General features: G+C 42.6%; 1 protein-coding gene across 1 annotated transcript; it reads left to right on the top strand.

Annotated features, from left to right (window-relative positions):
• Positions 1-51,338: 51,338 nt before the first annotated feature.
• On the top strand, positions 51,339-123,315 carry LOC122558255 (hepatocyte nuclear factor 4-beta-like). Its single transcript, XM_043706633.2, has 10 exons — positions 51,339-51,684; positions 89,422-89,596; positions 99,175-99,269; positions 108,003-108,109; positions 112,349-112,504; positions 113,452-113,539; positions 119,073-119,225; positions 120,386-120,622; positions 122,377-122,499; positions 122,885-123,315. Exons 1-10 carry the CDS (start codon positions 51,570-51,572, stop codon positions 123,022-123,024), a joined length of 1,389 nt encoding a protein of 462 aa, XP_043562568.1. The 5' UTR covers positions 51,339-51,569; the 3' UTR covers positions 123,025-123,315.
• Positions 123,316-144,179: the final 20,864 nt, after the last annotated feature.

Below are 144,179 nucleotides of genomic sequence, written 5' to 3'. Positions count from 1 at the left end.
TTCCTGACACAGTATATAGACAGGCCAACAAGGGGTGAAGCCACATTAGATTTGGTACTGGGTAATGAGCCCAGCCAGGTGTTAGACTTGGAAGTAGGTGAGCACTTTGGTGATAGCGATCACAATTCTATTATGTTTACTTTAGTGATAGAAAGGGATAGGTGTATACCACTGGGCAAGAGTTACAGCTGGGGGAAAGGCAATTACGATGCGATTAGGCAAGATTTAGGAAGCATAGGATGTGGAAGGAAACTGCAGGGGATGGGCACATTAGAAGTGTGGAGCTTATTCAAGGAAAAGCTCCTGTGTGTCCGGATAAGTATATACCTGTCAGGCAGGGAGGAAGCTGTAGAGCGCGGGAGCCGTGGTTTACGAAGGAAGTGGAATCTCTGGTCAAGAGGAAGAAGAAGGCTTATGTTAGGATGAGATGTGAAGGCTCAGTTAGGGCGCTTGAGGGTTACAAGGTATCCAGGAAAGACCTAAAGAGAGAGTCAGAAGAGTCAGGAGGAGACATGAGAAGTTGTTGGTGGATAGGATCAGGGTGAACCCTAAGGCTTTCTGTAGGTATTTAAGGAATAAAAGAATGACGAGAGTAAGATTAGGGCCAATCAAGGATAGTAGTGGGAAGTTGTGTGTGGAGTCAGAGGAGATAGAGGAAGCACTAAATGAACATTGTTCGACAGTATTCACTCGAGAAAATGGCAATGTTGTCGAGGAGAATATTGAGATACAGGCTACTAGACTGTGTGGGATTGGGGTTCACAAGGAAGAGGTATTAGAAATCCTGCAGAGTTGGAAAATAGATAAGTCCCCTGAGCCGATGAGATTTACCCTAGGATCCTCTGGGAAGCCAGGGAGGAGATTGCCGAACCTTTGGCATTGATCTTTAAATCGTCATTGTCTACAGGAATAGTGCCAGAAGACTAGAGGATAGCAAATGTGCCCCTGTTCAAGAAGGGGAGTAGAGACAACCCTGGTAATTATAGACCAGTGAGCCTTACTTCAGTTGTTGGTAAAGTGTTGGAAAAGGTTATAAGAGATAGGATTTATAATCATCTAGAAAAGAATAATTTGATTACGGATAGTCAGCACAAACCTTATTGAGTTCTTTGAGAAGGTGACCAAACAGGTAGATGAGAGTAAACCAGTTGATGTGGTGTATATGGATTTCAGCAAGGCGTTCGATAAAGTTCCCCACAGTAGGCTATTGTACAAAATGCAGAGGAATGGGATTGTGGGAGATGTAGCAGTTTGGATCAGCAATTGGCGTGCTGAAAGAAGACAGAGGGTGGTGATTGATGGGAAATGTTCATCCTGGAGTCCAGTTACTAGTGGTGGACTGCGAGGGTCGGTGTTTGGTCCACTGCTGTTCGGCATTTTTATAAATGACCTGGATTAGGGCGTAGAAGGGTGGGTTAGTAAATTTGCAGACGACACTAAGGTCAGTGGAGTTGTGGATAGTGACGAAGGATGTTGTAGGTTATAGAGAGACATAGATAAGCTGCAGAGCTGGGCTGAGAGGTGGCAAATGTAGTTTAATGCGGACAAGTGTGAGACGGTTCACTTTGGTCGGAGTAACCGGAATGCAAAGTACTGGGCTAATGGTAAGATTGTTGATAGTGTAGATGAGCAGAGAGATCTCGGTGTCCATGCACACAGATCCTTGAAAGTTGTCACTGAGGTTGACAGGGTTGTTAAGAACGCATACAGTGTTTTAGCTTTTATTAATAGAGGGATTGAGTTCCGGAACCAGGAGGTTATGCTGCAGCTGTACAAAATTCTGCTGCGGCCGCACTTGGAGTATTGTGTACAGTTCTGGTCACTGCATTATAAGAAGGATGTGGAAGCTTTGGAAAGGGTGCAGAGGAGATTTACTAGAATGTTGCCTGGTATGAAGGGAAGGTCTTATGAGGAAAGGCTGAGAGACTTGAGGCTGTTTTCGTTACAAAGAAGAAGGTTGAGAGATGACTTAATAGAGACATATAAGATAATAAGAGGGTTAGGTAGGGTGAACAGGGAGAGCCTTTTTCCAAGTATAGTGACGGCGAGCTCGTGGGGGCATAGCTTTAAATTGAGGGGTGATAGATATAGGACAGATGTCAGAGGTAGTCTTTTTACTCAGAGAGTAGTAAGGGTATGGAATGCTTTGCCTGCAACGGTAGTAGATTCACCAACTTTAAGTACATTTAAGTCATCATTGGACAAGCATATGGATGTACATGGAATAGTGTAGGTTAGATGGGCTTCAGATTGGCTTCCACATCCATCAAAGATTTACCTGCACATCCACTAATATCATTTATTGCATCTGTTGCTCCTGATGCGGTCTCCTCTACATTGGGGAGACTGGGCGCCTCCTAGCAGAGCGCTTTAGGGAACATCTCCGGGACACCCGCACCAATCAACCACACCGCCCCGTGGCCCAACATTTCAACTCCCCCTCCCACTCTGCTGAGGACATGGAGGTCCTGGGCCTCCTTTACCGCCGCTCCCTCACCACCAGACGCCTGGAGGAAGAACGCCTCATCTTCTGCCTCAGAACACTTCAACCCCAGGGCATCAATGTGGACTTCAACAGTTTCCTCATTTCCCCTTCCCCCACCTCACCCTTGTTCCAAACTTCCAGCTCAGCACTGTCCCCATGACTTGTCCGGACTTGTCCTACCTGCCTATCTGCTTTTCCACCTATCCACTCCACCCTCTCCTCCCTGACCTATCACCTTCATCCCTCCCCCACTCACCTATTGTACTCTATGCTACTTCTCCCCACCCCCACCCTCCTCTAGCTTATCTCTCCATGCTTCATACTCTCTGCCTTTATTCCTGATGAAGGGCTTTTGCCTGAAATGTCGATTTCGCTGCTCCTTGGATGCTGCCTGAACTGCTGTGCTCTTCCAGCACCACTAATCCAGAATCTGGTTTCCAGCATCTGCAGTCATTTTTACCTTCAGATTTGTATGACAGGTCGGTGCAACATCAAGGGCCGAAGGGCCTGTACTGCACTGCAATGTTCTATGAAAGCTTTAATGAGAGCTAACCATCAAAATGGAAGAAGTCTGTTTACTTCTTCTGTTGCTGGATGTCTCTCTTGCTGGTCTCCCATAGTTAAAATGGAACTGATCATCATATCCTTGTGAAGAACAGTGAATCAAACAATGTCTGCCCCATCAGATCCATATGTAATTAAATACTACCCAGGAGGCAATAACTGGACATTTTTAGACATCAAATCCTGCATTTATTACAACATCCTTAACACAGGAAATCATCTCATGGTGCTTCACAGCAACAATAGTGTATATTGAGCCACATAAAGTTGATATGAGTGTACACAACCTAAAGCTTGCTCAAGAAAGTAGAAAGATAGAGATGTAGAGACAGACTTCCAGAGTGTAGAACCTAGAGAGCTAAAGGTACAGCCAGCCCAATGGGAAGCAATTAAAATGAGAAATTCTAGACACCAGAATTAGATCAAGGCTATTATATTGGAGGGTTGTGGGGCTGATGTAGGGCAGAGGCCAGGAAAGGATTTGAAAGAATGGTGAGAATTTAAAAACAAGGCATTGTTCAAAGTTAAAAATCACACAACACCAGGTTATAGTCCAACAGGTTTAATTGGAAGCACTAGCTTTCGGAGCGACGCTCCTTGGTGATGCTCTGAAAGCTAGTGCTTCCAATTAAACCTGTTGGACTATAACCTGGTGTTGTGTGATTTTTAACTTTGTACACCCCAGTCCAACACCAGCATCTCCAAATCAAGGCATTGTTCAACATCGAGCCAATGTAGGTCAGCAAGCACAAGAGTGATAGCTGACTTTTTTCTGCACAAGGCAAAAACACCAAAAAGGCATGCACTTGGGGAATGAAATGTTCCATTTTTAAAAAGTATCATTGGAAATATTTTTGGATAAAGTAGTTAGGGATTCTTTTTGAGTGAGTATTGAGTACAAGATTTGGGAGGTCATGTTGCGGCTGTATAGGACATTGGTTAGGCCACTGTTGGAATATTGCGTGCAGTTCTGGTCTCCTTCCTATCAGAAAGATGTTGTGAAACTTGAAAGGGTTCAGAAAAGATTTACAAGGATGTTGCCAGTGTTGGAGGATTTGAGCTAGAGGGAGAGGTTGAATAGACTAGGACTGTTTTCCTTGGAGCGTTGGAGGCTGAGGGGTGACCTTAAAGAGGTTTATAGAATCATGAGGGGCATGGATAGGATAAATAGGCAAAGTCTTTTCCCTGGGGTGTCAAGATCTAAAGGTCATTGGTTTAGGGTGAGAGGGGAAAGATATAAAGGAGACCTAAGGGGCAACTCTTTCATGCAGAGGGTGTTACACGTATGGAATGAGCTGCCAGAGGAAGTAGTGGAGGCTGGTACAACTGTAACATTTAAGAGGTATTTGGATGGGTATGTGAATAGGAAGGGTTTGGAGGGATATGGACTGGGCGCTGGCAGGTGGGGCTAGATTGGGATGGGATATCTGGTTGTCATGGAGAAGTTGGACCGAAGACTCTGTTTCCATGCTGTGCATCTCTATGTCTCGATGTCTATGAATGAAGTGTTTTTTTCTTTAAAGATTGTTGCCAATTGGAAGGTATTGTAATCTGTAACAGAAGGATAGAAAGACAAGAGATTGCAGAGAAATGATAATGTGTGGATGCTTTTTGAGGATATTAAGCTGATGACAGGCATAGTGCCGTACTTCTTCCCCACTTCTTTTCTATCTCTCTTCCTCCTCCCAATATTCTGGACAAAAGCCTTCTACTTTGGATATTTTGCTCCAATATTGCAGGTCTCCCTGCTGATTGGTCCAGACAAGACAACTGTGTTTTATGAAGCCAATGGTTTGCTCTATGATATTCTTGGTGGCTACATAATTCTCCTATTGTATCCTATCCATATTTGGTCAGAATGAAGATGGTGGCCCTTGCCTGTGAGCAGCCAACCTCTGGTTTATGTTGGCAGTCCAAAGATGACCAGAACAGCTAACTGGTAGGCTATCCGCCACTTCCTGTCTAATTGTCTCTGCATGACTGCACAGCAACTGCATGTTAAGTGAGTGCTATGTCTTGCAGTTCTGGTACAGCTTCCCACTGAAGTGTGGCTTTTGTAGAGGCATATGTGTAACATCGTTACATCTCTGCATGTTTTGGAATTCCACAACCCTGGTAAAACCAAAACCCATTCCTCTTAACATCCTGTAGTTAGCTAGACAAATATTGATTCCCTTCTCCTTTTATACAGGGTTTCCATTTATCCTGGATACAATGCAAAATGACAATCATTGGGATTTTGGCACTGTCATTGGTCCCCAGCCCAAGAATTCCTGAGGTGTAGAAGTTGAGAATCAGAATGATTTTGAGGCAGTGCCATTCTGTTCCTCTTGCTGCAAATTCAGCTGCAGGAAATGCACACCTTGAAAAACACTCGGCACAGCTCCAGGGTGACGCAGAGATAGAAGGAGTCTATCTTTTGTGAGTATTGTCTACCATTGAAAGTCTTCCTCTGGCACTCTCTTCAAACACCTTTCCCTCTCTGATGTCTATGTTCCATCTCCCTGCCACGTGCAATCCAAGAGGGACTGCAACTACAGTTCTCCTGAGGTGTAGTAGGTTCTGTCAGAGATCTTTTCGCTCCTAAATTCCTTGGAAAAGTGTAGCTTTCTAACACCAATAGTTTTGAGGAGCTCCTCCAGCAACTTCAAAAGGTTCCCACTAAATCTGCAGTGGTAAAACAAAGGCAAAAACACTTCATCTGATAAACCAGGCAGATATTGCAAAAGGCACGAGTTGGGAGGAGGGTGAGTTGCTAAGTGATGAATCTGCCTATTCCATAATCTTCTGGCGTACACATGTTACATCCATGTTGAAAGCTTTCCAAGAAGCAGAAGATTGCCAGCTGGAAATTGGTTATTTTTGAAATTGCAGTTTCCGAGAATGCAAATGGGCACATGCTACAGAGCCAAATTTTATAGTCAATGTCTTCCTAATTTTGTTATTTTCATTTGTGTTTTTGCTGGTGCAGCATTAAACATTAACCCTCTGTCCCCTTATGTTTTCTGAATTGCTTGCTGTAAAGTAGATTAAGTTATGAATATTGTGTTATTGTTTTCGTTATGATTTGGAGGTGCCGGTGTTAGACTGGTGTGGACAAAATTAAAAATCACACAACACCACTTTATAGTCCAACAGGTTGATTTGGAAGCATTAGATTTTGGAGCACTGCTCCTTCATTGGGTGGTTGTGGAGGTTAAGAGCATGCTCACAGAATTTATAGCCAAAGGAGTCCAGTGTCAAGGACTCTTAGATGAAAACTTTTAACTCTTATAATGGGATATGATGGTTTCTGTTCTCTATTATGTAAATCCCTGAACTTCTTTTAAATTACATTTTCAAATTAGCTCAGCTTTTTAAACAACAGGTGTGACGTCTGTGTGTGTCCCAATGCTATGTCAGACTGACAAACCCTCTGTATAGTTTTACTTGAATTCATGCAGTTTTTGAACAAAATAAAATGTTTTTCTGCAAAAACATTCACCCGATAATCCACCTGAAACATATTAAAACAGCCATCCCCTAAGGACAAGTCCTCCGCATACATAGGTTCTGTTCGGATAAGGAGGAACATGATGGACACTTGAAAATGCTCAAGGTTGCCCTCATAAGAACAGGATATGATGCTCAACTCATCGTCTGACAGTTCCGGTGTGCCATAGCGAGAAACCATAATGACCTTGTCAGGAGGCAGATGCAGGCTGCAACAGACAGGGTACCCTTCATTGTCCAGTACTTCCTGGGAGCTGAACGACGATGCCATGTTCTTAGCAGCCAGCAACACACTATCGATGAGGTTGAGCACCATGCCAAGACCTTCCCTATGCCTTCACTTCTAGCCTTTAAACAATCATCAAACCTTAAACAGATCATGATTCATAGCAAACTGCCTAGCCTTCAGAACAACAACACCATACAACCCTGCTATAGCAGCCGCTGCAAGACATGTCAGAGTATCGACATGATAACACCATTACATGTGGAGACACCTCCCACCATGTATGCGGCAAGTACTCGTGATTCGGCCAACGTGGTCCATCTTATACGATGCAGGCAAGGATATCCTGAGACATTGGTGAGACAGAGCAGACACTACGACAATGGATGAATGGACACCACTCAACAATCACCAGGCAAGAGTGTTCCCTCTCAGTCAGTGGTCTGGGACATTTGGCCTCCGACCTTTGGGTAACCATCCTCCAAGGCAGACTTCGGGACAGGCAACAACGCAAAATGGCTGAGCAGCGGCTGATAGTCAAGTTCAGTAACCATGGGAATGGCCTAATCAGGACCTTGGGTTCATGTCAGACTCAGATGACCCCACCGCACTACATACACACAAAGACACCCCTACACATACAGACACTCCTACACACGCACGCACACTCCTACATACTCACACAGCCACGCGGACCCTTGCTCACACATAAGCTCTCTCTCAAATGCACACACATACACCCCTCACACACACACACCAGCACACACACCCTCTCACACATACCCATCGCACTCACACATATGCTTAACCAAGCTTACACACACACACATATGTACACACACTCTATCATGTGCACTCACACCCACATGCACACTTAATCTGTCGTTCCAACATGCACACACATACGAGCTTATGGGGTGAAATTGTTTTTGAAGAATTTCATTTTAATTTGCTCAAAAACTACATGAATCCATGTAAAACTCTATAAGACTATACAGAGAGTTTGTCAGTCTGACATAGCATTGGGACACAGACAGACTATACACCTACTGTTTAAAAAGCTGGGTTAATTTAAGAATGTAATTTAAAAGAAGTTAAAAATCACACAACACCAGGTTATAGTCCAACAGGTTTAACTGGAAGCAGTAGGTTTCAGAGCACTGCTCCTTCATCAGGTGGTTATGGAGAAGAAGATCGTAAGACACAGAATTTATAGCAGATAGTGTGTTGAATAGTGTGTATCTGGACAAACACCAATTGTAAATGTTAACCCGAGAATGTAACTTTTTAAAAAAGTCTTGCGATTTACATATGAAAGAAGTGAAACTAACATGGTCATTCTAACAGATGACAGACTTAACAAACAATCAAGGTATTTTTCAATGTATAATTTCAGTTACATCACACTGTGAACTTTTGCTATAAATTCTGTGTCTTACAATTGTGTCCTCCACAACCACCTGATGAAGGAGCGGCGCTCCGAAAGCTAGTGCTTCCAATTAAACCTGTTGGACTAAAACCTGGTGTTGTGTGATGTTTAACTTTGTACACCCCAGTCCAACACCGGCATGTCCAAATCAATTTAAAAGAAGTTCTGGATTTAACATATCAGAAAACTGAAACCAGCATATCGTATTATAAAAGATGAAAGTTTTAATCTAAGATTATTTACTGTATCACATCTCCATGACACTGGACTCCTTTGACTGTAAAGTCTGTATGATCTTAACCACCACAACCACCTGACGAAGGAGCGGCACTCCGAAAGCTAGTGCTTCCAAATAAATGTTGGACTATAACTTGGTGTTCTGTGATCTTTACCTCAGTTTTGTTATGATCATCGTGGATAGTGATAAAGTTTGATAAAACAAATTTGAATTCCAAATGGCTCATTTAAAGGAATATCAAGTATTTTTCCTGTCACAAAAAAACCCCAAAAGCACCATCAATTAATCAATATGTTCCGACTCACTGGGTAGCACATTATAAAACTGGGCACAGCAATTTGGAGTGTTATAGACAATAGACAATAGACAATAGACAATAGATGCAGGAGTAGGCCATTCTGCCCTTCGAGCCTGCACCACCCTTCATTTTGATCATGGCTGATCATCTTCAATCAGTGTCCTGTTCCTGCCTTATCTCCATAACCCTTGATTCCACTATCCTTGAGAGCTCTATCCAACTCTTTCTTAAACAAATCCAGAGACTGGGCCTCCACTGCCCTCTGGGGCAGAGCATTCCACACACGCACCATTCTCTGGGTGAAGAAGTTTCTCCTCTTCTCTGTCCTAAATGGCCTACCCCTTATTTTTATGCTGTGTCCTCTGGTTCAGGACTCACCCATCAGCGGAAACATGTTTCCTGCTTCCAGAGTGTCCAATCCTTTAATAATCTTATACGTCTCAATCAGATCCCCTCTCAGTCTTCTAAACTCAAGGAGAAAGTGAGGACTGCAGATGCTGGAGATCAGAGCTGAAAATGTGTTGCTTGGAAAAGCGCAGCAGGTCAGACAGCATCCAAGGAACAGGAGAATTGACGTTTCGGGCATAAGACCTTCTTCAGGAATGAGGAAAGTGTGTCCAGCAGGCTAAGATAAAAGGTAGGGAGGAGGGACTTGGGGGAGGGGTGTTGGAATTGCGATAGGTGGAGGGAGGTCAAGGTGAGGGTGATAGGCCGGAGTGGGGTGGGGGCGGAGAGGTCAGGAAGAAGATTGCAGGTTAGGAAGGTGGTGCTGAGTTCGAGGGATTTGACTGAGACAAGGTGGGGGGAGGGGAAATGAGGAAACTGGAGAAATCTGAGTTCATCCCTTGTGGTTGGAGGGTTTCCAGGCAGAGGATGAGGCGCTCTTCCTCTAACCGTCGTGTTGCCATGGTCTGGCGATGGAGGAGTCCAAGGACCTGCATGTCCTTGGTGGAGTGGGAGGGGGAGTTAAAGTGTTGGGCTACGGGGTGGTTGGGTTGGTTGGTCCAGGAGTCCCAGAGGTGTTCTCTGAAACGTTCCGCAAGTACTCAAGGATATACAAGTCCAGTCGCTCCAATCTTTGAACATAAGATAGTCCCGCCATTCCAGGAATTGATCTCGTGAACCTACGCTGCACTCCCTCAATAGCCAGAATGTCTTTCCTCAAATTTGGAGACCAGAAATGCACACAATATTTCAGGTGTGGTCTCACCAGGGGCCTGTACAGCTGCAGAAGGACCTCTTTGCTTCTATACTCAATCCCTCTTGTTATGAAGGCCAGCATGCTATTAGCCTTCTTCACTACCTGCTGCACCTGCATGCTGGCCTTCATTGACTGGTGTACAAGAACACCCAGATCTCTTTGTACTGCCCCTTTACCTAACTTGACTCCATTTAGGTAGTAATCTGCCTTCCTGTTCTTGCCACCAAAGTGGATAACCATACATTTATCCACATTAAACTGCATCTTCCATGCATCTGTCCACTCACCTAACCTGTCCAGGTCACCCTGTAATCTCCTAACATCCTCCTCACATTTCACCCTGCCACCTAGCTTTGTATCATCAGCAAATTTGCTAATGCTACTATTAATACCATTTTCGATATCATTAACATATACTGTAAAAAGCTGCGGTCCCAGCACTGATCCCTGCGGTACCCCACTGGTCACCGTCTGCCATTCCGAAAGGGAGCCGTTTATCACTACTCTTTGTTTCCTGTCAGCCAACCAATTTTAAACCCAAGTCAGTACTTTGCCCCCAATACCATGCGCCCTAATTTTGCTCACTAACGTAATGCTTATCACAAATGTAATGCTTCTAAAATAAATATGCGAAATCCCCTAACTACCTGATTTTGCATATTTCCATGTCACATACATACTTTAACAACACACTGTCAACAGGGTTACAATTTCTGCAAGTAACAAGCTACAACCAATCCAAGCTATCCCCAGCTTCCAACAGGTTGCAGTTTTCCCATTTTGCTGACTAATAACATGCAGCTGAAAGCAATGTTTAACTGCATGTGAAGAGTTTTGAAACCAACCACAAAAAAAGATTCAAATCTAACCAAGTCTAGTTTTTTGAATGAGTTTTGAGTAAACACAATCCGAGTGTTTAAGAGAAACCCAAAAAAGTCTGTTTTTTATCTTAACCAACCAGCAAGTTTTGTGAAAATAAAATGACAAATCATTTCCAGAAAAAACTGATCTTGGTTAATACATTTCATGATTAAAAGCATATGCAGATACTACTTTCTGAATTCAGTTGCCAAAGCTAAATTATCACTCCAACATTTGATGTCTTTGATGAATATGCAGGGGCTGAGAAATTGGACTTCATGAAACACTCCATGGATAGAAAAGCATGCAAGCACAGACACACATGGAACAAAAATTGTGGTTGGTCATACTTTTCACATTATTTGTTGGCAGCATACTTGTTTTTGTTTTGGAAAATTATTCATTGGAGAAAGAAAGTCGGTAAATGAGTCAGTTATAGGATTGGTTCCTATTGGATGGTTTGCAGTTGATCACTGAACAGGGTAGTGTTTGGTAACATAATGCCAAGTCCTAGTTTGAATATCTAGCTGCAGAGAATAATGTTCCTCTTGCAATGAGTCCACCCAGATAAGTGGAGAGCGAATTTGTGCAGCATGGACTTTGTCGGCTTCAGGCAGAATTTCTGCAGAATCCTCTGGATCTTAGTGAGAGATCAGTAAATACCCTGAAGAGACAGCATAGATAGACTGTATAGTAGGAAATCTAAACCACCTTTTCAGAGGTTCTTGGGACATAGATTTGTTGGGGAAAACTTGGTGGTCGTCCCAGTCAATATGTGTGCCTCATTGCATTACATTGACTGAATATCTGATAGTTACCATTTAGCCATGGATGCAAAAGGCATTCTTACCTTCCATTAGTAAATTGTGTAATGTTCTTTGTGACTTGAATAAAGCATGTACTGTAGTTGTCTGTAGATGAAAGCAATGCAATGGACATTTATTTGTATGTTTCTGTGCCTATGGTCACACTGCTGCATACTGAAGGAATTGTAGCTCCCACAGTTCATATTACCACAAGCTTTGATGGCAGATATCTATTAAGTTGCATCTATGACACTCTGGGCCGAAGAAAATCCTACAAAGAAATATAAACTATTGTGAACATGCTGTTGGCTGTTCTTAAGGTCTGAGATCTCATAGTAGCTCACTGTGATGTATAAAAACCATATCTTTTTATTGTGCTTTTTTGTAAAAATATGAACTAAACTCAGAGAGAATTGTCTTAAACCAGAGATTTTGAAGGATGGCTGTATGTTTTCAAAGGAAAGAATTTGATATCTGTTGTGAACTCTGTTTGTGTAATTGTGGGTTGTGGCAATGTGCAGATGAACTGGAGTTGAGGGGTTGTTTAACATAGAACATAGAACATTACAGCACAGTACAGGCCCTTCGGCCTTCGATGTTGCGTCACCCTGTCAAACTAATCTGAAGCCCATCCCACCTACACTATTCCATGTACATCCATATGCCTGCCCAATGAAGACTTAAATGCACTTAAACTTGGTGAATCTACTACCGTTGCAGGCAAAGCATTCCTTACCCTTACTACTCTCTGAGTAAAGAAACAACCTCTGACATCTGTCTTATACCTATCTCCCCTCACTTTAAAGTTGTGTCCCCTCATGTTTGCCATTCCCATACTTGGAAAAAGACTCTCCCTGTCCACCCTATCTAATCCTCTGATTATCTTGTATGTCTCTATTAAGTCACCTCTCAACCTTCTTCTTTCTAACAAGAACAGCCTCAAGGCCCTCAGCCTTTCCTCGTAAGACATTCCTTCCATACCAGTAAATCTCCTCTGCACCTTTTCTAAAGCTTCCACATCCTTCTTATAATGCGGTGACCAGAACTGTACGCAATACTCCAAGTGTGGCCGTACCAGAGCTTTGTATAGCTGCAGCATAACCTCCTGGTTCCGGAACTCAGTTCCTCTATTAATAAAGGCCAAAACACTGTATGCCTTCTTAACAACCCTTACAAGAAAAGCTGACTGGTTTGTGGACTAGGGACCAGTTATCAACAACAAAGGTCCTCTGCCTCCCAAAAATTCTGTGATTGGTTGTCAAGTAGCTGAGCATCTTGAGCTGTGAACAAAATGAAGGAAAGCTAGTCAGACTAAATGAGCAACAAGCAGGTCTGCTGCCGGCAAAAAAATCAGTTTATCTTTCTTTCAGCAAATACTGCAAATTGTGACTTTAAATTGGATAAGTCAGAGACCTTTCATAACTGGAACAGCCACCCTGTGCTGCTTATAAACCAGCGGAAGCATTTCGAAAAATGGACGTCAAGGAGAAATCTTCAGATCAGCAAGAATCAACCCAGATCTTCTGAACAAAGACAACGGAATCTTTTCCTAGTCTTCCCTCTATCCATGTGTTTATTTTTTTCCTCTTGTATATGTTTATCTGTCTTCTGTGTAAGGATGAGTTTGTAAGGCACTTAAAGCTGTAATTGTTAGAATTTGCTTAATTCATTATAGTAAGTTGCCTGTTGCTGGAATTTAATGACCTGTAATAAATAATGACTTCTTGTCAAGTACAGAAATCTGGTCCATGTTTTTGTATGAAAACTTGGTAGTTTGGGTATTTCGCATATTTCTTTTGAAAACTTTAACTTCAGTGGTGATTTTAAGGCAGTGGGGATTGAATTTCATTGCACTTTGCCAATGAGTCTAGATAGATGTTAGGATATTGTAAAATGTGGCCTATCAAGTTTCTGACTTCCATCATGAGATTTTAATATCCAGCACTTCCATAAAATGAAATCGTTTCAAAGAGGAATAAACACTGACTTAAAAATGGGGGCAGTGATCACCTGACCACAGGTTAAGCCAAGCTTCAAGAAACTAGTAATAAACAAGAAAAAGTGTGAAGTGAAATTTGCATATTATGAAAGAGAATGAAACAAATCAATTGGCTCTGTATTTCCTATTTTTAATTTACACGTATATGATATGTTTCACATGTTGGAGTTGGAAGACTCACCTGCAATTATTTAGCCTGGAAATAATTATCTCAGACACAAAAATCCTTGAATGAGTTGTGTTTCAAGCAACTGCTTTCACAGAGCAGAAGAGATGGATTTGAAACTGGACTGGAGACAGCTCTCTCTTTCTTCCTGGGTTTTCCCAAGAGCAGCACCAGGTACACCTAAAATAAGGTGTCAACTTGGCTACCAAACAAAACTACTCGCATAGGGGAAAATGAGGACTGTAGATGCTGCAGATTAGATTCGAGAGTGTGGTTCTGGAAAAGCATGGCAGGTCAGGCAGTATCCGAGGAGCAGGAGAATCGATGTTTCGGGCATCCTCCCTTCATCAGGAATGGTTCAAGAAGGCAGCTCACCACAACCACCTCCGTAAGGGCAATTAGGGATGGGCAATAAATGCTGTCCCAGCCAGTGATTCACACAAACCATAAACAAAGTTTTTTTTTAAAGAAAATCAACTACTCTTCATTACACAGAGTTTAGCTCCTTCAAAGTTTTCACAGCACAAGCAATAGCAATAAAAGGGCAAGTTCTGATCAGGGCAATGATTCTACAAGATGTCCAATTGGGTAAACTACAACATCATATCCCGTGCAAAAGTCTTAAATGACTGACGGCACCATTGGCATTTTTGGTTTTAATTGTCCTGCTGTAGGTTCCAGAAGTTTCCGACAGTAATTGAAGAGCAATAAAAATGAATGTTGACACTGTTGCTACGATTGCAAAATCCGGGCCATCGTCTTTCAGAGGTTATAATCAACATGGCGCCATCTATTGACATATACCATAGTTAATGTTCTTCCCTGAAGAGCACTTTTTTTTCCAGGGAATAAATTTATGTCTTGCTTCTTATTTATAAGTTACATATGAATACATTTTCCATAGATTTGGGTCTGACACATTAATGCTTTATTATTTTATTATTAGAATTACTAAACTTTTATGAGGCTAAGTTATTTATAATACAGCACATAAGATAATTATCTCATTTGTAGAGACTTTTTTTTGCAGAACTGTTCCGTTTATTATCTTAAGGTGTGGCACTTTCCCAACAAAGGCACTTATTTTACATGGGAATTACTAAATAGATCGGTGCATAATGGTGAAAACTGTGAGCAGTCTTATTGATAGAACCTACTGCCTGCTTCAACACTACTAGGAATTTTCTACCCTCTGCAATAAGAATTATTATTTTGATTAAGATCTTTTTATCAATGTCAGTTAATGTTGTTTGCCACAGGGTGAAAAAGCCTTCCATTCCAAAGGCAGCAAATAAATTCTTTTTTGTGGCATATTGTCACCCTTTCCTTCAGTGTTGTCTCCCTTTCTAATTGTATCAGTGTTTTTGCTACAAATGACAGCCCAGCTAGTTTTGCCAAAAAGGCAGAGAGCTGCATTATTTGTAGTCCATTTCTAAATTGATTTCAACTGTCACATCACAAAGCTTATGTTATTATAAAACAAAATGCTTATATTATTAGCAACTTGCTATGAATTGCCATGCAATCTTAGACATTACTCAGCTCGACTCATAGAGGTGTATTACATTGAAACAGACCCTTCAGTCCAACTCGTCCATGCTGACCAGATATCCTAAATTAACCTAGTCCCATTCATCAGCATTTGCCCATATCCCTCTAAACCCTTCATATTCATATACCCATCCAGATGTTTTTTAAATGTTGTAATTCTACCAGCCTCTACCATTTCCTCTGGCAGCTCATTCCATACACACACCATCCAAAGTGTGAAAGCTTTGCCCCTTAGGTCCATTTTATATCTTAGCTCTCTTACATTAAACCTATGCCCTGTAGTTCTGGACTACCCCACCCCAGGGAAAAGACCTTGTCCATTTTCCTTTTCCATGCCCCTCATGATTTTATAAACCTCGATAAGGTCACCTCTTAGCCTCGGATGTTCGAGGGAAAATAGCCAGACTATTTCCGCCATTCCCTATAGCTCAACCCTGACAACATCCTCATAAATCTTTTCTGAACCCTGTCAAGTTTCACAACATGCTTTCTATAGGAGGGAGACCAGAATCACACACAATACTCCAAAAATGGTCTAATCGATGTCCTGTACAGCCCCGACATGACTTTCCAACTGCTACCTCTAATGATAAAAGCAAATTACTGCGGGTGCTGGAATCTGAAACCAAAAAAGAGAAAATGCTGTAAAATCTCAGCAAGTCTGGCAGCGTCTGTAAAGAGAGAAAAGAGCTGATGTTTCGAGTCTAACTGACCCTTGTCACAGCTTTGACAAAGGGTCAGTTAGACTCAAAACATCAGCTCTTTTCTCTCCTTACAGATGCTGCCAGACTTGCTGAGATTTTCCAGCATTTTCTCTCTTTTTTGCTACCTTTAATTCACTGACCAAGAAAGGCAAGCATACCAAATGCCTTCCTCACTATCCTATGTACCTGCAATTTCATTTTTTGCATTTATATATTAACATTAGCTTCTGCCTAAGACTGTGATCCTTTCCACAAAACAGGAGCCTGAGGCCCTCAGCAGTAACTTGCTCCCACCCCCATCTCCTACCACCAACACAGCAAGTCTTTCCTGACCTATATTGTATTCATTCCCATGAATTTATATTTGGTTGAACACTCCATCTACAAGTAGACTGATCATGTTTTATGAAATATGGAATGGACTGGTGGGAATTGCCGGAAACAAACACTCAGTGATCTCCAGCAATATCCAAACATGAAATAGCCATCCACACAAACTAAAATTTGTCTCCAAGTTGTTGTGCTAATAATCTTTCCATCCAAGGACAATCCAACAATGCAAAAAGCAACCAGAGGAAATAATCGTATCTCCATCATTTGAAGATTTCAAGATACATTTTTAGATTATTTCCATTTATAAGTTTTCATTATCAGTACTAACATTTTAACATGTCATGTATGGTTTAGCATCGTGTGGATGTTAATCTGTGACCACGACACAAGTAAAGCCAAAATTTGGACAGAGCTATATCCATGCAACAAAGTTGCTCCAGAGATTGCTCCTACAGCTTGCTTAAGATTGGTAGGTCACACAGCTACTTCAGAAATATAAAACACTATTGTGGGAGAAATCAGGAATTTTGTGTTGTGATAAAATACGGTTTTCAAAAGAAAACAGGAAGGCTTTCACAAGGAATAATAGATGGGTGCATAAAACAAAAAATAAACTGGAGTATGAACTTTACTAGAACTGTAAGTGGAAATGCACCATAAAATATTTGCACAGTTAGCAACAGCAATTCATTCAGCAAAGATCAATTTAAAATGAGTTTCTTGGGCAGTGCTCGTGGAACCCTGGTACAATCAGATAAAACCACCCAGGAAAAGATGAATCATTGCGTGGTGAGTGTCAAGCTGAAAATGTGTTGCTGGAACAGCGCAGCAGGTCAGGCAGCATCCAGGGGACAGGAGAATCGACGTTTCGGGTATAAGCCCTTCTTCAGGCTTATGCCCGAAACGTCGATTCTCCTGTCCCCTGGATGCTGCTTGACCTGCTGCGCTGTTCCATCAACACATTTTCAGCTCTGATCTCCAGCATCTGCAGACCTCCCTTTCTCCTGGTGAGTGTAAGACAGCCTGTGCAGAGTGAAGTCTATCATTTACTTAGACACCATTGAATGTAATTGCCATGATAATAACATATGATATAAGGAGTGAGGAACTTCAGTCACGTGGATAAATTGGAGAAACATGTGGTTGTACTCACAGAAAAGACATTTGGGAGCTGATTGGATAGTGGTGTTCAAAATCGTAAGAGATCTTGATACAGTACTAAGGGAGAAACTGTTTTCATTGACAGCCAATTCAATAACCCAGAGGGCACTAATTATAAGATTAGTTGCAAAAGAAACAATAACAGCATGACAGAGTCCTTTATAAAACAGAGAATGGTCATAAAATGCAATGCACGAGAATGTGGTACAGTCAGTTACAGCTTTCATGGAGAATTTAATAAGCACTTGAAGAGTAAACATTTGCAGTTTCATGGGGAAACAGTGAGGAAATGGTACAAGCTACGTTGCTACTATAGATAGCCAAAATGGACTTGATGGGCTGAATGGCCTTGTACTATGCTACAACCATTCAATGATTCATTGCTTCTATTTTTGACTGAAAATTAAATCACTGCAGTTAGGTGCAATAAAAGTCTGTTTCCTTCTTCAGATCTTTCAGGTGGCTTGAAATGAGCTGGGGTCTCAATCTCATCAGCACCATGTGGCCTTCCAATACCATCACCAGTTCAGCTGACTACAAAATGTATGCATTAAAAATAATATTTCTTCAGCAGCACCAAACCCTGCCCACTACTTGAAACTGTCTGAAGTATGAAATTTCATGAAACACTACACACGTTAAATGTTAAAACAATGCAGCAGCAGCAAAACAGGCCTCACAGTGGCAATTGCACAATCCAGTGCCCCTTTTGAAGAGCAGGCTTGCAGAGACACATTCCAGTTAATTTGTCATGCTGTGATTTTCTATCCTTTGACATGAATGACCACAGCATTCCCTGCTGTAATGAGAGATTTCCATTCATTTGTGTTGCTGACAATGTGAATATGTTCTTCGGAGTCCCTGGGACCACAGGTGATGGCGATGGAGTAGGGCTTCTGAGCCTCAAACTCATCCGCTCTGTCCACTTTTCATTTCATTTATTCTCTTTTTTTCCTTTATCTCTCATTTTTTTTTCTTTTCTCTCTTATTTTACTTACCTCTCGGTGAAGAGCTCGGTTGCGGCAATGGCAACAGTGACGCAAAGTAAGGCCCAGCAGTATAGACTCCAGTGGGGCCCAGCTGTACCGACTCGAGTGGGGTCCAGCAGCACAGACTCAAGTAAGGCCCAGCAGTACAGACTCGAGTGGGGCCCATCAGCACAGACTCAAGTAAGGCCCAGCAGTGCAGACACGAGAGGAGCTCAGCAGTACAGACTCAAGTAAGGCCCAGCAGTACAGACTCTAGTGGGACCAGCAGCACAGACTCAAGTAAGGCCCAGCAATACAGACTCGAGGGGTCCCAGCAGTACAGACTCAAGTAACCCAGCAGTACAGACTCGAGAGGCTTCCAGCAGTACAGACTCAAGTAAGGCCGAGCAGTACAGACTCGAGTGGGGCCCAGCAGTACAGACAAGTAAGGCCCAGAAGTACAGATTCGAGTGGGGCCCAGCAGTAAAGACTCAAGTAAGGCCCAGCAGTACAGACTCAAGTAAGGCCCAGCAATACAGACTCGAGTGGGGCCCAGCAGCACAGACTCAAGTAAGGCCCAGCAGTACAGACTCAAGTGGGGCTCAGCAGTACAGACTAAAGTAAGGCCCAGCAGTACAGACTCGAGTGGGGCCAGCAGCACAGACTCAAGTAAGGCCCAGCAATACAGACTCGAGTGGGGCCCAGCAGTACAGACACAAGTAAGGCGCAGAAGTACAGACTCGAGTGGGGCCCAGCAGTACAGACTCAAGTAAGGCCCAGCAGTACAGACTCGAGTGGGCCCCAGCAGCACAGACTCAAGTAAGGCCCAGCAATACAGACTCGAGTGGGGCCCAGCAGTACAGACTCAAGTAAGGCGCAGAAGTACAGACTCGAGTGGGGCTCAGCAGTACAGACTCAAGTAAGGCCCAGCAGCACGGACTCGAGTGGGGCCAGCAGCACAGACTCAAGAAAGGCCCAGCAATACAGACTCGAGTGGTGTCCAGCAGTACAGACTCGAGTGGGGTCCAGCAGTACAGACTCAAGTAAGGCCCAGCAGTACAGACTCGAGTGGCGTCCAGCAGTACAGACTCAAGTAAGGCCCAGCAGTACAGACTCGAGTGGGGCCCAGCAGTACAGACTCAAGTAAGGCCCAGAAGTACAGACTCGAGTGGGGCCCAGCAGCACAGACTCAAGTAAGGCCCAGAAGTACAGACTCGAGTGGGGCCCAGCAGTACAGACTCAAGTAAGGCCCAGAGGTACAGACTCAAGTGGGGCTCAGCAGTACAGGCTCAAGTAAGGCCCAGCAGCACAGACTCGAGTGGGGCCAGCAGCACAGACTCAAGAAAGGCCCAGCAATACAGACTCGAGTGGTGTCCAGCAGTACAGACTCAAGTAAGGCCCAGCAGCACAGACTCGAGTGGGGCCCAGCAGCACAGACTCAAGAAAGGCCCAGCAATACAGACTCGAGTGGGGTCTAGCAGTACAGACTCAAGTAAGGCCCAGCAGTACAGACTCGAGTGGCGGCCAGCAGTACAGACTCAAGTAAGGCCCAGCAGTACAGCCTCGAGTGGGGCCCAGCAGTACAGACTCAAGTAAGGCCCAGAAGTACAGACTCGAGTGGGGCCCAGCAGTACAGACTCAAGTAAGGCCCAGAGGTACAGACTCAAGTGGGGCTCAGCAGTACAGACTCGAGTGGGGCCAGCAGCACAGACTCAAGAAAGGCCCAGCAATACAGACTCGAGTGGTGTCCAGCAGTACAGACTCGAGTGGGGTCCAGCAGTACAGACTCAAGTAAGGCCCAGCAGTACAGACTCGAGTGGGGCCCAGCAGTACAGACTCAAGTAAGGCCCATCAGTACAGACTCGAGTGGGGCCCAGCAGCACAGACTCAAGTAAGGCCCAGCAGTACAGACTCGAGTGGGGCCCAGCAGTACAGACTCGAGTGGAGCCCAGCAGTACAGACTCGAGTCGGCCCCACTCGAATCTGTATTGCTGGGCCTTATTGAGTCTGTACTGCTGGGCTCCACTCGAGTCTGTACTGCTGGGCCTTACTTGAGTCTGTGCTGCTGGGCCCCACTCGAGTCTGTACTGATGGGCCTTACTTGAGTCTGTGCTGCTGGGCCCCACTCGAGTCTGTACTGCTGGGCCTTACTTGAGTCTTTACTGCTGGGCTCCACTCGAGTCTGTACTGCTGGGCCCCATTCGAGTTTGTACTGCTGGGCCTTACTCGAGTCTGTACTGCTGAGCCCCACTCGAGTCTGTACTGCTGGGCCCCACTCGAGTCTGTACTTCTGGGCCCCACTCGAGTCTGTACTGCTGGGCCCCACTCGAGTCTGTACTGCTGGGCCTTACTTGAGTCTGTACTGCCGGACCCCACTCGAGTCTGTACTGCTGGGCCCCACTCGAGTCTGTATTGCTGGGCTTTACTTGAGTCTGCGCTGCTGGGCCTTACTTGAGTCTTTACTGCTGGGCCTTACTTGAGTCTGTACTGCTGGATCCCACTCGAGTCTGTACTGCTGGGCCCCACTCGAGTCTGTATTGCTGGGCCTTACTTGAGTCTGTGCTGCTGGGCCTTACTTGAGTCTGTACTGCTGGACGCCACTCGAGTCTGTACTGCTGGACGCCACTCGAGTCTGTACTGCTGGACGCCACTCGAGTCTGTACTGCTGGGCCTTACTTGAGTCTGTACTGCTGGACCCCACTCGAGTCTGTACTGCTGGGCCCCACTGGAGTCTGTATTGCTGGGTCTTACTTGAGTCTGTGCTGCTGGGCCCCACTCGAGTCTGTACTGTTGGACCCCACTCGAGTCTGAACTGTTGGACACCACTCGAGTCTGTACTGCTGGGCCCCACTCGAGTCTGCACTGCTGGGCCCCATTCGAGTCTGTACTGCTGGACCCCACTCAAGTCTGTATTGCTTTGCCTTACTTCAGTCTGTGCTGCTGGCCCCACTCGAGGCTGTACTGCTGGGCCTTACTTGAGTCTGTACTGCTGGACCCCACTCGAGTCTGTACTGCTGGGCCTTACTTGAGTCTGTACTGCTGGGCCCCACTCGAGTCTGTACTGCTGGGCCCCACTCGAGTCTGTACTGCTGGGCCTTACTTGAGTCTGTGCTGCTGGGCCTTACTTGAGTCTGTACTGCTGGACCCCACTCGAGTCTGTATTGCTGGGCCTTACTTGAGTCTGTACTGCTGGGCCCCACTCGAGTCTGTACTGATGGGCCTTACTTGAGTCTGTACTGCTGGACCCAACTCGAGTCTGTACTGCTGGGCCCCACTCGAGTCTGTACTGCTGGGCCTTACTTGAGTCTGTGCTGCTGGGCCTTACTTGATTCTGTACTGTTGGGCCTTACTTGAGTCTGTGCTGCTGGGCCACACTCGTGTCTGTACTGCTGGGCCTTACTTGAGTCTTTACTGCTGGGCCCCACTCGAGTCTGAACTTCTGGGCCTTACTTGACTCAGCAGTAAAGACTCAAATAAGGCCCAGCAATACAGACTCGAGTGGGGCCGAGCAGTACAGACTCGAGTGGGGTCCAGCAGTACAGACTCAAGTAAGGCCCAGCAGTACAGAATCAAGTAAGGCCCAGCAGCACAGACTCAAGTAAGGCCCAGCAATACAGACTCGAGTGGGGCCCAGCAGTACAAACTCGAGTGGGGTCCAGCTGTACAATCTCAAGTAAGGCCCAGCAGTACAGAATCAAGTAAGGCCCAGCAGCACAGACTCAAGTAAGGCCCAGCAATACAGACTCGAGTGGGGCCCAGCAGTACAGACTCGAGTGGGGCCCAGCAGCACAGACTCAAGTAAGGCCCAGCAGTACAGACTCGAGTGGGGCCCAGCAGTACAGACTCGAGTGGGGCCCAGCAGTACAGAATCAAGTAAGGCCCAGCAATACAGACTCGAGTGGGGCTCAGCAGTACAAACTCGAGTGGGGTCCAGCAGCACAGACTCAAGTAAGGCCCAGAAATACAGACTCGAGTGGGGCCCAGCAGTACAGACTCGAGTGGGGCCCAGCAGCACAGACTCAAGTAAGGCCCAGCAGTACAGACTCGAGTGGGGCCCAGCAGTACAGACTCGAGTGGAGCCCAGCAGTACAGACTCGAGTCGGCCCCACTCGAATCTGTATTGCTGGGCCTTACTTGAGTCTGTACTGCTGGGCTCCACTCGAGTCTGTACTGCTGGGCCTTACTTGAGTCTGTGCTGCTGGGCCCCACTCGAGTCTGTACTGATGGGCCTTACTTGAGTCTGTCCTGCTGGGCCCCACTCGAGTCTGTACTGCTGGGCCTTACTTGAGTCTTTACTGCTGGGCTCCACTCGAGTCTGTACTGCTGGGCCCCATTCGAGTTTGTACTGCTGGGCCTTACTCGAGTCTGTACTGCTGAGCCCCACTCGAGTCTGTACTGCTGGGCCCCACTCGAGTCTGTACTTCTGGGCCCCACTCGAGTCTGTACTGCTGGGCCTTACTTGAGTCTGTACTGCTGGATCCCACTCGAGTCTGTACTGCTGGGCCCCACTCGAGTCTGTATTGCTGGGCTTTACTTGAGTCTGCGCTGCTGGGCCTTACTTGAGTCTTTACTGCTGGGCCTTACTTGAGTCTGTACTGCTGGATCCCACTCGAGTCTGTACTGCTGGGCCCCACTCGAGTCTGTATTGCTGGGCCTTACTTGAGTCTGTACTGCTGGACGCCACTCGAGTCTGTACTGCTGGACGCCACTCGAGTCTGTACTGCTGGACGCCACTCGAGTCTGTACTGCTGGACGCCACTCGAGTCTGTACTGCTGGGCCTTACTTGAGTCTGTACTGCTGGACCCCACTCGAGTCTGTACTGCTGGGCCCCACTGGAGTCTGTATTGCTGGGTCTTACTTGAGTCTGTGCTGCTGGGCCCCACTCGAGTCTGTACTGTTGGACCCCACTCGAGTCTGAACTGTTGGACACCACTCGAGTCTGTACTGTTGGGCCCCACTCGAGTCTGCACTGCTGGGCCCCATTCGAGTCTGTACTGCTGGACCCCACTCAAGTCTGTATTGCTGTGCCTTACTTCAGTCTGTGCTGCTGGCCCCACTCGAGGCTGTACTGCTGGGCCTTACTTGAGTCTGTACTGCTGGACCCCACTCGAGTCTGTACTGCTGGGCCTTACTTGAGTCTGTACTGCTGGGCCCCACTCGAGTCTGTACTGCTGGGCCCCACTCGAGTCTGTACTGCTGGGCCTTACTTGAGTCTGTGCTGCTGGGCCTTACTTGAGTCTGTACTGCTGGACCCCACTCGAGTCTGTATTGCTGGGCCTTACTTGAGTCTGTACTGCTGGGCCCCACTCGAGTCTGTACTGCTGGGCCCCACTGGAGTCTGTACTGCTGGGCCTTACTTGAGTCTGTGCTGCTGGGCCTTACTTGATTCTGTACTGTTGGGCCTTACTTGAGTCTGTGCTGCTGGGCCACACTCGTGTCTGTACTGCTGGGCCTTACTTGAGTCTTTACTGCTGGGCCCCACTCGAGTCTGAACTTCTGGGCCTTACTTGACTCAGCAGTAAAGACTCAAGTAAGGCCCAGCAATACAGACTCGAGTGGGGCCGAGCAGTACAGACTCGAGTGGGGTCCAGCAGTACAGACTCAAGTAAGGCCCAGCAGTACAGACTCAAGTAAGGCCCAGCAGTACAGAATCAAGTAAGGCCCAGCAGCACAGACTCAAGTAAGGCCCAGCAATACAGACTCGAGTGGGGCCCAGCAGTACAAACTCGAGTGGGGTCCAGCTGTACAATCTCAAGTAAGGCCCAGCAGTACAGAATCAAGTAAGGCCCAGCAGCACAGACTCAAGTAAGGCCCAGCAATACAGACTCGAGTGGGGCCCAGCAGTACAGAATCAAGTAAGGCCCAGCAATACAGACTCGAGTGGGGCTCAGCAGTACAAACTCGAGTGGGGTCCAGCAGCACAGACTCAAGTAAGGCTCAGCAATACAGACTCGAGTGGGGCCCAGCAGTACAGACTCGAGTGGGGTCCAGCAGCACAGACTCAAGTAAGGCGCAGCAATACAGACTCGAGTGGGGCTCAGCAGTACTGACTCGAGTGGGGCCCAACAGCACAGACTCGAGTGGGGCCCAGCAGTACAGACTCAAGTGGGGCCCAGCAGTACAGACTCAAGTAAGGCCCAGTAGTACAGACTTGAGTGTGGCCCAGCAGTACAGACTCAAGTGGGGCCCAGCAGTACAGACTCAAGTGGGGCACAGCAGTGCAGTCTCGAGTGGGGCCCAGCAGTACAGACTCAAGTAAGGCCCAGCAGTACAGACTCGAGTGGGGCCCAGCAGTATAGACTCAAGTAAGGCCCAGCAGCGCAGACTCAAGTGGGGCCCAGCAGTACAGACTCAAGTAAGGCCCAGTAGTACAAACTCAAATGGGGCCCAGCAGTACAGACTCAAGTAAGGCCCAGCAATACAGACTCGAGTGGGACCCAGCAGTACTGACCCGAGTGGGGCCCAGCAGTACAGACCCGAGTGGGGCCCAGCAGCACAGACTGAAGTAAGGCACAGCAGTATGGCATGAGTGGGGCCCAGAAGCACACACTCAAGTAAGGACCAGCAGCACAGACTCAAGTAAGGCCCAGCTGTACAGCATGAGAGGGGCCCAGCAGCACAGACTCAAGTAAGGCCCACCAGCACAGACTCAAGTGGGGCCCAGCATACAGACTCGAGTGGGGCCCACCAGCACAGACTCAAGTGGGGCCCAGCAGTACAGACTCGAGTGGGGCCCAGAAGTACAGACTCAAGTAAGGCCCAGCAATACAGACTCGAGTGGGACCCAGCAGCACAGACTCAAGTAAGGCACAGCAGTATGGCATGAGTGGGGCCCAGAAGCACACACTCAAGTAAGGACCAGCAGCACAGACTTAAGTAAGGCACAGCAGCACAGACTCAAGTGTGGCCCAGCTGTACAGCATGAGAGGGGCCCAGCAGCACAGACTCAAGTAAGGCCCACCAGCACAGACTCAAGTGGGGCCCAGCAGTACAGACTCGAGTGGGGCCCACCAGCACAGACTCAAGTGGGGCCCAGCAGTACAGACTCGAGTGGGGCCCAGCAGCACAGACTCAACTAAGGCCCAGCAGTACAGACTCGAGTGGGGTCCAGCAGTACAGACTCAAGTAAGGCCCAGCAGTACAGACTCGAGTGGGGCCCAGCAGTACAGAATTAAGTAAGGCCCAGCAGTACAGACTCAAGTGGGGCCCAGCAGCACAGACTCAAGTAAGGCCCAGCAGTACAGACTCAAGTAAGGCCCAGCAGTACAGACTCGAGTGGGGCCCAGCAGTACAGACTCGAGTGGGGCCCAGCAGTGCAGACTCGAGTGGGGCCCAGCAGTGCAGACTCGAGTGGGGCCTAGCAGTGCAGACTTGAGTGGGGCCCAGCAGTACAGACTCAAGTAAGGCACAGCAGTACAGACTCGAGTGGGATCCAGCGGTACAGATTCAAGTAAGGCCCAGCAGTACAGACTCGAGTGGGGCCCAGCAGTACAGACCCGAGTGGGGCCCAGCAACACAGACTCAAGTAAGGCCCAGCAGCACAGACTCAAGTAAGGCCCAGCAGTACAGACTCGAGTGGGGCCCAGCAGTACAGACTCGAGTGGGGCCCAGCAGTACAGACACAAGTAAGGCCCAGAAGTACAGACTCGAGTGGGGCCCAGCAGTACAGACTCGAGTGTGGCCCAGCAGTACAGACTTGAATGGGGTCCAGCAGTACAGTCTCATTAAGGCCCAGCAATACAGATTCGAATGGGGCCCATCAGTACAGACTTAATTAAGGCCCAGCAGTCCAGACTCAATGGAGTCCAGCAGCACAGACTCAATTAAGGCCCAGCAGTACAGACTTAAGTAAGGCCCATTCCTGGAGAAGGGTTCATGCCCAAAACGTTGATTCTCCTTCTCCTTGATTGCTGCCTGACCTGCTGCGCTTTTCCAGCAACACATTTTCAGCTCTGAACTCCCAGCATCTGCAGTCCTCACTTTCTCTCTCAAGTAAGGCCCAGCAGTACAGACTCGAGTGGGGCCCAGCAGTACAGACTCAAGTGGGGCCCAGCAGTACAGAATCAAGTAAGGCCCAGCAGCACAGACTCAATTGGGGCCCAGCAGTACAGACTCAAGTGGGGCCCAGCAGTGCAGACTTGAGTGGGGCCCAGCAGTACAGACTCAAGTAAGGCCCAGCAGTACAGACTCGAGTGGGGTCCAACAGTACAGACTCAAGTAAGGCCCAGCAGCACAGACTCAAGTAAGGCCCAGCAACACAGACTCAAGTGGGGCCCAGCAGTACAGACTCAAGTGGGGCCCAGCAGTACAGAATCAAGTAAGGCCCAGCAGCACAGACTCAAGTAAGGCCCAGCAGTACAGACTCAAGTGGGGCCCAGCAGTGCAGACTCAAGTGGGGCCCAGCAGTGCAGACTCAAGTAAGGCCCAGCAACACAGACTCAAGTGGGGCCCAGCAGTACAGACTCAAGTAAGGCCCAGCAGTACAGACTCAAATGGGGCCCAGCAGTACAGACTCGAGTGGGGCCCAGCAGTGCAGACTTGAGTGGGGCCCAGCAGTACAGACTCAAGTAAGGCCCAGCAGTACAGACTCGAGTGGGGCCCAGCAGTACAGACCCGAGTGGGGCCCAGCAGCACAGACTCAAGTAAGGCCCAGCAGCACAGACTCAAGTAAGGCCCAGCAGTACAGACTTGAGTGGGGCCTAGTAGCACAGACTCGAGTGGGCCCAGCATTACAGACTCGAGTGGGGCCCAGCAGTACAGAGCTGAAAATGTGTTGCTGGAAAAGTGCAGCAGGTCAGGCAGCATCCAAGGAACAGGAGAATCCGACGTTTCGGGCATAAGCCCTTCTTCAGGAATAGAGCTTATGCCCGAAACGTCGATTCTCCTGTTCCTTGAATGCTGCCTAACCTGCTGCGCTTTTCCAGCAACACATTTTCAGCTCTGATCTCCAGCATCTGCAGTCCTCACTTTCTCCCAGCAGTACAGACTCAAGTGAGGCCCAGGTAGTACAGACTCGATTGGGGTCCAGCAGTACAGACTCAAGTAAGGCCCAGCAGTACAGATCCGAGTGGGGCCCAGCAGCACAGACTCAAGTAAGGCCCAGCAGTACAGAATCAGGCCAATGGGCTGAGAAGTGGCAGATGGAGTTTAATTTAGATAAATGGGAGGTGCTGCATTTTGGGAAAGCAAATCTGAACAGGACTTGTACACTTAATGGTAAGACCCTAGGGAGTGTTGCTGTACAAAGAGAACTTAGAGTGCAGGTTCATAGCTCCTTGAAAGTGGAGTTGCAGGTAGATAGGATAGTGAAGAAGGCGTTTGGTATGCTTTCTTTTATTGGTCAGAGTATTGCGTACAGGAGCTGGGAGGTTATGTTCCGGCTGTACAGGACACTGGTTAGGCCACTGTTGAACTACTACCTACAATTCTGGTCTCCTTCCTATCGGAAATATATTGTGAAACTGGAAAGGATTCAGAAAAGATTAACAAGGATGTTGCCAGGGTTGGAGGATTTGAGCTACAGGGAGAGGCTGAACAGGATGGGGCTGTTTTTCCTGGAGCATCAGAGGCTGAGGGGTGACGTTATAGAGGTTTATAAAATCATGAGGGACATGGATAGGATAAATAGACAAAGTCTTTTCCCTGGGGTCGGGGAGTCCAGAACTAGAAGGCTTAGGTTTATGGTAAGAGGGGAAAGATATAAAAGAGACCTAAGGGGCAACATTTTCACACAGAGGGTGGTACATGTATGGAATGAGCTGCCAGAGGAAGTGGTGGAGGCTATTACAGTTGCAACATTTAAAAGACATTTGGGTGAGCATACGATAGGAAGAGTTTGGAGGGATATGGGCCAGTTGCTGGCAGGTGGGACTAGATTAGGTTGGGATATCTGGTCGGCATGGACGAGTTGGACTGAAGGGTCTTTTTCCATTCTGTACATCTCTCTGATTCTATGTCTCTGAGATACACGGAACGATAAATGAATCAAATCATTCAAAGTGAAGTGGAAAAAGGACTTGGAAAGATTAGCAAGGAATGAAAGTTAATTTCAACTTGGAGGTTGATTGGGGTAAAACTTCATCAACCCATTGCTGGGATGAGGAAAGCATTGTTTGCTAATGAAACCAAGTACAGCAACTTCATTTGACACTGCCAATTTAAGACAAACTAGAAATAGTATTTTTATCCATTTCACATCAATGCAATGGGTGCTGATCACATTTTCATCGAAATTGTTGTTTTGTTGAATCTCTTATGAATAAAATAATTACAGTTACAAGATGATTGAAAAGCAGTGTTCACAACCACCTGACATCCTAAGCACTTTATAACCGATGAGGTACTGTTGAAGTGTCATCACCATTGTAACATAGAAAACCTTAGGATTCCCAAGCTTCCCAATGCTGACCTGGACTATTTATCAATCAACAGCTAATGTTATGAACTCTCGTGCAGTCAACACAATAACAAAATTAAACAGCAATAAAATGAATCCTACTTTGAATTAAACCGAATACTCTTGCTTATTTTGTGTAAGGTAATTGGTGATAGCAAAGGGAATACTGCTTGAAGGCAGGGGGTCAAGTGATAAAGCATCCCAGAACAGAAACAACAAAAATCACAACCCCCTGGCTCATTGTTTCATCAGCTGGTCAGCTTCTAATTTGGAGAAGGAACGACCATGCATTAAGAGATTAGCCAAATAAGGAAGCATGTTACTTCTAAGACTAGAATATATGTGGAACTTTACAAGAGAAAAAATAATTTTGGAGAGATGAGACAGAGAAGTCTCTCTCATTAAGTAATTTTGACATTTGAGGAGAATAGAGCCAATTGCCTTCAGGTCAAGCAAATGAGGGACTTCTATCCATCCCTCCAACAGTGACTTTCCCAGTATTTATGATCTGCTACGTAAATTGAGTGATGGTAAAATATTACAGATAAGATTACATCAACCTAGACTGTACTCTGCCCATTTAATTTTTCAGAATATTCATCCATCGAAATTAAAAACATACCTACCATGAAATATTACTTTGAGCACTATTATCCATCAAATGCTGTATTAGATTTGTTTGTGTTGTATCTGCAAATAGATTTCTCTAAGACAAGGGTCTTGTGAGAAAGAGTTTAGACTTACAGTAACTGAAGTTCAATACTGGTTTCATTCCAATAAGGGTGGAGACACTCTCTAGTTCCTGGATAGATCTACAGAGAAGGTGTTTGAAGCTAAGAATGGGTGGTCATTAAACATTGAGGAAACAGAAAACTGTTCAAATATTTTGTGTAATTCTGGCAGAGGAGGCTTAAGTCTTCGTGTTATATTCAGCTAAGAAAGTGACTACCTTTGCTATCCATTTTGTAACTCAGTAATTGATGGTGACATCTCACTGTTCAGTGCAGAGTGGTTATTATGGACTCACACTGTTGTTAGTATCATAGAATCTATAGAGTGGAAACAAGCCATTCAGTGCATCAAATCCACACCAACCTTCTGAAGAGCATCCCACCCAGACCCACACCCCCTACCCTATCCCTGTAACAGCGCATATCCATGGCTAATCCTACACATTCCCGGACAATATGGGTAATTTACCATGGCCAATCCGCCTAACCCGCACACCTTTGGACTGTGGGATGAAACTGAAGGACTGGAAGGAAACCCATGCAGACATAGGGAGAACATGCAAACTCCACACAGACAGTCGCCCAAGGGTGGAATCAAACCCGAGCCCCTAGTGCTAGGAGGCAGAAGTGCTAATTATTGCGCCATCATTCCACCTCTTCCCACTCCCCGCCCCCCATTAGGGATGTCATAAGGGTAGTTCTGTTTTTCCATTTGGATAGCATAGTTCTTTAGGCTGTTCACAAAAGAAAGGTTGCATGTGCTATGCCAGACATAAGGCTTTCTGAAGACCCCTGCTGCAGAAACAGTGGCGTATTATAAATGTCTCCCACTGCATGCATTGCAGTGTTGACCTTCAAAGACCTGTCATTCTCCTGCGCATAACTTGGTTTGAGATTCACCACGAGAAACTGTGCAGATCCACTGAGATTATTCACTTGCATTAGCTGTCAGATGACAGTGGGGGGAATTAATAGTCCACCATCACACTCCACTGTGTTTGGAAATTCTGGTAGTTTCCTTGCTAACTTCATGTTTTCCACTTCATTGTCTGATTTCTCCTGTGGTTTAGTTCTCAGGACAGGGGAGCAGTTTGTCATTTACACAGTTACATTTCAAGGAGCCCTTCTCAAGGTGAGATAAAGTACTGAAGTGGGACCAGCAACAGGTGAGTAACACCAGAATGAAACTGAGCTCAATGGAGTGTTGCACAAGATTTCATCGGATCAGTACAATCGAATTGTTGCATATGGTTATGTTTCTTTCTGTAGGGTACTGAAATAACTGCACAGCTGCCAGTAACTCATCATCAGGTCACCCTTTATTTAGTAATGCTCAGTACACTGGCTGTGGCTAGCCAGTTTGGAGTCAGTCCTCAACTGAGGTGATTCTAATCACTAGTGTTTAAATAAAAACCCTCACACTACCACTAAACAGAGGTAGTGCTTATTTTTCCTCAGCACCCATGTCGTGTGCGTACAGAACAACAAGTGCATAAATTTATATTTATATTCCATCACCAAAAGAAAGGAAAAACACCCCGAGTGTCCAGTGACAAGGCAATGCTGAGGGTTAAAAAAAATGAAAGGGAGAGCAGGGATTAAATCAAAATAGAGTCGGAGGGGGGAATAAAATACTTCACATCCCACGGTGCCCACCTCTCCCTGAAAACCTCGAGGGTATTGTTGGACACCACATGCTCCTTCTCCAGGGACACCCAGGCTCGAACGTAACCACGAAAGAGGAACAGGCAATCGGCCCTAACGACCCCATCCACAGCCTGCTGCCCAGACCTGGGCCAGGCCCAGGTGCAGACCCACGAGGAGGTTCTCTGACCTGCCCTCTGCACTCACTGCCCAAAGATTGGGAGTGTAGGGCTAAATTGCAACCAAAAATATCAAAGAAGGTCTTTAAGAAAACTAAAATGGGAATGCAGTCGTCCACACCCCATACATGGTCCACAGATTCCACAGCACCGCAGAGCAAGCGGTTTGGCTTTGAGTCCGTAAACCACCGCAATCTGCGGTTGCAGGGGACTGCTGCAAACAACACCTTCCACCCCAGATCCCCGAGAAGAGAGGGAGGACCCCCACGCAGAGAGCCCTCCAGTGGGGATCCCGAATGCCCGGTGGTATACATACGGTTATATAAAACCCACTGTGTTTAATGAGTCAGATAACATGACACTTCCAGCATCACATGCAATCAGACTACCACAGGACTGCTGTAACAAATCACTGTTTTTGATGGCATATTAGAAAATGGGATCATAAAAAATTAGAGCAAATGTAAATGGTTTGACCCCTCGGATCTGTTCGGACATTCAATATGCCCATCATTTCTGTCCTTCCGCTTTAACTTCACTTTCCCACCCTTTCTATAATGCCTGATTCCATGAGACCACAATCTGTCTATCTCAGCCTTAAATACAATTGGCAGAGGAGTATCCACAACTTTCTAGAACACAGAATTCCAAAGATTCATGTAAAAAATATTCCGTTCATCTCCGTCAAAATAGTTGCTAATTCTGTGGCTGTGCCCCATGTCCTAGATTCTCAAACATTTTTTGGGGGGCAGTGGGGGGGGGGGGGGGGGGTTGGTGGTGGGGGGAAGTGTAGGGGAGGGGGAATACAACCTCTCCGTATCCTCTCAAGTCCCTTCAACCTCATAGGGCAACCCTTTCATCTCAGGAATTTATTTTGTAAACTATCATTGTGTTAATTCACAAGCCAAGGAAATCCAATCAGATTGAGTATTCACTGATAATGCTGGACTAGCCATTTATTTGAGTAAACATAATCATTAACATTAAAATAAAACACAGGTAAAAGTAATTAACTGTGCAGATAGTTGACTTGTGCCTTCCACTTATGCACAGTTTGGATTCCGACATTAATATCTGTCACAGTGCTTTCAAATACTCATTGTTTTTCTCCATTTAATATGGTGCAGCATTATACTTAATGAGTAACTGATTTTATTGCTCGTGAAATTACAGTGTAAGCAAAACTGAATGTTTCAATCGTCTCTTATCTGTGTGGGTGGCTCACCATTATCTGAGGCTGAAAATCAATATCGGTAACACTTTTTTTGTTCAACTTTTCTCTATGATACTGTTAGCGCGGATGAAATGATATCAGTCCGAGCCCAGAGTGCGGTTCAACAATCGGTAACGTTTATTGATCCAGTAACACTGGCGGAGACCAACCGAGGTCTGAATCTCGGCTGTTCTGCTGTTCCCGTGCGCTGCTACACATTATATACCTTTCTTTGTCAGGATGTGAGGATTTTGAGTATGAATGGGATGATAGTTCCCCATCATCGCTGGAGTAGGTGCAAATGGTGGGTTTCCTGCCGTCCCAGGAGAGTTGCAGTGTACACACAATAGGGTGCTAATTGGATTATGTAAACGGGTCCGGGTACTATCTGCTTGTCTCTCTCTGTGAGGGCTGGGGGCTAGCACCCCCCTTTGTTCCCTTGGGGTGCTGGTGTGTATTAGTTTGTTCGTTCCTGTCTGGTGGATGTCTGTCCTTTGTGTCAGGATGGTTCTGTATTGATGAATATGGGTGTGTTTCAGTCAGTCTCTTGATTTGATTAGGAGATGGGTTTCCATATTAATTAGCTCCGGAGTTTCGGTCTATGAGTCATGGTTAGTGTCTGGCCTAGTGTGGATTTGATCTGTCCTCTGGCTCCCATCTCCCGGTCGGCAGCTGCTGAGTTCTGTGGGTTTAAGCTGTGGCTGCCGTTTTTAAAACACAAAATGAATTCCTATAGTTTTACTGATGTAGGCATAGTCCCGTGGCAAATGCGGGGCGGCTCTGATGCCCGCTTGCAGGCTGAAAATCAATATTGGTAACACTTTTTTTGTTCAACTTTTCTCTATGATACTATGGACTGTTTTCCTGTGATTTTTCACAAGGTTACAATGGTATTTTAACACAAATTGCACCTTCTCAAAAGCTGTGGGATAAGTCTTATTGTTGTTATGTTTGGGTATTTTGGATAACTGGGTTGTAGTGAGCCTGTGTTGACAACTCAGGTGGTACTGAGGGTGTGTTGTATTGCCAGACGTGAATATCAAGGTTCAAGTGGATTCTGGATATTAAAGATCCAGCGACACTATTCCAAGGCCAGAGAAGCTGTACTGGCATTTTGGTAAATGTCCTCCATCAACCAAAATCAATTACTCATTCATCTCATTGCCAATGCAAAACGTCCCTGTATGAAAAATGGTGGGTTTACTTCCCGAGAAAACAACAGTTGATAACTCCATAGTAATTACTTTTATGAAGTGCAGTGTAGATTTTCTCAGAGCTGTTTAAGACATTATAAAATTTCAAGTTAATCCTTCTTTGTGGTTAAAAGCATCAGTCAAACTGCATATACATATTCTGAAGATATATCTCATTACTGACCTGGATAGGCAATGATTCAGAAATGTTAGACCAAATATTGTTGAAATTTTCTTTATTCTTGAAAAACCATTGAATCGCATGAAACCACATGACCTCCTCTTCTACACCTTCAGGAATATCACACTTGATTCTTCACCTCTCTTTGGAGTTATGTGTTAATTCAGGAGGTTGTGGACATAAGAAATGAAATGTTTTGAGAGGGTGACTGTGAGCATGAGTGTGTGATGCAATAAGATATTAATGGTGGCTATTCAGATTGGGATATAAGACTGTGCCTTGAGAGGCAGAATGAGTGGAACTGTGAGTTCTGTTGATCTAAGAACTGCAACTTTGGAGAATTGAGGAAATAATGTGGAGGTGCCGGTGTTTGACTGGGGTGGACAAAGTTGAAAATCCCACAACACCAGGTTATGGTCCAGCAGGTTTATTTGGAAGTAGAAACATTTACCTGATGAAGGAGTAGTGCTCTGAAAGCTTGCACTTCCAAATAAACCTGTTGGACTATAACCTGTTGTTGTGGGATTTTTATCAATGTGGGGTAAGTCAGAGTATAGGTGTTGTTATTTTAATGGAGGATGCCACTCAATTTTTCTGCCCTGATAAGCGAATCTCTTTCAGCACCATGTGTGAAGTATCACAATCCTGCTGCATGATCTCCTCAGCCATTTTGAGCCACACCTGCTTAGCGTACAGAAATTAGCTTCTTCTATCCATTGGGAAGACTGTAGTCTCCCTCAGGAATCAGCCCCAGGGACATCTCAGGGAACTGAGGATCAGGCTTCCCATGGTGACCCTCCATCATTGTACTCTATTTCCTCTATCATGGCAGTTGTATAATGGAAAGATTCTCTCCCCTATTGGGAAGTCAACACAGAGAACCTTTAACTGTCATAAGCAAGTTGCAATGATGCTCCCCCACTCAAATCATTTGGAAAACCTGGAAACATGATGCTGATACCATGCCTGAGTTAAAAAAGCCACTGTAAAGCTCCTCCAGCATTGGTCTGCTCCCTGACCTGGTGTTTAGCTCACCTGCTGTGATAAGGTTGTAAGTATTAAAATTCTGGCCATTCGTTCCATTTCTCTCTCCACAGGTGCTGCCTGACTTGCTGTATACTTTAATCATTTACTGTTTGCATTAAGTATACTGTTTGTATTTCTTTCATAAAAGCATAAATACAGGAATATGTAATTCAGCCTTTCAAGCCTATTCCACCCTTCAATTAGACCATGGTTGATTTGTATCTTACCTCCCTCCACTGCCTTGTCTCCATAACTCTGGATATCTTAGCTTAAAGTGAAATCTATCAACTTCACTTTTGAAATTTTCAGTTGGCCCCCAGCCTCAACAATTATTGAGGGCAGAGTTGTGGATTACTCCTGCTGCCTCACAGTACAAGGGACCCAGGTTCAATTCCACCCTCGGGTGACTGTGTGAAGTTTGCATATTGTCCCCACGTCTGTGTGAGTTTCCTTTGGGTGCTCTGGTTTCCTTCCACAGTCCAAAGATATGCAAGTTGAGTGGATTGGCCATGAGAAATTGCCCACAGTGCCTAGAAATGTGGAGGCTAGATGGATTAGCCATGGGTAATGTAGGGTTATAGGAATAGGGTAGGGGGGGTGGTCTGGGTGGGATGCTCTTTGGTGGCTCAACGTGAACTAGTTGGGCTAAATAACCTGCTTCCACACTGTAGGGATTCTATGATTGTATGAAGAAGTACTTCCTGACATCACCCCGAAAATCTGATATTAAGGTTACTCACCTTTGACCTGGACTCCCCCACTCGAAGAAATTTTTTTCTCTGCCTGACCAGTTCCTCCATTTATGCAAAACAATTCGGTTAGATCAGCCCTCTATACCCAAGGGAATACAAGCCTAGTTTATACAACCAGTCCTTGCAATTGGCTCCGATAACATCGTGGTGAATCTGTGAGCCACCCTTTCTGAAGATATTATTTCCTTTCTGAAATGTACTGTCCAGATTGAATGCAGTGTCTAAATAGGATCTAACCAGAGGGTTATATAACTCTAATTTTCACTCTATTGTGTTCTAACTTTTTTCCATTAATGCAGTGATATTATTGAAATACTGTGTGATGAATTATAATGTGACTGGATAACAAAATTCACTCAACGCTGCTTCCATACAACCTGCTTCATATAATGTGCACTGATCATTGACCTACCAATACTGAGGTGTTGAAGATTCTATGTAAGATAAGTTGTTCTGACAGATTCCATATATAGCCCTACCCCACCTCCGCAATTGATGAGCAGCAGTTACCATTGCAAAACTACCACCTAACAACCTTGTTGTGTTAGAAAGTATGACTTCTAATCAGACAGCGATCATGCTGAGATTGACATTGCAGTCAAAAACACAGCAAAGTCCAAGGTTAAGATTTATTTTAGTTTTCAGTACCAGTCATGTACTTATATTGGCAATTTTTAGTAAAGAGCCCAATATCTAGCTGCTTTTAGGCAAAACAATAAAACATTTTAATTGTTCTCCAATGACCCTGTAGAGACATTAGTTTAAAGCATTCAATATCCCTAACTCATTTGAGTGGATGGATGGGTTTGTGATGCTGAGTAATGCTGACTATATGGGTTAAGTCTCATACCAGCTGAGGGCACAATGAAGGTCCCCTTCTTGACCCCACACTGTGCTTGAGATAATAGTATCATACATGTTCAACCGTCACCAATTGCCTCCTTCTAATAAGATAGTGGGACTATAGTGACTTTTCCTTTTACCTATTCAAAATAAAAGGTAAAGTCGCCATTCTAACCAGACCATAGGGCTGCTTTCTCATTTGACTGTGATGACTGTTGGTGGCTTAGCTTCAGGGTCACTACTCCTCAGGGCAAGGGAGAGGTTGAGAAGATGAATCCTTCGTGCTAACCTCAGCTGATGCAGGAACTGAATGCATGCTGTTGGCATCACTCTGCTTGGCAAATCAGCTATCCAGCTAACTGACCCCTGTAAAAGTAACACTCTGCATTGGTTTGGGTTGTGCTATTTTATATATAGGGGTACTGTTGGCTCAGTTGGCTAGATGGTGACAATGTGCGTTGGGATTTGAAACCCTTTCTGGCTGATGTAGACTGCTCTTCACCTGCCCAGGGTATAAAAATCATGGCATTCTACTGGACCTGGAAGAATAATCACTAGAGATATCTGAAAAAGAATATCTCAAAAAGAATATTAACGGTGTCAGTTTTCCTATAGTTTTTAAGTACATTTGTATGGATGGAATACTGAAGACAGATGAATTCAAGCAAAAGCAGATTATCATTTAGTGTATTAGACCACATGCCAGTCAAATAGAGTGACCAGGAGCCTATTAAAGAGCAGTGAAGTAGGCCTAATGCACAACAGACTTCAATTTGAAGGACCATGATGATTTGAATCAAATGTATCTCAATTGTTGGAATGCTGTAACAGAAAAGAAATATCAATTTATTCATCACCATGGACCAAATTCAAGTACTCAGCTCCAAAGTTTGAAAAATCAATCACTGTGCCTGATGGCTAATGCACAAATGGTAAAAAAGATGTTTTGGAATTTTTCCCCTCAGATTATTTCACGTGGCAGTATTAGGAATACAGTTTGTCCCTGTCCACATCGTCAATATATCTTTTTTAATGAACAACCATGAGTAGCTTATTATTTCATCACAGCCAAACTCACTGTCTTGTTTCAATGTTCATTCTTCACTCACCCATATGGTTCTTATCATAAGTAACATCATGAATTAATGTCAATTTTATTTTTCTTATGGTTGAGTTCACTGGGGCTCACTCATGAGACAGAAATCTAGCAGACTTAATAGCAGGCATAGAATCTTCTGGAACAAACACACCAGAATGCTGGAGAATCATAAAAGGTCTGGCTCCATCTGTGGAGAGAGAAACAGATTTAATATTTTGTGTCTGGTATGGCTCTTCTTCAAAACTGAAAGGTGTTGGAAAACGGTATTTTATGCATTTGACAGAGGCAGAGTTCAGTGCAAAAGGCAAAGGGGTTGTCAAACAGCACTGTGAGATAAAAAGAAATGTAAAATGGGTGTAAATTAAATTGTGAAATTAAAGGAATGTGTCCTCTTTACTAAGAGCAAAACAAACAAGAACAAATGTACAAGGAAGTGGGTATGTGTGATAACCCTTCCAAGGCCCATGGGGAATCACTAATTAACTCCCCTGTGGGCCAAAACTTGGTCATCAAATGTGAGGCACTCTCTCTGTTGTTGTACGTGGTGCAGGTCTGGCCCATTCCCCGAAACTGTGCTGTTTCAGTCACCCGAGCCATCTTCCCTTTCATCTGGATGTCTAGGATGGACTGTGTCTGTAGGGACTCCAAAACTATAGATAAGGGGGGAGGGGAGGTTGAACATATCTAATGTTGCCTCATCCTGATGGCCACCTTTGTGTGTGACTGCATCAAGCTGAGCGTAGACCCTCAGTATGCAAACACCAAGTGTCACTACATACTGAGGATTTACCTGTCCCTGGTGTTGCAAAAGATGGGACTGGCCTTTTTGCCATGGAATGTTATGTATCACCTGCCCTCCGTACAGACATTTGCAAAGAAAGTGACCTTTGACCACAAATCCATCAACGGGCTAACGGTCGGATACTTGGTAGTGTGGATGAGCAGAGGGATCTTGGTGTCCATGTACACAAATCTTTGAAAGTTGCCACCCAGGTAAATAGTGCGGTGAAGAAGGCATATGGCGTACTGGCTTTTATTGGTAGAGGAATTGAGTTCCGGAGTACTGAGGTCATGTTGCAGTTGTATAAGACTCTGGTGCGGCCGCATCTGGAGTATTGTGTGCAGTTTTGGTCGCCATACTATAGGAAGGATGTGGAGGCACTGGAACGGGTGCAGAGGAGGTTTACCAGGATGTTGCCTGGTATGGTAGAAAGATCGTATGAGGAAAGGCTGAGGCACTTGGGGTTGTTTTCATTGGAGAAAAGAAGGTTTAGGGGTGACTTGATAGAGGTGTACAAGATGATTAGGGGTTTAGATAGGGTCGACAGTGAGAATCTTTTTCCACGTATGGAGTCAGCTATTACAAGGGGGCATAGCTTTAAATTAAGGTGGGGTAGGTATAGGACAGATGTTAGGGGTAGGTTCTTTACTCAGTGAGTCATGAGTTCATGGAATGCCCTGCCAGTAGCAGTGGTGGACTCTCCCTCATTATGGGCATTTAAGCGGGCATTGGATAGGCATATGGAGGATAGTGGGCTAGTGTAGGTTAGGTGGGCTTGGATCGGCGCAACATCAAGGGCCGAAGGGCCTGTACTGCGCTGTATTCTTCTATGTTCTATGTTCTATGTTCTATGTTCTAAGTGGTCAGCATATATCATCCTTGAGACCCTGCAGTCAAAGGAGAGGGTGGATCTTGTTGTGTTGATCCCTGGGCAGACTGTCAAAGTAATTTGTCAGAATGTCTCATTACCAGAGCTTTCCAAACAGCAACAAGACAATCATAAGCTTGGCTGGTGAGATCCTGTGAGATCATTCATGTACACTTGGTCGGTCTACGCCACCACATGCTGCCCTTGAAGTGGCTGCAGAGGGGTTGCTACTGTCACACATCTCCTTCTGGAATGTACCTTAACAAAGGAGGTCTGGAGGAAGATGCAATGGCTTTTGTCAAGGTTCATCTCCAGCAGATCTGTGATGTGGGACTCAGTGCTCTCCGGCCTGTTCTCCAGGACGCACACTGAGACAAACATCGACTGCGCCTGGAGGACTATCAACTTAGTGAAAGTTGATTTTTGGTCTAAAATTTGGAGCAGCTGCTGCCAAGGCACAGTGGGGAAAAATCATTGAGGTCTTCCTGCTGAAGGTAAATGGAGGTCTGTTCAGTTATCGGATGCTCCCATTGTCTCAAATATATGTAACTAATGTATAAGAGTAACTAATGTATAAGAGAGGTCTTTGATTTTTTTGATAGAGTCAAAGCCCAATGTTTTGTTTGTTTACTTGACATGCAACCCTACAGAATCAAACTGTTTTTGTAACAATGTATATACACAAAGAGAATATAGTTTTGAAATAAAAACAAAGGTGGTCCATAACTGAACCTTAGGCTTATTGTTTAGTGATATTAGGAGTGCTTTGTGATAAGAATATAATTGTCCAAAGGGTAATGAACAAGTTAAAATACTAAGCAGACATTTCTTCAGGCTTATTTCCCCATTCATTGATGTAACTTCAGTGAAAATCCATTTACTTGCTGAAGTCATGGCAGCTGAGGGAATGTCTGGCAATTGTCAATTTTTAATTATGCTTATAATAGAGATTAGATTATTTTCAAATTTTGAAGTGGTTCCGGAGGTAAATAATTGCTCCTATTCCTTTTTTGCAAACTGAAATAATCAAAGTGACGGTTTGGATTTGAGGAGCTGAATCTTGCTTGGAATAGTCAGGAAAAGATTTGAACAGATCTTTTAACAAACTGAGGACCATGCATAGGATTCAACTTGCACTTTAAATGAATACCAACATTAAATTTGCCTTTCTAACAGTCAACTGAATCTGCATGTAAGCATGAGAGAATCCTGAACTGAGTCCAAATTCTATTTGTGATTCAGATTCCAAAAATAATCTATGCCTCTATTCTGCTTACCAAAACCTCTTACACTTTCCCATATTGTATTCCATCTGTCACTTCTTTGCCCAATTGCTGAGATTGTCCAAGTCCTTCTGCAGCCTCCTTGCATCCTCAACACTAGTTATCCCTCCACCTATCTTTGTGTCATCTGCAAACTTCACAACAATGCTCTCAGTTCCCTCATCCAGATCATACTCGTATAATGTGAATAGTCGCCTTCCCGACACTGATCCCTGCAGAACCCCACTAGTTGCTGGCTGCCATTCTGAAAAATGCCCTTTTATCACTCCTCTCAGCCCTCTGCCAGTCAGCCAATCCTCTAGTCATGCCAGTACCTCGCCCCTCACACCATGCGCTCTTTTTTAGCAGCTTTCTGTGCAGCACCATGTTAAAGGCCTTCTGGGAATAACTTTGCATTCTTCATCAAGCTCTCAAGGTAACATTGTCAATTAATCTTTATCTTCAAGTTGGCAGGCATCATATCATCACTGTAAAACTTCTACTAAGTTCTTGAGTAAAGGCAATAGTATGCATTCAAATTGAGCTTGAGATAAGATAGTTGGAACTTCAGTAGAGTTTGCTTCTCCCTCCAATACACCTTGAACTGATATCAATTGGTGAGGTCATGCTCAGGGAAAAAAAAATTCTAAAATGTATTGCGCAAATATTAATACTTAGCACATGCAGTTCAATGGTGAACGTAATGCTCTATTTTCGACTCATTGGTCATGTGCACAATTTGCAATTACAGGTTGGGAGTTTGAGAAGAGGATTTCATAAATCTATTTGAGTTCAATGGCAAAGCTTTAATCAAACATAAGACTTTTAATTGAATTACTTTTCTTCTCAGCCATGTAAATCAATTGATCTAACTGACAAATAGAAAGTTATTAAACTCTGACTTTGGTGCAATGTTCACTATGATCTTTGTGTTAGAAAACAGGTATTTGCTGTAAGTACAGAGAAGTGCTAAAGGCTGAGAAATTTGTTGAATCACTACCTATTTCTCACATGCTCCATGCTTAGAGTCATACAGCATGGAAATGGACCCTTTGATCCAACCAGTCCATGCTGACCATAATCTCAAATGAAGCTAGCCCCACCTACCTGCGCTTGCCCATATCCCTCCAAACATTTCATATTCATGAACTTATCTAAATGTCTTTTAAACATTGTAACTGTACCTTCATCCATCGCTTCCTCTGAAGGTTCATTCCACACACGAACCACTCTGTGTAAAAAGATTGCCCGTCATGTCTTTTTAAAATCTTTCTCCTTTCACCTTTAAAGTATGCCGACTAGTCGTGAACTCTCCCACCCCAGGGAAAAGACACCTTCCAATCACCTTATCTATACCCGTCATGATTGCACTTTATATCTATGCCCTTCAGTTCTTCCTTTTCCAAGTGGGAACAACGTTTCCCTATCTACTCTGTTCAGCCCACACATGATTTTGAAAACCTCTAGTGCACTGATTCTCAAGCTCCATGATCACCCACTGCCACTGCAAAAGTTAATGATTTAATCAAAGTTCACAAAACCCCAAATTGCCTGTCAAATATAATCAGGTTAATGGAAAACATGGACCAGATTCCTGTATGTAACACGAGTGATTTTATCACTAATAATTAAGTTCTAGCCACAAGCAATTAAAACTATGAAATAACCGCATACAATTTTACTAGTCATCGAGTCATCAAGTCATACAGCATGGAAATAGAACCTTTGGTCCAACGTATCTGTGCTGAACATAATCCCAATCTGACCTAGTCCTATTTTCCAGCATTTGGCCCATATTCCTCTAAACTCTTCCTATTCATGGACCCATCCAGGCAGCTTTTAAATGTTGGAATTGTACTCATCTCCACTATCTCCTTTAGCAGCTCAATCTGTACATGCATCCCACTCTGAATGAACAAAAAGTTATACCTCAGGCTCTTTTTTGAAAAAGGTGAAATTTTATAAACCTCTGTAAAATCATCCCTCACCTCTGACACTCGAAGGAAAAAGCCCCAGCCTATTCAGCCTACTCAAACCTTTCAAACCTGACAACATCCTTGTAAGTCTTTCCTGTGTGCTTTTAAGTTTAACAGCATCTTTCCTATAGAAGGGCAACCAGAATTGTACACAGCTTTCTAAAAGTGGCCTCCCAGCTCCTGTACTCAATGTTCGGACCAATGAAAGCAAACATGCTAAAGGCCTCCTTCACCAACCTTTCTATCTGCAACTCCACTTTCAAGGAACTAAGCACTTGTCCGCCCCAGCTCGCTTGGTTTGGCAACACACCCCAGGGCCTGACCATTAACTGTATAAATCCTACCCTAGTTTGCCTTACCAAAATACCACACCCCATATTTATTAAACTCATCTAACACTCCTTGGCCCATTGGCCCATCTAATCAAAGTCCCATTGGACTCTGAGATAATTTTCTTCATTGTCCACAACACCAACTACTTTGAGTTCATACAGTCATAGAACACAGAAATTGACACTTTTGTCCAAACAGTCCATGTCAATCCAAATTGTTTTCATGAATGTTGAAAAGCAGTGGACCCAGCATTGATCCTTGTAGTACACCACTGCGTCAGACCTCTAGTTGGCAAAGCAACCTTCTACCACCACCCTCTGTCTCCTACTTCGCAGCCAATTTTGTATCCAATTGGCTAGCTCCCCTGATCCCATGTGATCTACCCTTATTAACCAGTCTATGATGTGGAATCTTTTTTTTTTAGATTACATTACAGTGTGGAAACAGGCCCTTCGGCCCAACAAGTCCACACCGACCCGCCAAAGCGAAACCCACCCATACCCCTACATTTACCCCTTACCTAATCTTGTTGACTACTTTGCTGAAATCCATTCAATGTCTACTATTCTGCCTTGATTAATCTTCTTTGTCACCTCTTCAAACAACTTAATTGAGTTAGTGAGATGCGAGTTCCCACACATAATGCCATGTTGACTATCTCTATTTAGTCCTTGCCTTTCCAAATACATATAAATCCTATCCCTCAGAGTTCCCACTACTGACATAAGTCTCACTGGACTATAGTTCCTTGGCTTTAACTTAGTGCCCTTCTTAAATAATGGCACCACATTAGCCAACCATTTTGTATCTCACCCATTCCCTGTGGTTCTGCACATAGATGGCCACGTTGATCTTTAAGGGGCCCTATTTTCTGCTTAGTTACCCTTTTGCCCTTAATATACCTATAAAATCTTTTCTGATTCTGCTCAATTTCAATCGAGTTGAAGCCCTAAACCCCTTTTAAATCCCGACACAGATGCATGCACAGACTATCAATAAAAACGCTGGTGTTATGGGTATAAGGAAAACAAACTGGGAATCATGGTTCAATAGCACAAATCAACAGGGTTCAAGGAGGTGATTGTTTTGCATCCCATGACCTTTTGTTATAGAGTCATAGTCATAGAGGTATACAGCATGGAAACAGACCCTTCGCTCCAACTTGTCCATCCAAACAGATATCCCAACCCAATCTAATCCTACCTGCCAGCACCCAGCCCATATCCCTCCAAACCCTTCCTATTCATATACCCATCCAAATGCCTTTTAAATGTTACAATTGTAATAGCCTCCACCACTTCTTGTGGCAGCTCATTCCATACACGTACTACCCTTTGCATGAAAACATTGCCCCTTATGTCTCTTTTATATCTTTCTCCTCTCACACAAAACTTATGCCCTCTAGTTCTGGACTCCTCCACCCCAGGGAAAAGACTTTGTCTATTTATCCTATCCATGCCCCTCATGATTTTATAAACCTCTATCAGGTCAACCCTCAGCCTCCAATGCTCCAGGAAAAACTGTCCTAGCCTGTTCAACCTCTCCCTATAGTCAAAATCTCCAACCCTGGCAACATCCTTGTAAATCTCCTCTGAACCCTCTCAAGTAGAGGAGACCAGAATTGCACACAGTATTCCAAAAGTGGCCAAACCATTGTCCTGTACAGCTGCAACATGGCCTCCCAACACTTGTACTCAATACTCTACTAATAAGGGAAAGCATACCAAACGCCTTCTTCACTATCCTATTTACCTGTGACTCTACTTTCAAGGAGCTATGAACCTGCACTCCAAAGTCTCTTTGTTCAGCAATACTCCCAAGGACCTTACCATTAAGTGTATACGTCCTGCTAAGATTTGCTTTCCCAAAATACGTATTTATCTAAATTAAACTCCACCTGCCACCCTTCAGCTCATTGGCCCACCTGATCAAGATCAGTGAGATTGTGGGTTCTATGGTACACCAAGTCCAAAAAGACCGAGAAGGGAATCTCAAAGAATTGAAGGCAGCTCAAGAAAATTAAAGTCTGCTCTCCCTGCTGATGGTTAGGGTATGAGTCTTGCCCAATGAGTTATAGGATAAAAACATGAGCTTGTATCGTAGAGGACTTTATAGTCAGCTCGGACACCATTTGGAACCTTAAATGGCTGCAACAGTCATTTGTTATACTTAATTATTTATAAGTGACTGCTGTTGAAGAGAATGGATTGTGGCCTCTTGTACCTACCCGAGGAGAAAGTGAGGACTGCAGATGCTGGAGACCAGAGTTGAAAAGTGTAGTCCTGGAAAAGCGCAGCAGGCCAGGCAGCAACTGAGGAGCAGGAGAATCGACATTTCGGGCATAAGCCCTTCTTCACGAATGAGGCTGGTGTGCCAAGCAGGCTGAGATAAAAGGCGGGGGAGTTTGGGGGAGGGGCGCTGGGAATGCGATAGGTGGAAGGAGGTGAGGGTGATAGGCCGGAGAGGGGGTGAGGGTGGAGAGGTCGGGAAGAAGATTGCAGGTCAAGGGTGCGGTGCTGAATCCGGGGGTTGGGACCGAGATAAGGTGGGGGGAGGGGAAATGACGAAGCTGGAGAAATCTGCATTCATCCCGTGTGGTTGGAGGGTTCCTAGGCAGAAGATGAGGCGCTCTTCCTCCAGGCGTCGTGTGGCCAGGGTGATGGAGGAGGCCAAGGATCTGCATGTCCTTGTTGGAGTGGGAGGGGGAGTTAAAGTGTTCAGCTATGGGGCAGTTGGATTGGTTGGTGCGGATGTCCCAGAGGTGTTCCCTGAAACATTCTGCAATGCTGCCTGGCCTGCTGCGCTTTTCCAGCACCACACTTTTCAACTCTTGTACTTACCCGACTTGTTTCACTTCTCCATTGGCAGAGTCAAAAAGTGTAGTGCTCAAAAAGCACATCTAGTCAGGCAGCACTGATTAGCAGGAGAGCTGCTGCTTCAAGCACAAGCCCCTCACCAGGAATGAAGAAGAGCTTATGCTCAAAATGGCAACCTTCCCACTCCCCGGATGCTGCCTGACCAGCTGCACTCCTCCAGAGTCACACCTTTTGACTCTGATCTCCAGCACCTGCAGTCCTTACTTTCTCCATAGGCAGTTGAGGTGTCAAAGCTCTAGAAACCCCATGCCAAAGCTTTCTAACCTTTCTTTACTGTTCAAAGTACTGCTTAACATCTCCCTTTTTGACCAAATATTTGTCCAGTGTCATTATGTTATGTGGTTGGGTGTCAAATTTTATTTGGTAATGCTCCTGTGAAGTGTCTCAGGTCATTTTACTACATGTAAGGTGTGATTTAAATTGTGCAAGTTGTTGCTGCTGAGGATCAGATTGGACTTAGTCTTGATGCCCCAAAGTGATGAACAATCTGTCTGTAAACACTGTCCAGAATCATGCAAGAATGGTCACTTATGACAACAGAAACCTTCCATGAAACTATATTCCTCCAGAACCTAATGTCAGGGGACAAAGGGTGTAAACAATGATCCACTGAACAATAAGTCAGGTTTTAATCCATCCAAAATCAGAATTACCTGATATCTGATAATAGGATCAGATTATACAATGTGTATTTATCTACCTCACTTAATATAGCACACAAGGATGAAGAGATTCAGCAGGCATATGACCAAAGTCTAATTTTAGTGCAGCAGACACACACCAGACTCAATTGAGGAATAAATATAAGTTCACTATTAGATTAGAAAATGGATAAAGTAGTTGTTCTTTGGTCCCTTTTCTCCATGTTCTTTCATTTCTTCATAGAGTCACTGAGCAATTGGTACACTAATTGCAAAGTCTCTGCGTTACTGGTTAAAGGCCCAGCTTACAGCAACTGATGGGAGAAAATATTTAGCTTCAGGCATCAGCTACTTTTCTTCCAGAGAAATTGAGACACATAAGCTGATCTTCTAGCAGTCTAGAAGGTTCTTCCCTTCTATTGTGAACCCTCAAGCTGTTCACCTGTCAACTAGCCAGTCAGAGAACTATAGTCATGCTGATGACTTCTGGCATTCACAACTAGTCATAATTGCATAAACCAATCAGTAATCGGTTACTGTTCAGACCTCAGTCTGCACACACACCCCCAGGTGCTGTGCTGCCTAATCTGATTTTCCCCTAATGATGGAAAAACAAAAGTGTAAACACAACTGACGACGAGTACCAGTAACTTGTTCTCAAAAGTGTGGCATTTCCTCTGCAGTCCTTGGTTTTAAAACATTTTCTTTCCCCACTTCAGTCCACAACCAAAAATAAAGAAAAGCAAAAATGCTGCCATTGCAATTGTAAGATGTTGCTGGCAGCAAATATACCACAGGATAAGGTGCTGACTTGGTTTGATTGCATGTAAGATTATTGGCTGGAATCACTCACTTTAATGTATCACCTTCCTTTGGTTATAGTAAAGCAAATAATTAGTTCCATTAAGGAATTCCTATGTACTTTTATACAGGAAATATGGCTTTACCTGTAAATAACCACTTCAAATACTAGTTATAAAACAAAAAGCTTTTATTTGCTAGAAATAGACTATTTAATTTTATAATGTTCATCAGAAAATGCAAAGCAGAATAAGAATACAATGTTGACTATGCAAATAAGGCACAGATAAGGAATACTTTATATAAACATTATCAATCTGATAAATATTACAGACTGAATCTCTGTGAAGCTTCCACACGTTTCCTGTTCTAACTCGGGAACAAAGTGATGAGGTAGCTAGAAAAACCAAGAACACCCAACTTTCAAGGGCTACCTCAATGCTTTGTGAAGGGCAAACTCTCTACTCACCCATTACAAATCAATTAGAATCAAAACAGATGGCAGAGTAGGGACAGTGGATTGTGTCAACCGTGAAATCCCTCTCCTGAACTTATTTTCAATTCAAACATCATTGTGGTGATTGGTACTTCACATGCAGCCAGCGCAAAATGTGCAATTCATTCTGAAAGAAATGAGAAGATCCATCATCTTTTTTTCTGGCATTTGAAGGAGGCATTTGAAAGGTTGAAGTGGAAAATTCAATTTCCATCCAAATAATGAAGTAGTAAAACTAGATTCCGTGGGATTTGGCCAGGGATATGGTCATAACAGCACTTGGACCTTCCTATCACACGTGAATTAAGTTGAATCCTATCCAAGCTGTAATGGAGTCCGCAATGGAAGGCATCACCAAACATTGTCCCTTTATGTTGGGATTGCAAACCAAGACATTTTGAGTCATCTTGGCTTAAAGTATTTCATCTTCAGGTTGCATAAAGAAACTCTGCATCCTTTTCGCTGATTCATCTTTCATCATACACATTCAGTAATTTCTCGAATTCAATCTAATCTTTTGTGTCTTTATTTTATCAATAACTTTCTCTGAATTTTCCCATTTTGCTGCTCCTGAACTCACAGTCGACCATCCTACTAGCTATACCTCTCACTTACATCATTCCCACCAAAATCACAATTCATTACAGCCTTTCTTTCTTTGGCATATTATAGGTGAAAGTTAACACTGTTTCACCAAGAGTTCTAGATTAGAGTGGTACTGGGAAAGCACAGCAGGTCAGGCAGCATCTGAGGAGCAGGGAAATCGATGTTTCGGGCAAAAGCTCTTCAACAGGAATGAAGGCAGGGAACCTCCGGGATGGAGAGACAAATAGGAGGGGGTGGGCTGAAGAGAAGGTAGCCAAGAGTACAATAGATGGATAGAGGTGGGGATGAAGGTGATAGGTCAGAGAGGAGGGTGGAGTAGGTAGGTGGGATGGAAGATTGGCTGGTCCTGGTCCTCCTCCACCAGGAGGAGGAAGAACGCCTCATTTTCCGCCTCAGAACACTTCAACCCCTGGGCATCAATGTGGGCTTCACCAGTTTCCTCATTTCCCCTTCCCCCACCTTACCTAGTTCCAACCTTCCAGCTCCGCACCATCCTCATGACTTATTCTACCTGCCAATTTTCCTTTCCACCTATCTTCTCCACCCTCCTCTCTGACCTATCCCCACCTCCATCCACCTATTGTACTCTTGGCTACCTTCTCCCCAGCCCCACCCCCTCCCATTTACCCCAGCGGCTCCCTGCCTTCATTCCTGATGAAGGGCCTTTGCCTGAAATGTCGATTTTCCTGCTCCTCGGATGCTGCCTGACCTGCTGTGCTTTCCCAGCACCACTCTAATCTAGACTCTGATCTCCAGCATCTGCAGTCCTCACTTTTGCCACTGTTAGGACCACTTAGCACCATTCATTATTACAAACTAGCGCAAACATGGATAAAAGAGCTGAGTTCCAGAACCATAGAATCACTACAGTGTGGAAGCAGGCCATCCTATTCAAACTGACCCTCCGAAGAGCATCCCACACAGACCCACCCCTTCTATCTCTGTAGCCCTTCATTTCCCATAGCTAATTCTCATAGCCTGCACATCCCTGGACACTATGGGCAAATGAGTATGGCCAGACCACCTAAACTGCACATCTTTGGACTGTGGGAGGAAACCAGAGCACCCAGAGGAATCCCAGGCAGACACAGGAGAATGTGCAAACTGCACACAAACAGTCACCTGAGGGCAGACTTGAACCAGAGTCCCTGACACTGTGAGACAGCAGTACTAACCACCATGCTGCCCCAAAGATACCAGAGGTGAAGTGAGAGTAAAAGCCATTATCATCAAGGAGCATCAGACGAATTGGACGTGGTAAAATTGGGAATTAAAGGAAAAACTCTTCACTGGTTGGAGTCAGACCTGAGACAAAGCAAGATGGTTGAGATCCAGCAGATTGCTGCAGGAGTTCTGTAGAGTCATGTATGAGGCACAACCACCTTCAGCTTCTTCATCCATAACCTTCCTTTCATCATAAGGTCAGAAGTGGGGATGTTGGCTGATCATTGCGTGGTGTTCAGTTCACAACGCCTCAGGTAATGAAGCAATCTGTGCTGTTACTACCATTTCAGGCAGTAATTTACAGTGAAAAAAAAAGTCCTCCACACCCCTCTAAATCCTTCTATCAATTAGATGAAATCTATGCTTCTAGTTATTGCCCTTTCTGCTAAGGAAAATGGATCCCTTCTATTTGTTGTATCTTGGCCTCTCATAATTTTCTACTCATCTATTTAAATTGCTTGCTACATCTGTTACTCCAAACAAAACAATTCCGGTCTGCATTCATAGCTAAAATCTCAATTCCTGGCTACTTCCTTGGGAAACTTATAAACACTTCCTTGGTGTAATCACATTCTTCCTGTAAGTGGCAACTGAAATTTGAAGCAATACGTTAACTGCAACCGTACTAGCATTTCACATATTCCCTGATAGTCTGGCAATTTCGTCTTTTACCCTTTTATACAGTTTTAACAAAATCTCCCTGCTCCTATATTCTATGGCACAACTGATTAACCACCTTAGCTGCCTGCTTTATCATTTTCAGAGATCTGTGAACTGTAAAGGTCCCTCTGTTGCTCTATACATCACAGAAATCCCACTATCTGTTAGGCTGTTTGCTCTCCCCACCTACATTACCTCACACTTCTCCTCTGCATTCTATTTGCTACTTTTCTACCTATTTGATCATTCCTTTGATAGCTTCCTGCAAATCTAAAGCTTTCTCCATCACTGTGAACCATATCATCTCTAAACTTCTTAATTCTGCACCCGACCTTTAAGTCTACATTATTCATATGTATGGCAAAATGTAAGGGACTCTGCTGAACCCTATAGAAGGTCATTGGAATAAGTTGTTCAGTAAGAAAAACACTGGTTGATTTGGGACTCATTGTCGGTCAGTCCTGTAGCTATCTCTGATCCCCTGACAGATATCATGAGTCATGTCCAAAGGGAGTAATCTTTGATGCCCTGTAGTCAGCCTGTGACCTGAGGCTTAACTCGAACCAAGGGCGGAACAGAAACCCGACACAATATGAATCAATGATGACTGCTGCCAGGATATTATGTACAAAGCTGTAGGATGTGTGGCCTGTGATGATTTATGGAATAGAGTCTTCTTGAACGGTCAGGGTTTTCTGACAGAAAGGACCAACAGTTTTCTGTTTGGCTGGACAACAACTAGACAGAACACCACACTCAATTGTCTGATTTGCTGTACACTCAGATCACTCAAATGGCTTCTTTAAGACTTAACAGTAACTATGCAGAAAATGCTGCTTTTTTACTATTTTAATATATCAAGAGATTAAGCAGTCTTGGCAGATAACATTTGAAATCATGGTCTGCACTTAAAAAATATATTGTTCTGTTCAACAGCATTATGCCATAATGTTATTGGTTGTTCAGGAATAAATTGCATGGGTGGCTCCACAAAAACCAATAAGGTATTACACTTTTTATGTTGTGTACACAGTAACACAGATAAGCAGATTGCATGAAAACAGGGATGTTGGGTATCTAGATAGATTCAAGGCCTTATCAGTGTCGTATGCTCATACTATGAGAAAGACGGTATTGGGAGTGCCAGTGGGTTAGTCTTCCAGAACCTCAATGAACATGTAGGGAATTTTTTGGGAGTCTTCTGCAGTTGGTGAAGAGTTGACAGGCACACTGCTTGTCATATTCCTTCCCTAATTATTTGAAGCTGCGACCGCTGACTTATGACTTCGTTGTCAGATCATAATAATGAAGCTTTGTGAACCCATGATGGATATGAGTAGGCCTGATTACACCGAAACGCTGGATTCGTCTTATACCATGCTTGAGTTTGATAGCCTGAAAGTACTGCCACCAAATAACGGTGAGTTTTGATGGATAGGTGAACTTGTTTGTTTAATGGAGGAGTTTGATGTATTTGTGTTGGTGTGCTTTAACTAGAATAATAACTTAGCTAATTCTAATAATTCTTCTGCTTTTAAAATAAACCACTAAAAAATCAAAAAAAAATTACTAAATGTTTGTCACAAATCCAAATTCCAATTGGAAAGACAGCAACAAAATGAAAACTGAATTACAAAACTCAGAGGATTTCAATTGTGTCACATAATAAGTAAATTTAATATTTATAACTCCATCAATTTATAGGGTGAATATGAACAAACTATCATTGCATTAAAAACAACTAAAATACATTGCTGAGTCTTTAGCTGTCATTGAATTGTCATGAGGTTTGCACTTATGTCAGTCTATTGATTTAGTGATAGCAGAAAAAAGGCATGGTTAAAAAACAAATCAAAAAACATATTTGTCAAAAACATGTTTTCGTTCTTTGTTTCCTTTTCATGTAAAACAAGGAATACATAAAAATATTAAAGCATTTTGAAAAATTTATAGGAATTCGCAGCCCAACTTTAAAGGCTAATGGTATCTGGGTCACTAGAGGTTTATTTAATTTGTAGTTAAAGTTTAACCAAATTTCAGCAGTACTTGTGTTGAAATCAGATTGTTAAATGTATCATTTCATAATTCAACATCATACAATAACTAAGGACAATTGGAAGTCGGTCAAAATGTTAATTAACAACTACTCAACTGTTTTTCCTTTATAATCTAAAAATGGCACTGTAATAAAAAGCCCCTTGACCCTGCCCAATGTTTCCTCTCCAAAGTCCATGAATCTATTATCACCTCCCAAATCCTTGCCGACCTGTCCCAGAAATCCCTAGTTCCAATCCCTCCAATCAGGTTTCTGCCCCAACCATCGTATACAAACGGCTCTTATCAAAGTCAATGACATCCTGTATGACTGTGTCAAATGTAAACTATTCTTTCTCGTTCTTCTCTATGTTTTCAGCTATTTACACACCATCCTTCTCCAACTCCTCTCCTTTGTTATCGAGCTGGATGAGACTACATTCACCTGCTTACCAATTTTACCAGATAGTCACTTGTAATGCTTCTCTCTTCATTACCTAACTGCTGACTGGGATGTCCCTCAAAAAAAAATTATCTTTGCTCCCCTCCAGTTTTCTTTCTGCATGCTAGTAGTGTCTGGCAACTTCATCCAAACACATAATTTTACATTTTCACAATTTCACAAGGTGATGCCCAGTTCAATCTCATCACTACCTCTCACATCCCTTTCTTCCAACCCTTCCATTTTTGCCAAATTACCAGAATCCAACATCCAGTAGAACAGAAATTTTGTCCAACTAAATATTGGGCAAGTCAAGTTACCTTTGGTCCCTGTGACAAACTCAATTCTCAAGCCACCATTTGTCCCCCGATACTGAGGATGTGGCAGCCTGTTTGCAACTTCAGTATTATCTTTGAGCTCAGGATTAGCTTCTGACTACAGATTCATGTTACCATCAAAGCTGCCAGCTTCTAGCGCCATTACATTGCCCAACACTGATCCAATCTCCTTCCTTTCACTGAAATCCACTTTCTATGATGCTACTAACTTAAAACTTGACTATTCAACACACATCTTATTTCTGAAGTCTCTACCAGTTACACAGCCCTCCAAGACACTGGCACTCATCTAATTCAGGGCGTAAATTGTTATCACATGGAGGATAGGAGTTGTGAGGTTATGTTGTGGCTGTACAGTACATTGATTAGGCCACTTTTGGAATACTGTGCTCAATTCTGGTTTCCCTGCTATAGGAAGGATGTTGTGCAACTTGAAAGGGTTGAGAAATTTTTACAAGGATGTTGCGAGGGTTGGAGGGTTTGAGCTATAGGAAGAGGCTGAATAGGCTGCAGCTATTTTCCCTGAGGCTTATAGAAGTTTATAAAATCATGAGGAGCATGTATATGTTGAGTAGTCAAGGTGGTTTCCGTAGCATGGGAGGGTTCAAAACCAGAGGGCATAGATTTAGGGTGAGAGGGGAAAGATTTAAAAGGGACCTAATGGGCAATTGTTTCATACAGTGGTGCGTGTATGGAATGAGCTGCCACAGCAGGTGATGGAGACTGGTGCAATAATGACATTCAAAAGGCATCTGGATGGGTATATGAATCGGAAAGATTTGTAGGGATCTGGGTCAAATGTTGGCAAATGGGACTAGGTTTATTTAGTAAATTGGATCGGCATGGAAGAGTTGGACCAAGAGGTCTGTTTCCATTCTGTACACCTCTATGATTCCATGACTCTGTGACAATGGGCTAAATGACCTTCTAAGCCCTAATAATTCTGTAATTTTTGTGAGGTGGCTCGGAATCATACTTCACATCATGATGCAGTGAATGATCTTTGGAAGTTCTATTGTATTAAAACCACAGTATAAATTATAATTGCTATTGAGCAAACAAGGCTTATTCCATTTTGAATGAGATTGCCAAATTGCAGGATGCTGACTTATAAAATCATAGAGTCATAGAGATGTACAGCATGGAAACAGACCCTTCAGTCCAACTCGTCCATGCCGACCAGATATCCTAATCTAATCTGGTACCAAATGCCAACATTTGGTCTATATCCCTCCAAACTCTCCAATTCATATACCCATCCGGATGCCTTTTAAATGTTGTAATTGTACCAGCCTCCACCACCTCCTCTGGCAACTCATTCCGTACACGCACCACCCTCTGTGTAAAAAAGCTGCCCCTTAGGTCTCTTTTATATCTTCCCCTCTCACCCTAAACCTATGCCCTCTAGATCTGGACTCCCCCACCCCAGGGAAAATACCTTGTCTATTTACCCTATCCATGCCCCTCATGATTTTATAAACCTCTATAAGGTCACTCCTCAGCCTCTGACACTCTAGGGAAAACAGCCCAGCCTACTCAGCCTTTCCCTGTAGCTCAAATCCTCCAACCGTGGCAACATCCTTGTAAATCCTTTCTGAACCCTTTCAAGCTTCATATTTTGTGTCACTTGGTGCTAAATGTTGCACTAAGTACACTTTAATATTACGTATGTTTTACCTGCAACAAGTAAATATGGTAGGATCTTTGAATTCGTTCTCTTTACTTTGTATGAGTAATATTGGCATCAAATCTGCATATAACTATGGCCTCAATCATTACCATTATTGTAAGGGAACATGATCCTTGTACATAGAGCACTATAAAATCTTTGCAGTCAATTTTTAAAAAATTCTTTCTACTCCAGCCTGGTTTGATTCATTGGCTATTTATGGAAAATATGCGGACTTGAAAAAAAAACCTGCTTCTGTACAAACAAAATAAATTACCTAGTATAAATTATAAATACAGAGATATATAATAAAATTAGCATGCCGCAATCATCAATGGGGCATATTTGAGTTTTATGAATGACCTGGTCACAAATATGAAGCAAATCACACAGCCAGGCACCCCACTTTGACCTATGTTGGTGTGAGATCAATGTTCCCTCTTTGCTACACACATGTGTGGCCACAGATCTGGAATTCATTGCACGTTGCAATAAACAACCTATGCACATCAAAGGAAAATCAAAGTGAAGACTGTCTGAGGCGTGAGTGAAATTTGGCTTCTGGTCTTGTTTACATTTATCAAGTGGGATGCAGGTATAGTCTGATACTGCAGTGTAGATCACTGGATGGACAGAACAGGAACTCGCTACATTGAGCGAGTCAGGACATTGAGTCTGGGGGTAGGAAAGGTAATCCCAGCTGGAATATTCTTTGAGTAGTCTGCCTCAGTTCCTTTATGGATTTTTGTAGGCCACTTAACCAGGTAAAGCATTTTGTTCCCAAGTATATACTTTATGCTGAAAAAAACCCAATATTTTATAACAGCTTGGATTGGATATTATCAAAAGTGAAATACAGTTTAAGCTCTTGTAATATCAGCATGTCATATTCTGAGATGCCTAAATACAATTGCAATTACCCATAGTATTTGCAAAGTACTTTCCATAATAGAGATGCCTCATGAGAGGTTTTACATGGTTTTCTATCCTTTGCTATACTATGGCAGGTGAACGAAGACTGGACAAAATCCTTTTATTGACTGCTCTTTGTTGAAGCTTCCCCAAGCTTTAGTGCACCACTTTACATGTAGTCCTGAGCATGAGAATGTGCCAGGCTGCAGCATTCAGTCATGGAAAACTCACTGGCAAAACATTCTTTATTTTTATAAACTATACTTAATTCATAATATAACTGAAAGAGCATTCCAAGTCATTTCAAATTATAGAAAATTCAATAAATTGCAACTCTTCTCTCTTGTGCATTTTATATGCTTAGATGGCCTCAAATTAATTGTAATTTATATTTTGGACATGTATTACATACAGTCACTGACAAACTGACAGCCCAAGGAGTTCAAGAAGTCACCAGCACCTTGATAAATGATGATGAAAAGGCCTTAGCCAGTGTCTTTCCCCATGCCATATTTTGGGTGGCTACCCCAAGCTTTAGACTGTCCTTTCATACTTAGTCCATGAACTTGGAAGTCTGTAATACTCAGTTGATGACAACTGTTTGCACTGGAAGTGCAGCAAGATTCAGGGAGATACAGAGAGCTTTTCATTGAGTTGTGGTCCTCTAGGCTCAGTTGATATTTTTCAGTGTGCATCCCTGGGAGCAGTGTCCTGTATCATAGAACTGCTCAGGATGAACCTTGTGCAAACCACAGTATCCCTCTCCAGATGTCCTGTGCAAAGTCATATTTCAGAAGATGATATGCAATGGAATGGTATCTTCACCACAGGCTATCCCAAAGTTGGATTCAGTGAGACAAAAGATTTGGGTGTGCATCAAGAAACTGATGGGGAGTGCTCTCTCCCCACTAGCCAAGTTATGTCTTAGATTAAAGCAAAATGATGCAGATGCAGAAAGTCTGATACAAATTGCTGGAGAAACTCTAACAGGCCTGGCAGCAGCTGTGAAGGTAAAACCAGAGATAACGTTTCTAATCTGTTACAAATCTTTAGAACGATATCTGAAGTTATGTCCTGATGCTTGTTTGAAACTTTCATCAATGAGGCATCCTGCCAAATGACTTTGACAGTCTGCGGATCACTCATTCCTTTATTCATGTCGGATCTTGAGAATGTTATGTGTTGACTGCTATCTGATGGACTTGAGGTTAAAGGTATTTTCTGTTCAAACCGTTCCATGGAGAACAAATAATACAGTAGCAACCAACTACTTAGAGCATTCCTCAGTATTGTGGCCAGGCATATCTCTTGAAACAATAAGCACAATTAAAACCTCAGCACAAAATGACATTTTCTACTTTAATATCAACAGTCAGACACTTTGATACATCTGACAGCACAATCCAGCTTTGACTTTTAGATAAGTAAATGGTGGCTTGGGTCACTCCTGCACACAGTCTTGGAATGGGCCTGACCTGCATTACATTCAGTAACACCGAGAGCATCTCTGTCCTGGTGACCAGGTTCTTACCTGCAAATGAGAGAAGAGAGAAGCTCCCACATGTCCAAGATCTGCCTGAACTTGGTGATACACTCCTTCCAGTTTACAAGCTGGTCACAGGTGCTTATGGGTCTGTGCAATAAACAGCATCATAATCTGTGCAGAGGGAGGCTTAGATTTACTGCCTGGGATATCTTAAGCCAGATGTCTCATGATGAACTCAGCAAATGGTTCTATACAACATACAAGTGGCACAGAGTAGAGAGGGTAGTTCTGTCTGACTCCAGATTTGATTGACAAACTTTCTGATTCCCTTCCATTCATTGAAACTGCATGCCTAATGTTTAGGTTATTTAGATTAGATTACCTACAGTGTGGAAACAGGCCCTTCGGCCCAACAAGTCCACACTGACCCTCCGAAGAGCAACCCACCCAGACCCATTCCCCTACATTTACCCCTTCACCTAACACTACGGGCAATTTAGCATGGCCAATTCACCTAACCTGCACATTTTTGGACTGTGGGATAAAACCGGAGCACCCGGAGAAAACCCGGAGACACAGGGAGAATGTGCAAACTCCACACAGACAGTTGCCTGAGGAGGGAATTGAACCTGGGTCTCTGGCCCTGTGAGGCAGCAGTGCTAACCATTGTGCCATCATGCCGCCCGTTTGTGTAGACAGGTTGGATTCAATTACTGATTTCATTCCTAGATCCCATTTTGGAATGCCCCTCCATCACATAGATTTGTGATATTCTGTCAAAGACCTTTTCCTGGCACAGGGTTAGGAAGCAGGTGTCCATCCTCCTGTTTTACACTGAAGTTTTGAAAATAATACATCAGCATGGATAGAGGACTTGTGAACTAATAGAAGACAGAGAGTTGGGAACAGTGTGACATTTTCAGGATACTAGTGGAGTGCCACAAGGATCTGTGCTGGGGCCATAATTATTGACAATATATAAATGAATTGAATGAGGAAAGTGAATGTACTATATTTAGGTTTGCAGATGATACAAAAATTGATGGGAAGGAAAGAGCTGAGAATGACACAAAGAATCTACAGAAGACTATGGTAGGTCACGTCATTGGGCAAAAACTTGGCAGACATGGTATATTGCAGAAAAATGTGAGATTATACACTTTGGCACCAAGAATACAGAGTCTGAATATACTTTAAATGGAAAAAGACCAGAGAAAGCAATAGCACATAGGGCTTTTGGAGTCTTTGTGCATGAATCACAAATACCTAGCACTGCAGGTAGTAATGAAAACACATTGAATTTTGTCCTTTACTTCAAAGGCAAGGGTGTGTTGCTGAAAAAGCACAGCAGGTTAGGCAGCATCTGAGGAGCAGAAGAATCGGCATTTCGGGCATAAACCCTTTTCCAGCAACACACTCTTGACTCTGATCTCCAGCATGTGCCGTTCTAACTTTCTCCTCCTTTATTTCAAAGGGAATGGAAATAAAAGTAGGAAAATCTTGCAAAAAAATCTATACAAATCACGAGTCAACTACACTTAGAATACAGTGAACAGGTCTGGTCCCTTTATCTAAGGAAAGATATCATGTCATTGAAAGCAGTCCAGACAGGTTCATTTGGTTGATTGAGGTATGGAGGGATTTGTTAAAAGATGAGATTGAGTACAGTGGAGTTTAAAAGAATGAGAGGCCACCTTATTGAAATATATAATATTCTTAGATGCTTGACAGAGTAGATACTGAGTGTCTGATCCTCTCATGGGAGACTCTGGGACTAGAGGTCATAATCTCAGAGTTAGGGGGTCATCCATTAAAGAAAGAGAAGAGGAATTTCTTCTCTTAAGGTAGTGAATCTGTGGAATCTTGCTTTGCAGATGGCTGTCGAGGCCTGGTTGTTGAGTATATCCAAAGCTGAGAGAGGCAAATCAGTAAGGGGATTGAGAGTTATGGGGAAAAGGCAGGAAGGGGGAGTTGAGAATTATCTCATACATTGCTGTCAGGGCGTGCCCAATCAAATTTAATAGGGGAAAATACAACTCAGCTGTTAAGTCTTCACTTCTGGTAGTTTTACTCTCCTGTAAAGAATGGCTGACTTCACTCAGCTTGTTCAGAGTTAGCAGTTATCAACTTTCCCTGTAAAATGCAAGCTAAGACCTCTATGATAGAGAATATGAATGAAAGGAAGGCCATGCTGTCTATGAGCTTCACGTCATACAGTCTGCTATGAAAAGATTTGCTGATCTCAAAATGTCAGATGATAAAGACATTAGCAAATAAATAAACGAAAGAACTCAGTGGAAATCAGAAACACAAACAGAAATTGCTAGAAGTCAGCAGGACTGGCAGCATCTGTGGAGAGAAATCAGTTAACGTTTCAGGTCCAGTGACCCTTCTTCAGAACTCATTGGAGCTAGGAACGACAGGATGGGGGTAGGGGCTAAGAAGTAAATGATAGGTGGACATGGATCCCAAGAAAGAGTAAAACAAAACAATTGGAAAGACAAAGGAGTGGATAACAATCAGTTTAGGAGAATGAATAGCTACTAATGGGGAGTATTAGAGGCTAACGATGGGTTGTGTATAATAGCAGACGATGTGAAAACAAGACCTGGTGTAGGGGAATGGGGGAAAGCATTGGGGAGCTGTTTAAGCTTTAATTTTTGAACTCGATGTTGAGTCCAAAAGGCTGTGGAGCACCCAAGTGGAAAATGAGGTGCTGTTCTTCCAGTTTGCGCTGAGCTTCACTGGAGCACTGCAAGCCTGAGACAGAGATTTGGCCAGGGAACAGTGGTGTGCTGAGGTGCACGCAACTGTAAGTTCAGGGTCTTTTGTATGGACAGGATGTTGGTGTTCTGCTTTGTTTCCCCAATGGAGAGGGGATTATATCGTGAGCAGTGAATGCAGTAGACTAGATTGTGGGAAGCGCAGGTAATTGGCTGCTTCACCTGGAAGGTGTGCTTGGGCCCTTGGATACTGAGGAGAGAGAAAGTATTCAGGCAGGTGTTACACCTTCTGTGGTTGCAGGGGAAGGTGCCATAGGGCTGTGGGCATGTGTTAGGAATGAAGGAGGAGTGGACTAAGGTGTCCCGAGGGAACGGTCCTTGTGGAAGGCTGAAACGGGAGGGTAGTATGTGTTTGGTGGCGGCATCCCACTAGAGGTGTGTGGAAATGGCAGCTAATGATCCTCTGGGTATGGATGCTAGTGGGATGTTCGTGGACAAGGGTCACCTTATCGCTGTTGTGGGACGGAAGAGAGGGGATGAGGGCTGAAGTGCGGAAGATGAGTCAAACTCGCGTGAATAGCCTGTCAACTACAGTGCTGAGAATCCTCATTTGAGGAAGAAAGTGGACATTTTGGAGGCCCCCATGTCAAAGTTGGCATCATCTGAACAGGTGCCATAGAGATGGAGGAACTGGCAGAATGGAATAGAGTCTTTACAGGAGGCAGGGTGTGAGGATGTATAGTCCAGGTAACTGTGGGAGTCGGTGGGTTTATGGTGGATATTGGTGTCCGGTCTATCCCCAAAATGGATGTTGAGGAAGGGAAGGAAGGAGTCAGGGATGGACCAGGTGAAGGTGAGGGTGAAACTGAAAGCGCAATTGATGAAGTTTTCCAATTCTGAACAAGAGAGGGAAGTAGCACCAATGATATCATCAATACATTGAAGAAAGAGTTATGGCTGGGGGCCAGAATCGGACTAGACAAGGAATTTTCCACATACCCCACAAAGAGATAGTCATTACTGGGGCCCATGCGCGTATCCAGAGAGAAATTGTTCAGCATGAAGAGGAGCACGGCCAGGTGGAGGAGGGTGGTGGTGGATGGAGACAGGTCAGGCCTTTTTTTCTCGGACGAAGAGGATAGTCCTGAGACCATCCTGGTGGGGATGGACGTGTAATGGGATTGCATGTTCATGGTAAAGAGGAGGTGGTTGTAACCTGCAAACAGGAAATTCTGAAACTGATGTAACTGATGACATTATTAAACTGTCTTCTTCATTCTGGCTGTTGGTCTCAGAGTTCCCTCTGGAGACTTTCTGGAAAAAGAAACACAAACACATTTCATCCTGCTCCATGGAGTGAATTCTAGCCAGGGAGGTTACTGTGGACACCGCTGAGATAAAAAATAAGGATTGCTATTTCCTCACCTCTTAGTAGTCCTTGACATTTAATGGTATTTCCACATAGAATCCCTCACTAATAAAATCCTGTAGGCTACTAAACATCACAAAGTGAATTGGACCTTTAATATTAATTCTTTGTCTACAACAGCAAGATGGAGGATAGGAATTCTGCAGCGAGTAAATATCCTCTTGACTGCCTAAAGCCTGTCCACAAGACATAAGTCAGCTGTGTAATGGAACACTTGCCACCTGCCATATGAGTTCAACTCCAACAATACTCAAAACACTTGACATCGTCCAGGAGAAATCCCATCTATCTCTTTCACCATTCACTTCCTTCACCACTGATACAGAGTAGTAGCATATCGCCCATTTACAGGATACATTCATAGAATCCCTCCACTGTTGAAGCAGGCCATTCGGCCCATTGGGTCAACCACACCAACCCATCGACGAGCATCCCACCCAGACCCACTCCCCTACCCTATCCCTGTAACCTTGCATTTCCCATGGTTAACCTACTTAGCCTACACATCCTTGGACACTACAGAACAATTTAGTATGGTCAATCCACCTAACCTGCACATCTTTAGACTCTGAGAGGAAACCGGAGCACTGGGATGAGACCCATGCAGACACAGGGAGAATATTCAAACGCCACATAGACAGTTACCCAGGTTGAACCTGGGTCCATGATGCTGTGAGGCAACAGTGCCAACCACTGAGCCACTGTGCATTGTAGTAACCTCCCGTAGATCCTTAGACAGCAACTTGCAAATTTGCAACCTTGTAAGAAAGATGTTGCCAAACATGAGAGGTTGCAGAAGAGATTGATGAGGATGTTGTTGAATAGGCTGGTTTTTTTCCCTGGAGCATCAGAGCCTGAGGGGGTACCTTATTGAGGTTTATAAAATCATGGGAGGAATGGATAGGATGAATAGCCATGACCTTTTTCCCGGGACAGGGGGAGTCCAAAACTAGAAGGCCTAGGTTTAAGGTGAGATGGGAATTATATGACAGGGACCTAAGAGGCAGCTTTTTCATGCAGAGGGCAATGTGTGTCTGGAATGAGCTGCCAGAAGAAGTACAATTTCAACAATTAAAAGGCATTTGAATGGATAAATGAATAGGAAGGGTTCAGAGGGATATAAGCCAAATTTTGGCAAATGAGGCTCAATTAATTTAGGATATCTGGATGAGTTGGATTGAAGGTCTATTTCCATGCTGTACATCTCTATGACTCTTTGACTCTATGATTCTGCTACCATGAAAGATAAGAGCAGCAAATACACAAGAACACCACCATGGCTACTTCCTGACTAGGAACTGTATCACCATTCCTCACTGGTGCTCAATCAAAATCCTGAAAGTCTGTTCCTGAGAGCACTGTGGGTGTCCCTATACATCAAGGATAGCAATGGTTTGAAAACAAAAAGCATGTGTCACCATCTTCTCCAGGTCAAAATAAATGTTGACTTTTTTTTAGAAACATCCCTTTCCTGTAGATGAGTCAAAATTATGAAGTTAATCAAAAATATGCAAAAGCAAAATACTGTGTGTCAAAATTCCGAAATAAAGACAGAGAGGGCAGGAAATACTCATCAGGTCTATCTGCTACCATGGAATATGAAATAGAGTTGGATTTCAGATCTGTGACCTTTCATCAGAACACAAATACGTGGCAGTTTGATCAACAAAATACTTTCAGATACAATGCAAGCATTCCATTTGTTGCACCAGTCATGTATTGCTTAATAGTGTATCTAACAAACAAACTCAGGCCTTAAACTTAAGGCCTGCTGTAATTATTTAATGTCTCATTATAGCTAGGATGGAGTAAGACTGCTTGGAGATACGAAGAGGTATGAATGGTGAACAGGAGAGCAGAAAGTGGATGTTCAAAAGGCTCATTAATTGACTGGCCTTCTTAAGAGGGACAATACCTTCTTTGTACAGCCCACACAGTGGAAGCTTCCTATAGCCAGTTTTGAGCTTGTTACCTTCAGGAGAATTTAAACGTCATTGATCCAGTAGCTGCTGTCAAGGTGGAAGCTCACTAAGCTTGGAATTATCTGTAACACTTGATTTTCTCTGTCTAAGTCCAAATCATTCAAAATAATTCAATACATAACAATAACTTTGACATCAACTCTTCTGGTACCCAATAATGATGCTGACAATTAGCATTTATATTTCAGCAAGATCCTCCCAAATACCAATGACTGAACACAATGCAAATTAATCTTGTGCCGAATTGTATCACACTTTCTTGAGACCATCAAACTTATCCTGGAATATTGGATTTTTGCTTATAAATTGTACCAAAGCTCCACTGGGACTAGAAAGAAGGGTTAAATGGGGAAGGGGAGGTTGAGAGAGGGGCTAAAACATTCTTTCACCAGTAAACATTTTTAAAAAATGAAAAAGCCACAAGAAATCACCTCTTCATCTATTGTGTAGTGATTGGGGAAACTGGCAAAATAATGGAGGAATTCAGTGCGTGGAATGGAAGAAAGGTTTTAAAACCAGCACTAAGATTGTTTGAGATCTCCATTCATTAACAAAAAACATTTATACAGAATTAATGTTCCTTTGTAACATGACTTTTCCAGACTTAAACATTCATATTCTTTGTTTCTTAAGAAAAGAATAATGTAATAAATAGGAGAAAGGTTACCTTGTATAAGTTAGTACCTGAAAAGAAAACTGATATCACAAGATAAGATCTGTCCATTAGGATATTAAAGACTGTTCCTGGAAAGAGCAAATTGTTCTGTACTGTCTGAAGGTGAAGTTGTGTGAGAAGGTTTCAGTCATAGTAATGTGAATCTACTCTTACATTGAACCTGCGGTCTCATAAGAGTATATCAAGAGCCTAAATAAAATGTAGCCAGCTATTAAGTAGTTTACTGATCATCAAAACTGAGTCTGTCTTTTGCCAATGACTTTGTGTGGGCATCCTTCCCCAGATGGTATTAGTACTTGAAACTAATACTAGCTCGAAGAATTGGTGGTACTGACACTCCCCAAAGTATTCCAGTCCCTTTATGAAAATAGAGGCCACTTGATCATAATTCATTTTCTGCTTCAACACCATGTGCCTGTCCCTTTCCCATATATCTTGAGTCCTGAGAAATCAAAAATCAATCTATCTCAACTTTAAATGCATTCAACAATGAAACACTCACATTTCTATAGCTACAGAACACCAAATATTTATAACCCCTGAGAAGAAAATCTTAATCTCAGTCCTATATAATTGCCTCCTATTTCTGAGGTATACCCTTGTGCTCTATTTTCCTCAGCCAAGGGAAACAACTCTTCAGTTCTATCCTGTTAAGCCCTTCAGAATCATATATATTGTAATGAAATTGCCACTCACTTTTGTAAACTTCAGAGAGTGTAGGTCCGATTCACTCAGCCTCTCATCGCGGGACAAATTTAGACCCGACCTAATGAACCTCCACTGCACCACATTCAGTCCCAGGTGTAATGTCATCAAACCCGTGTTCAATTTCAACAAAACGTCCTTATTCTTGTACACTAGTCTCCTTGCAGTTGTGGCCAATCTGCCATTTGCCTTCCTAATGGCCTGTGTACTTCTATTCAAACTTTCTGTGTTCCTCAAGTCCCTTTGAATTTCAAAGTAGAGAAAGTTCACACAAGTACGTCAGTTAGCTCACTGACCTTGAAGGTTTATTTTCAGATGTTATGTAACATCATCAGTGAGAATCTCCGGTAAAGTACAGGTGGTATGTCCTGCCACTCTATTTATAGGTCTTGGTTTCTTAAGATAGGTGATGTCATTTCCAGGTTTTTTTTCAAGGAAAGGTAGATAGGGTCTAAATCTATGTGTTTATTAATGGAGTTCTGGTTAGAATGTCATGCTTCTATGAATTCTCATGCATGTCTTTGTTTCTCCTGTCCTAGGATGTGTGTGTAGTCCCAGTTAAAGTGGTATCCTTCTTTGTCTGTATGCATAGAAACTAGTGATAGTGTCTTTTAGTGGCTAGTTGGTGTTCAATTATCCTGATGGCACGTTTCCTGCTAGTTTGTCCGATGTAGTGTTTTTTACAGTTTTTGCATGATATCTTATAAATGACGTTAGTTTTGCTGGTGGTATCTACTGGATCCGTTTGGTTCATTAGTTACAGTTTAAGTGTGTTGATAGGTTTGTGGGCTACCGTGATGCCAAGGGGTCTGAGCTGTCTTTGATGTAAGTTAATGTGGCTACAGTTTTTGGTTGCATTGTGTCTGCTTGTTTGGGTTTGTTTCTGAGGAATTGGCAGATTGTGTTTACTGGGTCCCCATTTTTCTTGAAAACATTGTATACATATTTTTCTTCTGCTTTTTGTAGTTCTTGGGTGCTGCAATGTGATGTAGCTCATTGAAAAAGTTCGCACATTTTACGGAATATTCTACATTTTTATTCTTGTTATCAAAGTGAATAATCTCACATTTCCCCACTCAACTGGTATCATCAGCAAACTTGATATGTTCACCTTGGTATCTATGTATAAGGCATTAACATAGAGGTCAAACAGCAGTAGCTACAGCATTGATTCTCATAACACAACATTAGTGAGAACAATCCCATTCAAACATATCGCATTTATCCCTATTCTACTTCCTATCCATTGAAACATCCACTATCCATGCTCATATATTACCACACCTTCCTGAAAACACCCTAACCAACCCCCCCGCCCCCCCCCAACCATAATTTTGTGTATCAACATTTTGTGTGGCACCTTATTAAAAATCCTTTGGAACTCCAAGTTCAATCCATCTCTTAGCTCCGGTTTATTGACCTTAATAGTTACAGTTTCAAAATATTCAAATAAATTTCCCTTTCAAAAGGCTAAGTTGACTCGGTCAGATTATACAATGATTTTTCCAATTTCATTGTTAAGGCCTACTTGATAATGAACTCTCATATTTTCCTGTTGACTGATGTCAGTCTAACAGGCCTGTAGTTCCTTATTTTCTTTCTCCCTTCTTTCTTGAATAGCACTATATGTTTTTAAACAATTGGCAGAGCTGTTCATATATATGGAAGATATATTGAAAAATCATTAACAGTGCATCCACTATCCAAGAGAATGCTGCCTCATGTAGACTCTTAAAATGTCATCATGCCCCTTAAGCTTTGTCAGCTTTTAGTCCTTTAAGGTTGTCCAATAATTTTTCTCTGCTGTTATTAAATACTTTAAATTCCTCATTTTTTATTAGTAACTTGACCATCCTCAGTCTCTGGAATATAATTTATATTCGCTACTCCAAAGGCTGACATGGCATTCACGACATAGTCCAACTGAAAGAAAATACAACAGATCGTAATTCAGTGACAAGTCAAAATCATATTTTCATGTTTTCTCTGCTGCAAGTTTGCAATGACAGTTCTGAAACATTGGTTCCAAATACCTCATAGAATAATAATGCACCAAATCACTTCCTGTTCACTCAAATTATCTGGAACTATTCATCTACCCAAACAATTAATGACAAAGTTCCAATCCAAAAGTAACTGATTAGTTTTCAGGGTCCAATCTTCTAAATTGAAGTTTACAACCAATCTATACTGCAGGAGACAATGCATTTTGATAACTTCATCGTGACATTGTTTTCCTGTTTAAGCCCTGAGTTGACGATGGAATGAGTATGTGAGCTATGAAAGAAAACCTCTTGATTTCATGGCCAATGTGCAGAATAGCAAATCCATACATGTCTTTTGTTAGCAGAATACTTGAATATTTATGAGAATTAAACTGGACCAACCATATTGATATTTGTGTGTCTGTGTGCATTATCCTCAAATGTCCGAAGGATCCAAATTACAGTCATTTCACCTATAACGTAATGGTTGCGTTCTTGTGTGACCCTGCACTATATAAAAATTACATAATAAAAATAGCACATAAAGTGTTGCTGATGTAATCACATTATAACCAACACACATTTTAAAAGTTTGTGTTATAGAAATATTGTCTCCTATTTGTCAATCGTATTACAGCCAATTCGTTTTGATGAAACGCACATTATAGCAGAATGATCTGTAAAGAATATATGCGCCATTGGGGTATCTTAAGAATACAGAATTTAAACAAAGCTTTGATAATGAGCTGAAATGAAAGCAGAAAATTTGCTCCAATTCTTTTGGAATTAACAATAACAAAGAGCAGTCAGCTTAGTTCGCGTAGAAATAAACAACAGATTCATATCCAAAAGTATTGATCTAGAGAAAAGGCTGTGATAATAGACCAAGCTTTTGAATCAGAGCTCACACTCATGGCTCAGACTTATGATTTAGTTTGATACTTCAATAAAGTCATAAAGAAATGTTGCATTGTCAGAGATCCTGGGCTGCATTTTTATCTTCAAGCTTGTTCAGATTTAACTGGCTTGGGAAATTTTCCCGATTCAGCTATGGTAAAAGGTGTCCCATCAAACCCAATTTCGGCTTAAGGGTATAAAGGTGAATGGGAAGGAAAGATGGAATAAGCATGCTGTCATATGAGGAAGGATTGCACCGTCTGGACTTGTACTTGCTGGAATTTAGGAGAGTAAAAAGTGATTTGAATTCAACATTCAAGGCCCTGAGGAGACTGGATAGGATGGATGTGGAAAGGATGGGCCGGATTTTCCAAGGATTGGCAATCACATGTAGATTGCCCCCCCCCAACCCACTTTCTTATGAAATGAAAGAGTTCCACATTTCTGAGGAGAGTATGAGATCAGGAATTCAGAAATTCTGATGGGTCCCTCGTCATGCAGAACTGCTGTGGAAAGACAAACCATGACACCTATTGACAGCAGTCAGCTGCTTGATTCCATGGTATGCAAGTCAACCATTGTAGACAGGCACTTTGCCAGCTCCTGTGAAAGGGAAAGTACATAAGGTAATTGTGAGGTGATTGTACCAGTTGGGTAAGAGTTTAGGGCACCAGGTAGGTAAAGTGCCAGGTGAATATGGGAAAGATGCCAGGTAAGTAAGGCAGCAGTTGTGTTGGGTACCAGGTGAGTATGGGTAATATGTCAGGGGGTAGGAAGATAGGTGAGTAGATTCCAGAAGGTGTGGGCAATTGTGTCAGGGGCAAACATATCAAGTGAAAGATGCCAAAGGGTAGGGTGTCTGGGGCTAGGATTCTAGGGTGTAAGGTGACAAGGGAGCAAGGTGAGTGACGAGTAATGGAGTGTTTAGGATAGAGCAGGAGTGAGAGATAGTGAGCTTGCTGTTGGCAAGGCGGATAGTGTTGGATTCTGTAAGTGGCAAGGTGGTTCCCAGGTCCTGGGGAGTTGGGGGGGGGGGGGGGGGAGCAGGTCAGGAGTGTGGCTCTTTGTCAGGTCATCGGATCTAGCAGGGGGTCTAGTCTGGACAGTGGTTTCATGTCAGCTCTGGCAGTTGGGCAGGGGGATCAGGTCCAGAATGGGGGATAAAGATGTGGTTGGGACTGGCAGGGGGGCTTTAGGGCTCAGTCTTCTGGATTGGAGCAGGACTTATCTCTGATGCCAGGGTGGGGGAATTGGGACTCAGTGTGGGGGCATGGGGTAGCTGGTGTTGCAGTGTTGGATTTGGTGGTGAAATAGCGGAATGTAATGTCAGGGTCTTCACAGTGTAAGCGGTCTGCAGGAGGTGTGCAGCAGTTGTTTATGGGGTCAGTTTTTAGATTAGGTCTTTAACAATCTTAACTTCAGTGGACCTTCCGAATTCTCCAATTTTAAATGGACACTTTTGAAGGCCTCCAGATGCAGGGGAATTGTCCAGCGGAATCTTCAATTTTCCATGAAAGTCCAGGCATCAGTTAAGATGGGAATTCCATTGGATCCCAAGATGCTACTTCCATCTTCACTTCAGAAATGATTATCTGATTGTCAGGAAATCCAGGCTGATGCTATCTCTGGTGGGAGAATGAGACCTCGTACATACCTTTCATCCTGCACTGGCTGAGGTTACCATGAAGGTCCTGCCTTCTCAACGCCACCCTTGTCCGAGGGGTGGTGACCCTGAGGTTAAACTCACACCTCTAAAACTATTCGCCTCATATGATGATAAGATATAGGAGCATAATTAGGCCATTCGGCCCATCAAGGCTTCTCTGCCATTTAATTATGGCTGATATCTTTTTCAAACCCATTCTCTTGCCTTCTCCCCGTAACCTTACTAATTGTGAGAGTGAGGAAGGCTGAGGGGGGTGACCTGATAGGGATATAAAATTATAAGAGGCATGGATAGGGTGGATAGTCAGAGTCTGTTTCCCACGTGGAAGTGTCAAATGCAAGGGGGTATAGGTTCAAACTGAGAGAGGGAAAGTTTAAAGGAGATGTGCGCCACAGTTTTTCCCACAGAGGGTGGTAAGTGCCTTGAGCATGCTGCCAGGGAAGGTGGCAGAAGCAGATCCAACATTTAAGAGGCATTTAGACTGACACATGAACAGACAGGGAATAAAAGGGAGTGAACCATATGCAAATGGCAGATGGGATTAGTTCAATGGCATCGTGGTCAGCATAAACATGGTGGGCTGTAGGGTCTGTTCTTGTGCTGTATTTTTCTATGCTTTATATGTTCTATATAATCAAGACCCTATCTATTTCTATCTTAAATACGCCCAATATCAAGGCCTCCAGAGACCTCTGTGGCAAACAATTGCACAAATTCCACAGCCACTGGCCGAAGAAATTACTTCTCATCTCAGTTTTAAAGGGTCATCCCTTCACTCTGAAGTTGTCTTCTTGGGTTCCAGTTTCTCCTTCTAGTGGAAGCATCTTTTCCACATCAACTCTATCCAGACCTCTCAGTATTCTGTAAATTTCAATGAGATTCCCCACCATCCTCCATTGAGTACAGACCAAGCGTCCTCAATTGCTTCTCATATGACAAGCCTATCATCCCCGGAATCATTCTTGTAAACCTCCTCTGGACCATCTCCAGGGCTAACACATCCTACCTTGTACATGGGGCCTAAAATTTGCTCACAACATTTCAAACGTAGCCTGACTAGAGACTTATTACACCTGCAGCAGTATATCTCTGCCCTTGTCATAGAATCCCTACAGCATGGAAACAGGTCATTTGTCCCAAGTCCACACTGACCCTCCGAAGAGTAGCCCACCCAGATCCATTCCCCTACCCCATTGTTCTACATTTCCCTTGACTAATGTACCTAAACCTACACATCCCTGAACACAATGGGCAATTTAGCATGGCCAATTCACCTAACCTGCACATCTTTGGATTGTGGGAGGAAATTGCAGCACCCAGAGAAAACCCACACAGTCACCTGAGGCTGGAATCAAACCCGAGTCCCTGGCACTGTGAGGCAGCAGTCCTAACCACAGAGCCTGCATGTTAACCTTAAAAGAGTCCTGAATCAGGACTGCCAAGTCCCTTTGTGCTTCAAATTTCAAAACTTTCTGCCATTTGGTAAATTGTATAACCTCTATTCTTCCTGTTAAAGTGCAAAACCTCACACTTTCCCACATTGTATTCCATCTGTCAATTCTTTACCCACTCTCCTAGACTGTCCGGTTCCTCCTGCAGCCTCTCCACTTCACTACCTGTCCCTTCACCTATCTTTGTGTCATCTGCAAACCTAGCAAAATGCCTGCAGTTCCTTTGTCCAGATTGTTAATGTATAATGTGAACAGTTGTGGGCCCAACACTGACCCCTGTAGAACTGCTATCCTGAAAAATAACCCTTTATCTGTACTCTCTGCCTTCTGCCAATCAGTCAATCCTCTAACCATTCCAGCACCTTGCCCCTAATACCATGGGCTTTATTGAGCTGTTTTCTGTGCAGCAACGTGTCAAAGGCCTTCTAGAAATCCAAATAAATCATGTCCACTGGCTCTCTTTTGACTAACTTGCTTGTTACCTCCTTAAAAAGTTCTAACAGGTTTGACAGGTGTGATCTCCCCTTTGCAAAACCCAGCCATATTTTACCAGTCACTTCCAAGTACTCTGCAATCTCATTCTAAATCTAAGGATTCTAAAACCTTAACAACTGAGATCAGGCTAACTGGTTTATGGTTTCCTGTTTTCTGTTTCCCTCCTTTTTTTAACAGGTTTGTTACATTACAATTTTCCAATCCTCCAGGATTCTGTCTGACTTCATTGATTCCTGAAAGATTACTGCCAGTGCCTTCACAATCTCCTCAGCCATCTCCTTCAGAAACCTGGGGTGTAATCCACCTGATCTGGGTGATTTATCCATCTCCAGCACCTTCTCTTTCGTGTTAGCCACTACATTCACCTCTGCCCCCGGACTCTCTCAAAGTTCTGATATGCTGCTGGTGTCTTTCATCATGAAACCTGATGCAAAGTACCTATTCAATTCCCCTGCCATTTCATTATTTCCCAGTACTCCTTCTGCAGCCTCATTTTCCAGTGGTCCAATACCTTTTTTGCCTCTCTACCTTTTAAATATCTGAAATACTCTTGCAATCTTCTTTCATATTACCAACTAGCTTCCTCTCGTATTTTATCCTCTTCCTCCTTATTGCTTTTTTAAAATTATCCTCTGCTAGTATTTGAAGGCTTCCCAGTCCTCTGGACTTCCACTGATCTTCACCATATTGTAGGCTTTTTCTTTTGCTTCTGTGCTATGGCTGACTTCCCTTGTCAGCTATTGTTGCCTTATCCTCTCCTTAGTATGTTTCTTCATCATTGGGATGAATTTCTCATGCACCTTCCTGAATTACCCCCAGAGACCCCTGCCATTGCTGCTCCACCATCTTCCCTGTTGGCTTCCCTTCCACTCAACTCTGGCCAGCTATTCCCTCATATCTTTGTAGTTACCTTCACTCAATTGAAATATTGTTACATCTGATTCCAGCTTCTCCCTCTGAATCTGCAGGATGAATTCTGTTATGTTATGGTCACTGCTCTCTAAGGGTTCCTTCACATTAAGTCCCTTCATCAGGCCTGCCTCTTACACATCACCAAATTCCTATGGGTCCTACCACAAACTGCTCCAAACATTCCACGGAATCCATTTCATGGGACACGGAAAAAACTAATTTTTCCAGCCCACCTCCAAATTGAAGTCACCCATAATTACTGTAAGGATGTGGTGGAGCAGGTATTGGACTGGGATGGACAAAGTTAAAAATCACACAACACCGCACAACAATCACCAGACAGGAGTGTTCCCTCTCAGTGGGGGAACACACTTCAACAGTCAAGGACTTCTGGCCTTGGATCTTCAGGTGACTATCCTTCGAGGGGGACTTCAGGATAGGCAACAACACAAAGTACCCGAGCAGAGTCTGATAGCCAACTTCAGTACCCGTGGAGATGGCCTCAACCGGGGCCTTGGGTTCATGTCACACTTCAGGCAACCCCACTACACTATACGCTCTCACACGCACACACATACACAGGCACATAGGAGGCCTGTACATAACTTCTATCAAGGTATTTTCTCCTTTGCGGTTCCTCAACTCCAGCCACACAGATTCTACATCTTCCATCTCTATATAACTTTTTATTATCAATTTCATTTCCTTTCTTACTAAGAATGCAATCCTGTCCCATCTGTCCACCTGCCTGTCCTTCTGATTGGATGGGTATCCTTACTTATTTAGTTCCCAGTGCTGATCCCCTTACAGCCACATCTCTGTGATAACCACAACATCCCACTCATTTCACCACCAGCTCATTTACCATTGTATCATATATGTGAACATTTAAGCATAACACTCTCAGTCCTACGTTGACTGCCCCTTTTCTCATAGTTGGCTCCTTATTTGCTGTGCCTGAAATTAGATTCCTGACCTTTCCATACACTATTACTTTTTTTGGAAACTTTAATAACCTTTGCTGGCCCCTCTCCCCCCTTTAACTATTTTAAAGGCTTTGTAACCTCGATTTGCCAAGATTTGTACCTCAATTCATCTATCTTGTTTGGAATGCTTCATGCATTAAGATACAAAATCTTTATCTATTATCAGGTTTCTCTACACCCTTATGGTTCCCTGATACAGTATATGGCATTCACAAATTCTGTCTATTCCTTTAATTTTCTGGTAACAATTAATCCCATTACTAACCAGCAATCCTACCTTTTCCTTTACCTTTGATTTTATAATTTATGGTGATGTTACCTTTACTTTTCCATGGAGTAATCTAGGCTTAAGGTCACTGTTTACAAATAATGGTTCACCCATTTCAGACAGAGATAAGGAGAAATGCTTTTCTCTCACAGGGTTGAGTGCTTTTGGAGCTCTTTCCCTCAAAAGGCAATGGAGACAGAATCTTTGCTTACTTTTAAAGCAGAAATTGGTAAGCAAAGTCGTGAACATTTATTGGGAGTAGGCAAGAATGAAGAATTGAGGTTAAAATCAGTTCAGCCGTGAGTACAGCTCAGTAGACTGCATGCAGCCGCATGTTTGGTTTAGTGTCAAAGCGGGTAGTTTAATTGGCCAGACTTGGCTCTCCGGGACTTTGTCCCAGTTATTTGGTAATATTTTAGACACTTTAGCTCTCACACTGCCTCTCACCCCTAGCCATTCTACATGCTGCCTCCATGCCAACACATGTCCCTGCCCCACCCAGTCCAAATCACCCATCACACCCTCTATGCCAACTCATGGCACTTCTATGATTATTGATCCGGTACAGACTTTACACAGAAGTTGTAAGTTAAAGTTTTCACTTCTCCCTTGCTGTGTGAACAGATGACTCAATGGTTGGCACTGCTGCCTTACAATGCCAGGAACTCAGGTTTGATTCCAGCCTCAGGAGTTTGCATGTTCTTTCCCATATCTGTGTAGGTTTCCTCCCACAGTCCAAAGATGTGCAGGTTAGGTGAACTGGCCGTACCAAATTGCTCATAGTGTTCAGAGGTGTTTAAGTTAGGTGCATTAGTTAGGGGTAAACATAGATTGTAGGGGAATGGGTCGGTGTGGGCTTGTTGGACCAAATGGCCTATTTCCACACTGTAGGAATTCTATGACAAAATAAAACCATTTATGGGATTCTGGGCTCTCCGCCAAGCCTATTACATTCCAAGTTTAACCTATGAGCACAGGCTCAAATATTTGACCAAAATTAGAATTTGTTTAAAGAATATGTACATAATATGTATCAAAAAACAATCCAATCTGATGAAGCTGCAATCATATTAGACTTCCCCATAGAAAAATGATACTCTTTAACAGCATTCAAGGGAGTATAATTTTTATATCACAACATATTTAAACACATTGAACTATAATGGTGCATTGCTCCATCGCATGAATACATGATGTTAGGTTTGTCAGTTTTAATTATATCATGATTTGGAGATGCTGGTGTTGGACTGAGGTGTACAAAGTTAAAAACCATACAACACCAGGTTATAGTCCAACAGGTTTATTTGAAAGCACTAGCTTTTTGAGCACTGCCCCTTACATCAGGTGGTTGTGGAGGCTTCACAACAACTTGGTGAAGGAGCAGCACTCTGAAAGCTAGTGCTTTCAAATAAACCTGTTGGACTATAACCTGGTGTTGTGTGATTTTTAACTCAATTATATCACTATGTGATTTTATTTTTGATGAGGTAAGGAATTATTTGACATTGAGAAGGAAGAATAGGTAAGACTTATGTCACCCTGCAGCACCCTTGCAAATGTATTTTCAAATGCCTCAAGAATAACAATAAATTTTAAATTAAAAAAAACTAATTCAAATAATTGGTTGCTAATCCTCACCCATTATGTATTTTCCCATCCTAGAACACAGTCAAAATCTAGTGCTACAAACAATGATAAGTAATCTCTAATGGTTCATAATCATTATTATTGGAATTAGTGAATGCAATTTAATTTTTGTGGAACATTCCTCTTTTAACCGGCTTCCCAATTTTATTGCTAAGTTTCTGAATGTAGAAAAATGATTGAAACTAATGAAGGAAATTGAAATATACTGTGAGAAATGAGAGATATATTATTGTATGGAAATAAATGTGAGGATGGAGCTGCATAAATGTAACACAAAATGTTTTAAATGATGAAGTGCTTAAGTGAATTGTTAGGACTATTTCCTACAATGCATTAGCAAGGCTAACAGTGCAGCTGGTGCTATGTTACTGAAGAAGGGCCTGTGCCCGAAACGTCGAATCTCCTGTTCCCTGGATGCTGCCTGACCTGCTGTGCTGTTCCAGCAATAAAGTTTCAGCTATGTTACTAGCAGTCTTGTATATACGCAACATGTTGAATATGTTACATTCTGGAGGTGCTATTCAAATAAGATAGTGGATTTGCACTGTCTGTCCTTTCAACTGTGTCTGTCTGTAAAAAATCCCCTTGAACTTATTTTTCAGAAGAGTTAGGGAGCATTCCCCATAGCCTGCCCAATATGCATTTCAGATAAACAAACTGATCATTTAGTAGCTGTATCTGTGATCTGTGTGTAAATTGGCTGCCAAGATTCTAACATTCCAACAATGACTATACTTCAAATGATCGTTATGACTGTATAGTGTTTGTGATTGTGAACATTGCCGTGTAAAGCCAAATCCTCTCAACTTTACCCTCAAATAGAAACAGTAATTTACAATGGGCAAACAGTTTTTTTTGTCAGTGGGACTTTATTGAAAGTCATGAAATCGAGTATGAGACCTTCTTCTCATGAATAGCATATAGGCTGACAGTGGGTGAGGTTCCTTGTCCTGGGAGACACTTGGAAAATGCAGTTTCCATGCCAACAGTTCTGAATTAGTGTAGAATTTTAAGATACAGCTGTATTAGGGCTTGTTTTCGTATGTTAATCACAGAGATTAGTATCTTCCTGTCACTAAACAATGTAAGCATTGGCGAGAAAGTTGGGAAAACTGAGTGCAATGGCCAGTCAGGAGTCTCCCAATTGTGAGAGGAAAGAGATCCATTTTCCAACCATGTGTCGAAGGGCACAATGGAATTTTCACTTGTGAGAGGCAAGGGGCCTATTTGCATGTATTAACCTCTCATTATTCACTAAAATGCCTTATTAATGTACAGCATTCCATTCTCCCAACCCCCCCCCCCCCCCCCCCCCCCCACAGACAGAAACAAAATGGCCAATTTCCAATGTGGCAGTTTCTTGGTGACACCGGCTCGTTGCTTGATCATCTGTACCCCTATATGAGACAGCAGTCACCAACTACTCACCCACTGTCAGCACATATTCTATTCATGTCACCAACATATCCAGCATGCAATCCCATCCATAGACATTGGCATCTGACATCTACCAGCATCATGCCAACTTCATGGCACATCGCTGATCTACTTGCAACATGGTCCTGCACTTCAATGTTCCATTTTGGAGTGTGCCAGCATGTTTCATTGGAATACTGCCTCCAGAACACACAGGGACAGGCACTGAGTTCATTAATATGACCAGGCTGCATCTCAAGACTGGTCGTTCGCTCTCTTAGCACTCAATCACTTTGTGTTCACAGCTTGTATGCTCACAGCTCCCCTGCTTTGCCTTGCCTTTTGCTCTTTGATCCATGAGCCAGATATTAGTGACTGAATCGTGTCGTTCTGTTTTGCATAGACACAAAGCCAGGCAGGCTGTCATGGTTATCTGCAGTCACCAGTCAATGGGTGAACACACTGCTATATTACAAGGTGATATGTCAATCGCACCGCTCCACCATGGTCTAGCAGCATATAGGGCAAACAAACTACATGTGCATCAATCCACTGATGCCAGTCTCAAAGTCTATGGTGAGTAGACTTCTGTCAAGTCAAAGGACACAGGCTTTGGTCAGGGGCTCCTGGCACAGTAAATAAAGGGCAGCCTCTGCTATCAGTCCAGAGGCTTGGACACTGTCTGCTGGCCACTTGGGATAGTCGTGATCAGGGGTCCTTATCACCACAGACCACACAGTCCGTCATGCAGGTTGAATGCAAACAAACTGGGGAGCCACGGTCAGTCAGTCAAGGAGCTGCATGCTAGCAGCCAGGGGTCTGGTCAGTCATCAGTCCAGGTTGTCTGTCAAAATCGGTTAGGGGTGTGGGTGGAACATAGGTGAAAACAATGACTGCAGATGCTGGAAACCAGATTTTGGATTAGTGGTCACAGCAGTTCAGGCAGCATCTGAGGAGCAGCAAAATCGACGTTTCGGGCAAAAGCCCTGGGGCATTTGCCCGAAACGTCGATTTTGCTGCTCCTCAGATGCTGCCTGAACTGCTGTGCTCTTCCAGCACCACTAATCCAAAATGTGGGTGGAACATGGCCACTCCTGGTGAAGAGCTCAATGAATGTCATCAGGGACCATTAGTGCGATGGGGAAGTTGGGAGAGTCAGTTGTGAGGACAGAAGGCAGCATGCTGGAAGGCAGAGGTTACAATAATTGTGAAGGGACATCTCAATAAATAAGATGGGTGATGTTAGCACATCGGAGGAGATGGGACACAGTGGATAAGGTGTGTGATTGACAATTACAGAAATGGGAAATGATTGGTTGGCTCAATGAAGAGTGCAAGAAAGCATGCCAAGAGCAGTGTCTAAACATAAGGTGTTATTCTGGTGAAGCAACCAAACAGGACTAGGCATGTGCCAAAAGCAGAAGCAGAAAGACAGAGTTAATTAATTAATAATGGATAATAGAGTCATAGAGATGTACAGCACAGAAACAGATGCTTTGGTCCAACTCAAAAAGGGATCATGCTGTAAGGTTGAGTGAAATAGGAGTTGATGGGAAGGGTGAGGGCAGTAACAAATTAAAAATACTATATATGAATGCACGAAGCATTAGAAATAAGATGGATGAGCTTGAGGCTCTTTTGGAAATTGGCAGATACGATATTGTGGGGATAACTGAGACGTGGCTTCAAGTGGACAGGGCCTGGGAAATGAATATTCAAGGCTACACGTGCTATCGTAAGGACAGACTGGCAGAGGGGGTGGGGTGGCCATGTTGGTAAGGGATGATATTCAGTCCCTTGTGCGGGCGGGGGGACCTAGAATCAGGGGATGTAGAGTCAGTGTGGATAGTGCTGAGAAATTCTAAGGGTAAAAAGACCCTTAGAATTATCTACAGGCCCCCAAACAGTAGACTGGATATCGGATGTAAGTTGAATCAGGAGCTGAAACTGGCCTGTCGCAAAGATGTTACTACAGTTGTTATGGGGAATTTCAACATGCAGGTAGACTGGGAGAATCAGGATGGTATTGGACCTCAAGAAAGAGACTTTGTGGAGTGCCTCCAATATGGATTCTTAGAACAGCAGGTGCTGGAGCAGGGAGAAGGGAATTCTGGATCTGGTATTGAGCAACGAACCAGAATTGATCAGGGACCTCGAAGTGAAGGAGCCATTGGGAAGCAGTGACCATAATACAATAAGCTTCAATCTGCAATTTGAGAGGGAGAGGGTACAATCGGAAGTGACAATATTTCAGTTGAATAAAGGGAACTATGGAGCTATGAGGGAGGAGCTGGCCAAAGTTAAGTGGTGCAATACCTTAGCAGGGATGACAGTGGAGGAACAATTGCAGATATTTCTGTGTATAATGCAGAAGATGCAGGATCAGTTCATTCCAAAAAGGAAGAAAGATCCTAGGAGGAGGCAGGGGTGGCCGTGGCTGACGAGGGAACTTAAGAAACATATAAAGTTAAAAGAGAAAAAGTATAACATAGCAAAGGTAAGTGGGAAATCGGAGGACTGGGAAGCATTTAAAGAACAACAGAGGATTACTAAGAACGAAATACGCAGAGAAAAAATGAGGTACGAAGGTAAACTGGCCAAAAATATAAAGGAGGATAGTAAAAGCTTTTTTAGGTATATGAAAGGCAAAAAAATGGTTAAGTCTAATGGTTGAGACAGAAACAGGGGAATATATTACGGGGAACAAAGAAATGGCAGAAGAATTGAATTGGTACTTCAAATCTGTGTTCACTGGGGAAGACACAAGCAATCTCCCTGAGGTAACAGTGGCTGAAGGACCTGAACTGAGGAGAATTTATATTTGCCAGGAATTGGTGTTGGAGAGACTGTTAGGTCTGAAGGTTGATAAGACCCTGGGGCCTGATGATCTACATCCCAGGGGACTGAAGGAGGTGGCTCGAGAAATCGTGGATGCATTGGTGATTATTTTCCAGAGTTCAATAGATTCGGGATCAGTTCCTGCGGATTGGAAGGTGACTAATGTTGTACCACTTATTAAGAAAGGTGGGAGAGAGAAACAGGAAATTATAGACCAGTTAGTCTGACTTCAGTGGTGGGAAAGATGCTGGAGTCTATTATAAAGGATGAAATTATGACACATCTGGATAGTAGTAACAGGATAGGTCAGAGTCAGCATGGATTTATGAAGGGGAACTCATGCTTGACTAATCTTCTGGAATGTTTTGAGGATGTAACTCTGAAGATGGACGAGGGAGATCCAGTAGATGTAGTGTACCCGGAATTTTAGAAAGCTTTTGATAAAGTCCCACACAGGAGGTTAGTGAGCAAACTTAGGGCACATGGTATTGGGGGAAAAGTACTAACTAGGATTGAAAGTTGGTTGACTGACAGGAAACTAAGAGTAGTGATGAAAGGCTCGATTTTGGAATGGCAGGCAGTGACCAGTGGGGTACCGCAGGGATCAGTGCTGGGACCGCAGCTTCTTACAATGTACATTAATGATATAGAAGATGGTATTAGTAATAACATTAGCAAATTTGCTGATGATATTAAGCTGGGTGGCAGGGTGAAATGTGAGGAGGATGTTAGGAGATTACAGGGTGACCTGTACAGGTTAGGTGAGTGGTCAGATGCATGGCAGATGCAGTTTAATATGGATAAATGCATGGTTATCCACTTTGGTGGCAAGAACAGGAAGACAGATTACTACCTAAATGGAATCAATTTAGATAAAGGGGCAGTACAAAGAAATCTGGGTGTTCTTGTACTCCAGTCAATGAAGGTAAGCATGCAGGTACAGCAGGTAGTGAAGAAGGCTAATAGCATGCTGGCCTTCATAACAAGAGGGATTGAGTATAGATGTAAAGAGGTTCTTCTGCAGCTGTACAGGGCCCTGGTGAGACCACACCTGGAGTATTGTGTGCAGTTCTGGTCTCCAAATTTGAAGAAAGACATTCTGGCTGTTGAGGGAGTGCAGTGTAGGTTCACGAGGTCAATTCCTGGAATGGTGGGACTACCTTACGCTGAAAGACTGGAGCAACTGGGCTTGTATACCCTTGAGTTTAGAAGACTGAGAGGGGATCTGATTGAGACATATAAGATTATTAAAGGATTGGACACTCTGGAGACAGGAAACATGTTTCCGCTGATGGGTGAGTTCTGAACCAAAGGACACAGCTTAAAAATACGGGATAGACCATTTAGGACAGATTCTGGATTAGTGGTGCTGGAAGAGCACAGCAGTTCAGGCAGCATCCAAGGAGCAGCGAAATCGACGTTTTGGGCAAAAGCCCTTCATCAGGAATAAAGGCAGAGAGCCTGAAGCGTGGAGAGATAAGCTAGAGGAGGGTGGGGGTGGGGAGAAAGTAGCATAGAGGACAATAGGTGAGTGGGGGAGGGGATGAAGGTGATAGGTCAGGGAGGAGAGGGTGGAGTGGATAGGTGGAAAAGGAGATAGGCAGGTAGGACAAGTCATGGGGACAGTGCTGAGCTGGAAGTTTGGAATTAGGGTGAGGTGGGGGAAGGGGAAATGAGGAAACTGTTGAAGTCCACATTGATGCCCTGGGGTTGAAGTGTTCCGAGGCGGAAGATGAGGCGTTCTTCCTCCAGGCGTCTGGTGGTGAGAGAGTGGCGGTGAAGGAGGCCCAGGACCTCCATATCTTCAGCACAGTGGGAGGGGGAGTTGAAATGTTGGGCCACGGGGCGGTGTGGTTGATTGGTGCGGGTGTCCCGGAGATGTTCCCTAAAGCGCTCTGCTAGGAGGCACCTAGTCTCCCCAATGTAGAGGAGACCACATCAGGAGCAACGGATACAATAAATGATATTAGTGGATGTGCAGGTAAAACTTTAATGGATGTGGAAGACTCCTTTAGGGCCTTGGATAGAAGTGAGGGAGGAGGTGTGGGCGCAGGTTTTGCAGTTCCTGCGGTGGCAGGGGAAGGTGCCAGATGGGAGGGTGGTTTGTAGGGGGGCGTGGACCTGACCAGGTAGTCATGAAGGGAACGGTCTTTGCGGAAAGCAGAAGGGGGTGGGGAGCGAAATATATCCCTGGTGGTGGGGTCTTTTTGGAGGTGGCGGAAATGTCGGCGGATGATTTGGTTTATGCGAAGGTTGGTAGGGTGAAAAGTGAGCACCAGGGGCATTCTGAACTACTCAGACGCCATTAGCCATGCAGCTGATGCAGCTGCCACCCCCATGCTGATTGATTATGTCACTTCCGCCCCCATCATGGCAACTCCCACAACCACTTCCGCCCCTCACAATTCCTCATACATCACACGTGACATCACTTCCGCCCCTCACATCATCGCTGATGCCACACGTTCAGTGACTTCTGCCACCCCTACTGCCGTGGTCACCACCACTCTTGCCCCCACCAGCGCCACTCACCTGCATTCTGCTGACATTCTCCCCACAGACCCCACTGTCACAATCCCCACCCCCCCAGAACCCCGAGGGGAACACTACCCCGCTCATGACTCCACCCCCATTCCCCCCACCACCACACCCACACCAGTTACAGGTTTCACCCCCACTCCCAGCTCCACACCCACACCAGATCCCAGCTCCCAGCCCTGCCGAGTTTTCACCATCCCTCCAGACCTCCCCCTCACTGAGGACGAACGATCAGTCCTCAGCAAAGGACTCACCTTCATCCCCCTCCGTCCACGCATCAATGAATTTAATACACGCCGTGACGTCGAACAATTCTTCCGTCGCCTCCGCCTCCGAGCTTACTTTCACAATCAGGATTCCTGCCCACGTTCCGAGGATCCCTTTGCCCACCTCCAACACACTGCATCCACCTGGACACCCCGCGCTGGCCTATTACCTACCCTTGACCTCTTCATTTCCAACTGCCGCTGGGACATTAACTGCCTCAACCTGTCTACCCTCCTCTCCCACTCCAACCTCTCACCCTCACAACGCGCAGCCCTCCAATCCTTCTGCTCCAATCCCAACCTCACCATCAAGCTAGCGGATAAAGGGGGCGCAGTGGTAGTCTGGCGCACTGACCTCTACACCACTGAAGCCAAACGCCAACTCGGGGACACCTCTTCCTACTGCCCCCTCGACCATGACCCCACCCCCCATCACCAACCATCATCTCCCAGACCATACAGAACCTCATCACCTCAGGAGATCTCCCACCCACAGCTTCCAACCTCATATTCCAGTAACCCCGCACTGCCTGGTTCTACCTCCTTCCCAAGATCCACAAGCCTGACCACCCTGGCCGACCCATTGTCTCAGCATGCTCCTGCCCCACTGAACTCATCTCTACCTACCTCGACACTGTCCTATCCCCCCTAGTCCAGGACCACCCATGCCCTCCACCTCCTCCAAGATTTCCGTTTCCCCAGCCCCCAACGCCTTATCTTCACCATGGATATCCAATCCCTCTACACCTCCATTCGCCATGACCAGGGCCTCCAAGCCCTCCTTTTTGTCCTCTTCAGACGTCCCCAACAGTACCCTTCTACCGACACTCTCATTCGTTTGGCTGAACTGGTCCTCACCCTTAACAATTTCTCCTTCGAATCCTCCCACTTCCTCCAGACCAAAGGGGTAGCCATGGGCACACGTATGGGCCCCAGCTATGCCTGTCTCTTTGTTGGCTACGTAGAACAGTTGATCTTCCGTAATTACACCGGCACCACTCCCCATCTCTTCCTCCGCTACATTGATGACTGCATTGGCGCCATCTCGTGCTCCTGCGAGGAGGTTGAGCAATTCATCAACTTCACCAACACATTCCACCCTGACCTTAAATTTACCTGGACCATCTCTGACACCTCCCTCCCCTTCCTGGACCTCTCCATCTCCATTAATGATGACCGACTTGACACTGACATTTTTTACAAACCCACCGACTCCCACAGCTACCTGGATTACACCTCTTCCCCCCCTACCTCTTGCAAAAATGCCATCCCGTATTTCCAATTCCTCCACCTCCGCCGTATCTGCTCCCAGGTGGACCAGTTCCACCACAGAACACAACAGATGGCCTCCTTCTTTAGAGACCGCAATTTCCCTTCCCACGTGGTTAAAGATGCCCTCCAATGCATCTCGTCCACATCCCATACCTCCGCCCTCAGACCCCACCCTTCCAACCGTAACAAGGACAGAACGCCCCTCGTGCTCACTTTCCACCCTACCAACCTTCGCATAAATCAAATCATCCGCCGACATTTCCGCCAGCTCCAAAAAGACCCCACCACCAGGGATATATTTCCTGCCCCACCCCTTTCTGCCTTCCACAAAGACTGTTCCCTCCGTGACTACCTGGTCAGGTCCATGCCCCCCTACAAACCACCCTCACATCCTGGCATGTTCTCCTGCCATCGCAGGAACTGTAAAACCTACACCCACACCTCCTCCTTCACCTCTATCCAAGGCCCTAAAGGAGCCTTCCACATCCATCAAAGTTTTACCTGCACATCCACTAATGTCATTTATTGTATCCGTTGCACCCGATGCGGTCTCCTCTACATTGGGGAGACTGGGCGACTCCTAGCAGAGTGCTTTAGGGAACATCTCCGGGACACCCGCACCAATCAACCAAACCGCCCCGTGGCCCAACATTTCAACTCCCCGTCCCACTCTGCCGAGGACATGGAGAACCTGGGCCTCCTTCACCGCCGCTTCCTCACCACCAGACGCCTGGAGGAAGAACGCCTCATCTTCCACCTCGGAACACTTCAACCCCAGGGCATCAATGTGGACTTCAACAGTTTCCTCATTTCCCCTTCTCCCATCTCACCCTAGTTCCAAACTTCCAGCTCAGCACTGTCCCCATGACTTGTTCGGACTTGTCCTACCTGCCTATCTCCTTTTCCACCTATCCACTCCACCCTCTCCTCCCTGACCTATCACCTTCATCCCCTCCCCCACTCACCTATTGTCCTCTATGCTACTTTCTCCCCACACCCACCCTCCTCTCGCTTATCTCTCCACGCTTCAGGCTCTCTGCCTTTATTCCTGATGAAGAGCCTTTGCCCGAAACGTCGATTTCACTGCTCCTTGGATGCTGCCTGAACTGCTGTGCTCCTCCAGCACCACTAATGCAGAATCTGGTTTCCAGCATCTGCAGTCATTGTTTTTACCTCATTTAGGACAGAGATGAGGAGAAACATCTTCACCCAGAGAGTGGTGGCTGTGTGGAATGCTCTGCCCCAGAGGGCAGTGGAGGCCCAGTCTCTGGATTAATTTAAAAAAGAGGTGGATTGAGCTCTCAAGGATTGTGGAATCAAGGGTTAAGGAGATAAGGCAGAACAGGATACTGATTAAGGATGATTAGCCATGATCATATTGAATGGTGGTGCAGGCTCGAAGGGCAGAATGGCCTACTCCTGCACCTATTGTCTATTGTCTATTAACTCAGCCGTGCTGACCAGATATCCTAAACTAATCAAGTCCCATTTGCAAGCACTTGGCCCATATCTCTCTAAATCCTTCCTATTCATATTCATCCAGATGCCTTTTAAATGTTGTAATTGTAACAGCCTCCATTCAAGCTTTGTGGACCAGCCACATCTGTTCGTGATTGGTAGTGGGCAATTAGCAATTCACTGGAGAAGCAGGCTACACAAATATACCACACGTATTATGGGGAAGGCCAGCACATCAGTGTAAAAGGTAAGGCTGAAGCATTCACAGCAATCATCACGCAGAAGTGCCATGTGAATAATCCATTTCAGCCTCTCCCGGAGGATCCCAAGATCACAGATGTCAGTCTTCTGTCAATATGATTCTCTCCACATTATGTGAAAACATGGCTGGAGGCACTGGATACTGCAAAGGCTGACAGCCATGACAATATTCCAGCAACAGTACTGAAGATGTATGTTCCATGGTCACCACCATGTTCCAGAATAGCTACAACACTCAAAACTGCTTGACAATGTGAAAAATTGCAAGATGTTGAGGGTTACTGATATGACCAGTACACAAAAAGCAGGGCAAATCCAACACAGCTGATTATCACCCCATCAGTCTCCTCTCACTCATAAGTAAGGTGATAGGAGGTGCCATCAACATTGCTATCAAACAGCACCTGCTTAGCAATAACCTGGTTGGTGATACCCTGTTTGGGTTCCACCAGGGCCACTCAGCTCCTGACCTCATTCCAGCCTGGGTTCAAACATGGACAAAAGAACTGAATTCTCGAAGGGAGGTTAGAATGACAAATCTTGACATTAAGGCCAAATTTCACTGAGTGTGGTACCAAGGAACCCTGGCAAAACTGGAATCAATGGGTATCAGGAGGAAATTGTTGCTTGTTGGAGTTACTGTATATATTCAAGTAATTGTCAAATTATTTTGACTACTTTTTAAGGTGAAATTTATGGGGTCGACTATCACATGGATACTACCTTTGAGGGGCTGAAGTTTATGCCCGTCAAAATTCATACCGTATCATTACCAGAAGCCCAACTGATCTGTAAACAAAGAAGAAGAAAATAACAAATTACGGCCGTTCTGAAAACCCGGAGCGGACTCCAACAGCCAGTGGACTGGAAGACCGGGAGCAGAGCGGAACAACTGACAGACTGGATAAAAGCAAATTACTGCGGATGCTAAAATCTGAAACCAAAAGAGAAAATACTGGAAAATCTCAGCAGGTCTGGCAGCATCTGTAAGGAGAGAAAAGAGCTGACTTTTCTAGTCTAACTGACCCTTTGACAGCTTTGACAAAGGGTCAGTTAGACTCAAAACGTCAGCTCTTTTCTCTCCTTACAGATGCTGGCAGACCTGCTGAGATTTTCCAGCATTTTATCTTTTGGTAACTGACAGACTGGAAAGCTGGAGTGGGATGTGATGGTCGGCACACTGATTCATAAACGTTGATCTGTTACCTGTGAATGAATAGGGTCAACTCTTACATGAAATATATGGAAGATTCCAGATTATTTGGACACAAATAGAGAGTCGACTTTTACATGAGATCGACTATTACTCGAGTATATACGGTACAGGTATATACTGGCTGGACGTCAGTTACCTCATTTATGTTCTTTATTCATTCATGGAATGTAGGTGACTGTTTTAAAAAATTCTCAAGGTCAAGGACCAGGCTCGCAGGAAAGTAGTCTGACACAGAACAAACAGCCAAGAGGCGAGTCTGCTAGAATATAAGTGTTTTATTCCCCGCAGCGTCGCCACAACCAGGTCTCGTACTTACAACGGGTCTGGTTTATACTCACTCTACGTGTTACCGGAACTGGGAGCCGTCAGTTCTCGTAGAGCGGTTGCCAACAACCCACGCTCGGCGGTTAAACGTAACCCCAGAGCAGACTCACCGAACTGGAGACTTTTCCAGCTGATATACTCTTTTCCAGATATAAACATTCATGTGAACAGCAGAGCAAGGCTAAAAAACACATTCCATTCTGGTTACATACAGATAAGAAGATTCACACGGGGAGGTGTGTAATAAGATTCACACGGGACTAAGCAACACCTCCATTCCGGTTAGATTCACACATGTATTGGGACATAATTTTTTAACCGTTTCACCACATTCCACTGCTTGGCCCAATACATGTGTTACATTATGATTCACACATGTATTGGGACATAATTTTACACCACAGTGACCCTGGCTAGGTTAGCATTTATTGTTTGTCCCTAAATACTCTTGAGAAGGTGATGTTGAGCTGCCTTCTTGAACCACTGCAGTCCATGTCCTGTGGGTTAATCCACAGTGCCCTCAGGGAAGAAATTCCAGGATTTTGAACAAATGGTAGTGGAGGAAGTTGATATATTTCCAAGTCAGGATGGTTTTGAAGAGAACTTGAAAGTGGCGATGTTCTCATGTATCTGCTTCCCTAGTCCTTCTAGATGGAAGTGTTCTTGGGTTTGGAAGGTGTGTCTGAGGAAGTGTGGTGAATTTCTGCAGTGCATGTTGTAGATAGTACACACTGCTGCTACTGAGTGTCAGTGGGGGATGGAGTGCATGCTAGTGGATGTGGTGCCAAACAAGTGGATTGCTTTGTCCTGGATGATATCAAGCTATTTCAGTGTTGTTGGCGCTGCCCTCTTTCAGGCAAGTGGGGAGTATTGCATCAGCTTATAATTTGTTCCCTGCAGATGGTGGACCGGCTTTGGGGAGTCAGGAAGTAAGTTACTCAAAGCAGTGCCCCCTAGCCTCTGAACTGCTTTTGTAGCCATTGTGTTTATGTGGCTGGTCCAGTTGAGTTCTGGTCAATAATGACCCCAGGATGATGAAGTGGATGATTCAGTGATGGTAACACCATTGAATGTCAAGGGGTGGTGGTTAGGTTGTCTCTTATTGGAGATAGTCATTCCCTGTCATTTATGTGGCACATATGTTACTTGCCACATGTTACACTGCAGAAATTCAGCAAAGATCCTTGGGCAGCACCATCTAAACCAATGACCACAATTATCTAGCAGTTCAAAGGAAGCAGATACATGGGAATGTCTGCCAGTTCCCCTCCCAGTCACTCACCATCCAGACTTGGAAGTATATTGCCATTCCTCCAGTATTTAAAAATGTGTTGCTGGAAAAGCGCAGCAGGTCAGGCAGCATCAAAGGAGCAAGAGAATCGACGTTTTGGGCATAAGCCCTTCTTCAGGAATTCTCCTGCTGCTTTGATGCTGCCTGATCTGCCTGCGCTTTTCCAGCAACACATTTTTAAGCTCTGATCTCCAGCATCTGCAGTCCTCACTTTCTCCTAGTTTCATTCCTCCAGTATTGCTGGGTCAAAATCCTGGAATTCCCTTCCTAAGGGCATTGTGGACTACCCATGGTGCATGAACTTCAATGATTTAAGAAAACTCACAATGCCTTTCGCAAGGGCAACTAGCAATGGGAAATAAATGCTGGCACAGTGACATGCACATCCCCTGAATAAAAATACAGATCTGTTAGGAGCAGCAGTGGCATCCAGCAGATTCTGAACAGCACTACATGAAGAGATAAGGGATGTCCTGTGAGAGTGTCACAGTTTCTGGAGTGGGACACTGTAGGGGTTGGTGGCCACCCTATCCCAGTGACCACTAAGGTGACAGTTCCACGCAACCTTTATGTAACTGGTTGCTTTGAGTTGATACCTGGTTTGACCAGATATGAGTTGTGATCTCTCCTTGACTGTAATTGTGGGTCCTCAAAAGACAATATCCATATCTCTGCTCGTGACAACTTGTAGGCTGTGTCTTTTTTCTTGCTTTCTTTTGTGTTGCTGAATAAAAATGAATATCTTGAACAATTTGAATCATTTCCAGTATGTGAAGTCCCTACATTTTAACACTGTCTAAGCCAAGGCTACATTTTTCCCAATGCTCAGTGTTGTCCAAACTTTTCTCAAGATTTTCTCAAGATGTTAGACTACACTGAGCACTGGGAAAAGTGTAGTCTTGTCTCAGACAGGGTTATAAATGGGATGGGACTAAGGACAGGGAAGCTGTGTGGCTTTGTTCTTAAACAGCAATAGATGTTAGAATCTGCACTTGTAAGTTCAATAAATTATCAGCTGTGTCATCTATGTTCCCTGAGAAATGTTGGTTTGTAGTTTCTTTTCCACTATATGCCCAATGAAAGGATTTGCAGATTGTCAATGCTGAATAGGGTGCACAGCTGGGTTTTAAACATGGTGTCAGTGCCAAGGATCCCAGTTTATCTCAGCAATGCCAAGTGCTTCTGCCTCTGGTTAGTGAGTCACTGCGATGACCAAGGTGCCATTGGGTGTTGTGTATAGCTAATGAAGCAAGTTTGGGAAGGTTGCACAAGGCCTTACGAACAGAAACCTAACATGAAACTCACCAAAATTAGCTGATTTGGCCATGCTAAATTGCTCATAGTATTCAGGGATGTGGAGATTAGGTGCATTAGTCAGGGTAAATGTAGGGGTCTGGGTGGGATACTCTTCAGAGGGTCAGTGTGGACTTGTTGGGCTGAAAGACCTGTTTCCACACTGTTTGGATTCTAAGTCTGTTGGGTGCTCCCTTTCGTTGGCAAAGGATAAGTCTTTGAGCAGGTAATGAGTATTGAAATTCTAATGCCTGTACTGCATTTTCTTTTTTGCTTCACAGAGACTATTCCATCAGAAGTGAGTAATATTACTGTGTTGATGAACAATGGTATCAATGCCATGTGCTCAATCTGTGGTGACCGTGCAACAGGGAAACACTACGGTGCATCCAGCTGTGATGGATGCAAAGGCTTCTTCAGGAGAAGTGTCCGAAAAAATCATGTCTACACATGCAGGTAGGCTTCACGTTAGACTTTGAGAGATCTGAGACATGATTAAGATAGAATGTAGAACATAGAACAGCTGAACTTTTATCCTACCCTAAGATCAGGCTAACCTACATACTCCTCATTGTACAATCTTCCATGTGTGTATCTACAAGTTGCTTAAATGTGTCTAATGTATCTACTTTATGATCACTGCTGACAGTACATTCCATGCACCCACCACTCTCTGTGTGAAGAACCCACCTCTGACATCTCCCCTAAACCTTCCTCCAATCACCTTAAAATTATACCCCTTCGTAATATCCATTTCCGCCCTGGGAAAAAATCTCTGGCTATCGACTCTATCTATTCCTCTCATCATCTTGTACACCTCTATCAAGTAATCTCTCATCCTGCTTCACTCCAATAAGAAAAGCCCTAGCTCCTCAACTTTTCTTCATAAGACATGCCTTCCAGTCCAGGCAGCATTCTGGTAAATCTCCTCTGCACCCTCTCTAAAGCTTCCACATCCTTCCTATAATGAGGCAACCAGAACTGAACACAATATTCCAAGTGTGGTCTAACCACGGCTCTATAGAGCTGTAGCATAACCTCACAGCTCTTAAACTCAATCCCCCTGCTAATGAAAACCAACACATCACACACCTTCTTGACAACCCTATCAAGTTGGGTGGCAGCTTTGAGAGTTCTATGGACACCACCCCAAGATCCCTCTGTTCCTCCACATTGCCAAAAAGGAACAGAGGGATCTTGGGGTCCGTGACCATGATGGACCAATGCTTAAGCTTGACAGTTCGGTGAAGGAGTTGAGCATGTGCTTACTTGGTATAAAGGAATACATTGCATGAATAAGATAAATTCAGGATAATATTGCAACATAAGTGCACTCAGATTATTATCTTAAAATCAATAAGGCTAGAGAATATAAATTTAAATTAACTTACATCAGATCATATATATTTTTAAAAAATCCCTTACTCAAAGGGCTCCTAAATAGTTGAAGGAGCTTATCCACCAGGGTCCCAGGTTCGATTCCAGCCTCGGGCGACTGTCTGTGTGGAGTTTGCACATTCTCCCTGTGTCTGCGTGGGTTTCCTTCGGGTGTTCCAGTTTCCTCCCACAGTCCAAAGATGTGCAGGCCAGGTGAATTGGCGATGCTAAATTGTCCATAGTGTTAGGTGTATTAGAGGGAAATGGGTCTGGATGGGTTATTCTTCAGAAGGTCGGTTAGGCTGAAGGGCCTGTTTCCATACTGTAGGGAATCTCATCTAATCAATCATAAAGTAGTTCAGGGAATGATAAAGTAGCAATTAGATGCGAGATTGGGTGATGTTCGAATGGAAGGTTCCGAGATTGTGGATAGATGCTAAACTGAATGATGCAGTACTGGAGGAACACCAGTCTTCAACACTAGTGTGGAGGCATCAACTTAATCAGCTGAAGTACCATTTCTTTTCTGTCTGAAAGAGAATGATTTGCGCAAATGGTTGTTCCTGAAATGTCTTTTGCACTATGTTCATAACAGATCACGTCATGCTTATGCAAAATTTCCCAGAAAATACAATCTGTTTTCCATACCTTCCCTTTTCATTGAAATAAATAGTAAAAAATAATACTTCAAATGAAAGTCACACATGCACAAGAGAGACCTTAGTTGAGTCACATTGCAATCCTGTGGTATGCTGATCTGGAAAAATGCCATTCTAGATTAATATGAATGGAATATATGAAAAGCAGTAAAATTTGTCTTTCACTGAGTTGATGGTCCTTCAGGCACACTTATCTCGGTGTGCATCCTGGTGAACAGACCACAGAGCACACAAACCTCAACAAAAACCATTGCACCTCTCTCCAAACTTCCTCTGTAAAGGCACGTTCCAGAAGGAGATGTTACATAACAAATAGTGTAACCCGTCTATGATTTCTACGTTTTAAGCCAACTTCTGTTGGGACCCTAGTCCAGAGGCTACTGAATCACCAGCATTATTGTTACGGTTGCTGGGTATTAGTTGTTTGGAGGTAGAATTTTGAATATCAAATCAAGCCCCTTGCCTGGCCCTCACAAGGCTTTCAAGCTTGGGGGAGGGAGGAAAGAATTGAGGCTAAAGAGCCAACAAAGTTAAATCTGTAATCACATTCTTGGAGGAGAGGACTACAACATTAACACATTTCAACAAAAACACGTTTTGTTTTGCATAAATGCTACAAGCACAAGAAATGTATTTGGCAGTAAAACTAGTGAGCTTTTCATAACTCAAAACACACAACGCCCCACTCTGCCTGTAGAGTTCCTACATACTTTTTAAATATTCAACAACAACTTGTCTTTATGCAGTATTTTAAACATTATCAAATATTGCAAATTGCTTCACAGAATTGATACAAAAAAGAATTTAACACTGATACGTGTAATGAAATGTTAGGCCGTGTGATCAAAAGCGTTCTCAGAGAGATAGGTTTTAAGGAGAATCTTAAAGGAGGGAAAAGGAGAAAAGGGAGAGTTTAGGGATGGGATTCTAGAACTTAGAGCTTATCAACAACTGAATTCGTAGCCATTAATAGGGCAGAGATTAAAATCAGCTTTGCTCAAGGAGGTAGAATTGGAGGAGCATTGATATCTGAGAGTTGTGAGGCTGCAAGGGTTGACACAGAGAGTCATGCATTGGGAGTTCCCCTGTAACCCAGCCCTGCTGACCTCCTTTGGAATGTCTGAGTAGAGCCGCAGATGTAAGCTTCCTGGCCTTGCATTGCTAGTGCAATCTGTTAGAACAGATAGAGCACATACAACCATACAGACCAGGATCAGCAGTAGCCCATTCAGCCCCTCTTTCAATAAAATCATGGTTGTTCTGTTGGTGATCTCAACTCCACATTCCTGCCTATCCCTGAACTATACCACTTCAGCTAAACTAATCTGTTCAAGGTGGAAGTGAGGAGTTTATGAGCCTAAGGTTTTCTGGAGAGTTTTAATACCCCTGGGAGGTAGTGTCATGTTGGAAATGTCACTAGACTAGTAATCCAGAATCCGAAGCTAAGGTTCTGATCCCTCTATGGCAGAGATTTGAAGTGAATAAAAATCTGGAATTAATACTGGCCAAATGACTAGAGTCAATTTTTGTTTAAAACCCATCTGGATTTATGAAAGGAAATCTGCCATTCTTACCTGTCTGGCCTACATGTAACTCCAGACACACAGTAATTGGGTTCATACTTAGCTGCCCTCTGGGCAATTCGGGATGGGTATTAAATGTTGGCCTGGCCAGCAACATCTGCATTCTGGAAATGAATAAAACTAAACTTTTTATAGCCATAAATTATAAATTAAATCATATTAACACCTGGGCTCTGATACTGCCGCAGCTAGCTGGACGTGTGAAATGGAAAAGCTGGCATTGCTTACGAAATCCAGCAGCAAGCTCAGGATGTGGATATAGTGCCAGATTTAATACCAGATCCTCGTTCATGTTTTCTTCCCAGCTTGATGTGGGATTTTGCAACCTTGAAAGCAGGGGATAGACCCGGGGAATAGACAGAAATTAGCAAACGGTAGACCGGGACTTGCACCACCCTCGGGGGTGAGGGGTCTGAATGAAAGTCAAGATTGGGTGTGTGGAGGCCAAGATTCTCACTGAGGTGCAAGGGAAACACTTTTAAAAAGCACGTTACCTTCCGGAGGCAATAACGCCTTTTTATTCCCAGCTAGATTTCCCAAACCTTGAAAACCTGGTCAGCAGCAATTACATTTAAATTAGGCTTCAAGATACAATATAGCCAAACAGGAGGCTGGAAAAACTCAGCAAGCCAAGCAACGTCAGGATGTGGAGAAATCAATGTTTCAAGTGTCACCTTGGACTCCAGCATCTGCAGATTTTTGTCTCAAGAGACAATGTGCCAGAGGGATTAAAGTGTCCTTTCTTTCTAATGTGGAGCATTCATGAGGCAGGGTACTCATTGCATTGAAACTGACTTCAGGCATTGGTTTAGGGATTAAGCTTCTTGCATTTAAACACTGAACTACACAACTTGACTTTCTGCTGCCCAGAGAAGGCAGGATAATATTGAGGCCCTGGGTACTGAGAAACAAAGCCTAACTCAATCTCCCATGGATACTGAAAGCTCAAAAAAGTGGTCCACACACCTTATGAAGCTGTGCAGCTCCATTGAACTGGTTTTTTTTTACTGTTTATTGAGGGAACCATCAAGGTGTTGAGCATACAGAGATTTTTCCCAGTCAAGGCATTGAAGCAGGCTCAAGATTGGGAATCAAGACAAATTATCCCAATCTGTTCTCTTCAAAAACTTATACATCAGGGAAATTTGGATTTAGTAAGACTTACAAAAGGACATTTGCTCAATTGGAACCAACCCTCCACGAATCTGACCAAGATAATGAGCACTCAGACACAAAGAGGCGTCAGAACTCAAATCATTGCTCCAAAAATAGTATTCATAAGTGCTGTATTCTCCCATTTACAAATCAAGGATATTCTCTCAAACCACAACCCATCTTAGAACATAGAACAATACAGTGCAGAACAGGCCCTTGGGCCCTCAATGTTGTGCCAACCTGTGAACTACTCTCAGCTTGTCCCTCTACACTATCCCATTATCATCCATGTGCTTATCCAAGGATTGTTTAAATCTCTCTAATGCGGCTGAGTCTTATTCCATGACAACACATCAGCTCCCTTCACACCTTCAAAACTTAATCTTTTTAAATTTTTTGCTCTCTGGGCCTGAACGTTGCTGCAATGTTGGGATTTATTGTCCACTCCTTGTTGCCCTGAATTCTTCGTAGTTGCAGCTTGATATAACTTAGAGGCTTGCTAGGCCATTTCAGAGGATAGCTTAGAATCAATGGCATTGTTGAGTGACATAGGCCAGATAAAACAAAGATAGCGGATTACCTTCTCTAACAGACATTCCCAAACTAATTATAATAACAATTGACAACTTCATAGTCATTTTACAGGTACTATTTTTCATTTTTCACATTTCTTTGAAATGGAATTCAAATTCAGAAACTGCTACGATGAGCTTTGAATTCATGTTTCATGGGTTACAGCAAGAACAATACAGCAGGATCATCAAGACCAGATCTTTAGTTAAATCTTTAACAGGCAGTGTTCTCTGTAAAAAACACACAATGCATTGGCTCTATATACCTTCAACACATACATCCATTGCATTAACAATGGAAATCAATTCATTTCTTCACTGGTACAGTATTGTAGAACGTAGAATATAGAATGTTACAGCCCAGTACAGGCCCTTTGACCCTCAATTTTGCACCGGCCTGTGAAACCAATCTAAAGCTCATCTAACCTACACTATTCCATTATCATCCATATGCCTAACCAATGACCATTTAAATGCCCTTAATGTTGGCAAGTCCACTACTGTTGCAGGCAGGGCATTGCACGCCCTTACTACTCTGAGTAAAGAACCTACCCCTGATATCTGTCCTTTATCTATCACCCCTCAATTTAAAGCTATCTCTCCTCATGCTAGCCATCACTATCTGAGGAAAAAGGTTCTCACTGTCCATCCTATCTAATCCTCTGATCACCTTGTACATAGCTATTATGTCACCTTTTAATCTTCTTCTCTGGAATGAAAACAGCCTCAGATCCCTTAGTCTTTCCTCATAAGACTTTCCCTCCATACCAGGCAATATCCTGGTAAATCTCCTCTATACCCTTTCCAAAGCTTCCACATCCTTCCTATAATGCGGTGACCAGAACTGTATGCAATACTCCAAATGTGGCCTCACTAGAGATTAGTACAGCTGCAACAGGACCTCATGGCTCCAAAACTCAATCCCTCTACCAATAAAAGCTAACATACCATATGCCTTCTTAACAACCTTATCAAACTGCGTGGCAACTTTCAGGGATCATGGACACCGAGATCTCTCTGCTCATTAGGGTGGCATGTTGACTCATGGTTAGCACTGCTGCTTCACAGCATCAGGGGCCTGGGTTCAATTTCCTTGGGTGACTGTCTGTGTGGAGCTTGCACATTCGCTGCGTGGGTTTCCTTTGGATGCTCTGGTTTCCTCCCACAATCCAAAGATGTGCAGGCCAGGTTAATTGGCCACGCTTAATTGCTCATAGTGTTAGGTGCATTAGACAGAGGTAAAATGTAGGGGAATGGGTCAGTGTGGACTTGTTGGGTAAAAGGGCCTGTTTCCATATAGTAGGGAATCTAACCTAAAAACAATCCACACTGCCAGTACTCTGTATTCCTGTTACTCCTTCCAAAGTGAATCACCTCACACTTTCTGCATTACACTCCATTTGCCACCACTCAGCCCAAATCTGCAGCTTATCTATGTCCCTCTGTCCACCAGTCCAGCGACTTCAATGCCATCCATAAATTTACTCACCCATCCCTCTACACCCTCATCCAGGTCATTTGTAAAAATGATAAACAGCAGTGGCCCAAAACAGATCCTTGCGGTACACCACTAGTAACTGAACTCCAGGATGAACATTTCCCATCAACTACCAACCTCTGTCTTCTTACAGCTAGCCAATTTCTGATCGAAACCACTAAATCACCCTCAATCCCATGCCTCTGTATTTTCTGCAATAGCCTACCATGGGGAACCTTATCAAATGCTTTACTGGAAATAGTGGTCATATTATTGAACTAATAATTGAGAAGCCAAAGTTTGAATCCCATAACATAAAACAAATGATAATTGTGCTGGATAAGAACACAAGAGGTAGAGGAGTAGACCATTTCACCACATACATATGCTTCTTTATTCAATATGATAATGACTGATATTGGGTTGCAACTCCATTTTCCTGTCTGCTCCCCATATAGCTTGATTCCTCCAGAGACCAGCAGTCTGTCTTTCCCAACCCTAAACATATCAAAAATGGTGTATCCACAGCCCTCTTTGGAATCCACAGCATTCCAAAGGTTCCCAATTCTCCAGGTGAATCAATGGTCTCCTCATCTCATTTCTAAATGATTGACCCCTTATCCTAAAACTACACCCCCTTGGTCTAGGTATCCCAAAAACAGACTCTCAGCCTTCTTAGCATCAAGTCCCTTCTGACTCTTTTACGTCTCAATTAAAACACCTAATTCTTTAAAGCCCAGGAAATATAGGGTGTGTTTACCCATCCTCGCATCATCTGATAACCCTCTCACCCCAGGAACCAATATAGTCTACCTTCGCTATACCTCCAAGAAGCATCACACAGTATTCCAGATTTAATCTCATTGAAACCTTACACAAATGTAGAAAGACTTCTTTATTCCTCATTCCCTTTATAATAAACGCCAACATGTTACTTGTCTTCCTGATTGCTTACCTGTGTGCTAACTTTTAGATTCCTTGTACGAAAACACCCAATGCTCTGAACACTCACAGTTATAAAATTCTTAACTCTGAAAATTTCAACTTTTAAAAATATTCTACTAATCTATTCTTATGAACAAAGTGAATAACGTCATATTCCCCTGTATTATAGGAGAAAGTGAGGTCTGCAGATGCTGGAGATCAGAGCTGGAAATGTGTTGCTGGAAAAGCGCAGCAGGTCAGGCAGCATCCAGGGAACAGGAGAATCGACGTTTCGGGCATAAGCCTGAAGAAGGGCTTATGCCCGAAACGTCGATTCTCCTGTTCCCTGGATGCTGCCTGACCTGCTGCGCTTTTCCAGCAACACATTTCCTCCCCTGTATTATACATTTACCCACTTACTTTGCTGTAATTGGGTAATGACCAGAGTCAGGATTCTGGGCTTTCCCTGTGGTGTTGTGACCAATTCACCCATCCTTGTGTAACATGAGATTTGAACACAGGGATAGCCCAAAGATCATGAAGCAAGGAGGTTTGAATGAAGCATGGGGTTAATATTTTATTAATGAACCCTTTGTCCGCCTGCTTCTTCCTCCTATGGGGCCTCCTTCCAAAGAAGACACCCTTTCCTTCCAGACTGGATCCATTCAACTGCTCCCAAGGCCGTCCCTCACCATCACAACCAGCTGCTGGAGATTCCATTACATATTTTCCTAATTGAAGTTTACGATTCTGTCAACTACAAGTAGCACACTGTGACCGTTTGCCCAGCTGATGTGTGATTGGTAGGTTGGAGATAGTGAGAACTGCACATGCTGGAGAGTCAGATAAAGAGTGACACTGGAAAAAGCACAGCAGGTCAAGCAGCATCAGAGCAGAATGGGAGTCCACACATCAGGTCAGAACATTTCATTGGATTAGTAGATTCAATTGTGCTGTGATGGCTTGCATGTTCAGTGGTGGCCATTTTCTTTTCTTGTATCACTAGTCTGGACAAATGGTATGGGTTGGGGTGATATCTAGTATTTGCTTGAGAAGATCTCCTCAGCCTCTTACCTGTACTGGTGACTTCCAATAGATCCAGGCATATGGTGTGTCACCCACTTTGGAGTCTAAGTTGGTCAGGTACTATTATCAATAGCACGTGTTGCTTCAATTGCAGCCTCCCAGAAGGTCTCCCTAGAACTGTTTTCCAGGGCCTCCCACTAGATGCGCTCTCTACATTCACAACACACGTCACCCCTAGATTCTGCATTGCTACCTGACTCTATTTCCATCAAGCTCTCACACATTGACATTTCAGGGTCTCAAGCAATTCTCCTTCCTCAGTGTACTGCTGTCTGAGACTGACTCCCAGCTATTGTTATATCATTGGATGTAGGTTTGCTCGCTGAGCTGCAAGTTTCATTTCCAGACATTTTATTACCCTACTAGGTAACATCTTCAGTGGGCCTCAGGCGAAGGAATGCTGACCCCATCTACCACCCCCTGAGAAAAGGAACCGGATGTGACTTCACCACAGGAAATAACATTACCACAGGAAATGACATCACCAACCCAAAGAAACCCAAACATATGAATAGAAAGCAGGAATTTTCAGCATTGCTTCATCTGAGGCCCACTGAAGATGTTACCTAGTAAGGTAACGAAACATCTGGAAATGAGCCTTGCAGCTCAGCGAGCAAACCTACATCTAAAACTTCAATCTGAGCTACAAATCTTCTCAAAATCTGCTATTGTTATATCATATAGGTGTGGCTACCTGTGTCCAGCCAATGGAGGACTCTGTGGGTTTCAGGGTCCCACATATCCTATATCTTATTCTGATTTCAGAGTAATACTTGGCACTGATTGGAAGGTCAATCCTGTGAGCCTTAGCAATCATGCAATATTTTTCTTCTCATTGCTTCTTCTTTCTCGATGACATTCAAAACTTTATTTCTGATATTGTGCACAGCACACTGGGCATTCTGAGGTGTAGGCGAAAGTGAGGCCTGCAGATGCTGGAGATCAGAGTCGAGACTGTCGTGCTGGAAAAGCACAGCAGGTCAGATAGCATCCAAGGAGCAGGAAAAATAGAAGATGAAGGGCTTTTGCCTGAAATGTCGATGTTCCTGCTCCTTGGATGCTGCCTGACCTGCTGTGCTTTTCCAGCACCACACTCTTGATTCTGAGATGTATTTTGAACCTTCTGCTACATTTTAGTGAGAGTATAATTAATAGGCCATATCAACAAGTGGAATAATCAATTTATCTCTCCTGACCAAAGGTTTAGCAGGCAGTGTGTGGTTGACAAGGACAAGAGGAACCAATGCAGATACTGCAGGCTCAAGAAGTGCTTCAGAGCTGGAATGAGAAAGGAAGGTAATAGCATTTGTCTGTTCAATTGCATTCTCTAGTTAGATCTATGCAAACTTCATAATCCAGTATGTACGGCCAGGTGTTATAAAGATAGTTCATTTTTCTGACTGCTGTTCAAAAAAGATTAAGGGCATGATAATTTCATATTTCTTAAGTTTTTATTGAAAGATAAGATTTTGATAATCCTAAACACTGCTATTTAAATTTCGCATCCGGTTAATTTATGTATTACAAATGCTATCTTTAATCTTCTTTCTATATTCAGCCTGCACTCAAATGTGCCTACAATGATTTGTAATAGTTTTAATTGTGAAGTGCATTACTTTGCAGTATTATGAGGAAAAGTTTGATAGATCTATTATAAAACTGCAGGCACAATGGGCCTGAACAGCTCTCTTCTGCGCCCTGAAATCCTGTGATTCTGCAATCTTTTGCTACCTAACCTTATCATGACTGGACACTATGCAAATAAGGAAAGGGGATGGCCAGTGGTATCATTGCTGGATTTGTTAATGCAGAGACTCAGCTAATGTTCTGAGGGCCCAGGTTCAAATTCTACCATGGCAGATGGTGGAATTTGAATTCAATAAAAATCTGAAATTTACATTCCAAAGATGGCCATTGCTGATTGTCAGGAAGAACCCATCAGGTTCATGAATGAGTTTTAAGGAAGGAACCTGCCATCTTTACCTGGCATGGACTACATGTGACTCCAGACCCACAGCAATGTAGCTGACTCTTAACTGCCATCTAGGCAATTAGGGATGGGCAGTAAATGTTGGACTGGCCAGTGTTGCTCACATCCTATGAATGAATAAAAGAAAACACCTGAGTGCATTTGATTTTATACAATAATATTCTCAACCTAATGGAGTTTCCACAATTAATCATTTAATTAGCTGTCTTGTTTGTTTTCAGAATATTGTAGTCACACTGATGCCTTATAGCTCTCACTTCGAACATTGGGATGAGGATATAAGATGATGTCAAATAGTAGTTTAGGGTCTTTGGACAGAGGTATGACAGTGATGGCAGAAAGAGGAAATCTTATTTTACACAGTGAGTGGTTGGGACCTGTTATGTGCTGAGAAAAGGAAGCACATTCAATCATAGCTTTCAAAAGAGATTTGAATAATTATCTGAGGAGAGAACACAAAGTGCAGGACTATGGGGAGGAAATGGAAAAATGGAATTAGCTGGGTTGTTCTTGCAAAAAGTTCACTTGGGCATAATAGGCTGAATAACCTCCTTTCGTCTTGTAACCATTCTTTAATTATATGATTCCATAAACTGTAACAAAAAAACAGAGCACAGGCAAAGCATAGAACATAGAACACAGAACATGACAGCGCAGTACAGACCCTTCGGCCCTCGATGTTGTGCCAATATGTGAAACCTATCTGAAACCCATCTAGCCTACACTATTCCATTATCATCCATATGCCTATCCAATGACCATTTAAATGCCCTTAAAGTTGGCGAGTCTACTACTGTTACAGGCAGTTATAGAGATTAACAAAATATATATTCGTCAAATGCAGTTTTGTCTAATAATCTCAGCAAAATCTATTTAATAGATTTTCATTACCTTTTGGTATTGTTGGATTGCTTATTGTGGCATTGAATCGATGTATTGCAGTTACCAAACTGTTCATATATTGGCTTAAGTTTTTCACATATATTGGAAATTGTGGGGGAACTTCAGCACTCCAGAAACGGTGCTTTGTGCATTGAAGATTGTGCAGAATGCATCTTCAAATTGCTGGTATTACAGGTTGAAAATTCAGTGCTTTGTGTCATCTTGCTTCCTCACTGCAGCAACCTCACAATTTCAGATGAATTAAACAAAGCACTGTGGTGAAATCCCTTGCAGTTAGGCACCAAGGAGCAAGAAAAATAAATGTAATGAAATTGCAGATGTCAAGCTTGTCAATATATACTATAATAATTTTGGAATGTCCCACAGCTCTTTTCCTATCATGTGCTTGAGTGCTGGGATAATTTTTCAGGGGCATAGTGGCACTCTGCTTTGTTATACAAGTCTTCGTGCAGGCTTGAACAAGAGGTATTGGCAGATTATACATGGAGAGCATTTGGCCAACCACATAAACCTTTATTGTTACTTATCCATGCTGGATGTGATTACCCAACACAAACCACTGGATAGCAATCAGGAGCAGTGAACCTGGGGTTTTATGGTCACATCCATGCACTATTGTTCAAGACAGATTGGTTAAGGAGAAGGTATGGTCAAGAACTGTCTTAATGCTTGGACTTCTTTATAGCACTGTTTATTGCTTATAAAGACTAAGTACTACAATACATGACATTCAAAGATATACCAGGGTCTAAGCTTACATTATTCAAACACTATTCCATAAACTGTACCACCAAATGCTAGCTAGTCTGCTCCATGTGCTTTTCTACACGTTTCTAATATTCATGTGGCTGATCTGCATACTTATGCATAGCTCTCCATGTGTTTCTCTTGTCATTCTGCCCACACTCTGCAATTTGGACCTAGTGAGGAGTAGGTCTGTGATATCATTGATCCAAGATCTTAAAACTCTTACACAACAGAACTCAGGTCTATTTTTTCTTCCCTCCTCCAAATGCTGAGGCCAAACTGTTTGAAGGGTTGGGATCCAATCACCACAAACTGAACATTGAGTATAAAAACAGAGATCTGTGGATGCTGAAGATCTGAAACAAAAATGGAAATTGCTGGAGAAACTCAATAGGTCTGAGGAGAGAAAGCAGAGTTATGATTCAGGTACAATGACCCTTCTTCAGGACTCTGCTTTCTCTCCACAAATGTTGCCAAACCTACTGAGTTTCCCCAGCAATTTCTGCTTTTGTTTTTAATCTGCGTAGCATGCTGCTACATTGAGATGCTCATTTTGCCACAAAGCCATCAGCTGGTTTGCATCTCTTCACCACCTTACTCACCATTTGGGCAGATCTTGATTTTGTATAATTGTGTCAAGTGAGTGACAATGAATTGACAGGCTGTTTTACATTCCTCTCAATCTTTATTTCCATTGAAGTAATCCCCTGTCTGCTTCAAAACAATTTGAAATGTTAAAGTCCTTTCTATAGATAAATACAAGTATGGAGATTAAGTTTTAAAACCATGAACATTAAACATTTGCCAAATATCTTTCTTGCACTTCGTAAACTCTTGTTACTAAGATTTAAGGATTCAATATCCTTTTACTGTTGCTCTTAATAGATCTGGCTGTCTTGAGAGTGAGATACAGTGGAATCTACAAAACTTACTTCTTCAGAGATTGTGTATGTACTAATTGCTCTATCCATTGGTTCAGGCCAGCTACACTTGCCAGTGATACACTTTTTTAAAAAGTCAGCAATCAGAAATAAAAGATGGAAATACAGCTTTCAAAAAAGTTTTGTTTTAGCCCATGTTGTAGAATCTAACCACAGTAAATGGATGTTTTTCATAGGACCAGATTCTTAACCTACCACATGCAACAGAGTTTCACCACAAGCTCCAAAGGAGATCATATCAGACTCAAAACGTTAACTCTGCTTTCTCCACAGATGCTGCCAGACTTGCTGAGTTTCTCCAGCAACTTGTGGTTTTACTACCACCAGACTTTTTTTTAGCTTTTTGTCACTTGATATCTTCTAATGTTTGTCTTCAGTCTTTGAGAACTTAGTGTTACCATCATTAGTCCCTGCAAGGGGCCTAGCACCTGTCATAGGCAGCTGTCCCACGTCCCTGAAAAACATTGCACCAAGTTTCAGTTTGAAACTATCCTCAAAGGGAGGGCCATGATATTTTTATAGAGATTGGATTTCATTGAACCTATTTTGCACAGTCACAGAGTCATAGAGATTGGAAAGCACAGAAACAGACCCTTCGGTCCAACTGGCCCATCCCAACCAGATATCCTAAATTAATCTAGCCCCATTTGCCAGCAGTTGATTCATAACACTCTAATCCCCTCCTATTCATATTATCATTCAGATGCCTCTTTAATGTTCTAATTGTACCAGCATCCATCGCCTCCTCTGGCAATCATTCCAAATACGCACCACCCTCTGCGCGAAAAGTTTGCCCCTTAAGTCCCTTTTAAATTAGATTAGATTACTTACAGTGTGGAAACAGGCCCTTCGGCCCAACAAGTCCACACCGCCCCGCCGAAGCGCAACCCACCCATACCCCTACATTTACACCTTACCTAACACTACGGGCAATTTAGCATGGCCAATTCACCTGACCCGCACATCTTTGGACTGTGGGAGGAAACCGGAGCACCCGGAGGAAACCCACGCAGACACGGGGAGAACGTGCAAACTCCACACAGGTCAGACGCCTGAGGCGGGAATTGAACCCGGGTCTCTGGCGCTGTGAGGCAGCAGTGCTGACCACTCTGCCACCGTGCCACCCACAATCTTTCCCCTTTTATCTCAAATTGATGCTGTCAAGTTTTGGGCTCCTTTACAGTGGGGAAAAGACCTTTACTATTCATCCTATCCATGAAAATCTTGGCAAAACAAATCCAACATCCATCCCAAGCTGTTTTGCACATCTTTTTTCTATTTACCTATCATAAAATAAATAAAGTGGATCTCATCATTTTTATAGGATGAGAAATCTGATACATTCAGAGAAGTTACAGAGGAAATAATTTTTATTAACACCTGGTCTTATAAGAAAAACCCATAGCAGATTGTAAATTGATAGTGTGCTCAGTGCAACCAGCTTTTAGGAAATAAAACAAGGACATGTCAGTGGAAGTAGGAATGACAATACCCAAAAGGAAGAGCCAGTAAAACATGCGTAGGACACATACTACTCAAAATTGTCTTTGTTCTTTAAGATGGAGGTACAATATGGTCATTTTGAAGTATTACAGCTTTTTGAATTTTTTTTTCTGTTGGATAGGGATCTAGGTGGGGTGAGGTGAGGGAAGATGTAGGGGTGAACATGTTGGTGAGCATAAACACATGCACTAGGGAAGAAATGACCCTAAGTATGGCAGTGCAAAGGCTATCAGTGGTCAGGAGGTTTCTAGTGACCATTACTCCCCCTAGTGGCGAAAGTCCATTGTACAAATGTACACACACAAAATAAAGAGGCAAAGCAGGCAGTAGAGACTCCCAGACTCAGAGCCCCACAGGCTGACTTAGAAATGAAGGATGTATGGGATTTGTAAATGGCACACAGGACAAACACTCAAAAATATGTCACAATCCCTTAAAAAAATAGGAAAGTTTGGTCACCTTTAATGTATTGATACAGATTCTGCAAAACTGCAGTTTTGAAATTTACCAGTTCATTAGTAATTTGAAAACCATTTGCTATATGCCTCCATCAAGATATACCAAAAAGGGAGGAAGCTTTCCTGTGTCTGTTAGATGCTTTTAAAGTATGAGTTTGATATTAGAAGAGCTAGTACAGACAGAAATTCTTTACCTATTAAAGGTACATGACTGATATTGATTTGTACTTGATACATGAGTATAACATTGAAATTAATTTCACATAAACCATTAAAAAGAAGATACAATGAATAACTCAAATATACAATGTGTTTAACATGACTCACATCTTTATTTGAAAGACAAATCCAGTTCTTTCTATAGCAATTGGAGATGTTAAGAAATATAGTAATCAAGATGTTTCAGTCGGTTTCCATCTACTGGTAAATGTATGTAATGCAGGACTGCCCAACAAACAAAAGAGCCAAAATTGGAAATTGCCTGCTCATTAGAAATTTACAGTCCCCAAATGTGCTGTGTGAAAGTATGTTGTCGATGATTTTTGATTCATTACCTTAGCAAAAATAGTGTTGGCATATGGGTTACGAGAAAAGAGGATTGATGTTGGTGATGTGGGTCTTGTCAGCTCATGGAGAACCAACCGCAACCCAAGTCACCTTCTTTGGAGAAAGCCCCTTGAATGAGGAGTTCAACAGACTCTTAATTCACAATCTGCCAGGATTTTGTAATCAGGGTTTAAAATCCTCCTGCCAAATGCCTTTGGCCAATGAGAAGCAAGCATCATTCCATTGGCGGTTGGTGCTACCACAAAGTGGTGACTACTGTTGGTAATGCGCCAACAGGGAAAGGGGTGAAAAATATGTTGCTGGAAAAGTGCAGCAGGTCAGGCAGCATCCAAGGAGCAGGAGAATCGACGTTTCGGGCATAAGCCCTTCTTCAGGAATGTCAATTCTCCTGCTCCTTGGATGCTGCCTGACCTACTGCGCTTTTCCAGCAATACATTTTTCAACTCTGATCTCCAGCATCTGCAGTCCTCACTTTCTCCCAACAGGGAAAGGGGTCCAATGAGGGAATCAGGCTGCAGGTGAGTAAGGTTCGGACAGGATTTGTAGGGAGGGGGTCCCTTGTCCCCTTACTGGGCACTGAATGCCTTAGAATGAAGGACCACCACAGCCATACACACCCACACCCTCCACAACCCCCAAAGCCTAAACTGAATACCAGCAGTTGAGGCTTTGAAGTGGGTACTATTGCCTACCTCAGGACTTCAATGAGTATCAATCTTGATTGGATAGAAATGGGAGGATTTAAGGTGAAACACCACCCTCGTGTCCCATTAAATGCCCAGAGCCCGCAGACCATGACTAGAAGAACATTAAGTTCCATGCTAGGTGGAGCCTTGATTTAGGGATAAGTGTGAAATAAATGTTTGCGTTTCCATCTTGTTTCTTTCTAACTCAGAGGCAGTTCTACTTGCAATTATATAGCATCTTATATAAACCAATAACATCTCAAAGAGCTCTACAGCAAAGATAATACTTTTGAAATGTCCTAATATAGGAAATGGAGCAACATAACAACAAGATCTCACAATTATGATTAGATAATCTATTCCTGTGGTATGGATAGAGGGATTAAGTATTGGCTGGAACACGAGGGAAAACTCCTCTGTTCTTCTTTAAAGTATCTTTAAAGTAATGCTGTGGAATCTCTGCATTCAATTATGACGGCATCCTATAAAAGTGAATTCCTTCGACAGTGCTGCATTCTTTCAGCACAACAATAGGAGTATTGGCCTGGTTTTCATGTTAAATATTGTTGAGGGGGCTTGAACTCACAAATTTCTGACTTGGAAAACAGGATGCTACCCAACGAAGCACTGGTGCTGTTCTTAAAATTTATGACTTCAAGGTCCAATTCCAGATATTTAAGTGCTCGAAGGGTGGCACAGTGGCTCAGTGGTTAATGTTGCTGCCTCACAGTGCCAGGGACTTGGATTTGAATCCACCCTCAGCATCCTTCACCCTCTGTGTGGAATTTGCATATTCTCCCTGTGTCTGAGAGGATTTCCTCCGGGTGCTCTGGTTTCATCCCACCGTCCAAAGATATGCAGGTTAGGTGGATTGGCTATGGTAAATGTCCAGGGATGTGCAGGCTAAGTGGATTTGCCGTCGGAAATGCAGGATTACAGGGCTGGGGAGGAGGTGGGTCCGGGTGGGATGCTTTTTTGGAGGGTCGATGTAGAATTGGTAGGTCAAATGTCTGCTTCCACACTGTAGGGAATCAATGATTCTATTCAGGCTAACACTTCAGTATGGTTTGGGGAAGTGGAAGCTTTGTGGTAATGTCACCACACGAATAATCCAGAGCCCAGAGTGAATACTCTACGAACATGATTTGTGGTTGGTGGAAATTAATTTATAAATTTGAAATTAAATGCCAGTCTAATGGTGAACATGAAACCACTATCTGAAAACTCATCTGCTTTACAAATGTATTTTAGGGAAAGAATTCTGCCACCCTTGATTGGCATATATTTAACAATGTGGTTGACTCTGAAATGCTCTGAAATATCAAGCTGCTGCAAACTCTCTCCCATGTACAGCAGTGGCTCAGGAAGGCTGACCACCATTTTCCAAGAGCAATTAGGGATAAGGTCACAGAGTTGTACAGCACAGAAACAGATCCTCGATCCAATTCATCCATGCCGATCAAATATCTTAAATTAATCCAGTCCCATTTGCCAGTATTTGGCCCATATCCCTCTAAACCCTTCTTATTCCTATACCCATCCAGATGCCTTTTAAATGTTGTAATTGTACAAGTCTCCATTATTTCCTCTGGCAGCTCATTCCATATAGACATTTCCCTCTGCATGAAAAGGTTGCCCCTTAGGTCCCTAATAAATCTTTCCCGTCTCATCTTAAATCTATGCCCTCTAGTTGTGGACTCACCTACCTTTGGAAAAAGACCTTGGCTATTCACCTTATCCAAGACCCCCATGATTTTAGAAACCTTTGTAAAGTCACCCCTCAGCCTCTAATGGATGGGTAATACATTTTTGCCCAGCCAGTTACATCCTCATCTTAATTTTTCTTTAATGTATGGCTGCAATCATTCAGCCAAAGCATTGGATAAGATATTGAACTGAGATGTTGGCTCTATTTGAGGATGAGCAAGAGAATTCTTGTATTGTCACCTTATGCTAATAAACATATATCACCCCATCTTCTATTCCATTAGAATTTGTGGGACTGTATGTGAAAATTGATTGCTACATTTTATACAACAGTGACTAAACTTCAAAAACTTCCATGGGTGTAAAGTAATTTGGGATTTCCTGTGATCATAAAAGGTGCTATGGAAATGAAAGTTGATTCTTGCTACTAAATTACTGGAAACAAAAACTTTTAGGGAGAGATGTATAAGTTAAATTTAGAGCATTGGATACAGGTGATTTAACATGTAATTTTATATTTTGCAAAGCTGTACAGAATGAAAGGGACAGAATCAGCATTCGCAGAACCAGCTATGAAGATATTGGCTCTCTTTCCATTGCTACACTGATCCAAGCAGAAGCAATGGCTAGGCAGGTAACTTCACCAAAACAAGTTAACATACTGGCAGTCAAAGCTGTTTAATGATATCATACGCATTTTTAATCAATTAAAAAATGTAAGTGAACAATTATTTTCAATACTGTTAAGTCCAGAAAAATAGTTCACTTAGTGCATTTGACAAAATTAATTAGGTCATGTGTTTTCATCAGGTATGTCAAAAGAAGCCACCCAGTTTGTCATCTTATCTCAGAATCAGAAGATGTGGGTTCAAATCCACTCTAGGGACTTGAGCACAAATATCAAAGATGGCAATCCTTCAGTCCTAGATTGGAGTGGTGCATTTTCAGAGGTGCTGCCTTTTGGATACCATGTTAAACAAAGGCCCTTCCCATGACATGAGCTTCAAGAAGAGCAGGGAATTTATCTCTGCATCCTGGTTAATTCTTATCCCTCAATCAACATCTCTAGGAACTCTTATTGAGTTAGTAGTGCATTGCAGCTCTGGAAGTGGAGACAGGAGTAAGGCTTGTTGTGTACAAATTGAATACTGTGACTCCGATTTTGGTTACTGCAGTGGCAGCTAGAGTTGGTAAATTTCTCAATGTGCAGGACCCATTCAGTAAAAGGTGCCCATTGACAACAGAACTAAATGCCAGGAGGGAATGGGCCAGTGCCAAAGCAGATTGGGTCATGACAATTCTCTGAAGAAGGGCTAATGCCCGAAACGTCGATTCTCCTGTTCCCTAGATGCTGCCTGACCTGCTGCGCTTTTCCAGCAACACATTTCCATCTCTGATCTCCAGCATCTGCAGACCTCACTTTCTCCTCAATTCTCTGACCTTCCAGAGTGTTTCCATTTACTTCCTATGTTTTGAGTTAAGGCCCTTGAACAGCCAAATTGGAACATCCGTAGAATCCCTACTGTGTGGAAACAGCCTATTCAGCCCAACAACTCCCTACCAACTCTTCAAAGAGCATCCCACCCAGACACCCCCCTCCCCCCACCACCTTATCCCTGCAACACTCCATTTCTCATGGCTAATCCTCTGGGCCTCTCTGAACTCAGCACTAAATGTAAGTGGGCCAGCTGAGTTTGCATATACACTCTTGTCTTCCATACAAAATGAAACCCACTCTTTCCTACCATATAACAGTGACTACAAAAGTACACTACTCGAATAGAATCCCTACAGTGTGGAAGCTGGCCATTCAGCCCACACCAATCTTCCAAATAACATCCCACCGAGACTCAACCCCATCCCTTTAATCCTGCATTTCCCACAGCCAGTTGACCTAACCTGCACATCCCTCTACAATATGGGCAATTTAGCATCACTAACACATCTTTGGACTGGAGGAGGAAACCCATGCAGAGAATGTGCAAACTCCACATAGACAGTCACTCAGGGCTAGAATCAAATCCAGGTGTCTGGTGTTATGAGGCAACAGTACTAACCATTGAGCCACCTTACTACTCAAGCAAGAGGAAGGGAATTCTTCTATTGTCATCCAACTAAAAATATATCAACTGCAATGTCTTTTGCTTACTGTCAAATTACACCATCCAGCTAATTTTGGGGTAGTTTCTAATCATATTTTATCAGTTGTTTCCCTTACAGAGGGAATCTGTTGTGGTTTTCAATGACTCCCCTTCCAATATTTAAAAACAAATGTGGAACACATCAGGGCATCTAGATACCATATATTTTCTTTTTGTCAGACACTTAAAATGGTGATATATCTAGCTCTTGTGCTGTATTTGTTTTTACAAGCAGTTAGAGTGCTCTAAAGGTTGTGACAGCCATTGAGTTACTTAGTCACCAGTAACCTGTCAGAGTGGATTGCTGAAGTGGCAATATTTTTAAAAGAATGAGAGGTTGATAGAAAATATAGTAGTCATAAAGGTGAAAGGGCTAGAGTAAACCGTGTGATGAGAGAAAAGGTTCTACTGATGCAGAAATGTATGTAACTGCACGATACTGAAAGATAATGCAATGGTTCTGTATTATCTTGTGATCATTGTCAAATGACAGCTAATTTTGGGCAGCTTCTTTTTTGCACTTTATCAGCCATTTCCATTACAGAAGGAATCTGCTGTGGTTTTCAGTCACTATCCTTCCAGTAATAAGCCCATGCTGAGTTTCATGGCATCTAGCATTAACTACTCTTCTATTTTCAGTTATCCTTTCATCCCTGTTTTGCGTCATCTAATGCTCTTTTATATGGTTTATAGGAAAAATTTAAATATGAGCTTGTTATGAGAGAGGGTAAAATATTTATTTAGGATTTAATGAAAATGTGAAGAGTAAAGATAATTTAGAAAAATAATATTAAATACAATAATTAACTGTCAAAATAACGAAGATATGCATGTAGTCCTAGAGAGGCAAACTCTGTCCAAAGCTGGCTCTTTCATACATGCTCTCAGCGGGGATTTAATTATGATGTACATAGCACATGTCTTGTGTTGCTGCTCACCAACAATAAGAGTGAAATGTTGAACTGAGATAGTTGCTGGTGGTTCACTGCTATCATTCTCAGATACCTTCATCATTTCTTTTGTTGGAAAGAGCAAACAATGTCCATCATTAGCAGCTGAGATTGCTTTTGGATGTTTGCGGTTAGGTTCATGCAAAATTAAACATTGCTTAACATCTTAGAATAATAAATGACCTCTCATTTATTAAACACAATGTTGTATTAAAGGTATATAAAAAGTATTTATATGTAGGAATCATACCAAATATTGCAGCTTAAAGTGTTTTCATTCACCTAGCTCTGTTCAATTAATGTTAGTATATCAATCCCGCAGTGGGTAAGTGATAGCATAGTGCTAATATCACTAGGGAAATTATCCAAAGACCCCATACTAATGCTCTGGGTATACAGTTTCAAACTCTACCATAGCAGATAGTGAAATTTGAGTTCAACTTTTAAAACAAAGGACTAGTCTAATGGTGACCATGTGAACATTGTCAATTGTCATTTATTTTTTAAAAAATCTTATTTAGTAATGCACTTTAGGGAACGAAATCTGCTCTGTTACCTGTCGTGACTCCAGTTCCACAGTCATATAGTTAACACTAACTGCCCTCTGGATAATTGATGCTGGGTTAGCCAGCTGAGGCCCACATTAACAATTTTTGAAAACAGCGATTAGAGGTGTAGTAGTCTGGGTTCAATTCCTACTTGCTTCAGAGGTGTGTGAAAATATGTCTGAATGGGTTGACTCACAGTATCTATAAATACAACTGACCACAAATGATAGCACCTCATTTAGACAGTATGACCTCTGTTACTTCTGCATAGGATATATCATTTGTTATACAGTAGACACAAGAAACCTGAGCATACTTTGGAAATGTCACATTGATATTCTGCCTTAGTATCTGTGATTATTTCTCTGTGCTTATTTTAATTAGCTACAAGACAAAAACTGATTATAATTGCTTCATAGCATAATGTTACCTAGCTATCTCCTCAGTTCCTTCCTAACAACCCTCCTTCGCAGTTCCTCTGAATCACTCAGTATTTCCCCAACTTCTCTCAATCTCTCCACACACACATCCTGTCACATCACACAGGACAGCCATAAAGAAATTATTTACATGGTTTTGGTTTTCTTCATTTATGGGATGCACATCACTGGCTGGGCCAACATTGATTTCCTATCCCTAGATGCCTTTCAAAAAGTGGTAATAAGTTGCTTTCTCAAACCAAAGATTGCAGCTATTAAAGACTCCTTACAATGTTGCACTTCTGTTCATTACATACCTAGCTGACCATTAAACTGGTTACAGATTTTCCACTTCTCCTTGTCTGATTTAATCATCTAAATGTATGTATCTCTAGAAGATTACTGGTTTAACAATAGTCAAAAAGCCTTTTTGTTATAAAACAGCCTAATCAACAGGAATAGGACAGTAGTAGGGCTCCTGAACTTAATTCCATGTGGTCAATTTCATTTGACTGTCTGCATTATTTAGCTCAAAATTCAGCTCTATTTTGATCTGTAAATGAAGAAAGGTTCCTTGACAATTAGAACTCATCAGTGACCTGATATATTTAACTCTTTCTGATATCATAGAAATGCCCTTTTTATTCTTGACACCTCACTTCAATGGTTTGGCTAAAGTTATGAACTCACTAAGATTAGTGCAGGTATAAAACTGTGGATGCGCCAAATTCATATATGATGAATAAAAACCAATTATCTACTTACATATCTCTTCAAATTCAAATGACTGAATGACTTTATTTCTCCAATGGTAGATGTCTGGTTTCAGTCCTGTTCATCATGCTGACATTGCAATGAAGAAGATCGCAACGATCAACGATGTCAGTGAATCCATGAAACAGCAGCTGCTTGTTTTAGTCGAATGGGCAAAGTCTATCCCAGCATTCTGCGAATTGCTATTGGATGACCAGGTCAGTGAAAGGCATGGCAAATAGAAAACATATTATTCTTGTTAAAAAAATTCCTAAATATATATTTTTTGTGCTACCCAGCTGAGTTGACAGTTAATGTGCTATACATCTTTCACATTGAACAAGCATAGTCATTAAACTAAGTGTGATCCATGTGAGAGCTAATGCAAGATATTTTGTAAACGTGTTTGAGTGGTACCTTGAAAATGTTTGGCTATGTATTTAATGACTCTCTACATGATAAGTAATAATTTTGATTAAAATGATTGCTGTTAAACGTTTTGATGGTAGGATGCGTAATTGCAATAAATACCCCATCAGCTGACTTGAAGTTGAAAATATTTAGTAAGTTGTGAAGATGGGGACGGGATGGAACAAAGAGACAGAGATAAATTATGCGAGTAAGCAATACTGACAGCTGGAGTTAATGTGGGATCATCCACTTGGGATCTTGGGAAAACAAATGAAAATCTGTTCTTAATGATACATGGGGGGTCAAGAATGATATTGCAGTGATTCAGGCTGTGTATCCTGGCGAAGAAATCAATAAAACTACAAGCACCAAGTATTATCAAGCAAGCCAATGCACTGCTAGCATTCGCCTCAACGGACTGTAATACAGACTGAAGGAACTGATGTTTCAGTTGTTTAAAGCCTTAGTCAGACACCTTTTAGTTTTGGGTACTGTACCTCTGCGGATACTATTGATCATGGTGGAGATACAATGTAGATTCACAAAACTGCAACTGGAATTCAAAGGATTACATTATGAAGAGAGGTTGCATGGAATTGCATGAAGCATCACTGGGAAGACAACAGTGTCTAAAGATTTAGAACAATGGGAAATAAATTAGGTTGAGATACAAATTCGTTACAATGTTAGAATTGGTCGCTGAATGGAATACTTATATTCCTATGATCTTATCACTGTCTGTTTATTTCTATAGGTTGCATTACTTAGAGCCCATGCAGGGGAACATTTGCTGCTGGGTCTGGCCAAACGTTCAATACCTTACAAGGACATCCTCTTGTTAGGTAATGATTGTCGTATTTAATATTGCAAGAGGATTAACAATTTTCAAACTATTTTGGCTTACTGTTTGATAACATTTAAGACCACCCAAGTGTATTGCCAAGATGTCTTCTTTTCTCTACAGCATGAAAACTAAAGAAAACAATTGAAAGGAACACTTAATGAACTGTAGCTTCTAGCTGCAGTTCCATATGTACCTCCAATGATTTATCTATGCTCTGATTAGATCATATTGTACCACTCAAAAACTGAAGTCTTCTCCATGACAGTGTGTATGCCATTGCATTTGTAATATTTTGAAAATATTAGGTTGTAATATATTTTCAGTGCTCCAGTGTTGTAATTTAAGGATAGATAATTAGGGTTATCCCTTTGACGTAAATCTCACATCAATATCCGGAGTATTACAGTTTCTCTATGTTTTTTACTCCATTACTTCATTCCACCAGTAATTACAGTGAAGTTTTCAGGCATTGTAAAGAGATACTTAATTATCTATCAACTATTCATGAAGGAGTTAAAAAACAATTATGCCATTTGACCATTTGTAAAGTATCAATGTTGTTTACTGAATAGTGTATTGGGTATTTTTAAGTGAGAATCTAACTCTAAGGGCCATCTAGTTAGCTGTAAATTAATTTAATAGAAATTTATTTTTAATTAAATAGTAGCTAGAGGGTAAAAATGGTAGTCAGCAGGATAATATGCTTCTCCTGAGAAATGTGGGAAATCAGAGACAGTTTGAACGTTCTTAACAACTACAACTGCAGGAAGTGTGTCCAATTAGAGTGGCACAGCGGCCCAGTGGTTAGTACTGTTGCCTCACAGCACCAGGGACCTGGGTTCAATCCCTGCCTCAGGCGACTGTCTGTGTGGAGTTTGCACATTCTCCCTGTGTCTGCGTGGGTTTGCTCCGGTTTCCTCCCACAGTTTAAAGATGTGCAAGTTAGGTGAATTGGCCATGCTAAATTGCCCATAGTGTTAGGTGCATTAGTCAGAGGGAAATGGGACTGCATGTGTTACTCTTCGGAAGGTCAGAGTGGACTTGTTGGGCTGAAGGGTCTGTTTCCATACTGTAGGGAATCTAATCTAATCAATTGCAGCTCCTGACAGATTGTATGAATGTATTAGAGTAGCACACTTAGGAACATGCAGGAGACATAAAGAGTCATAGACAGGAGTTTTACAGACGTGGTCACACTCAAGGTTCAGGTAAAAAAGATGGGTAACCACTAGAAGGGATAGACAGGCAGTGCAGTAGAACCTGTGGCTATTGCCCTCCCAATAAATATACTGTGTGGAGGGCATTGTCTACCAGGCAATGTGAAAATGAAGGATAATAATGACAAAATTCATAAACTTTGGATGACAAGCAAAACTGAGAGCTTAGTCAAAATGAAAAATAAGGCAGCGGTAAGGTTAGAGAACTGAAGACAGACAAAGCACTCGAAGAATAGAAAGAAAGCAAGGAAGAACTTAAACAAGGAGTTGGCGGCCATGAAATATCCTTAGCAAACAGGAAAATCACAAGACACTTACGCATTTATAAGTAGCAAGAGGGTAGCTGGGAAAAAGGTAAGTCCCCTCAAGGACAAAGGAATTTATGCAAGGAACCAGAGGAAGTGGGTAAGGTGCTTAATGAATACTTTACATTGGAATTCACAAAGGAGGAGGACTGGTAGATGTTGAATTTAGAAAGGGATATGTTGATATTCCAGGGTTCGACAATATAAAAAAGGAGGGGGAGATTTTGTCTTACAAACATGACTGAGTATTTTGAGGGAATGACAAAGTACATTGATGTGAGCAGAGCAGTGGATGTTGTCTATGTGGACTTTAGTAAGGCCTCTGACAATGTCTCTCATGATACCAAAGATGAAGTCACATAGGATCTGTGATGAACTGGTAAGATGGACATAGAACTGGTTTAGCCATAGAAAACAGAGAGTAGTTGTGGAAAGGTGTTTCTGACTGGAAATCTGTGATCAGTGGTGTTCCTCCGGTATTGGTGCTGGGACTCCTGTTTTTTGTATATATAAATGATTTGGAGGAGAATGTATGTGGCCTGATTAGTAAGTCTGCAGAGGACACGAAGATTGGGAGAGTTGCAAAAGGTAAGGAGGATTGCCAGAGGATACGGCAGAACATAGATAGGCTGAAGACTTGGGCGGAGAAAAGGCAGATGGAATTTAATCTGGACGACTGTGAGGTATTGCAGATTCTAAGAGCTAATGCTGGAAGGAAATACACAGTAAATAGCAGTACCCTTAGTAGCATCAACAGAAGAATCTAGGCTTACAGATCTACAATTGCCTGAAAGTGGCAACAAAAGTGGATAAGATGTTCTTGAAGTCACATGGCATGCTTGCCTTCACTGGTTGAGGCATACAGTATAAAAATTGGTAAGTCATGTTGCAGTTTCTCGAACTTTAGTTAGGCCACATTTGGAATATTGTGTATAATTCTGGCCACCACACTACTGGAAAGATGTGGAAGCTTTCGAGAGGTACAGGAAAAGTTTACCAGATGTTGCCCAGTTTGGAGGATGTTGTGGGCAAATCAGCACAAGTTACCTTTAATTCAGCCACTGAATAAGAAATGTTACAGCCAACCAAGTATTGAAACAATGATTTATATTTTATTGCATGTAGCAACCAAAATAAGAGTCCCCAAGTGAACAAGTTAAACTTCAGAACTCAATTTGGCTATTATATGATTAATGGTGGAATTTAACTAAGATTCCACCCAACAGTGTCAGTCTCAGGATGTCCAGAATACGATTTTTGTGCTGTGTTGTTCTTTGAAGTTCGGCTGAAGGAGAGTTCTGGTGTTGGATTCTTATATTGTATAGTTGTCCTTCAGGTTTATGTTGTGATATTATTAATGATTCTTCAGATTGTTTCATCCAAATTATTGACTCCTCCTGTGAAACCATCAAGTCTGCAGCTTGCCTTCTTATCAAGAAATGTTTCTTGTTACATTTGGCCGTAACTCTCTGAAATCACAGCTCTCCTGTGATTAACTCCTTAAAGTTATTCTACAGATCAATTAGTTGTCCTTGTGGCATGAGGCAGCCATTCATAAAGCAATTGATAGAACTGTTTTGTTGCTGTAGCTTTGACTCCCTCTTCTCCCAGACATGGCTAATTACTTTCAATCCCCTGTATAGTTCTGTCCTTGTCCCCTAATACAGCAAACTTTATTTTAAGCGACACCTTATAAATTGGCACTCTCAATAAGCAGGTAAAAATTATATTCCTTAAGTACCACAGGTTTACTGTAGTATTGTGACCTCCTTACTATCCAAGTAGTCAGATCAGGATGCGAGTGAGAAGGCTCTCTGTCAGTAAGTTTTATTTAAGGCAAAGTTACATTATTATTTGTGATAATGCTGTAAATAAAGAATAACAGTGATGTATATCGACCATGCATTACTTTTCTGTGCCTTATGGTTGTCTTACATTGATTATATGGACATCTGATTCAACCAGAATATTTGATCAATTGGCACAATACTGTCCAATAGGTATCAGTTAATGAAAAGTTTGGTTTATTCCAGCTAAAATTATTGCTGATCCTTTTGTGTGTAACAGTTTATCTTTATTCATTCTTTCAATCTGTGAAAAATTACTAAAAGTTCTGAAGTTTACACTATCACAAGTGTGTTAGCTTTGAGGATACATTGGACAAACTTGGTTTGTTTCATTTGAACATCAGAAGCTGAGGAACAATCTGACAGAAGTTTACACAATTATGGAATGGATAGAATGGACAGTCAAGAGTATTTTTTAATTACTGGGGGGCATAGGTTTCAGGTAAAAGGGGGAAAATTTAAACGAGATGTGAGAGGCAGGTTTTTTTTACACAGTACGAGGTAAATCCCTGAAATGCACTGCCAGAAAAGGTTGTGAAGGCAGATACATTATCAACAGTCTAAGAGGAGTCTTGACAGATGTATGAATAGGCACGGAATAGAGGGATACTGACCACATAGAGGCAATAGGTTTTTCATTTAGAAAGGCATCATGTGTTGGTACAAGCTTAGTTCTTTATTCTTTTTTTTAGAGAATTTGAGAGGATAAAGTTTTGTTAGAGCACAAATTTACACCACATCCTATTCAGAGAAAGCACAACTCCTTCTTAGAAGTATAAGCATCGTTCCATTCTTTGTGAAACTTTTCCACAGTTCTTTTCTAACACTCTAATTTGAAAGTCCACTTTGAGGAAGGCTCAGCTGGCCATGAATCTTAGTAAACTTTAACGGTGTGTTCATTGTAATAAGCTATGGTTTGCTTCTGCTGCTCGGCACACAAATAGTCCTGTCAATGGTGATGCATATGACCACTCCTGGTGATGGATGTTGAAATCCTTCAGCCAGAATTATTCTGTGCCCTTACCATTCTCAGTGTTACTTTCAAGTGTTTTTCAGCATGGAGGAGCACTGATCCATATACTGAGGGGATGTGGTAGGTCATAATCACTGGATGCCATGATACCTCATGGGATCTGGAGTGAATGTCGAGGTTGCCTGGGGAAACTTTCTGCTGACTGCATGTTACTGTGCTGCTATCTCTGCTGGGTCAGATATGCCAGTTGATCAGGACATTCCAAAGCTCGGTGATGGTGGTACCTGGGACATTGTAAGTTATGATTCACTGACCATGACTGCGCTGGGCTGTTTCTTGATCAGTCTGTGGAAAGGTTTTGGTCCAAGCCCAAGTTGTTGGTAAGGAAGACAATGCAATATCGTTGGGGCTGGGTTTGTTGTTCTCATTTCTGGTGCCTCAATCACTGTCAGGTGATTCATCTGGTTTCATTACTTCTTTAGACTTCTGGCATTTTGTTAAAACTCCACCATTTCAGAGAGCATTTAAGACTCAATTATATTGTGGTGAGTCTGGAGTCACATGTAGGTCGGGCCAGGTAAGGGGGGCAGATCTCCTTCCCTAAATTACATTATTGAAACCCATGGGATTTTCTGACAGTCGATAAAGGTCACAAGATCACCATTAGGTGAGATTTTAATTCCAAATTTCAACGATTTCAAAGTTCACCATCTGCCGTGATGGGACTTAACCTACTCGTTAGGTTGAGCTCTTGATTATTACTCTTGTGACATTACCACGGTCCCACCAAATAGAGAACATTTAAAAAATATCTGCAATATGTATATTTTATGAAAAGTATTGTTGTTTATATTGCTCCATGCAGAAGATTATAAACTTCAAGAGCAACTGTAACACAGTCACTATTAGTACACATCATTGTTAAAAAAACAATGGTTTGTCAATGCTGCTCTTGGCCCTCCCTGCATGCTCCTCTTACATTCTCATTCATGATTAACAACACTTCTTAACATTTTCCATACATTGGATAGATTGTTAAGTTTGATGCAAACTAGACTATTTGCATTTATAAATATAATCTATATGTTGACTGTTTTTAAATGATTTTCAGATATGTTTAAAGATGTTCAATTATATTAGTTTTGTGAATTGAAGGTACATTGCTAATAAAATCCACCCTTTTCTACAGGAAATGATTACATCATTCCCAGGCACTGCCCAGAGTTAGAGATTATGCGTGTTGCAAACAGGATTCTGGATGAACTGGTGAAACCATTACATGACCTCCAGATAGATGAGAATGAATTTGCTTGCCTCAAAGCTGTGGTATTTTTTGATCCAGGTAAGTGTCTTTGTTGATTAAACTATGTTTAGGTACCAACATAGCTCAATACTTATTATGATCCCAGACTCCTGGACAAAATCAAACCCTAGAACATGCTGGAAAACATATTAAGTCTGGCAGCATCTGTAGAGAGAGAAACAGAGTTAACCTTTCAAGTCTGGCATGACTCTTCTCACAACACAGAATGAAATCTGATTTCTCAGATCAGTTTTTATATGAAGAAAATTTAACATGGTGGTCATGTACTGAAATATAAGACCATACAATAAAGGAGCTGAATTAGGCTATTCAGCCGATTGAGTCTGCTCTGTCATTCAAGCGTGGCTGATATGTTTCTCAAACCCATTTGCCTGCCTTCACCCTGTAATTCTTGATCCTCTTACCAATCAAGAACAGTCTATCTCTGTCTTAAATACACTCAATGACTTTGTTTCCACAGCTCTTTGCAGCAATGATTTCTACAGATTAACCACCTTCCAGCTGAAGAAATTCCTCCTCATCTCAGTTCTAAAGGATCATCCCTTAACTTTGAGACTGTATCCATAGGTTCTAATCTCTCCTAGTAATGGAAATATCTTGTCTACATCCACTCTAACCAGGCCTCTCAGTATTCTGTAAGTTTCCCCCTCATCCTTCTAAATTCTATTGAGTACAGATCCAGAGACTCAAACACTCCTCATATGACAAGTCCTTTATCCCCAGGATCACTTTTGTGAACTTCCTCTGGACCTCCTCCAAGGCCAGCACATCCTTCCTTTGATACAGGACCGAAAACTTCTCACAATACTCTAAATGAATATTTTCCATCCCAAATTACCCAGAGGACAGTTAACAGTCACCCACATTGCTGTAGGTCTGGAGTCATGTATAGGTTAGACCAGGTAAGGAAGGCAGATTTCCTTCACTAAAAGACATTAGATGGGTTTTTACAACAATCAACGGTGCTTATGTGATTGCCTGGATGTTAAGGTAGGAGTAACAGTCTACGAGAGAGAAGAACTTAGTGAGACAATTGTTTGTTTTCTCATCTTTAATTATCACCCTTATCTAACTTTAAATTGCTTGTAGTTATCCATTTTTCATCAAAAAGTACAAATGCCTCTAAAATGTAGTGTTTTATACCTAAGTGTTAATTTTCTGTAACCTTTGTATCACAGATTGCAGGGGTGTTAGTGATTCAGCAAAAATCAAAAACATGCGATTCCAAGTGCAGGTCAACCTGGAGGATTATATCAATGATCGTCAGTATGACTCCCGTGGACGATTCGGTGACATTCTCCTACTTCTTCCATCACTGCAGAGCATCACATGGCAGATGATTGAACAAATTCAGTTTGCCAGACTCTTCGGAGTGGCAAGAATTGATAATCTTTTGCAGGAAATGTTGCTGGGAGGTGAGAAGCTGGTTTTATTTTTAGTTATAGACTGTTAATAAGACTAAGCTACTGTGTCACCTAATTTGTGTAACTCATGGTGAAACAATCTGTTTATACAGTATAAGGAATTTCCATTACCGTACAATTAATTATAAGCTGTTCCTATGTTAAGTGTTGATGAAAAGAAATTCAATAAAAATTGGTGAAAATAGAAAGTTGGGCCCATGAGTGGGAGGGGGAGTTGAAATGTTGGGCCACAGGGCAGTGTGGTTGATTGGTGCGGGTGTCCCAGAGATATTCCCTAAAGCGCTCTGCTAGGAGGCATCCAGTCTCCCCAGTGTAGAGAAGACCGCATCGTGAGCAACGGACACCCGCACCAATCAACCACACCACCCCGTGGCCCAACATTTCAACTCCCCCTCCCACTCAGCCGAGGTCATGGAGGTCTTGGGCCTCCTTCACCGCCGCTCCCTCACCACCCGACGCCTGGAGGAAGAACACCTCATCTTCCGCATCGGAACACTTCAACCCCAGGGCATCAACAGTTTCCTCATTTCCCCTCCCTCCCACCTCACCCCATTTCCAAACTTCCAGCTCAGCACTGTCCCCATGACTTGTCCGGACTTGTCCTACCTGCCTATCTTCTTTTCCACCTATCCACTCCGCCCTCCTTCCTGACCTATCACCTTCATCCCTTCCCCCACTCACCTATTTTACTCTATGCTACTTTCTCCCCACCCCCACCCTCCTCTCTTTTATTTCTCCACCTTTCAGGCACTCTGCCTGTATTCCTGATGAAGGGCTTTTGCCCGAAACGTCGATTTTACTGCTCCTCGGATGCTGCCTGAACTGCTGTGCTGTTCCAGCACCATTAATCCAGAACATCCTGACAGTATCAATGGGTCAGGGGATTCCAGTCCTCTTTGCAGGGAGGTGAGAATGTCTCTTTTGAAACAATAAGGTGCTTCCATTGTTCCTGTCCTGGGAGTGATGTCATTGGTGGTGCCTCTCCGTCTGACCTGTTCTTCGTGTGGCTTTGGTATTGCTGTGTTATGAGACTGCCCTCAGGGCTTTGGGACAGCTGTGTTGACCTGGTATTGTTAGTGTGTTTGGGGAAGTGTATTTCCTTGTCTACGAGTGCTGTATGGTTTCACTTGTCAGCCTTTTTGGTCACTGCTGAGGCATTTTGCGTGTTTCTGGTATAGTTTGATCAAGTTTGCTTTCCTATGTTCTGTGTGGGCCTATTATGTGTAGGCAGAGTGGCAGATCTTTTCCCACACCTCTTAAGATGGGGATGAGGAGAATTTATTTTCCTGAGATGGTCAATGGAATGTTTTTCCCTAAAAAAAGTGGACGACAGTCATTGAATTTATTTATGACTGAGCTGAACTTTCGACAGACAATGGAACCAGGAGTTTGAGGAGCAGACGGTCAAGTGGAGTTGTGAACACAATCTATTGAATATAATCTTACTGAATGTTGGAATAGGCTCAAAGGGCTACATGGACAACTCCCACTATGTCCTTTTCCTATCCTATATGAATAGTTCACATACTGTGTCTAAGTTCAGGGCTATAAGCATTATTTGTTTTTCTTTAACTCATCATGGGTGAATACTTTAAAATAAAGTAAAGCAAGTGGGGTCATCTGACTGATGATTATGAAAAAGCAACCAAACAGGACTGGTATTCTGTCACATTATGTTACCTAAGCCTACTTTATAGCTTCTTTCTTTTAGAAAATTTTCACTTTATAATCTTTATTTGTCACAGGATCCACAACTGAAGTAACTCAGTATCCACACTCTGGACATTCTGGTCTACTTCACAATCCTCTAAGTGGCCACGCAGTGATTACAACGGGTGTGCCTTCAGCAATCCATCATGTTCAGATCTGTAAGTTTCCTCACTGGAGTTTGACAGAAACTACTCTTTTTAAAATGTCCGAATTTGAAGAGTACCTAATGCTCCTTTAATATTTCACTAATACTTATTTTGAATTCTGCAGTCCACTTTTATTGAAAATTAAGGGAAGGTATTGTTAATAATCTTGATGGCATTCACCCTTCCAGATGGGATGACCATGGTTATTACCGAGAGGTGATTGCAAATCTTTTTAAATGAATTGCAAGTGATACAATCAGAAGGAATTGAAGATTTTCAATACTTGAACCTTTTTTTTGGAATATGCAGGAAGTTTTCTTGCGCAAGAAGTTTACTATTTTGGAGGTTTCCAGATTGACAATGGCATTTAATCTGAATTAATTTTTCTTCCTTGCAGCATCACCAGAGACACCACTTCCATCACCATCTTCTGGTTCAGGAAATGAAGAATATAAACTGCACCCTGTTGCTCAGATTCAGACACCATCTGCACGTATGCTGCCTCAAACCATCACTCCCAAGCGGGAAATATTGTAAAATAACAAAATTAATGTAATCCCACACTGACCCTGTGCAAAAACATATACCAAATTATAACAGGACTTCTCCAAACCACAAATGTCAGTTAATATGGAAGTGAAACAGCAATATGTGTTGTGAGCTGTTATATACTGTGGTTACAAAGAGAATGATCAATAGTTTTCATACCACCTCATATCATTAATACGTACAGAAGTCAAAAGTGTGGAAAAATATCAAATATGTTTATATACTATTTACCTTGAATTTCCTCTGTATTAAAACCGAGAGACACATAATCGAGCACGATCATAGAATTTTGGGTGTAAGATTGTTATACTCAGAAGTCCAATGCACTCAAATTATTAAAACTGTCTTGCAAACTCTCAATCTGAACCATAAGTCTATCCATAAAACTGGCTCTGCCCATAAATTAAGGGGAGATGAGAGTAACTGCCATTGACATCAAGGCAATATTCAACCAAGCATGGAATCAAGAAGTTCCAGCACAACTGGAGTCAATGGGAATCACGGAGAAATCTCAAGGCTGGCTGGAGTCACAAAGAACCATGGCTGTGATTGTTGGAAGTCAAACACTTCAGCCTAAGACATCTCTGCACAAATTCCTCAAGTTAGTTTCCTAGGCTTAGCCAACTTTTGCAGCTTCATCCATGACCTTTCCAATGTCAAAGAAGTGAGGAAGTTATGCTTCAGGGCATTGGAAAACAACACACCTTGAATGCTGTGTGCAGTTTTGGTCTGCCTTCTTATTTAAGGAAAGATGCAAACGCTTAGGAGGTAGTTCAGAAGAGGTTTACGATATTGATTCCTGGAATGAGTTAATTGTCCTATGAGGAAAGGTTGAACGGTTTGGAATTGTTTACTGGAGTTTAGAAGTGAGGAGCAACTTGATTGAGGTGTACACGACCCTGAGCTGTCTTGACAAGGTGGAGGTAGAAAGAATGTTTCCTCTTGTGGGTGTGTTTCCAAGACTGAGACACTGTTTTCAAGTTAGGGATCGCCCTTTCAGGACAGAGATGAGGAGGAAGGTTGAGCAACTTTGGAACACATTGCCTCAGAAGATGTTGGAGGTAAGGAATATTTTTAGTGGAGAGGTGCGAGCTAGGAAAGGAAATGGTTATCAGTACTAGGCGGGAATGTGAAATCTGAAACACAAACAGAAGAGCCATGATCTTTTGAAATATAGAATAGTCTTGAGGGGATGAATAATCTACATTGGTTCCTATTTCATATATTCATAGGAACTACATTACTGTGTTTTTAATGTTACTGGGTCAATATCCCAGAACTCTATAACAATAACAGAAATTGCTGGAAAAGCTCAGTAGGTCTGGCAGCATTCATTAGAACCAGGCCCGAAACGGTCACTCTGATTTTTCTCCACAGGTGCTTCCAAACCTGCTGAGCTTTACCAGCAACTTCTGTTTTTGTTTTTTATCCTAGAACTCCCTCCCGAACAGCACTATACCTAAACCCATGATCTGCAGCTGTTCTAGAATGTAGCTCACCACCTTTTAGAACATAGAACATAGAAAAATACAGTACAGTATAGGCCCTTTGGCCCTCGATGCTGCGCCGATCCAAGCCCACCTAATCTACACTAGCCCACTATCCTCCATATGCCTATCCAATGCCTATTTTAAATGCCCATAAAGAGAGAGAGTCCACCACTGCTACTGGCAGGGCATTCCATGAACTCACGACTTGCTGAGTAAAGAATCTACCCCTAACATCTGTCCTATACCTACCACCCCTTAATTTAAAGCTATGCCCCCTCATAATAGCTGACTCCATACGTGGAAAAAGGTTCTCATGGTCAACCCTATCTAAACCCCTAATCATCTTGTACACCTCTATCAAGTCACCCCAAACCTTCTTTTCTCCAATGAAAACAACCCCAAGTGCCTCAGCCTTTCCTCATACGATCTTCCTACCATACCAGGCAACATCCTGGTAAACCTCCTCTGCACCCGTTCCAGTGCCTCCACATCCTTCCTATTGTATGGCGACCAAAACTGCACACAATACTCCAGATGCAGCCGCACCAGAGTCTTATACAACTGCAACATGACCTCAGGCCTCCGGAACTCAATTCCTCTACCAATAAAAGCAGTACGCCATATGCCTTCATTACCGCACTATTTACCTGGGTGGCAACTTTCAGAGATCTGTGTACATGGACACCAAGATCCCTCTGCTCATCCACACTACCAAGTATCCGACCATTAGCCCAGTACCCCATAAGACCATAAGACCATAAGACATAGGAGTGGAAGTAAGGCCATTCGGCCCATCGAGTCCACTCCGCCATTCAATCATGGCTGATGCGCATTTCAGCTCCACTTACCAGCATTCTCCCCGTAGCCCTTAATTCCTCTAGACAACAAGAATCTATCAATCTCGGCCTTGAAGACATTTAGCGTCCCGGCTTCCACTGCACTCCGTGGCAATGAATTCCACAGGCCCACCACTCTCTGGCTGAAGAAATGTCTCCGCATTTCTGTTCTGAAATGACCCCCTCTAATTCTAAGGCTGTGTCCACGGGTCCTAGTCTCCTCGGTTAACTGAAACAATTTCCTAGCATCCACCTTTTCCAAGCCATGTATTATTTTGTACGTCTCGATTAAGTCTCCCCTTAATCTTCTAAACTCCAACGAATACAATCCCAGTATCCTCAGCCGTTCCTCATATGTTAGACCTGTCATTCCAGGGATCATCCGTGTGAATCTCTGCTGGACACGTTCCAGTGCCAGTATGTCCTTCCTGAGGTGTGGGGACCAAAACTGGACACAGTACTCCAAATGGGGCCTAACCAGAGCTTTATAAAGTCTTAGTAGTACATCTCTGCTTTTATATTCCAACCCTCTTGAGATAAGAGACAACATTGCATTCGCTTTCTTAATCACGGACTCAACCTGCATGTTTACCTTTAGAGAATCCTCGACTAGCACTCCCAGATCCCTTTGTGCTTTGGCTTTATTAATTTTCTCACCATTTAGAAAGTAGTCTATGCTTTTATTCTTTTTGCCAAAGTGCAAGACCTCGCACTTGCTCACGTTAAATTCCATCAGCCATTTCCTGGACCACGCTCCCAACCTGTCTAGATCCTTCTGTAGCCTCCCCACTTCCTCAGAACTACCTGCCTGTCCACCTAACTTCGTATCATCGGCAAACTTCGCTAGAATGCCCCCGGTTCCCTCATCCAAATCATTAATATATAATGCGAACAGCTGTGGCCCCAGCACCGAACCCTGCGGGATACCGCTCGTCACCGGCTGCCATTCTGAAAAAGAACCTTTTATCCCAACTCTCTGCCTTCTGTTAGACAGCCAATCCTCAATCCATCCCAGCAGCTCACCTCGAACACCATGGGCCCTCACCTTGCTCAGCAGCCTCCCGTGTGGCACCTTATCAAAGGCCTTTTGAAAGTCTAGATAGACCACATCCACTGGGTTTCCCTGGTCTAACCTACTTGTCACCTCTTCAAAAAATTCCAACAGGTTTGTCAGGCATGGCCTCCCTTTACTAAATCCATGTTGACTTGTTCTAATCAGACTCTGCTCTTCCAAGAATTTAGAAACCTCATCCTTAATGATGGATTCTAGAATTTTACCAACAACCGAGGTTAAGCTGATTGGCCTATAATTTTCCATCTTTTGCCTTGATCCTTTCTTGAACAAGGGGGTTACAACAGCCATCTTCCAATCATCCGGGACCTTTCCTGACTCCAGTGACTCTTGAAAGATCTCAACCAATGCCTCTGCTATTTCCTCAGCCACCTCTCTCAGAACTCTAGGGTGTATCCCATCGGGGCCAGGAGATTTATCAATTTTAAGACTTTTTAACTTTTCTAGCACTATCTCTTTCGTAATGGCAACCATACTCAACTCAGCCCCGTGACACCCTTTAATTTTTGGGATATTACTCAAGTCTTCCACTGTGAAGACTGACGCAAAGTACTTGTTAAGTTCTCCTGCTATTTCCTTATCTCCCATCACTAGGCTTCCTGCATCAGTTTGAAGTGGCCCAATGTCTACTTTTGCCTGTCGTTTGTTTCTTATGTACTGAAAGAAACTTTTACTATTATTTCTAATATTACTGGCTAGCCTACCTTCATATTTGATCCTCTCCTTTCTTATTACACTCTTTGTTATCCTCTGTTTGCTTTTGTATCCTTCCCAATCTTCTGATTTCCCACTGTTCTTAGCCACTTTATAGGATCTCTCTTTTTCTTTAATATATTTCCTGACTTCCTTTGTCAGCCAAGGTTGTCTAATCCCTCCCCGGTTAATCTTTCTTTTCTTGGGAATGAACCTCTGTACAGTGTCCTCAATTATACCTACAAACTCCTGCCATTTTTGCTCTACTGTCTTCCCGGTTAGCCTCTGCTTCCAGTCTATTTTAGTCAGTTCCTCTCTCATGCCCTCATAATTACCTTTATTCAACTGTAACACCATTACATCCGATTTTGCCTTCTCCCTTTCAAACTCCAGACTGAACTCTATCATATTATGGTCGCTACTTCCTAAGGGTTCCCTTACTTTAAGATCTTTTATAGAGTCTGGTTCATCTTTTTGTTACTCTTACCAAAGTGAATCACCTCACACTTACCTACATTGAACTCCATTCGCCACCTTTCTGCCCAGCTCTGCAACTTATCTATATCCCACTGTAACCTGACACATCCTTCTTCACTGTCAACAACTCCACCGACTTTCGTATCATCCGCAATTTTATAGGCCGATTTAATGATAGGCAACACAGGTAACCCTAGCCAGTGAAGCTCACATCCCACAAGTGAATACAGTAGTCTCTGACATTAGTTTCCCATATTTGCACTCACTCTGAAGCTCTTTCAAAATTACGACTGGATTTTCTGAGCTGCAGCAGAAAAGTGCAATGCTTCTAAAGTTTAATCAGATTTGTTTGAGCACCTAAAAGAAAACAGTCAGAGACTGAATCATGTTTTGGCTTTTTGTTTGCATACATTTTTTATGGTATTTCACACATTGAAATGGAAAAGCTTCCCTGATTGCAGGTTGCTAAGCATGCATGTCTAATGTGCATGAATGATGTTTAAATGAGTTGAAACTTTAAGTTTCTTACATGGCAAGAATTTAAGAACATAGGAACAGAAGTAGGTCATTCAGTCCCCTTGAGCCTGTTCCGACCTATGAGGTGCAATCAACATTTTTCTTTCAACCAGGAAATCTGAGTGTAACTAAACATGGCACAATGGATACGTTTTCGAGTCTAACTTCATGATTGTGCTCATGGAGTAAGTTCAAGCCCATTATATTGTATTGTTTAAGAAAAGTAAAATTGAGAGCCTCTGTAAAGTATTTGGACAGAATTTTGTGCATCATACCACTGACTTTGTTCAGTGATCAAAGACCTGCAGCATTTTAAACAATTTCAAATATTTCACAGATTTATTTAATAAAATGAAAATCAAAAAAACATTTTGTACGTAAATCATGTGGCATTATAGTACTGTATTACTGCCACACTGCATGTAGTTAATAATTTCATTAGGGCTTTCCTTGAGCTTTTTGGATAGCTCATCTGCTTAAGGATGCGAGAATCACAATCCCATACACCAGGAACACCTTAAAATCAAATGGCTTTGCTTCGCTGACTTGTTAGGCTCACAGATTGGTAGTCATGCAAACTCTTGGATAGAGAAGAACATCTTTGTACCTTTATCCCAGCAAGAAATCAGAATGTACAGGAAATGAACAGAGCAATTCAGGCAGCATCTGAGGAGATGCTGCCTGAACTGCTGTGCTTTTCCAGCACCACTCTAATCTAGACTCTGGTTTCCAGCATCTGCAGTCATTGTTTTTACCTAGGAAATGAACAGAGAAAAGAGGACAGCGAAGGGAGAATTAAGAGAGGCCAACATGCCCCACGGACTCGTAAATTGAATTGCTTCATTCACATCAGGGTTTCTTTTGCACAGTGTTTGAAGAGAGAGGGAATATCAGGATGATGCTGTTTTTCTAGGAGCAACTGTAATTTATTTTTCAATAAACTTAGAGAGAATTTATCACAATTTTCTAATGTAGATATTAACAGCAGCAAAAAATACATTATGTCAGCAAATTAATGCCTGCAATCAAACAAAATAAATAAAGGCCCAGATCATTTTTGAAACTGTAATCTTCTGCAATCTCAATAGGTCTCCAGTGATGTTGTACACTACGGCCTCCGTAATTTATATCATCCGAAATCTCATTGAGATTCATGCCTTTAATGCAGCTATTCTCTTCTTCAGTTTTGGCTTTTTTTCCAAAGACATTATTATAAAAAATAAAATCATGAAATATTGCATGAATTACAATGGAATTTTTTTTTCTCATAAATATATTTATTTGCAAATTTTTTTAACTTTACAAACACATAAAATTATTAAAAAATACAATCAATCAATAACAAATATCAGCAGAATAAAAACAAAAAATCCCCACAAATTACAATACAACTACTGTCTACTAACTACTAAGTTACCCTATAATACAAAACAAACCCTAACACTGTGCAAAGCAACAACAAAAAAAAAGAAAAGCAAAAAAAACAAATAAAAAACCACAAAATACAGAATAGCTATGCTCGGCACAAAGCTCCCAAACAAAGGAATGGGAGCACTGTATATATACCCGTATTAACTCAGGAGACACCCCTCTAGGGCCCAGGGCTTGACAAATCTAACAACCTGGTTAGACAAATGCCCTAGTTAACTGACAAATCTATATCCAAATAACTCAAGTAGGGCTGCCATGTCTTGTAAAGATGGTCTGTTGTGTGGTGCACCCATGTTTGCAAAAAGGTCGAAGGGAATGTTCCATTCCTATCTCCATTTTAACCCTCCTGTTTTCGCAACCTTCATACCAATACAATTCAGAGTAAAAGCTCCGAAAAATCTCATAAATCTTTTTAGCATCGTACGTAATGGATTGGGGAGCACGCTTTTTCTTAGTCAGGTACGCTAAATACTTCCCTGGCCTATCCCCATATTCGAACAGCCTTTGTCTAGCAAAAGCAAGTTCCTTCTTTGCGTTTTGTGTTAGTATTGAATTCAAGGCAGCCCGGAGGGCCGTGATTCGCTATAGCTTAGTCACTGAAGGCCGCGCAAAATGTGCCACTTCGGCGGCTTTCAACCACATCTCAAGTAGACGTTGCTGTTCCTCCTTCTGTCATTTCTGGCTAGCCGAATAGAAAATAGCTAATCCCCGAGCCAAGGCCTTAGCAGTCTCCCATAGCATGGATGGACTACCAGCCGTGCACCAGTTGATAGTCAAGAATTCCTGCAACTCCTTCAAAACGTATTCCACAAATTTGGAATCCTTAAGGAAAAAAGGGTCCAAACGCCAGTACCGCAAACCTAGCCCTTCGTTCTTGGCCTTAACCTCCAAATATACTGCCATGTGATCAGAGATCGCTATATTCCCAATTTTACAACCCATAATCAAATCCAGAAGGGCCAAGGAAGCCACAATCCTCGTGTAACATTTATGTGGGTTTGAAAAAAAGGTAAAGTCTCTGCCGGTAGGATGAAGACGTCTCCAAATATCCATCAGCCCCAACTCCTTGCTTAAGTCAACCACCTGCTTGGCCTGCGAAGAAATAGTTGGGGGCCTACAAGGCATCCTGTCCACTCTTGTATCCAAAAGACAATTAAAATTCCCCCCTATAATAATGTGCCATGTTCCAAAAGCACTCAACTTAGAGAAAGCACTAATCAAAAGTTTGAGGGGATGCGCCGGAGGGTAATAGACATTTAAAATGCCATATTCCTCCCATGTATTAGGGCTTTAAGTATCACAAACCGTCCCTGCTCATCTTTCACCTGCCCTAATAATGTGAATGGCAGATTTTTCTGGATAAGTACAGCCACTCCCCTACTTTTAGTAATAAAGGATGAAAAGAATACCTGGTCATAACCCCCCCTGTTATAATTTCAGGTGTTCCCCATCATCAAGATGGGTTTCCTGCAACAAAGTGATATCAACCCTTTCCCTCTTAAGGCTAGAAAACACTTTTTTCCTTTTAACAGGTGAATGACTCCCCTTAATGTTCCAGGTGCACCATTTAATAAGACACTTAGCCATATCCCCTTTCAGAGATCCTTGAACCCCTCGGAGGGAGAATCCTGCTTACAAAGTGCCGAGCATAAGTAAATAAAGACTCATAGAATCGAAAAACTATATGCACAAAAACTACTCTAGCATAACTTTAAACAACTATTACTACCAAAAAACTAAAAAGAAAACCAACTATAAAACCTTGAATGAAAAACTCTTCCCCCTGTCACTTAGGGGGCAATCACCCCATCCATCCCCTCCTTCACAGCTCCTTTAAACCTGGACTGTGCCCCAGCCTTAGGCCAGAAAAAAAATCAAGGAGATGATCCTTAAATCCACAGAAAATGACAAAGTCAGGATGAGCACTCCACCCACCCCTGGCTTCATGTCACCCATACTTGAGACTAAAAGGGAAACAGAACAAACAAAAAAAAAGGGAGACAACAAAGAACATTCACAAAATTGCCCAACAGAAAATCCAGTTATTAAAAAAAAAGGAACAACTTATTCCAAGGTCTTTTCCCCCCTTTACAAAAAGGAAATTATTAGACCGAAAGAAAGGAATTAAAAAAAGGAAAAGAAAACATGGGGAAAGATAGAAAAGAGAACAAACATTAACCGTATTCTTCAGGCCAATCCATCTATTTTAAAGTGTCCACAAAACCTTTGGCTTTATCCGCTGAGTCAAACATATAAATTGAGTCCTCGTGGCTGAAACGAAGTACTGTATATTATCTCATGGAGTACTGGATGTCCAAGTTCCTCAGCCCCTTTTTAACTTCATCGAAGGATTTCCTCTTTCAAATTATAGCTGCAGAGAAATCCTGGAAAAACATGATTTTTGACCCCTTGTACAGCAGTGCCTGCGGATCTTTTCCCAGGGATCTGGCAGCTTGTATGACTTTTTGCTTGTCCTTATATGAGTAGAAGTGCACTAGGACCGGGCCGGGGCGCTGCACTGGGCCTGACCTGTGCACTGTAACCTGATAAACCCTTTCAATCTGTGGCCTGCTGGACTCGATGTGAAGTCCCAAAAACTTTGGCAGCCAGTTTTCAAAGAAGCTGACTGACTGCTCACCTTCCTCATCTTCAGGGAGCCCGACAATTTGGAGATTTATCCTCCGACCTTGATTTTCGAGGTCATCGGTATGGTTTCGCAAAGCCCATACCTCTCACTCCAGCACCTGGATCCTACAGGTTGAGGACTCCATTGCAGCTTCCGAGGCCTTAGTTCGACCCTCCATCTCCTCCAGTCACTCCCCAAAACCCTGGACCTCCTGCTCATGCTTCTGCAGCATGGATGTAATAGGTTGGATCTGGGCACGAATCTCTCAATCGCAGCCCCAACTTTCAAGGTAAGTCTCTCCATCGCTGCAGCCAATTCCTGAGAGTCTGTCAGGTCAAGGGGGGGTTCAGGAGAGGCTGCTGTTGCTGCAGTCTCTGGTGTGGTAGGTGCTGCAGGGGAGTGTCCTCCCTGCTGCTGTTTGCACGCTCCTTTTCCCTTTGGCATCTTTCCCACTCCCAAATATTAACAAATATGTAATCTGTAATGTTTTAAACTAATAATTCCACCACATAAGTTGGCCAGGGATGGCCAAAAAAAAACAGTATGGCTTGGTTGTTAGGCAGAGCTGTCCACAGCAGTTCTACAGAATCGCCGCCATCTTGCCGAGTTGGAAAATATTTTTAATGCAAACTGTGTACTTAGATTTTTACCTAAACCTTGGAACGCCTGTCGACCAACTCTAAATTAAAACATTCACAACATAACCTTATTCAGTACAGGGACGCTTGAGTTGCTTCTACAACAATTGAACATCCACTGGTACCAGCTGAAAACTTCAGATGAAATTGCTTATTTTGAATTTCTTTTCTTTTGAAACCAATTTGATTTTTATGAAAACATTCTATGAATGTCACCACTCACATTGAAAAGCTTAATCGTTTCTACATAAATCCAAATGTCTCATATGTTTTACCCAATGCAAGCTTCATCCTTCAATTTAATCAGACCACACAGAATCACAGTGAAATCAATATGCACTTACTTCTGTGATGTAAGTAAAGACAATTAATGGACAAACAATTCAAATGTAAATTCCTGACGTAATTTTCAGTGATTGAAAGGAAAAATAAGTCTGATGTTGACACTGTACTGAGAACTGCTGCTTCACCATCATAGGTTAAAAACAAATGGGGAGGCAACTGTGTGACAGCAAACAATGAGGATTACTAAGCTTTGGGCAATGTCTGGTGCATATCTGCTCCAAGCTTGAATATTTGCTGCTTAATATTGAAAAAACAGGAAAGTTGTGAGCTCCTTAGTTTTCACAATATCTGAAATGTTGTACCAATACCATAAAGAACATTTACAATCAACTCAAACTAAATCACGGAAAAACAATATTGCAATAGGTTTGACAGCAGCAGTTTAATTCCAGTGCAGTATGGATTCTGACAACAGCACAGATTTTGTAAAGGTATTAAGAGCATAAAAGTCAGCGCTTATTGATGTTACTCCTGTGAAACGGATAGAATTGGAATTGCCTGATTGAGGTATATGGCAGTGAGAAAAGTGAGGTCCATTTCCTGCCTTTGATTCTGACCATTTTGCCCTCCAGGTGAAAATCCCACTCAAATGTTGTTCCAGTGATCCATAGCCCCACCTTGGGTGCTTTACCGAAACAGCCGCCAATCCTGGCACTGAGGCGAGTAGAGTTGCTGCTCTCCATCATCTGGTTGTCCTCAGCGAGTGGGATTTCCAACCCCTAATGTTACAATGAATTCAACCCACGAGCCAACAGATGGAATCTTATAAGACCTTGGGGGTCTCAGCTGCTGGCTGAAAGCTCTTCTGTATTCAACAGATGACTTGGAACTCGGAGGCTGCTGCTGCTGCAGCTGGTATACCACCCAGCCGAAGCCGAGCATTGACTCTGGATCTTAGACACAGGTTGTGATGGTGGGTGGAGTCACGGGGAAATGGAAGAGGGAGGTTGACAGCAAGGTCAGGGGTTTGATCTCAGTGGTCCCCTCACCTTTGCTCCCTCAATCAGAAACTCTCAAACAAATAAACCAGGATGCTCCCGCATTAGAAACCCTTGCCTGCTGTGTGGTGGGAAGAGCCAACAAATTAGGCATTCTTTGCTCACAGGGTGTCAATTAGCAGCAGAGCAGCATGATCATCCACTGGCCTTCCCATCCCAGATTTAATTAGGTGGAGGTCTGAACTCTCCAGCCCTATTAGATGCTGCCCACCACCAAACATGAGGAATAAGATTTCACACAAAATGACAGGTGCAAATGTTCAGTGAAAAGTTTCACACTAGAGCAGCAGAGGGCAGTCTTAGTTGGACTAAGTTAAAAATCACATAACACCAGGTTATAGTCCAACAGGCTTAATTGGAAGCACACTAGCTTTCGGACTATAACCTGGTGTTGTGTGATTTTTAACTTTGTACACCCCAGTTCAACACCAGCATCTCCAAATCATTAGTTGGACTAAGTTGTTTTGTTGAAGGGAGCTTTAGTTTGCACCAGAATGAGCTTGATGCTAATAAGAATACTGTGATGTTAGTTGGCAGAGGGAAAAAAGACATTACGTTTCTCCACATAAGCTGCATATTACAGGATACAAATTTCAAATCAATAAAAGCAACTTAATGAGGGGGAATTAGCACAACATGCTTTAACTTCAAGAAATATAATTGCTCTCAATGTAGCAGCTTTGCAAAAATGTCATCACACTGTGACAAAATGCTGCATAAACAGCTTCTTTAATCATAGTATACCGAACAGTTACTGCAAGCAACATCATCAAAAAGATAATAATTAAAATTGTCCCAATATTTCAAGTGTGCAATTTTGATATTAATCAAACCTGCATTTGCATCCCTTGTAACTATATAACATTATTATTAGAGAAGTTGTTTTTATATTTGAAACTGGGATAGGCTTTAAATTCTAGATATGGCAATGTTAGCAAACTCAATCAGTTCTGTTTTAACATGTAAAAATAAATGTAAATAAAATAAATTGCAAGTAAGTTTAAGGTGCTTAGTGATACTTAAGAGCAATGTATTATTGTGTTTCTCTGATGTACAGTAAAGAAATTAAAGGACGAAATTTCAAAATAAATCTTCTCAATGAAGTTTTATCTTCCAGCCAAGAATACTGTAGGTATGGAAGTATTAAACTTAAATCTGTCATGTAGTTTAAAGACTAGCTGTTGAAAATAAAAACGTTCTTCAAGGAATTATATCTTTGAGAGAACAACATATATCTTCTGATTCCCACTATGTGCCAACCTACCATACTTATGCAACACAATGTTTCCTGATATTTGTACATTTATTCCGATCTTGTGTTGTATACTGCATCAACATTTCAGTTGCATCATGATACAGGTTTGATGTAGAACTGAGCAAGACAAAATATAACTAAGTTGGATAAAGGGTGCATGATTTATTCATGTGCAATTTATTTTGAGTTTGGAATTTTGAATTTTAAAACAATAACTTTGCTGAGTCTGAAAGGTTTAATATTTAACTTGTAAGTATTTCCGTAATCATAGTGATTCCTTTTAAAATATTTTGTGAGAGCTATCCTTCCGAACTAATGAGATTTTTTTGTACTTTACACCAAACAAGGTAGACAGTTATGCATCAAGAACCTTCTGTTTTTAAAGATTGGGCAAACAATCATTACTTAAAGACAGAGACCGTTCCATTTTTATTCCAGTTTTTGATAGTTCTGAAGAAGTCCTTCAATGACGATGAATGTGTGAAGCTATGCTCCTGAGAAAGGGAGATTTGTTAACATCAGATTACCTTGGAAAAAGGAATCAGTACTATATCCAGACCAGAAGTGTTTGGACAAAACTCTGAAGAGGATTTTTAAAGCTGAGTACTTCTCAGTTCAGGTGTTTGATAACAGCAATCTTCTCTGCACCAAAATTTTCTTCACATTACCAAGAATAGCTTGATGCTGAATCTGGCTGATTTTATTTCCCTACATGTTCTGTATGAGAATGAATCCCAACTTCAAATCAGGAAGAAAATTAATAAAGGAGAATGAATGAGTGAAAAATGTTCCCAATTAATTCACCTTGGAAAGGTTTTTTCCTGGAAGTGGAGGGAGGGCATGTGTCAGGAAGGAGCATAGTATGTGATGGTTAAATGGTGCATAAGACCCAAGGGATCGTGTGGGTGCATGAAATGTGTCTGAAAACTAAGATGTTAAATTGATTATAGCAACATAGCCTCATTTAAGTAAAATTTATCAGATTTTGCTAGGCACCAAGACTGATTCACTTATTGCTGAAAATGTGTTGCTGGAAAAGAGCAGCAGGTCAGGCAGCATCCAAGGAACAGGAGAATCGACGTTTCGGGCATAAGCCCTTCTTCAGGAATGGTTCACTTATTGGGCCAGCATGCTGGATCTGGAAATTTTAAGAGGTGTCAGATGCAGGAAAGTCCAAGGATCTTTGAGAGCATTCTTGCTTCTCCTAGACAGGGAAGGGTTTCAAAGGACAGACTTTTCTTTAATGTTCCATGACGTCTGCTGGCATGCTAGACCTTATACCATGAATCCACTCTAAAGTTCACAAAAGAGTGGATTCCCTGATGTGATGTGAATATCACATCTTCCTAAATGTTTAACGTTAAATATGATACTGACCTGCCCAAGGTAGGAGACTTACTGATTTCGTGATTAGCTGCACTAGAAAATACCAGAGTATGAGATAGAATTTTCCATTTTTAAGCCCTCCTATGCAGTGATCTCACTGGGCAAGGTTGGGAAGATGGAATTAAAATCCCACCCAAGCAATTTCATCCTTAATTAGAAAACCTACAACATTCCTAACTGCAGATATTAATCTAATTGGACTGCTTTCACACAAATTATTTGTTTCCATTGTAAAACATCTGTGCTCCAATGGCTACTCTTCTGTTCTCCTACACACAATGAAACTCTGAAATATAACATATACACATATATACAAATGTGGCAATTTGTTTCTTCAGAAACCAAGATCATATCCCTTTAGGTCATAATGTTTTGTCAGAATTAGTTGCAATAGACTGGGAATGGAGTTTAGCAACAAAGATGGTTGAGGATCAATGGCAGAGTTTTAAGAAAGTAATTCATGACTTACAATAAATCACTGAGAAAGAAGGATTCTTGGAAGGGATGAGCCAATTGTAGTTACGGATAGCATCAAATTCCAATAAAATAAACTGTACAATATGGAAAGGAATTGTGTTAACCAAAGGATCACAGAAGTTTTAAAACTAATAAAAAGTGATATAAAGGGGTGAAAACAAATTTCATTGTTCTGATATGATAGGCTGAACATTGATTGTGTCGAAAGTTTCGAGGAATGACCCCATTCAATAACATGTTGAGTACTATTCCAAGAGTTTTTGTTAAGTAAAAATGCACAAAATTGAATGAGATTCTACATATGGGTAACAAATTGATTGATAGTTACAACAATATCCTCATATTACACTGAGAATGATCTTTCAACATGAAAGGAAATCATGATCAATTGTGTAGGTGATGGACAGAAATAGGGAAATATTGGGCATTTTTATTCCAATGGAGCATTTCTCATTGGATTAGATTAGATTACATTACATTATAGCATGGAAACAGGCCCTTCGGCCCAACAAGTCCACACCGACCCGCCGAAACGCAACCCACCCATGCCCCTACATTTACCCCTTACCTAACACTATGGGCAATTTAGCGTGGTCAATTCACCTGACCTGCACATCTACGGACTATGGGAGGAAACCGGAGCACCTGGAGGAAACCCACGCAGACACAGGGAGAACGTGCAAACTCCACATAGTCAGTAGCCTGAGGTGGGAATTGAACCCGGGTCTCAGGCGCTGTGAGGCAGCAGTGCTAACCACTGTGCCACCGTGCCGCCCACCATGGAGCAAAGGAGGAGGAGAGGTGACTTGATAAAGGTGTACAAGATGATGAGAGGCAGAGGTAGAGTGGATAGTCAAAGACTTCTTCCCATGACGGAGATGTTTATCATGAGGGAGCATAACTTTAAGGTAATTGGAAGGAGGTCTAGGGGAGATGTCAGAGGTAGGTTCTTCACACATAGAATGGTGGGTGCGTGGAATGCACTGCCAGCAGTGGTAGCACAGTCAGATATATTAGGGACATTTAAGTGAGTCTTGGAGTACATGGAAGATAGTACAATGAAGGGTGTGGCGGTTAGTCTGATCTTAGAGTAGGATAAAGAAATGGCATAATATCAAGGGCCGAAGGGCCTGTACTGTGCTGTACTGTTCTTTGTTCAAATGAATATGCATTCAGTTGGATATTTGATTGTTTTATAAAACAATGATCACAAACAGCACAATTGATGAAGGCCACATTGACAGAAGAATGTTGTCAGTATATTTCTAATTTGTTTTACCAAGGGTAAATAACCCCAAATTGTCTGCCACAGACAATTCAATAGAGTCTGGTATGATTTCAAGCTTATACAGCACATGACAAAAAAAACAATCAATAACAGCGCATCACAGAGAGTTTAATATTGTCCTTGGAATGAAGGTTTGATGATGAAATGATATTAAAAGTGCAGATAGGCTGAAATTGTTTCAAGTACACAGCTCAGAGTAATACAAAATGGATGTTTTTTTCAGATTTTAGGAATATAAGTAACACTACTCATCAGGTGGATGTTGAAACTATTGCATTTCTCAATATAATAAGCAATGGCTAATTGCAAAGAGGACTATATGTGATCGGGAAGACCCAAGCAAGCTAATAAGTTAGGATAGTGAGAGTAAGCTCGCATTTATATATAAATGAGTAAAGTCACCATAGTCCCTGTGAACCATTGGGGTTCCCTCTCATTAGAAACAGAAGACTCAAGGTGAGTTTAATCTGAAGGTCACTTCACATCAGGCCAGGTTGAGAGGTGGGACTTTCATGGTGACCTCAGACATCATGGGAATTAGACCCACACTTCAACTTCACTCTGTATTGCAAACCAGCTGTACAGCCAACTAAGCTGGAGGTAGATTTCAGTTGAAGGAAGTAATTTTGGGAGGAGAAATAAAGAAGAAGCATATGTACTAAATAATAAATTAGAAGAAGAAATGACAGGGTTCAAAGAGAAATATTTTAAAACCAAAATAATAAATTGATGATAAGCGATTCTAAGTCTTATAAATAAGGGCACACAAATAAGCAGAAAAACAGAGCCATACTATTGAGTTAGTCCAGGTTTACACTGCTGTCTTACTGTAGAAAAGATGTCTTGACAAGTTCATTACGATACCAAATGTTTTTGTAAATAACACAAACTTAGGCTCTTTTCATTACTATGAAGATTCAAAAAGTTGCAGTGCTAAAATACAAGGTTTGAAGAGGCACATTGAGAAAAATGATTTTTACTCGTCACAGTGGTAACTAGACTGTCAAAAAAAAGTTAAAGGCAGGATTAAAAAATAGAAAAGCTTAATATTAATTAACCTTTAATTTAAAGGTTGTAGGATCTTTCAAAAAAAGAGGCGGAAGCAGATTTCATAAATGGGAAGCAAATAGATATTTGAAAAAGGAAATTTTTCAAAGGAATGTAAAAGGTACTCAGGGAAATAGATAAAGAGTCATGATACCAAATGGCCATATCTGTGCCATAAAATTCTGATTTACAAGATTTGTGTATTTTGAAAATGAATTGATTAAACCATTTTCATCTTCCTGTGCATTCTTGGAAAATCATTAGATTTGCAGAATTGACATAGTGGTCATCTTCTGAATAACAGATATCATTCTGCCATGATAAGCATCAGAGAACTATCCCTTTTGCTCCAGTTAAGTCCTCGCTGCAATATTAAAAAAAAATCAACACTGGATAAAAAAAAAGTGCTAATCCAGTGAAAGCATTACTGGGGAGTGGGGTTGCAAGAACAATACTAAACTTGCATGTTATGAAGTTGTGAATGTACTGTCCCTTTAAGAAAGTTAAAAGTGAGTAGAACTACCTGACAGCACCAAGTATGTTCTCAACAAGCTATAATGTAGCATGTGGTCCAGCAGTGAGGGTTGCTGGTTGCCGAGAGACAAAAACAGATTTGAATTAGGCCAGTTTAAATTATACCCCAAAAGAAATACCAAACTCCAATCCAGCTTGAATTGAGTATATTGACAATCTTAAAAACCAATGACACAATCCGATGCTTTGGGTGAATAAGACAGGGGAGAATTGAACAGTTGAGAGATGAACTGCCAAGGCACCAGCATGTAAAGACTGCCCAAAACATAGCTCTCTTAAAGGTACTTTACAGAGACACGCATGAGAATGTCTAAAAGCATGGCATTCTAACTGGAACTCTATCAACAAACGCTTCAAGTTAGACCCCATCGACCACCCCCTCAGAAAAAGAACCAGAATGACATCACCACAGGAAATGATATCACCAACCCAAAGAAACCCAAACATACAAATAGTAAGCAGGAATTATCAGCAGTGCTTCACCTGGAGGCCTACTGAAGATGTTATCTAGTGTGGTGATGAAACGTCTGGAAATGAACCTTTCAGCTCAGTGAGCAAAACCTACATCCAAAGTTATTAATTTTTATTTTAAATAATTCTTGGCCCCTCAAATTTTCACAGATTACTGCACAGAATAATTTTTTTTTCTGTGTCGCTGGTTTACATTAAGCGAGAGGATTTACCCCATGTCCTAACAGTTTGGGGGCTTGTCATCGAGATTTGAACTGGTTTAGATACATTAGAATTGATTTGGGGGCATGGAAATTCCCAGATTTAAACATTTGCAGGTTAGTGTCCCAGATCTTTAAATAAAATATAAGTGAGGCAATTAGTTTACTTTTGTTGACTTGTGATTGATTAAACTAAAAGTGAGAGAATTGGCTCTTAAAATTGCGAAACTGGTTCTGGGATTTGAAGATGGTTCTCAAACTTGGAAATAAAAAGGCCATACTTTTCGAATGAGCAAATAAGTCAGATTTGTGTTTAACCAAGTATAAAAGTAAAGCTGAATTGTAAGGGAGGTACTCAAACACATAGGTGCGTCAGAGAAACAAACAAATGCAGTAGAGGTAGAAAAAAAACTTAAATTACAATTGAGGAAAATGGAGTTAGAACATAAACAAAGAGAGAGAGGAAAGAGAGAGGGAGAGAGAAAGAGAGAGAGGAGAAAGGGAAATGAGAGCGAGAGGAAAAAGAGAGAAAAGGTTCTTGGCTGAGCAAAGAGAGACAAGAAAGGAAGAGAAAAAGAGAGAGAATTTGAGTTTTAAGAAGAATTGTAGCTCAGGTTGAGGTTCTGGGTGTAGGTTTGCTCATTGAGCTGGAAGGTTCATTTTCAGATGTTTCGTCCCCATACTAGCTAACATCTTCAGTGAGCCACTGGACGAAGCACTGCTCATGTTTCCTGATTTCTATTCATACGTTTGGGTTTCCTTGGGTTAATGATGTCATTTCCTGTTCTTTTTCTCAGGGCGTGGTAAATGGGGTCCAAATCAATGTGTTTGTTTATAGAGTTCCGGTTGGACTGCCATGCTTCTAGGAATTCTCGTGCGTGTCTCTGTTTGGCTTGTTCTAGGATGGCTCGTTGAAATAATAGGAGAAAGTGAGGATTGCAGATGCTGGAAATAAGAGCTGAAAAATGTGTTGCTGGAAAAGCGCAGGTCAGGCAGCATCCAAGGAACAGGAGAATCGACGTTTCGGGCATAAGCCCTTTTCCAGCAACACATTTTTCAGCTCGTTGAAATAATGTCCTGATGCAGCTTTGTTTATGGATGTTGGGATGATTGCTTCTGTAGTTCAATATTTGGTCCATATGTGTTGTTTTCCTGCAGACGCTGGTTTGAAGTTCCCCATTGCCTGTTCGCTCTACTGTGACATCTAGGAATGGCAGCTGGTTGTTGTTTTCCTCATCTTTAGTGAATTATATGCTAGTAAGGGTAATGCAGAGACTCGAACAAGCTCTGCCAACCATCCAACCCAAACTTTGGGTCTGCTACGTGAATGACACCTTTGTCATCACTAAACGAAACAAATTAGAGGAAACCTTCAAGACCATCAATAATACCTTTACTAGCATTAAAAGAAAATTCACTAAAGGAAAACAACAACAAATCTACACCCAGAGAGAATTTGAACCGGAGAATTGCGACTTAGTCAGCAAAGTCAAGTTAACAGGATGGAGATTAAAAGAGAAGGTAGGGATATAAAAATATAACATACATATAAAATATTACACAAGTATGTCAAATCTCTGCCACATTTTGATGAGAAAGATGTTGAAGCCTTCTTTATCTCATTTGAAAAATTGGCTAGGATTGATGGGTAATGCTAGTTCAAACTAAACTCATAGGCAGTGCTAGTCAGATGAGGGGTTAAGAGATTATGAAGAGGTTAAACAGGCTAAATTGGTACCAGAAGCATACAGACAGCAGTTCAGAAACACAAAGAAGGAACTAGGTCACACATGTTGAGTTTGAAAGAATTAAACATAGTCATTTTGATTGACGGTTGCATGCTTTGAAAATAGATAGGACCATTGAGGCTCGCAGAAAGATTGTTCTGCTGGCGGAATTTAAAAACTCACTCTAGTGATGGGAAGAATTCACGTGGAGGAACAGAAAGTTCAGGAAGTGAGAAGGGCAGCAGAATTAGCAGATGAGTACATGTTAGTGCATAAGACAAGCTTCTGACCAGAAGTTCGTCCTGTGAGGATAGACTTTGGGAGATGGGGAGATCCTACACTACGAAACCAAGAGACCACTGGTATGAATTTACCACAGGATCTAAAAGAAGCCCAAGAGGTTGGACAGAAGGTGAAAGGCCTCAGGTGCTTTAGCTGTAGTGGAGTGGGACAGACAATTACAGTGCCAGTGGTTTCAGAAGGGCACTAGGAAAAGGTGTTTTCACTGCCAGAAGGTGGGACACAAAGACATAGTGCTGGTGGTTAAAGAAAGGTGCTGTGGGAAAAGATGTGGTAAAAGAAGCTAAGCCAGTGGCATTTGTGAAGGTAGTAAAGGAGACCCCAAGGAGAGCTGAGGAACAGCCTAGGCAGGGACTGGGTATGGAGTTAGTACCTGATCTCTACAAAGAATCCCCCTCTGTGAGTAAAGTTTACTCAGAAATAACAGGGGGAAAAGGACACAAAGTTATAATTTTGAGAGATACAGGATCTAACCAGTCACCGATAGTAAGGGATGAGCAAATGTGCACTGTTTCTGGTCTGTACCCAAGAATGTGGTAATTTGTGGGATAGATGGATAGAAATTTAGCATTCCCCTATGTAAGATCAGGTTGGAGTGCTAATTTAAGACTGGGGAAGTTACAGTGGGAATGATTGATATAGCGTCAGTTCCAGGAATTCAGTTTGTTCTTTGGAATTACTTGGTAAGATTCAAAGTGGGAGTGACACCCCTTGTTGTGGAAAAGCCGAGGGAAAACCAAGAGACTGAGGAGTTAAAACAGAAATATCCTGGTATTTTCCAGGACTGTGTGGTAACCAGATCCCATTACCATAAGTGACTGAGTGAAAAGTAAAAAGAAAGATGAAGGTGTTGAGGTTCAGTTAGCAGATAACCTGTTTGATGTAATGGTGCAGGAAAAACCTGAACAGGCAGAGGGTCAGACAGAAGTGTTCAGTCCTGAAAGGCTAAGAAACTTGCAACAGCAAGACAAGACGATAAAAGACATATGTATGGATGGGTATTCTGAAAAGAAGGCAGAGAATATTCCGAAGGGTTATTGTCTGAAAAATAGAATCCTAAGATGGAAATGGAGACCATGGCAAGTTAGTACAGAGGAGAAATGGGCAGAAGTGCACCAGATTACGTTGCCGGTTGCATACAGACAGGTGTTATGAGTAGTACATGAACTACCTGTAGGAGGTCACCTACAGGTACGAAAGACTCAAGCTAAGGTGCAAACGTTTTCTTATTGGCTGGAATGCACAAGGATGTGGTTAACTTTTGCGATACATGTCATACATGCCAAATGGTAGGAAAGCCACAGGTGGTAATTAAACCAGCAACTTTGTTGCCAAT

This window comes from Chiloscyllium plagiosum, unplaced genomic scaffold (assembly GCF_037043375.1).
Source record: "Chiloscyllium plagiosum isolate Xiang-an unplaced genomic scaffold, Cpla_swu_hap1 HiC_scaffold_17, whole genome shotgun sequence".
NCBI lineage: Eukaryota > Metazoa > Chordata > Chondrichthyes > Orectolobiformes > Hemiscylliidae > Chiloscyllium > Chiloscyllium plagiosum.
Note: the sequence above shows the minus strand (reverse complement) of the source record. Positions and strands in the feature narration are given on the sequence as shown.

What these genes read in the sequence shown, in the direction of transcription:
- LOC122558255 (XM_043706633.2), top strand. Translation starts at nt 51,570, where the DNA reads ATGAAGCTTTGTGAACCCATGATGGATATGAGTAGGCCTGATTACACC. An exon ending in TGTGGTATTTTTTGATCCAG is followed by an intron (nt 119,226 to 120,385) that starts GTAAGTGTCTTT and finishes TTTGTATCACAG; the next exon opens with ATTGCAGGGGTGTTAGTGAT. An exon ending in GCAGGAAATGTTGCTGGGAG is followed by an intron (nt 120,623 to 122,376) that starts GTGAGAAGCTGG and finishes TATTTGTCACAG; the next exon opens with GATCCACAACTGAAGTAACT.